This window comes from Prionailurus viverrinus, chromosome B1 (assembly GCF_022837055.1).
Source record: "Prionailurus viverrinus isolate Anna chromosome B1, UM_Priviv_1.0, whole genome shotgun sequence".
NCBI classification, from domain to species: Eukaryota; Metazoa; Chordata; class Mammalia; order Carnivora; family Felidae; genus Prionailurus; species Prionailurus viverrinus.
In genome coordinates this window covers 52,598,337-52,742,515 of record NC_062564.1, presented here as the reverse complement: position 1 = coordinate 52,742,515, position 144,179 = coordinate 52,598,337, and the positions used below count along the sequence as shown (strand labels likewise).

At 45.5% G+C, this 144,179-nt stretch overlaps 1 protein-coding gene and 1 long non-coding RNA gene across 6 annotated transcripts; one reads left to right on the top strand and one right to left on the bottom strand.

Annotated features, from left to right (window-relative positions):
• Nucleotides 1-43,451: 43,451 nt before the first annotated feature.
• BLK (BLK proto-oncogene, Src family tyrosine kinase) lies at nucleotides 43,452-123,343 on the bottom strand. Of its 5 annotated transcripts, XM_047857363.1 has the most exons (14): nucleotides 69,720-69,979; nucleotides 65,371-65,550; nucleotides 64,349-64,457; nucleotides 62,572-62,623; nucleotides 60,396-60,489; nucleotides 59,351-59,449; nucleotides 57,951-58,054; nucleotides 52,801-52,947; nucleotides 52,199-52,351; nucleotides 51,176-51,355; nucleotides 49,924-50,000; nucleotides 46,944-47,094; nucleotides 45,599-45,730; nucleotides 43,452-44,872 (listed from the first exon to the last, which is right to left on the bottom strand). In XM_047857363.1, exons 3-14 carry the CDS (start codon nucleotides 64,454-64,456, stop codon nucleotides 44,667-44,669), a joined length of 1,503 nt encoding a protein of 500 aa, XP_047713319.1. In that variant the 5' UTR covers nucleotide 64,457; nucleotides 65,371-65,550; nucleotides 69,720-69,979; the 3' UTR covers nucleotides 43,452-44,666. The 5 variants fall into 5 exon arrangements, with proteins under 5 accessions (XP_047713319.1, XP_047713318.1, XP_047713321.1 ...); XM_047857362.1 differs by lacking the exons at nucleotides 65,371-65,550; nucleotides 69,720-69,979 and adding an exon at nucleotides 123,158-123,343; XM_047857365.1 differs by lacking the exons at nucleotides 65,371-65,550; nucleotides 69,720-69,979 and adding an exon at nucleotides 96,651-96,705.
• Nucleotides 69,977-106,610, top strand: LOC125164567 (uncharacterized). Its single transcript, XR_007151809.1, has 4 exons — nucleotides 69,977-70,058; nucleotides 88,220-88,296; nucleotides 104,136-104,315; nucleotides 106,413-106,610. It is a non-coding gene; the product is annotated as an uncharacterized LOC125164567 (long non-coding RNA).
• Nucleotides 123,344-144,179: the final 20,836 nt, after the last annotated feature.

The following is a 144,179-nucleotide window of genomic DNA, read 5'->3' as shown; positions in this document are numbered from 1 at the left end:
ATTCATGAAAAGCCTGAGTGTTCTGTTTGTGGTGGCCACCCTGCCCCCAGGCCAGCACTTGGGCAAGACCAGGCTGCCCTGAAGTAACATGGTTCTCCCTGTGCCTCAACTTCCTCATCTGTCAAATGGAAGAAAGCCTGGACAATCTCTTTGGCTCCTTTCAGCTCTAACATTCTACAATACCAGCCATCCAAGTGTTCCTTGTGGACTGACCACAAGTCAAAATCAGCTGGTGCTGAGGTCTGTTTGGCTGTTTCGATGGGAGTGGAGGATTGGATTGACCATGTTGGAAGGTGTATAAACTATGAAGATAGCACCAGATGCATGAACAGTCACCTTAAAGAATCAACCTGATGTGTTTTCTTAGACAGGCACAGCTGGATTCACAGGCAGATAACAGTGTGAGTGTATAGTGTGCCTGTCTAGTGTGTCTATTTTGAGGCTCTGGAATTCCTGACAGGAGATATAGTTTAGTGTTGACACCATTGCTAGCTGGAATGTCGAGAACAATACTGCCACCAGCACACCTTTGGATGTGTGGGGCGGGCCAGCTAGGTGGTTACAGGGAGTACTAAGGAGCCCCCAGTCTTGACCACGGCTGCAGGTAGATCTCACCACAAATTCTGGTTGACTGTTCTCCAAATGTGAGCTGTTGGCCCCCACATCTCCTAAGGGGTTGAAATAGCACAAATCATTGCCACCACCAGTAAACAAGGTCTATCAATGGGTCTAGGAATGTGAGCAGATGGAAGGGGAAAAGTACTGGATTAGGAACCAGAACACTGCAGTGCATACCCACTAATCAGCTGGGTGACTTGGCAAACAGTGGAGAGGGGGAGTGTTCTCTGCCCAGCCTCTCCCTAACCCCTAACCCTGACCCTGCATGAGGTCCAGCAGCATATGATGTCCCAAATATTTCACTCATACTTAACTTTGTCTGAGTTGGATTTTGGTCACTTGCAGCTAAAGGAGTTGCAAAACAGAAGACCATGTCACCTCTAGCACCCCGTTGATTCATTTTATTCATTAAAATAAGGGTACTGAAATAGATAATTGCTGACATTTTCTCAGCTCTGTGATTCTACTTTTGCCTATGACAAGCGAGAAAACATGGTCCAGCTCAGTTAGAGAGCTTACGATTCAAATTGAAAAAATAAAAAGTAAAATAATTAAAAAATTGAAAAAAAGGAGTGTTTGGGTGGCTCAGTCCATTAAGCGACCAACTTTGGCTCAAGTCATGATCTCACAGTTCATGAATTCTAGACCCGCATTGGGCTCTCTGTTGTCAGCTCGGAGCCTGCTTCAGATCCCCTCTCTCCCTCTCTCTCTGCTCCTCCCCTGTGTGTTCTCTCTCTCTCTCTCTCTCAAAAATAAAAATAAAAAACGCTAAAAAAGTTTGAAAAAAAAAGAAGAAAAAATAAAGCTTACCACAAAATCTAAAAGCCAAGACTTCCCCCCACCCCTCTCAAAATCTTGATATTTAATCCTGGCAGAAGGAAGATAAGGAGTTAATGATTGTTGACTGCTTACTATCTATAGGAACTGTAGACATATTTTCTCATTTAGTATTCACCATAGCTCTTTGAAGTAGGGATTAGCCCTCCATTTCACAGATGGGGAAGCCAAGGTGCAGTGAGGCCCAAGGCCACAGAGTTATGAGAACCAGAGACAGGGTTCGGATTCAGATCTGTCTGATTTGGGCACTCTGGCTTCCCTTCCTTCCAGGGGTAAAGTTTTTAGTCACAAATGATCCCACCAGAATTTTTATGTTGGTAAGGAGGCACCCCAGTGAACTAGCATGGTTCTGAAGGCAGGTGATACAGTCACTGAGGCGATACTATCACTGAGATGATACTGTCACTGAGTTCCTCATCAGCCATTCTCAAAGGCTATGCAATTATTGCTGTCTGTGTATTATTGGTGTATGAAGCAATTCTTAAGCAACTGAGTCCTTCCACTGGCATTTTAAAATCCTACCTCTGGCTATCTGTTTCTATCACGTCTCAAGATCCTACCTGGACTTGAGCTTCACACTTGGGTGGGATGTGTCAGGGATGAAAACTCTGGGGAGAAAGACAATGCCACCTCTGAGAGGCATACACTGGACCCCGAGTGTGACCCTAAGAAGGACGGGGAGTGGCCTCAATCCTACCAATAGTGATTCCTCATGGAACCTCTGCTACATGCCAGGTCCTTTGTGTAGTTTTAGTAATCATTTTGCGAGATGTTATTGTCTCTACTTTATAAATGTCAAAGTAGAGGCTCAAAGAAGTGAAATAACTTGCTCTGCTTTTACGTGGTTTCAAAGTCCGTGCTCATGTTGACACATCACAGATGCACTAGCATGGCCTGGAGATAGATGCCTGGGGATTCCTGCAGAGGTGAAGATTACCCCATGCTGAAGACATAGACAGGGTCCAACAACTGGAGCAGGCAAGCCAGGGGTGGGGTCTGTACCATTGAGGGTGGGAGATCTGGAACTTTAGCTAAGGCCCCTCCTTTGACCACTAATTTCTCTGGCATCTTATTGCGGTTTTAACTACCATCAGTCAGGTCAACATATCTTAAACATGATGAAATAGCCACTACTTTCGGAAAATGTGTTCAGAGAGTACCAGCCATTCTGTTCTTCACAATGAAAGTGTTAGATCTACCATGATTGTACAAGGCCTTTTATTTTATTATTTTTTTTAACATTTATTTATTTTTGAGCCAGGGAGAGACAGAGCATGAACGGGGGAGGGTCAGAGGGAGAGGGAGATACAGAATCTGAAACAGGCTCCAGGCTCTGAGCTGTCAGCACAAAGCCCGACGTGGGGCTCGAAACCACGGACCGTGAGATCATCACCTAAGCCGAAGTCAGATGCTTAACCGGCTGAGCCACCCAGGCGCCCCTGTTCAAGGCCTTTTAAATCTCAGAGTTCCCTCTGAGAGGTAGTTCCAAATGTTCACCCTTGGGGCTTGGAAGCTGAAAGCCTAGTCATCTAATGCCCCTCAACAGAACCTCCCGTGGAGCTATCCAAGGTCCTGCAAATTCTTTGACCTGTGCTTTGTGTAATCAACCATCTTTCTACCTGTGTTCTTGACTTTCCCTTTCCTGGCTTTGGACCTCATAAACCCTTTCCTGTCTCATTTACATTCACCTGCAGTTATTTTCTAGGTCCTGCTGAGCTGAGCTCACCTGGCTCTATTCATGATGGCCTTGACTCCCACCCTCCAAGCTGGTCCAGGTCTCACTTTTAACTACCACTGCTCCTGCTGATAATCAGCTGACCCAACTGTCCAGCACTGCAGGTCATATCCCCTACCTCCTACCATAGCCACCTGGTTTCTTGAGTGGTTATTCCTTGGAATCTGATTGACTTCCAGGAGACACCCAATTTGTTGATTTTGTCCACTCTTCTTTCTGGCCCCATGACTAGCCATTTATGAACTGTTTCCTGGGGTTAGAGCAGTGGGGATATTCTTACTCAAAAAAGCCCATAACTTGAGGAGGCTTGTGGCTCTGTCCCATAATCTGCTCACATTTACTCTGTGTGTCTCAATCCATATTGATACAATTGATTCTTTAAGGAAAATCAGCTAGACAGTGAGCTTTCATTGAAATGCATCACCTTGCTTTCTCATGAGAACTGGAGCTTTGGTGTTCTTGTCCTCGCATTGCCCCTGACTAGCTCTGTGACCTCTGTGGTAAGCCATTTAAGCCATGCATCTCTTTATTCTTTTTGTCATTCATTTGCTTTCTCATCAAATATTTACTGACCATGTAGCATGCATTATGTGCTAGGCTAGGTGCTGGGGTTGCTACAAGGAGAAAGATACAGTTTTTGTCTTCAAAGAACCCGCAGCCTAATCCTGGAGACCAATATGTATATGGTTAAAGGAAAAGTAATGTGGAAAATTATTACAACAATAGGAACAAAATGCTAAGGGAACACAGAAACTAGATCTGCACTTGCTGTCCCTTCTGTTTAGAAGGCTTTCCCCTCAGACACTTGTATGACTCACATCCTTACTTCTGCAGTCCTTTGGTCAATGTCATGTTATCAGAGAGACCTTCCCTGACCACCCTATTTGAAAGAGGAAAACCACCCTTAGCCTGGCACCTCCCTGTGTCTCTCATCTGCTTTATTTTTTTCCATAGCATTTATCATCCTCTGGAAGGAAAGGGTGCTCTCATCTGTGAAGTGGAGGACTGAGCTAATGATCCCTGTAGTGGGTTGAATGGTGGCCTAAAGAAGATATGTCTAGGTCTTAGCCCTCAGAACCTGTGAATTTCTTTTTTTGGAAAAAGGGTCTTTGCAGATACACTTAAGGATCTTGAGATCGTGTCATCTTGGATAAGGCTGGGTAGACCCTAAATCTAATGACAAGTGTCTTTACAAGAGGCAGAAGAAAAGACATGGACACATAGAGGAGAATGCCACATGAAGACAGAGGCAGAGAATGGAGTGATATAGGCAAAAACTAAGGAACATTTGGAGCCACCAGAGGCTGGAAATAGCTAGAAAGTGCTCTTCTAAGAGCCTTCAAAGACAGCATGGCCCTGCAAAAACTTGACTTCAGACTCTGGCTTTCAAAACTGTGAGAGAATACATTTCTGTTGTTTGTCACAGGGTAATGATCATTTGTTTAGGACAGTCACAGCACAGGAATGCAATGTCTATATTATCTCTACGATCATCTTCAGGCTAAACAGCCTGCAGCCTAAACTAGGAATGCCATTCAACAATACCAACCTTTTTAATGACTCCTGAACTGTATTTGTGGAAGCAGAGACAACTTGGGAAGGATATTGGGTGCTGTTGGCCACTCCGCACGAGCCACACTGGGCAAATATGCATAGCAAGAGGTGGTCTCTTGCTGCTTCCAGCACAAAGAGAAAGATGCATGGTCATCTGGCCCTAGTGGGGACATGGACGTCCACCAGCCTTGTCTAAAATTAAAAAAGGGGCACATATTCAATTACAGTATGGTTTATATAGAAAAAAAATGAGAACCCCTCCAAATTTCTGTAAGCAAATAGTGGTATAAATCATATGACATTCTTACTTTAGAAGCCCTATGTCTATACTCTATTTCTAGTAGATGAGAATAGTATATTAGAATAGCTTATCTCGCATACTAGTGAAGTATATTAGAAATATACTCTACTTCTAAGTGTACTCATACATGCATGTAAATCCATTGAAAAATGTCTGTAAGGACACATACTCAGCCGATAGCATCAGTTACCCTTGGGAAGGGACAGAGGTGGAGCAGTGTTCAAGAGTTTTCACTTCTCTGCTTTTTACAATGATTCAAACCATTTAAAAAGTTCTTTCATTTCAGCAACAACATCAAAAGACGGGGGGCGGCGGGGGGGGCGGGGAATGCATTCAGCTGAGGGTGTGATGTTGTGATTCCTTACAGCCTTGAAGCCAGCCAGTGTGGCTGGAGTGGGAGGCAGGGTTTGCTGTTCTCTGAAGCTCCAGGCTCATAAATTTTGCCTCTCCAGCAAGTTCTTCTCTGGTTCCTGGGCTCTGTGACGTGGCCTTGACATGGAACCTGTAAATGGACAGAGTCCTAGCACCTAATGTTCTGGACAGAGAAGGCTGTTCTGGCAAACCAATGAGGCACTTTCCTTTTATGGTCACTCTTGCAACCTGGGGGAGGTGCTTCCTGGAGCAACCCAGAGCCCACGCCTGCAATGGGCATTCCTCCACCCTGTTTATGAGGCACAACCAGTAACACTCCCACGCCAGCCCACTCCACTTCTGAGGCCACCCGGGTAGGTTTAGAGTGGGAGCTTCTTATCCAACCATGAGGCGTTGGGCATGGACCCGTGGGCTACAGTGGAGGTCCTGAGAGAGAATCGACGCCACTGAGCATGCACAGCTGTGTCTTCTCCCTCCACCCCATTGGTGCATCGGGCCTCAGGAAGGGAGGCGGCTTTTCACCTCTCCATCCAGTGGGGGCCAGAGGGCTCAGATGGTCCGAGGACCCAGGACACCTGGACCACAGAAGGGTTATTGGGAAGGCAGAAAGGACTCAGGCTGGGAAGAATCCTAAAATTGTGCATTTAGTAAAATAAATTATTTATTATATTTGGTGCAAAGGGTAAAATGAGCTGTGAATACAACCAGAACAGGCTCTTAGACAATTTTTCAGTGAAAGGAGAAGTCTCATTTGTAACCGATGTACGTTGCTGATAAGCCAAATGATACAATACTGACAAAGATCACATTTTTCTCAGAAAATCTTCCAACTCTTTCCCCCACTCCCTACCTCTGGGCCTTGGTACTTTTCTTAGCAAATGTTATAGTTTTGGAATAAAAGACTCAGGCCAGAACTGTCACAGGCAAGAGGATCTTAAGGAGGTAAAAACTAAGGAAATTTGAATAAATTAATAATAGTTTATTATAGTTAATAATAACGTATCAATAATAATAGCTTATAATAATGTATCAATATTGGTTCTTTAATTGTACCAAGTGTATCATATTAATATCAAATGTTAACAATGGGGGAAGTGGGTGGGGGTATACGGAAACTCTCTGTACCTTCTTTGCAACTTTGCTGCAAATCTAAATCTAAAGTTTTATTTTTATTTATTTATTTATTTATTTTTATTTAAAAAATTTTTTTTTCCAACGTTTATTTATTTTTGGGACAGAGAGAGACAGAGCATGAATGGGGGAGGGGCAGAGAGAGAGGGAGACACAGAATCGGAAACAGGCTCCAGTCTCTGAGCCATCAGCCCAGAGCCTGACGCGGGGCTCAAACTCACGGACCTCGAGATCGTGACCTGAGCTGAAGTCGGACGCTTAACCGGCTGCGCCACCCAGGCGCCCCTAAAGTTTTATTTTTTTATTTATTAAAAAAAATCAGGCTTGGCCTGGTTTAATGAATGCCCATGCCAAATGAAGACTACAGGTGGTAGTGGGAGGAGGTGAGTAGAATTTGAAATTTAAGGGGTTTATGAGGAGTTTATTTGAAGTAAGATTTGAGTGCTTGGCCCTAAAATATTCTCCATTGTTGTACTTGACTCTCATGTCAACTGTGTGAAATATTACTATTCCCAATTTACAGATGAAGAAACCAAGCTCAGAGAGGTTACGTGGTTTTCCATCATCTGCCCCAGTTTGTGCTTCATTTGCTCCTGGATAATTTCCCAAATCATCTGTATAATTTCCCAAATTTGCCACGTCTCTTCATGTGTCAGTGCCCGCCAAACACTCAGTCACTCTTCTTTTCTGCCTGGTAAATGGTCCAGCCTTTTCCATCCTTTTATTTGTTTTTGTAAATGTTTATTTATTGAGAGAGAAAGAGAGAGAGAGAGAGAGAACAAGCAGGGGAGGGGCAGAGAGAAAAGAAGAGAGAGAATCCCAAGCAGGCTCTGGGCTGTCAGTGCAGAGCCCCATGCAGGGCTCGAACTCAAGAACCATGAGATCATGACCTGAGCCGAAATCAAGAGTCAGATGCTCAGCTGACTGAGCCACCCAGGCGCCCTTCCATCCTTCTAAAATTTCCTCAGGTGTCCCCTCCTCTAAGAAGTATTCCTTGATAGTCCCACATAACTAATCATCTCATACTTTGTGCTCATTCTTCTGAACCCCCCAAAATGAATTCTTTCCTTGAAATTATCTGCCTCTGCCTTGGACTGTGAGCCACCCAAGGGCAGGGACTGTGACTTTCTCGTCTTTCAATCTACACTGTCTGGCCCAGTACCTGGCAAACCGTGGCCGGACAGCTTGTATCTCTTGAATTGAGTGAAATCATTCTTAGCTTGCTCAGTCTGCTGTCACAAATTACTACAGACTAGGTGGCCTAAACAATAGAAGTTGATTTTCTCGAGGCCTGGTGTCAAGCTTACAGCGTCTGCTCTGGTAGACGGGAAGAGCATTAATGCTGGAGGCCACAAACTTGGGCTTGCCCTGGAGTTGGAGGCTTAATCCAGCTGAAAGAAACCTCTGGGAATGGATATCAGAAGATTTGCCTTAATATATTTTCAATGTGACTGATCAGCAGGCTTTTCTCCCCCAAGAAGGTGATCAAAACAAAGGATCATCTAAACAAGAGCTGTATTTTAAATATTTAGACAGTTACTTGTTAGTTGGTTTCTAGTTGAATCGGTTATCTATCTTGTTACCAATGCTGCAGTCGTGCAGTCACCGATACATTATTTAAATGTATTTAACTGTTAAATGCACTTTCCACCAATAATGCAATAGACCTTTATGAAAAAAAGAAAAGGTTGATTTTCTCACAGTTCTGGAGGCTGAAAGCTCGAGACGAAGGTGTCGGCAGGGCTGGTTTCTTCTGAAGCCTCTCTCTCTTAGCCTGCAGGTAGCCATCTTCTCCCTGGGTCCTCCCACGGCTTTCCCTCTGCACACGTCTGCGTTCTAATCTCCTCTTCTTTCCGGGACACTGGTCATGTCAAATTAGGGCCACCCCCATGACCTCATGTAACCTCAGTCACCTCTTTGAAGACCCTATCTTTAAATGCAGTAGCATTCTAATATCCTGGGGGTTAGGATTTCAACGTAAGAATCTGGAGGGGTCACGACTCAGTCCATAACTAAACCGGAGCAGGCTGTGGCTTTGGAAGGTGGTGAGGAACGACCCCAAGTGTCCCCCATTTAAAAGATTTGGATGACATGTGGGCAAAGGCCTGAAAAGTTCTCAGCTGGAGTCACGAGGGCATTTCTGCTATTCCAGGACAAAGGATGTGAGGGGGACTTGTATTGGGAAAACAATCTGAGGTCATAAGATGAAGGGGCTACGGAAGAGGCTTGTTTTTATTCATCACCACTAACAATTGCTTCAGCCAGAAGAGTGATCCTGGCAGCCTCCAGTCTGCACTGTGCTTTCCGGCCTTGAACCCCTGGCTCTCGCTGTGCTCACGGTCTCCCCGTCTTGTCCCTCTTTCCCTTGCACTGTTACTTTCGCCTGGTCCAGCCCACACAGGACACAGCATCTTCAAGGCCTCACGCCCAGCCAGGGGGAGGCCCCAGGATGGAATTTCAGACTAAACTTGCATTGGCAAGCTACTTTCTCAAGGGCAAGGAGATGTCTCAGGCAGCAGCTGCAGCCGCCCAGGGAGAGCCAGAAGGTTCTAATTGCTTGTAGTGCATTGAAGGGGATGGTCCTGACAAACAGCCCAATCTGGGGAAGGGCCTGAGAGCCCCATTCCCAAGGGGCCAATCATCCGGGATCCTGGGAATGCACAAGGACATTCGCAGGACCACCAGCAGCTGGCAACATTTTTTAACTGCTGGTCTTGTGCCATTAACACTGCTACTTTGGAAAGGAGGTTTTGTTTTGTCAGGCGGTGGCTACTTATGCAGCACGTGGCGAACACCATGTGGTTGGTGCTTCATGACCTAGAGTTGCCTCACAGACATCCCTCCATTGGATCTGCAAGGTAGAGGGTGGGGCAGATTTGACCGTCCGTCCGTACCCCCATCTTGCAGGTGAAGAAACGGAGGTTCAGCAAGCGTTGCTCAGCTGTTAGGCGGTGTGTTTGCATCTGGGAACAAGCCCTCGGGCTGCTCTCTGCCCGCATGGGCTCCTTTGATCGCCTCAACAACGCCTGACAGGAGATTCTGGCACTTTTCATTTCTCAGGTGAAGCTGATGGCTTGGGGATTTCGTGGGTGCTCCAGATCACACAGGGTTGTGGCAGAGTTGACTTAAACGGACTCTCCTGACTTAGATCTCGGGCACTGTTTCCTCCACCACGCCTGGGATGGGCAGGACCCAGCAGGTTTGGGAACAAGCCCTGCCCTCAATGTGCTTACAGTGCAGCTGCTTGAGATGAATGGTGGCTGGAAGGAATGGAAGGGGGTGCAGGTGGGAGCGTACGCCCTGGCGAGGGGCCTGATCCATCCACCCCCTTCCTCAGCTGCTACATCTCCTCAATGAGCCAGGGTCTGTGCTGGCAGAGGCTCTTGGGCCCACAAACCTAGGAGCACCTTGCCCTTCCCCAACACCTTCCGCTGGGGGTGACCACTCCTGGGAAGAGACATGAATCACGGGAAAATAGAACACGGGCTCGAGAGTCAGACACATTCAAGTCCAGATTCTGATGCTGCCACGGATGAGCTGCTCCACCTCGTGGGTGTTGGTTAATTTCTCCGAGTCTCAGTTTTTCCACCTGTAAAATGAAGGCAATAATGCCTACTTTGTAGGACTGCTCTGGGGATGAAAATGAGATTGTGTATATCAATTATTGGCACTATACCTGATGTGCAGTAGATATTCAGCAAATAGTAACTAACATGAAGATGATTAGCTGAGTCCCTGATGTACTACAGTCCTGAGAAAATGTGTTGGTGCCCGTGGCTCAGAACGAGGTGTTGGGTTGATGTGTGTGCTTCTCTGCACTCCTGTCCTCCTTGCTGGCTGACCAAGGGCCAAAGGCTATGTGAGCGGTGGTTACTAGCTGGGGGACCTCGGACACAGAATGAGTTTCCAGTATACAGAGGTGTGATCATTATTGTCATTATCGTTCCCAGTGCTAGGTGGGCAGTGCGTGCCTGGGTTTGTGTTGAGAAGACTGGGGACCTTGTCACGGTTCAGCAGGGAGAGTGCCATAATTGATCAAGGTGATGTGCGCTAAAATGGATTAGGAGCCTGAAATCCAGGAGTTTTCCTTTCCTGAAGTAGGTGGTCTGCAAGATCCTATTAAAATATGACTCTTCCCTACATTGGGTCTCAGTTGTCTTCTCTATCAATGGGGAGTGGAGCCGGCTGATCTCCGAATTCTTCTTTAGTTTCATCACGCTAGGACCCCAGCGACTCTGTGCCTTGGCCGAGCCAAACATTACCCCAAATGCTCCTCTACAAAAAGTTGGCTGCAGCCGGGAACAGGAAGGAAACCAGCTCCTGCCTGGCGGGGGTCCTCTGGGAAGCGGCTCCGGGCCTCAGCAGGCAGTTTCTGATTGTCAGCAGGAGTCCCTTCCAGCCTGCACACACAACCCTGGAGCGAGCCCTTACCCCGTGTCTGTGTCCGGGGTCCCATCCCCGTGGGGAGCAGCGGGTGAGACTCGTTGCTGTGCTCTCTACCCCAGAGGCAGCGAGAGTCTGGTGGAACTTTGTCGGTATCAGCGCAGGCTGTTGAGTCTGCTTGTGTGTCCATGAAACAGGGCGCTCAGAGCTGTTCAGACCTAAGGAGCGAGGGACCTTGACCGCCAAGAGGGCCTGTGAACAGGCCTTACTCATCTTCCCAGAGGAGAGAAACATGGAAAATTAAACGTGGTCTAGAGAGGAGAATTAACATCTGCTGGGCTTCTACTCTGTCGGCACTGCGTGGTTTCTTAGAATTTGAAGAGGAAGAAGACGAGAAGTCTACTGTCTAGGAGGCAGACAAGTTGCTTAGTTTTTAGAATTTTTTTTTTTTTTTTTATGTCTGTCTCCTCCAACTGGAATATTTGCTGCAGGAGAATGACAATTTCCTGCATCCTGTTCACAAGATGTCCTCTGGAACTGGCAGTGTCCCTTGCACGTGGCAAACAGTCACTAAATATTGATTAATTGAATGGAACAATTGACAATATTTCAGAGTAAGACCGCAAGTGTGATCAAGGTTCTGGGAGAATAGTGGAGAAGGCACAAGCCTGAGAGGTGACAGCTGGACTGAGTTTCGAAGAGTTAATAGTGGTTCATCAGGGCGTGAATGTAACAAAAGGTTGTTTGTTTGTTTTTTCAGTTAGATTTCATGATAAACTTTCTATTGATGATGCCTATGAGCCCCTTAAAGTTATGACAGGAGGTGAAGGTGTGAGCCGTAGAGAAATTAGAATAAATGTCTTGAGGTTGCCACAGTGGGGAAAAGATATTAATAGCATGCCTTTTCTGTGCCCAGTGCTATGCCAGGCACTTAATGCCTGATATCTTGCTCCTTCTAACCCTCCCATGAGGTAGGCATTTGACAAATGGGAGTGCGGGCTCCGGGGGCTTTAGTAACTCACTCTGGGTCTCAGCGCTCACTAGGGCTGGAGGCTGGATGAGACCTAGGGGCTTTCTACCTCCCAGAGCTCCTATTCTTTCCTGGGAAGGCTGGCCCTCCTTCAGAGCAGAGGACCTGGTCATCTTAACCACGGGGTAAATATATCAAATGCCCCTCCAGAATTAGAGCCTTGTCTGAAAGCTCTAGGCCCCAAGGCCAGACCTTGAAAATAAACTCTAAGGCTTTGTCATTAAAAAGTTTTTTTGAGCCTGTGGCCTTTCTGCTCTGATCTCTCCCAGGCCACTCCTTTGCCCCCACTGTCTGCCCACCAGCGCAAGGTCTCAGAAACACTCAGAAGCTCCATGAGGAGGCTGGAGAAGCCCCATCCATCAAGACCTTGAAAGGCCCCAGGCAGGTCTGGGGGGGGGGGGGGGAGGCAGGGAGGAGAGAAGGTCGGGGGAGCCTAGTTGTTCCAGAAGGGAATCACAGCCTGGAGGTCCCTAGCCCCATTTCCCTGGAGGGGAGGGCCTAAAGTGTGGGGGTGGAAAGGGAGAGAGGGGCAGAGAAGGAGGGAAGATAAGCCAGTGATCATTTGTCTTTTTAATTGGCTCAAATGCTCAGAGGAGAGCTGTGTTGTTATCCGGGCTGGACCGGGTCCAAGCGCCAGGCTTTGGCCGGCCCGGCGCAGTGCGGAGCCGCAGAGGGAGGCCCTGGTCTGCCCTTCACCCAGGAGGGGCCCCTCGGGCAAGACGGTTCAGGAGACAGGGTGGGAGGCAGCAACACGTGGTCAGAGGCGGCTTTTGCTTCTCCGGCATTTCAGAAATTTAAAACAGTAATTCAGTGACTGAAATAGACATATTTTGAAGAATCCATGGCATCTGAAGGCCCCTCCTAATTCACTCTTCTGCCTGTGGATGAAGCCTGTCAGCTAGCTAGATGTCCACGGAAGAGTTTTGGAGCTGGCTGGAACTTAGAGCTTTCTGTTCGTAACAATATGACACTGTTAGAGCACCAAGGATAATAAGAGTGCTCCCTCGTATTTGCCAGCTGATTTATGATCGGCAATGCCCTGTGACATTTGTCATCCCATTTGGGTCTCTGACACCGTCTGGGGAGAAAGGCAGGACAGGTACACTGTTTCCTGTGTCCTGATTGAGGGAAAGAACTATAGCTCTGAGTGGCTAGGTGACATATGCAGGGTGGTTCAGCATTGTGGCTGGGACTCAAACACAGGTCATCTAATTCTGTGTCTGGGGGAGGGGCCCCTCAAAGCTGTCCACACCCCAGAGGAACTGCATCGGTGGATGCCTGGTGTGCTGTGATGGTCCCCGATGGTGGTTGTTGGTACAGCCTCTAGGGGATAGATGGCTTGGTTCAAATGTCCGCTCAGAGCACATGTCGGGCATTGTGGCAGAAGGAAGGATGCCCCCAATGCAGGAGGGAAGGGTTCCCGGGAGCATGATTGGTCTAGAGAGGGGGGGACATGGGCAGGGAGGGGAGGGAGAAGATGGCATGGTCCCAGTTAGTATCAGGGTATTCAGAGAACTGAGATAGCAGATTTAGCTGGGCCTGAGTGGGTGTTTGTGGGTGAGGGCCCTCTGGAAGCTGGAGCCTGCTGTGATACCGGGTCACTCAAGATCTTCCTTCAAGGAGATGCGTTAACCTTCTCTGGTTAACACTTACATCCATTGCCTCAATACATATAGGCCCAATGCACCCAGTTCAAATCTTTGAATCCAAAGCAAAGAAGACACTTTTACCTTCACAAGGGCTCCCAGACCCTTGTGAAAAGGTAGCTAAGCTTCAGAATCCTCCAGCTGGTGAGCCGGCAGCTTCAGTGCCTTTGCCCTCTGGTCCCAGCCTCGGCTGGTCTGCCATCACCTGAACAAAACTCCTCCTGACTCTTCTTTTCTTACTGGTCATTGGCTTCCTGCTCCTGCACCTCACGCTCCAGGGCACTGGGTGGGGGCCAGGGGGAGGTGGCTCTCATCTCCCAAGTAGGAAAGTATGTCCCCAGGGAGTGGCCTGGCCCAATAGAGGGCAGGCCGATGCCTTCTGCCCCCAGGGTTCTGGAGGACTGGAGAAGGAGTGAGGAGTGGGAGGAGGCCAGTGGTGAGATGGTCTACACCAGCCTGTTCTTGCCCATGAGGCTCCGAGAGGAGCTGGTGAGTTAGGGAGGGTGACATCATAAGGGTCTGTTCTGCTTCTTGTGGTGCTGTGGGAGGAGCCACCTCTCAGGGTACTGACTGAGGAGCCAGCATGGAGAAGCCACATCAGAGAAAAGCCTCTGTTGGCAGGGATGGTAGTGCAGAGAGGCTCTGGGTTAGTCCTGTGTGGCATGGAAAGGACCCAGACTGGGGGTCAGCTGAAAGCCCTGCTGGGTGGGCCTCTGGAGGTGACCAGGCTGAGGCTGAGGAAGTGACCCATTAGGTGGATCACCCAGGCAGCACTGAATGGGAGTCAGAGGCAGAGGTGGGGCCACATCAAGCCCTGACCAAGTCCAAGAACTGATGGCCAGTTTGTCAGCCCCGGATCAACTTCTAGGGTGGAGGGAACTCACCAGATCTCACCTCTGTGGTTTCCAATCCAAGGCTGGACCTGACCAGTGCAGATCCGTGTGGAGACAGAGAACCCAGAGGGTTCCAGCCCCTCCTGTAGGTTCAAGGGCCCAGTGCTGTCTCCAGGATGCCACGTGCAAGACACCTCTCTGTGGCCCCTCTGTACTCCTCCCCTCTCCACCTGGCCTGCTCCAGGAGCGGACCTGCGTGCACATTGGCCACCTCTGTGCCCTCAGGCTCCTGATGGGCTAGGATTATGAGGGAAAGTTGCCCACGTCAGGCAAAGTTGTTTGAGAGTTCAGTAGCAGTACAGGGCAAGATAGGTGCTGAGCAGACCCCACTTCTGTCCTATCTTATTTGCCCTCAATTCCATGTCTTTGCTCCCTCTGAACAGGCCCACTCCATTCCCATTTTCTCTGGATCTTTCTGGTTCCTGGGCTCCAGGAACATGTCTTCCTCCTTGACCCCCCAGGTGCAGGGTGGTGTCTTCCTGCACTGCTCAGCTCCAGGGACCTCGCTGCCCTTTGTCAGGCTTGTCGCCAATTCCATCATCTGATTAACCAAAACTTCAGTGTAGAATCCCATGGGGCACCTGGGTGGTTCAGTCAGTTAAATGTCCAACTCTTGATTTCAGCTCAGGTCATGATCTCATGGTTCAGGGGATGGAGCCCTGCTATCAGCGTGGAGCCTGCTTGGGATTCTCTCTCCCTCTCTCTCTGTCTCTCCCCTGCTCACACATGCACTCTCTCTCAAAATAAATAAATAAACTAAAAAAAAAAAAAGTCCCATGGCTTTAAGTCTTAGAACAGATTTCTTTTTCCAGGTTGGACCCCGACTGATGCATTTCCCGAGGGCAGTTAATGTTGACCCCACCTTACAGATGAGATTAGCCCAAGCTGTGGTGTCCAGTGACTTGATCAAGGTCCCATAACCAGTTGTGGAGAAGTTGGGATTTGAACCTGGATCTGGTGAGTGTGCAGCCCAAGTCCTTGTCATCACAGCCACCAGCCGTGGTTTCACTGCCACCGCTTCACGCTCCTGTGGCTTAGAAGGCTGACAGAGGCTGTTCCACTTGGTCTTCATCGACAGCGAGCGGGCAGGGATTAGCATTGCCACACTCTGCTGAGGACAAGGTGGAGGCGTAGACACGTGGGGTGACTTTCTCTAGGTAAATGCTTGTACCGAGGATTTCAAACTCTGTTTCCGGTACGGACCAGAGAGATGCTTCGTGCCTTTGCTGCACCTCCTGAGTGCTGCCACCACTGGCCTCCAATCTCCAAATACACCTAACTTTTAAAAGAAACCTTGGTGGGGCGCCTGGGTGGCTCAGTCGGTTGAGTGTCCGACTTCGGCTCAGGTCATGATCTTGCGGTCCATGAGTTCGAGCCCTGCGTCGGGCTCTGTGCTGACAGCTCAGAGCCTGGAGCCTGCTTCAGATTCTGTGGCTCCCTCTCTCTCTGCCCCTCCCCTGTTCATGCTCTGTCTCTCTCTGTCTCAAAAATAAACGCTAAAAAAAAAACTTTAAAAAATAAAAATAAAAAAAAAAGAAACCGTGGTAAAATATACATGATCTAAAATGTACCATCTTGATTCTTGTTGAGTGTACAATTCAGTGGCCTGAAGTGCATTTATAGTGTTGTGCAATCATCACCACCATCCATCTCCAGAACTATTTCATCATCCCAAACTGAAACTCTGCACCCATTGAGTGCTAACTCCCCTGTCTGCTTCCCCCGGGCCTCTGGGAACCCCCGATCTACTTTCTGTCTCTCTGAAGTTGACTCATGTGAATCGTACAGTGTTTGTTCCTTTGTGCCTGGCTTCTTTCCCTTAGCAAATGTCCTCAAAGTTCATTCATCTTGAAGCACGTGTCAGAATTTCCTTCCTTTTTAAGGCTGAATAATATTCCATTGTGTGGGTAGACCACCTCTGGTTTATCCACTCGTCTGTTCATGGTACCTCGGATTGCTTTCGCTTCTGCAAATCTACCTACCTTTCGCGGCCCAGCTCAAATGTCATCTCCACGAAAGTGCACTGCACAGAGTTGCTGAAGACGTGCGGGACTGGAGAATGAGAGCACTGGGCAGGAAGGCCCTCTCTCACCCAGCATCCCCAGGTGGCCTGAACAGGATAGACAACAAAGGTCTGCATGTTGCCCAAAGCTTGTGGCTAATCGGGGCGTGGTACTGTATTCTTGGCACTGACGGTCATTTGTTGAAAGCAACTGAATAAATCAGACTGATAGAGTGGCCTTTTCTCCCAAGAAGGAAATGTCTGTATCAAGTCCAGGTCAGATACTCCACTGGGTTGGAAACTACTGGAGGATGGGATTGGGCCTCTTGTCTGCACCACATGGGTCCCCTGATCAGCCCTTAGAGCCTGAGGGAGTGAGGATGACTGAGTTTCTCTCTCCGGATTGTCCCTCATGGCTCAGGGTTAGAGATTGGTAAAGCTGGCTTATTCTTCAGCAAGATCCATAATTCATTATCTCACCCTCTCCATTCAATCCTGAACGAGGCAGCCGGGGTTCGGGCCCTGGGAATGAGGCATCAACATAGGAAAGAAGATAAAAAAGGCAGAGTCAAGAAAGCGAAAGGGGGTAAGAACAGAGGCTAAAAGTATCTGGAACTGTGAGATGCTTTCTGAAATTTAGGAGGATTGATCTAGATGCTTAAGAATTTTTTGTTTGTTCTTATAAAATAAATTCAAGAAATCACTTTGGCTTTAGCTTACACATCACCAACCCCCTTTCTGTGCTGAGACTCCTGAGACTTCTTTCTTCTCACATCCCAGAGCAAATGGAAGAATATAGAGAGCCACAGTGCCGTGGGCTGGCAGGAGCAGGGTCCCCAGGAAGTGGGGCGCAGTTCTGTCCACCACACAGGAGCTTGGTGTAGTCTTCCAGCAGGTGGCGGTAATGAGTCTTGGAGAGAGCCGCCACTTTCTAACTCACACAAAGGCCTTGTACGGGTTGGTGGGTGTACCGGGGTTGGGTGAGGGGCAGGACTCAGCATTACCTAATTTTCCTTTGCATTTGACAGGTGTGGAGTATGACCTGCCAGCGGGTTAGAGACTCCTTCACACAGGATTGTGGAGGTAGGTCGCCCTCGTTCTACTCGGCCTCAGAGACAAGGAGGAAGACCAGGGAGCGGATGGTAAGGGAAAGCAAACTTTGGCCCAACACAGAAAGAGCTTTACGATAGTCAAGGTTTGTGGTAGTGAGGTGCCCATCACCAGATGTATTCAAGCAGATGATTCTTTCCTAGGGATATTGTAGAAGATCCTCAAACTTTAGATAAGGATGGATTCGACAGTCTTTCAGGATCTCTTCCAACCCAGAGAGCCTACACAGTTATTTCACTGAGAAGAAAATGATGACAAAATCTTGAGCTCATTGAAAGAAGGAATGTGCCTTATTCGTCATGGACTCACTATCCCTAGAACATATGGGCACATGTAATAAATATGTCAGTAGATACAGTAGCCTTATTCAACAAATGAGGGTCAGAGAATCAGGATTGGGGCTGCTGCTTGCTCAGGTGAGCCACATGTGAGGTCCCCGGTCACCTGGCTGATCTAGTTAATGAGGCCCCACCCCATCTCTCTGCTGGTTAGTTACCCTATCTATGTTGCCACCTTGAAACTTTGGGTGTGCATTTAAAGAACCCCCACCTCCAAACAGTGGCCCCCAGCATCCACTGGACAAAAGATGGTCAGGGCGACAGTCCCCAGACGCTCTATCGCCCTTCCTTTCTCTCTCAGAGATGGGGGCAAAGCAGGAGTGACATTGAGACTTCATAACAGTCTGAAGAGCTGGCCTAAATCTAGCCGTGGGCTCCAAGTGTCCTAAAAATACCAGTCCCTAGCCCAGGGTCCCAGCCCGGCCCCCACGTCCAGAAGTCCTGACAGTGACCATATGCCACCGCGGGGTCAGTCACAGCAACCTTGGCAAATGTCAGCCACAGCTGCTTGTAATCTCCAGGGAGGTAAGGCGGTGCCAGAAGTGATCGGTTTCTTTATCCACATCACCCAGATATAAACAATATTGGGGAATCATGACAGGGAGATCCTTCTAGGCCAGTCTCCCTAAACCATTTCTTCCTGAGTGAAGTTACCCTGCAGCTCAGGGCCCTAATGGCTCCCGGGGATTGCAGCCTGTCGCTCTTATCTGCCGGAGGCAAAAGCACCTCAGTGAAAGACATTTTTGGTGCCCTGTTCTGGATGTCTCGGTAATCCTCTCATTTATGTATGCAGACAAGGAGATCAAAGCCCCCCGGGGGTGCATAAAACATGTCAGGGCTGGGAGTTGTACATCCATTAAAGCTGACAAATGCTTTGTCCAGCTGATGGGCGGCCAGATAGCCACCCTGGGGGACAGGAGAGCGGCAAGCGGTGAAGCAGAGGGTGGCATCCTGTGGGGCGGGGTGGGGGTGGGAGGGACAGGGACCAGGAGAGACAGGGGCTGAGAGGACCAGAGCCGAGCTGCGCCAGGACAAGCAGGGGATGCAGATGCCCTAATCTCCACAGGTACCCGCAGGCTCTGAAGCAGCCTTATAAAAAGAGCTGTGCAGAAAGTCGGGTTCAAGGTGCCCTTCCAAGAACCCAGAGACCCTTCTATGTGGACATTCCAGAATCAACAGGCATGGAATAGGGATGGGAAATCCTGAGTGAAGGGAGGGTAGAGAAAAGAAACAAGAAAGAAAAGACCAGGAAAAAAAAAAAAAAAACAACGTCATCGATACTCTTTTTTACAAATCACAAGACCGCAGAGTTCACCTGTCGTCACGCGTGTCACTATTGTAGTTGCCGTCCTGTGCTCTGGTTCTTCCACGGCGGGGCGAGAGTGTGCTCTCTGCAGCCCCGCCAAGAAGAGACTTTCAACTGGCATTGGCTTTCTGGGAGGTCACTCTATGAATGCAGGGGCAGAGTGTCCCTGGGGTGGCTTGTAGCTCTTGTGGCCTTTGGGAGGACACAGGCCACCACCTTCAAGCCCCAAATGAGAGGTCCTAGGTGAGAATATGCTTGCATGCATATGTGTGAGTGTGTGTGTGTGTGTGTGTGTGTGTGTATGCATGTGAGAGAGACAGAAACAGATATAGACACAGGGACAGACAGGCGAACATTGGCACCCTGCTCCTGCTCTCCCAGGACCAGGAACACGGAAGATGAAATTCATAGTTTTGGGAAACTGCAGTTGGAGCTGCTGAGCTGTACCGGTGCCTGCAAACATTATTCTGGTTTCCTAACTCGTGTGCCTTCCAGGGGAGCCTCCTGGGAACTGCACAGTCTCTTCCGGCTAACCAGACCCGGCTTCCTGCTGCACCTCTCACTTGAAAGTCCCACCTGTGGCCGTGCCTTGCCTTTTGTTCTGAAGGTGCTCTGCCCAGGATGTGAAGACAGCCCAGTCACTGGGAGAGCAGCCGGTTTTCAAAATTGCTCTGGCTTTGCCCTCAGCCCCTGGCTCCCTTTGTCCAGCACGGGTCTTGTGGTAGTATTTCTAGAAAGAGAAGTTCAATCACCGAGTTCTCTGTCTTCTTCATGTGAAGTGGTCAGGATCTGCGGTCCCCCTTGTATCTCCAGCTATCCCCGCAGACCTTGTCTCAACCGCAAAGCTAGTGGAGTGATGGCACAGGCAGCCCCTGCTTTTGGGTGGCTTTATCTGCAAATCGTGACACGCCTCCCTGTAAAAACAACGTAATACTTCCCATCCTCCCAACCCCCTGAATCTATTAAATCCAGGGCCTCAAAGGCCATATATCTGCAATGAAAAGTGAATGCTATCGCAAATTCATAATTTAAGTGAACAAAAGAACAAGTTTGATAAAGTGGTCAGTTTCCTTCCCCAAATGCTAGTTCCCGAGGAGAGATAGATTTAATCCGAAGTGGAGACATAGATGGGGCACTCATCTGAGGAGGCTTCTGAGCACCAATTAGTGCTGTGCTATGAAGATGGATGACGTTGTTCTGTGTTTTAAAATTGTGCTTAGGGGTGCCTGGGTGGCGCAGTCAGTTAAGCGTCCGACTTCAGCCAGGTCACGATCTCGCGGTCCTGGAGTTCGAGCCCCGCGTCAGGCTCTGGGCTGATGGCTCAGAGCCTGGAGCCTGTTTCCGATTCTGTGTCTCCCTCTCTCTCTGCCCCTCCCCCGTTCATGCTCTGTCTCTGTCCCAAAAATAAATAAAAAACGTTGAAAAAAAATTAAAAAAAAAATTAAAATTGTGCTTAGCTTCAAACCTAATACGTTTTCCTTCCATTAATACAGACCCTTCGCTATCTGTTCCCAATTACGATTGGGGTCATTTAAGACAATCTCCTTCTGTCCCAAAACAAAATGCAGAAAAGCACAAGAGAAAACAAGATCAGACATGGGGGAGGGAGCTTTCCTCTGAGATAATTGGGTGAGAGCTAAGGCCGAGATGAAGGAGCTAAGAGAGGACGTGTGTATATGTGAGCATGTGTCTGATCAGGAATGTGCTAAGCTCTGGATGCAGAAACAAAGAACATTGCAAAGAGGTGAGGGCAGAGTGTATGCATTCCTTCAAGAGAGAAGCGGGAGATGGCCGCCCTGGAGATCTGGTCTCCCAGTTTTTATTGCCAACCACCAGGTGGCAGCATAGACCAGAACAGTTTTGTTGCTTTCTCATCAGCTTGTGGAGGCAAGATGCAGCTCCTGTCAGGACCTGCCTGCTCTCCAGCTTTCATGAAGCTCCTCCACCTCCCCGCTAATGCCATTCAATCACTACCTGCACCCCAGGCTTTGAAGCCAGTCTTGATCTTAGTTACCAGAGTTTTAAGGAGCTCTGGTTTTCATGCTTACCCTCTGATCTTACTACTGTATCCCCAAAGCTTTGGATTTGTGTCCTTGATACTAACTTCTCATCCCAGTTCCCACCACCCTCTTTTGCCTCTTAACTGCTACTTCCTCTTCTTAAAAAAGCTTCCCTAGGTTACTGTTGTATCTCCATCTCATCTCTCCTCGCTACCCTCAGGACTGGAGTCTTGTCCCCCAGTCTCATGCCGCGGGCCTTACACCTGGTACCAGAACTTCCTGAACGTCACTGCCTGTGTAAAGAATGCCATCCATTGTTGATTTCTCTGATGAAAACTGCTTACCTGGATACTGCTCTTGACCAAGATGGTAGGTCTTGTCTGAAATCTCTCCCATCCCCTGTGCTAGGATTGTCTCTTTAGCACCTGTTCTTCCTGATCTGCCTCCCATGCTATTGCAGTTAAAACTCTTGTGCTGGTAATATCGTGAGGCGTGACCGTTGCATGCTTGGAGCCTTGTTGGTGCCACATCGCTTTTAGGATGAAGGACGCACTCTAAGCAATGGAGATGGTAGATTCCACGATCTTTCCGCATCTTCTTCTCCAGCCATCCTTCTCCTCATTCCTTTATGCACTTTGCTCTAGTCATACAGAAGCTCCTTTCCATCTCCTGGGTAAGTTCTTTTTGCTTGTGTTTCTGAGTCCTTCATAAGTGTTTCCTTCTTTCTAGGACATTCTCCCAATATAAACCTGGCTAGTTCCTCTACTTGACTGCAGAGCTCAGCTCAAGCAGCATGTTTAACAGGAAGCCTTTCCTAATTGCTTACCTGGCGTAGGTGCCTTCCTCCTTCCTGTGTGTCTCCAGCACCCTATGCTATCTTCTATTCGAACTTCTATTGGATTGTTTTGTGGAATTACACAGCCCCTGCTAAACCAACTGCCCATAGCATCTCTTATGTGGTGTGTTTCTGGTGGACAAGGACTGCCTCTTCTGCATTTCTGCATTCCTTGTGTCTGGACAGCACAGTCCATCTTTATGAATAGGCATCAACTGTTTAATGAATCATGGGGTGTGTTAAGGATATTTGAATGATATACTTAAGCATTTTCCTAAATATATTCCAAGAAATTCTATTTCCATAGAATGATAGATATTGGTAGACAGAGGTTTTTGTATTTATAGAAAATTATTTTGGAGAAATGCTACATCAGGCAAAGTACTTGGGTTAGATTACTTCTTTATTGAAGTCTTTTTCACATTTTAAAATATGTTAATATGTATTGTTCTTTCAAGAGGTCTCATTATATAGGGCTGTAGAGCACATCCTTTGGGAACATCTGACATAATTCCTGTATCAATTCTCACATGAAGCACATTGACTGGAAGACAACAGTGTGATTATTTTTGTGGGAAAAGTCACATGGCCATAGTGACGTTTATTCTGCTGAAATGTTTAATTAACCATGTGTCCTCTACACATACTGTCGTCATCGTCTTCTTCTCCTTCTCCTCCTCCTCCTCCTCCTCCTTCTTCTTTTTAAAAATATTTTTTAGTGTTTTATTTATTTTTGAGAAACAGAGAGAGACAGAACACGAGTGGGGGAGGCGCAGAGAGAGAGGGAGACACAGAATCTGATTCAGGCTCCAGGCTCTGAGCTGTCAGCACAGAGCCTGATGCAGGGCTTGAACCCACAAACTGTGAGATCATGACCTGAGCCAAATTCAGACATATACTGACTGAGCCACCCCGGAACCCCTGTCTTCTTATTCTTTTTAATATTTGTTTATTTTTGAGAGAGAAAGAGAGCACACATGAGTGCGCATGAGCGGGGACAGGACAGAGAGAGAAGGGGACAGAGGATCTGAGGCGGGCTTTGCACTGACAGCAGAGAACCTGATTTAGGGCTCAAACTCAGGAGCCCTGAGATTATGACCTGAGCCAAAAATGGACACTTAACAGACTGAGCCACCCAGGTGCCCCTCTTACTGTGTTCTTATACTAGTAATACTGGTTATTCATAATCTTTAAGATCTATGGAAAACTGATTAAATTTCAAATAAGGTAAGAGAACATTGGGAGATCAGGCCATCTCATCATTTCCTTATATTTTCTTTAAAAATTTTTTTTTCAACGTTTATTTATTTTTGGGACAGAGAGAGACAGAGCATGAACGGGGGAGGGGCAGAGAGAGAGGGAGACACAGAATCGGAAACAGGCTCCAGGCTCGGAGCCATCAGCCCAGAGCCCGACGCTCAAACTCACGGACCGCGAGATTGTGACCTGGCTGAAGTCGGACGCTTAACTGACTGCGCCACCCAGGCGCCCCATTTCCTTATATTTTCAACCAGGCCATTGCCTTAGTCAGGGACCTTCTTCCTTCTTGTTGCCAGATATAAATCATTTGCTTAAGTTGTGAGTTTTGACATTACTTGTTTATATTTTCCCATGGTGCCCTTTTGCTGTACAGTTATTTCTCTGGGTTTTCAGTGAGACTCAGCAATCACTAATTGGCCTCCCTTTGGCTCCTGGAAACACACTTATCGGAGACAGTCTCCAAAATGGCAGCTCACACAAACTGGGGGTCTTCAAAGGTGGCCTCATTTGGCCTCACAGACTCTGAGGGAATTCCATGACGTGGTAAGAGAACTTCCTGAGGCCATGCAATCCATCTCCAGCCCCAGGGGAGACCTCACCAACCCTCATAACATTTTGTCTGGGCTGATAGTACTTAAAAGGTGGCTGAGTCCTATTCTTATCCAATATCTTCCCTTAGCCAAGCGTGGCACTCCCCTCCCCCCCCCCCCCCAACCTGTTTCTTCCAGGTGCTTCTCACGTCTCTTCATCTCTTCAGGGGTATGGGAGGTTTATATCAGAGCAAAAAAAAAAAAAAAAAAAAAAGTGGGAGAATGTCCCATCAATCAAAGAGTGTTTAAAACATGACCCCAGGGATTAGAGTGACCTCTTCCTTGGAGGCCTTCAAGAACATAGACATTGATTGTCTGAAACATTTATTCTTAGAGGAAGGAGCATGAACAAATGACTTCTGACAGTCCCCTCCACATGGGTCATCAAAACCAAGTGGGCTGACCACCAGTCTCTGACAAGGATGGAGAAGGGAAGGTAGTGGGTGGAGCGGGAGGTAGGAATGAAGGCACACAGGGTTTCCACTACAGCATTCATGGATGCATTCATTGATTCATTCACTATTTGCTGAGGGCCTGCCATGTGCCAGCATTGCTTAAGGCCCAGAGAATATTTCAGTGAGCATTTTGGCTGGCTCTCTCCAAACATCTGGAGGGCTGTTCCAGATTCTGAAACAAAGATAACTTGCCTGACAAAAATTTTTAGGGCTATTATTTACCAAGTTGGATGCCAACTTTAATTTTCTTTAGCTTTTTTTTTTTATATTGTGGCAAAATACACATAATGTAAAATATGCCATTTTAACCATTATGGAGGGCACAGTTCTGTGGTATTCACATTTCTGTGCAGTCATCACCACCACCCATCTCCAGAACTCTTCACCATCCCAAACTGCAACTCTGTCCCCATTAAATAGTAACTCCCAATCGCCCTCCCCCAGCCACTAGAAATCACAGGTACTTTCTGTCTCCAGGGATTTGACGACTACAGGTGGAATTATACATTATTTGTCTTTTTGTGACTGACTTCTTTCACTTAGCATAATGTTCTCAAGGCTCATTCATGCTGTAGCATGTATCAAAATTTCTTTTTTTTTTCTTTAAAGGTTGAATGTATCCCACTGTATGGATATACCACATTTTGTTTATCCATTTATCTGTTGATGGACCGCTGGGTTGTTTCCACCTTTTGGCTATTGTGAATAATGCTTCGGTGAACAGGGTGTCCACCCAACTTTAATTTTACTGTGATGACATAAGCATGCACCACTTCCATGAAGAGCAAGGGGAAGAGACAGCCTCCTTGAATCACACAAGGCAAATTAGGATGTCATGTATCAAAGCTTCAGTCTCATGCCGGCAGAACTGAGAGGCAGGAAATAGAAGATAAGAGACTTCAAGGCAGATTCTGAACTCCTCTGAAGTGGGTCTTGCAAGTTTTGGTGAAGAGGTGGCCTGAGGAAGGCCGTGTGAAACAGAATACGAAATTAGCTTGAGGATCCCCATATCCCCTCAAGGTGAGTGAGGCCAGATGAGCACAATAAAGAATATGAGCTGACGGGCAAGTGCAAGACCTTCCTTGGAGAGCGTTCTGTAACTGGACAGACAGGCTGAAGAAATGGAACGTCAAGTTTCACTGGGCTCCAGAGTTCTTATATACGACAGTCCACAAACCTACTAGAACAGTCGTTGTGAGTACTGGAAACTCAGTCCTGATTGTTAGTTGGGGATTTTCCAGACCTCTGGTTTTCCCATCCTAGCGTCTCTTGCCACCCCTTTGCTACTTACTCTAAGACATGTGCAGAGGAAAAGAAATGAGGGGAAATGTAAATCTTTTAACAGAGATTCTTAGGAACAGTTAAAAAAATTTTTTTAATATTTATTTATTTTTGAGAGAGAAAGAGACAAGTGTGAGTGGGAGAGAGGCAGAAAGAGAGAGGGAGACGGAATCCGAAGCAGGTTCTAGGCTCTGAGATGTCAGCATAGAACCCGATGCCTGGGTTTGAACTCATTAACTGTGAGATCATGACCTGAGCCAAAGTCAGACACTTACCCGACTGAGCCACCCAGGCGCCCCTCTTATGAACAGTTTTGACCAAGGTGAATTGATTGAAATAAAAAAGATTGAATTGAGCATGTGAAGATTTTGATTTGCTAAACGATCACTAGAATTCTTTCCTGACTCTCTATCCTCTGGAATAGGAGGAGTCTCAGTCAGTGAACCTGGGATTCTGGGTCTGTACAGGGGATGTTTCAAGGCAGGAGACAGGAAGCATGAAGCATGAAGAACCCCAGGAAAGCAGGCAAGGCGATGGGGAGAGAAGAGAAGACAAAGTCTGGAGAAAGTCCTTGAGCCACAGGGACCCAGCACAAACATGGCGGAGGGAAACAGGCATAAAGAGTTACAAATTTATTCATTTAACAAGTCTTTGCTGAGAACTTACTATGTGCCAAGCCCTGTTCTAGGCCAGGGAACAAAACCAGCTGCTCTCACGGAGCTTACATTCAGGTAGCTTGTAAATGTTTAGAAAATGTGTGGTGATTTCTGGAAGCCAAGACGGGTTCCCTCAGACCTCATGGGTCAGAACCTTTCCCTTCCTCCCTCCTTCTTTCATGTGTTAACTGTCAACTAGTTAATTGTGGAGTTGTTAAGTCGGTAGAGAAGGGGAATTGCTTCCTCCGTGACACCACTGATTTCCTGTGGGAATTGGAAGGAGAGGCTAGGAATCGAGGAGGCACTGTACTTGGAGAAGGACACTCAGTGGGGGCTGGAGATTGAGCCTCTTTGTCGCCACCAGGACTCTGATCTGGCTCGCCTAGGGCATGGCTGACAACAGAGCTCAGAAGCTGACAGGATTGTTCAGAAGTAAACCCAAGCAGCCTTACTCTGAAAAGACCGTTCAACATTGGTGGTTTAAAAGGAAACAGGGCAAGATTATACAGAGGGCCGGAAAGAATGGCTCAAAGTTTTAGAATCACAAGAGGCTGGAAGATGTGCATGGAACAGAGGCTTAATCCACGGGACTAAGGAGACGGGAAGAGTATTTAGAAAAATGGTAGAAAAAAGGGCAAGAATTCTGAAGTCAGAAAGACCCACGCTGTGGTCCCATCTCAACTGATTGTCGGTCTCATTAGTCCTCAGTTTTCTCATCTGCAAAATGGGGGTAAGAATCGGCCCATTGCCAAAGGGCAGAATGAGGTCATAAGACCAACCTTGAGGGGTGTAGTGAGCACTCAATAACTGGCAGTGACCATCGTTTTTGTGGTCACGATTGTGATGAAGTCATATTCTCCTGGTGGGCAGGGTCGTGCCTGACTATGTGTGTGTCCCTTAGCACAACACAATACCCGGCATGTGAGGCACACAGGAAGGCTGGAAGGGAAGTCAGGGCATCTGCATCTTGGGGACGGCGGGAGAAGGACGGATTCACCTGGAAGGTGCAGGGCTGCACGCAGGATGCGGCCCCCACATGTCAGCTGTTAGTACTGAATTAGGAGCGGCAACGATGGAGCCTGGCTTCGACCCCAGGACTGCACGGCCCAGATCCCCGCACTGGCCACCCCACCATTTCTGTGGGCCAGGGAAGGGAGGAGGCACGAAGGTCAGGCTGGGGAAGTCTGATCCCAAGCTAAGTTGGGGGAGCACTTAGCTACTTGAACCCCAGAAAACAACACAAATAACTAGTAGGAACTTTAAATTTACATTCATTTCCTTTTTACCTCATCTCATTTATGTGAGATTGGCAACGCAGACCTTGTTATTACCCCCGAAGTGGAGACAAGGACCCTGGGGCTCGGAGGCTGAGTGCCTGGTTGAAGTCCATACAACTTAAAATTGCAGATCCGACCTGAGCCAGGGGACCTTTATAAGGTAGAAAGATGTGACTGGGCCAGCCCAGCTCTGCAGGGGCCTTTCAGCATCAACGTTCTGAAATGCCATCGTGTTCTCTTTGCTGAGAGACATCACAGGCCAGGCTGCCTCTGTGGCCCATCCCAGGGATCTTAACAACTTGGGAAAGGACTTTTGGAGAGGGCAGAAGCCCCAACAGGAAGGTACTGAATGCTTCTCTGTGCTGGGCACTGCACTGTCCGTGCTTACCGTCACCCCCGGCTAAGTAGAGAGGACACAGTAGCCCCCATTCACAGAAGAAGAGACTGAAGTTCACAGTGGTCCCATAGAATTCAAAGGAGTATAACAGGGAATTTCAGGAGTAAGTGAGCCAGAGGGGCAGTATTTTGGGAGAGGAGGCTTTGGAGACTATCCCTTCACCCACCTTGGGCACATTTGTGGGACACTGGGTCCTTGGCACAGGCGCTCCTGTGCTGGGATGCTGCCATTCTTGGCCAGGATCTCCTCCCCCTGGTGCCTGTGGCTTCCACCAGAGGGAGAGGTGCTTCCTGGTTCATTCAGATTTGCTGCGGGTGCTGTCGTGTCCCTCTCAGTGTTTACAACGTTGTCTCTGAGACGAGAGCCTCAAGCCTCCAGCACGGTCCCCCAGGAGCAGGGAGCAAGGAGACATCGAAGATGCCTGACCAGCTGCTGGCCCCAGGCTGACCCCCATGACCCCAGAGTTATCACAGGGAGACAGTCCTGTGGTGGGCCCAGGACCACCAACGATGCAGCCAGGACAAGGGCAGTGATGGAGCCAAGGGGGAAACTAGGGGAGGCTCCCTCAGGCCCGTGGTCCCAGTCCTGGCTCCACACAGGTGCTGAATAAATAAATGCCCACTGCTGTCATGCGCAGTAACCCAGACACTGGCTACCATCTGCCGAGCACCTTACAAACATTTCCCCACTTATCCTCTCAACAGCTCTTGAGGTAGTTACCTTTACCAGCCAGGTTCTGTAGCTGAGGAAACTGAGGCATGCAGCGGAAGGACCGTTAATACTCCCTGTCACCTGGGAAGTGACAGCAGCAGGATGGTGATCCAGGTGGGCTGGCCTTCAGAGTGCTTATCTCACTCTGCCGCCCTGGACTGAAGCCCACCCGCATTCCCGCCATGACTTTATTTATATCAGTGTCTGGGGTCAGGAATCCTTGTGGGACACAAGAAACACAGAGAGACAAGTGAGGTAAGGATTGAGTGTTTCCAGCGTTGGTGAGTAGGTCACCCCCCAGTGTTCCCACCCCGGCTCCACTCTCCCGTGGGCATCACCATCAACCCACGGCACATTAGCATTAGGGCTCTTCCAGCCACGGGGGAAGGAACTTGCCCAAGACCGGGCACCGCCTCCTCGAGGTGGGGTGGTAATGGTGTAGGTGGTATCTCTTGAGGCCCAGCCATCATTTCAGCAAGGCTGATCATAATTGCAATTAAACTCCAGGGACAAATCATAGAATCCTTGAGCTGGACAGAGGTCTTTCTTTCCAGTCCCTGTCTTTGTCCATTTTTTTTTTTTTTTGCACAATTTTCCCAACTACTATTGGGTGGATCCACATGAAATTGCTAATATTCAATTATTTTTGACCAACAAAAATGGCAGTTTCATATGGCCCAACTTAATACCTGAGAGGGTCACACTGATCCAAAAAAATTTTTCTGGAAAGCCCCTGATTGGAAGTCTGAATCAGACTCTACTCTGAGTCTTTGCTCACCCAGCTGACTTCTTGACACAGTGTTCTCCGGAGCCAATTGTGTTGTGAGTAGCTGGGTCATGGTCCTAAAGGGGGTACAAGACTGGAAGTCTAAAGCCATGGTGGACAATTCACCCAACCTTCCTGAACCTCAGTTTCTTCATCTGTGCCTTCTCATAGGGTTTCTGTACCATTACGCACAATGAGACATGTGAAGCATCTGGCTCCATGCCAGGCTCCCGGTGAATGCTCTTCAAGGGTATGTTGGGTGAATCTGAGTCACCACGAACAATGTTCAACTCAGAAGATGCATGCCCCAGAATGGACATATGGGCATCGATCACCGCCACCCCAACTCTCCAGCTGGGGGACACCTGCAGGTTCCTGAAGCGATTGCTGGTTACTACCTGTGTCCACTCTAGCCTTTCTCCATCCATCTCCTTTGCCCACTCTGATCTCTTCTACCAGCCTGCATGGATGTCTTGCCAGAGGCCTCACAAACATGTCTGACCTCTGGTGGGGGCTCCAGGTTGAGGAGACTGATGCCCTCTAAGACACACCCCCACGACCCACCCAACCTTCCCTAATGTCTCCCCAAACATCCCCATACCAAACACCTACACCTCCAACACACCCATCCCTCCATGAAACTCCACTCCCCAAAGCCCACCGTGTGCCCATGCCACACCTACCGCTCTTTGATCTTCTTCCTGAACCCTGGGACAGGGTTCCCAGCACTTTTAGTCGCCTTGGGAAATGATCCCAGTGGAACGGAGCACAGTCACCAAAGGCCTCTGGGAGAGCCAAGGAGTTGTCCGTGTTTCCTCAATCAGTTCCTCTGTCTTGATCGGTATCCTCAGCCGCTAGGGGGCGCTAGGTAAGGACTTTCTCTATGCCGGCCTTGCATTCCCAGTATGCTTGCATTCCTCAGCATTCCCAGTAACCTCAGGAGATGGAGTGGCTACATTTTGCACAAGAGGAAACTGAGGCACAGGGAATCTAGGTAAGTTGCCAGCGATTGCTTGGAGGTTGGGCCCAGGCACAAGAGATTAGGGGAACTCGGCCTTTCCAGCTCTGGCGGTCCAAAGGCCCCCTCTATGCTGAAGCCTGCAACAACTTTCCCCACCTGCAAATGACATTACAACCTGTAAGAAAGCTGTAGTTTCATGACCAAGTAGGGATAGAGCTAGGAACAGGGGTCAAGTTTCTGAAAATCCAGGTAACTTTTCCAAATTCCTGCTCCCTAACCCCATGAAGGGGTTTTGTCCAGAATTTTCCAAAAATTTCCAAAGCTCCCTAAATCCCAAGCTCCCTCACATTTTCCCGAGACGCCACACAACAGACTCCTTCTGTTCAGTTATACCAACCCTTTCTAGTGGGGTAAAGGTGAGCTTGACTCACAAAAGCTCTGTGGTGGGAAGTTGATCTTAAAAGTAAGATTTTCCCAGGGCGCCTGGGTGGTTCAGTCAGTTGAGTGTCTGACTTTGACTCGGGTCATGTTAGGCTCTGTGCTGACAGCTCAGAACCTGGAGCCTGCTTCGGATTCTGTGTCTCCCTCTCTCTCTGCCCCACCCTGACTCTCGCTCTGTCTGTCTTGCTCTCAAAAATGAGTTAAAAAAAAAAAAAAAGTAAGATTGTCCTGATACTTTCAGGGATATAAAGTCACTTGAGGAAGGAGGCTAATGGAATTGCCAGGCAATTGCTTTCCAAGTAGAAAGCACGTTCTACAGTTTTCCAGAGGTTCTTGGAAGACTTATGCACGTTGTTGCCTCAAATACTCAGAAGTATCTCCCCTGCAGTCTCGTTACTCTGGTTTGGCCAATCCTATTTTTTTCAAAGAAGGTACCAAAGAAACTTCACCTTGGCTGGTCATGATTATAAATATAGTTGGGAGAACCTTAAAAGATCATCTAACCTTTCCTCTTGACTTTACAAATGAGGAAACTGAGGCTCAGAGATTGGCACAAATGTGGGTGGTGGCGATGGTGGTGATGATGATGATACCACAGTTCTTGACACCCATTTACTTGACACCTAAGGGCATGATGTACATCGATTCCTCCTTTACTCCCACAGGTACTTTTATTATACCCATTTTACAGATGGAAAAACCGAGGCTGGCAAATGGCACGGCTGAGGTTCAGGGAGGCCTGTCAGGTCTCTGATCCTGGGAAGTGTTCTTTTTACCCCAGTCACTCCCTCAAAAATTCTCAATTAGCTGGGCTAAGTTTAATGACATTTGTGTGAGCCACCCCCCACGGAGAGGGTCCCTCACTAACTACCAAGGATAAGGAGGCAGAATGAGTCACTTCTGGGGTGTGAGGCACCTGGGGGCGACCCAGGGTTGGAACCGATGAAGTCCGCTGGGAGCCCCTTTCTGGACAGAAATCCCTTCGGTGGCCCAGGTCCAAATCCTGATTCTGTCACATGTTTGTTGGTGGCCTTGGTCACTCATATGTCTGAGTGTTTCCTCATCTGTGATGTGGGCACCCCGGTACCTGTTAGTGTGGTGTAAATATTACGAAGAAAACAAAGCATGCTCCTTGCCTAACACAGTGGCTGGTCTGCAGTAGGCATGTATGATCAGTGTTAGGTGCTGTTAGGTGCTGTTACTGTTATAGGAAGAGAGGGCTGTCTGAAGAATGTCACAGGGATGTCACAGTAGTAGAAGGCGGAGATGCCGGTGGTCGGAAGTTGTTCCCCTACCCCCACCCCATTAGCAAGCCGCCCTGGGCTGAGAGGTGGGGGCTCCTCACCGTCCGGCAACGCCAGTCTACCGCTTGTGACACGCAGTCTCCGGACCTCCCACCGGCCTCGCTCAGTGCTGGCCCGATAAGCCGATAAGCCACGTGATGGCACATGAAAGGCGTGGTGCGGGGCTCGGAGGCCAGTGATAACCTGGTGGAGGGTGCTATCTGGAGAGGAAATAGGCTGGGGCTGGGTTGGGGGGCGGGTAGGTAAGTGAGGCCCAACATCAGGAGGCTGCTTACAGCCCCAGGGCGGGACCCAACCCCAGGGGTCATGTCATCCATTCTCTGCCACCAGGCACAATTGCACCGAGCAATCCATCACTGACCTCTGCCTGTCTTTTTTTTTTTTTTTTCTTCCTCCAAATGCATTAATGCATTCTCATACTAAAAGTTTGGAGCAGTTCCGAAGGACAAGATGAAACGCCAAGTTCCCTCCCTTATCCGCCTTTGTCCTATTAACCACACCCCGCCCCTGGAAGGTCACACAGGGCTCTGTTGGGTGGGTACCACTTGGATCCCTTTGCCACACCTCTACATACACATAAGTGTGTGTGTGATAAATGTAAAATCGTATGTGTGTAAAATCATGCCACGTGTGTTTTCCTCAGCCTCTCTCCCCTCCTTGATGTGTCTTGGACGATTTTCCTTATCGGTGCCTATAGAAGTGCCTTGTTCATTTTGATGACACGACAGTAGTCCACGAAATACACGTGCCGCAATTTACTTACATCTTCCCCACCGTTGTACCTTTACGTGGTTCTCAGTGTTTGCTGTTGGCAAACCTGTTGCCATGAAGGGGATTGTACGTATATGTTTGGGAACAAGAGCGTGTTTGGGAGGTGGATAAACTTTCTGGAAGGACAACTGCTCCATCACGGAGTAGATGCATCTCAGATTTGGGGTGTTACTGCCAAACACGCTCCCCAAAAAGGCTTTATCAGATTACACTTCCAGCAACACTTGATGAGGGTAACCCTTTCCCCGTGACTTCACCAGCATTATTGGAATTAGCAGTATTTCCATGTTGTCATTCAGAAGGTATTGCACTGCCATTCAAATTGCGTTTTTCCACTTACTGCTGCGGTGGGGCGCATTTTCCTATGCTTATTAGCTGTTTGGAGTTCTTTGGTGCAGTTCCTTCCCGGGTCTTACCATTTGTCCATTTGTTTCCAGTTGTTTAGAATGGGGAGAACTCCTTAAGTTTTCTTTGCAGTAATGCTTTTGATATGGGTACCACAAGTGTTTTCGCCTAATGCTTGCTTTGAACTCGTTCGCCTGTCCTGCATGAGGTTCTCCTCTGTATCTTACGTTTCTGGATGCTTAACCCACATTTCGTCTGCGGGAATCTGGTAAAAATATTAACAGTTACCCTTCTATTGAGTGCCCATTGCATGCAGGCTTCCCGTGGAGGGACTGGGGAGCCACCGACTCGTCCACTCCAGGCAGGGCCTCTGACTAGTGGATGCACTTGAGCTGGAATCGGCCACCCAGCTGAGCAGGACTTGAGGCTCCAGAGGTTTGACCCCTGTGTTCTTTTCTCCCCAGTCTCAGCCTCCTTGTCAAATATGGCTCAAACCATCCTTGCCTAGCCCAGAGGGAGCATGTTTTGACTTATCCGTTACTATCTATGGGATGTGAGCAAAGAGCAAGATGGCAGCTTGTCCCTATTCATTCATATATTTGACAAATAACCATTGTGCACTTTCCAATTCCAGGCCCTGTGCCAGGATCTGGGGACACGATGGGAAAAAGAATAGCCCAGCTCAAGAGAGGGGACAGTCTAGCCAAACCGTTCTTTATTTGGCTTTATTATGTGTTTCCTCACTGAATAAGTATGTGTGAATCACCTGGGATTCAGGTGTGGTGCATGGGGTGGGTTGGGCCTGCTGTTTAATGCTAAGAACTAGAAATGAGTAAGATGATGTCATCAGACGTCACATAGGAGCCTTGGAAGTAAGAAAGAAACAACACGGAGAATGATACCAATGATGAAAAGCGTGCGCAATTCTGTGATTACATCTCCTCCCGGGGGCCCTGGTTTGGTTAGTTACGTGTGTAGGCATGTCCATCCATGCACACACACGTACACACCCTCATATACACACCTCACCCTCTTGTCCAGCCTCCCGAATGGAAACACACATTCTGTTTGCTGTCTGGAGAGCAGAGGGCATGGTCTAGGCCCTGTCTGTACAAGGTCAGGTCCTGGTGGTTCACGGGAAAAGGCCATTCAGTCCAGAGCAATGAGCAGGAAGCTAATTTTAACCAAGAGATGCAGAGCGACCTTGGCACAGAAGGAAATGCCTCCAAATCTCCAGCAGAGAAGCCCCCAAATGGTACCCTTGCCCTCCTAGAAGACATCAGGCTGAGATTAGGGAACTCCTTTACCCTCCTGTCTCCCCATCTTCCCAGGCCGTGCTGTCAGCTCATGGAAGCAGGCCCTCTCCACCTCATCAGTCCTCAGTAATCTGCCTTCAGACCCCTTGGGACTGGTTCCCATCAACCCCTGTCATCCTGTGCTGCCCACAGGGACCTGGTGGCCTAGGGGCCAAGCTGCTGATTGCAGATGGAGGCAGATGGGATGGGGATGGGCAGGCTGAGCTCCCACACTGGCTCTCAGGTGACCCCAGGGAAGATGCTGTCTGGCCTGAGCCTTGACAGGGGGAAGGGAGTGTGCATGTTTTGACATCCTACTGCATGCACGACCCTGTACCCAAAGCTTTATCTATATTATCTCAGTTCATATGTTTGTGGTATGTTTGTGCCATTTTAAGGATGATGACACGGAGGCTCAGAGAGTTTGGATAATTTGTTAGAAGAGTAGAGCCAAGAGGTAAAGTGAACACACTGCCTGATTCCTCCAAAGCCTCTTTGTCTACAACACGATTTGCAACTGGCAAGGAAGAGAGGTCAAAGGGCTACGGGCAAATCCCCCACCAGTGGGTTCTGGAGCCCGTTCCAGCTCTGCCTTCAGCTTGTGGTGTGGCTGGTGGCCTTCAAAGCCTTAGCTCCCTCCCTCTGCTAGGGAATTCTCGTTGGGGGAGGCTCTGCAGAGAGGCTGATCTGGGCTCGAGTCTCAGCTGTGTGAGCTTGGCAGATGACCTCACCCCTCAGAGCCTTGGTTTTCTCATCTACAAAAGGGGACCAGCAGTAGAACCTACTTCCGAGGGTTGTCTTGTGGGCTAAATGAGTTTGTGCGCATAGAGCATAAGTAGAGTGCCCGACACATAACGAAGGTAGGTGATGTTGCTACCACGATCCTCGGTAGTGAGCATGGGTGATGTGAGATTTCAGCTTCTGTGGACGAGGGCATATTTAAGAGTTCTTTCAGGGTAGGTTCTTGTCCTACTCATCGCCATATCCCTACACGGTCAAGAGATGACCTGAGGTCACTAGGTCCCTACAGGTGCCAGTTAGACATTTTCCATGTGCACCCACCCCTCTGCCCACAAAGTCAAACTTTCCCCCATTATCTTCTGGACATTCCCTGATGGCTATTTTTAGGTCTTTGGCTGATGTCAGGCAGAGTTGTTTTGCTGTGAATCATCGGCACATTTCCTGACCTCATGCGTGGGGACTCTGGCCACCTCACCTCTCCAGGGACGGCAGTTACTGTCACAAGTATGAGAACCCATTAAGCCCAGTGGCCTCATAAGTGCCAGATGTTTCTCTTCCCTGCTTCTTTTCCACCGGACATTCACAAAACCTCCCTGTCATCCTCTCCGAACGGTTTGCTTAACCTTATTAAAGGGATTGCCCCGTGGGGGCCACTCCACGGGCCCTGTTCCCCACTTCTCAAGAGCACTTTCAATCTCAGTGCACTTGCTGGTCCCTCAAGTGCTGGGCACAGAGCCAGGGGCCCAGGATTTGCGCTCCTGCCCCTCCACTCTCTAGTGCTGTGATGGTGAGTGACAGGCCAGCATCGCTGCCTTCCTCCTGTCCTGAACAAAGAGAAACGACAGCAAACACCCAAGGCAACACAGAGACAGGACACCCCTTGGTACAGTGGCGAGTGCTGCACCCCTTCATGCGAGTAACTGTTTTGAAGGTCCTATGCTCTGTTCCATGACATAAGTAGCTATTCCGGCATGGCCAAGGAATGCGGTTTTCCAGGGAACCAGGGAACCTGATTTGGAGAATTCTCAGTAAGGATTTCTAATTTTCAGAAAACCCTGGAGTAAACAAACTTCTGTCTACCAGGAAGCTGAGGGCGTTTGGGTGGACAGAGAAAGGACCTGGCCAAGTGTCTGGAGGGCTGGGCCCTGGTGCACGGGCCCTGTCTGGCTATGGGCCCTTAACGAGGCTTCAGTTTCCATTTGTGAGATGGAGAGGGTGGACAGAGCATTAGACTAGATGACTGATCTGCGAAACAACTTGAGAGCCGCACTGTGTTCAAACAACCCTTGTAACGCAGCTGAACGGTGAAACAGATGCAAGAGGGGCCAGTGCCTGAAGTGAGGGGGTGGAGACTTCTCGACTCCCACCTCCATCCCACTGTGAGCTTCCGACTCCTGAGACCCCAGCATAGATCCCCAAGGCCCCAAAAGGGGCACCGCTTGAAACATCTAGACCAGATTCTTTCTGGAAGCACGGTTAAGTGATGAGTCCTCACTCCATCCTTTATCAGCTGTGTGGCCTTGGGCCAGTTATTCACCCTCTCTGTGCCCCAGTTTCCTCATCTATGAAATCAGGCTCACAGGACCTACCTTTCCAAGTTGTGATGGCGCTGTAGACCCAATAAATGTTGACTGATCATGAAGGTCTTATTCAGCTAAGATTCTAGACATGGTATCAAGGGGGGCTCTTTATTCCAGAAGAATTTAAGAGCTCAGCTTGGCCACAGGGTGCACCGGCAAAACTTTCAGAGGTCCCGGTGTCCGTCACCTTCCCCGATCTGCCTGGGGTCACGGTGGTGGCTGCCTTCTGCTCTCTCCTCATCACCTCTGTGCTAGCGCGCCCCAAACTGGACATGGTTCTTTCTGGTGACAACTGAGATGCTGTGTGTCATGCAAATCCTTGGGAGTGCTGCGAGGCAGAGGCCTGAGCACGTGCCCACCAGGGTGCAGGCCCACCTGGGGACGTCTGGTGAGAGCCTTTGACAGGTTCCAGGAGCCCCTGAGGTGGTGCTGTGTGTGTGTTGGGGTGTTGGGGGCGGGGGATCACCCAGAGGGAAAGCTGAAAGACTTTCCTCGGAATAGAGTCCTGTTCCCCGCCCAGGCACCTCCACCCAGGTGGAACCTCTCAGCCAGGCCCACGAAGCCCCTTCACTCCCAGCGCCCAGTGGGAGACAGCAGAAGCATCGGCCTGAAGAGGTTTGTCATGAGCACATACTGGGGAAAAACACACGCCTAGAAACTCAGAATCCCCTGAGGGTGTCTCCGAGAGCGCTGGGGTTCTGCGGGGCCCAACGTCGGAGGAATTTGGGTTATTGCTGTTAAATGGCACTATTCGCCTGACACCTGCTAGGAGGGCGATGTTGAAACAGCGGAAGATATCAATGCGAGAAAACGGGACCCCTTGTGCGCTGCTGGGAGCGCACGGCAGTGCAGCTGCTACTAAAAACAGTAGTGCAGCCCTCAAAAACTTCAAAATAGAACTGCTCTCTAAAGACCGAAGACAAAACAATACATTAAAAACAGGGGAGGAAAAAAGAAAACTAGAAGTGCTCTCTGATCCAGCCCTACGTCCTGAGGAGCTATTTGTCCACTCATGTTCAGAGCAGCATTACTCGTAACAGCCAAAAGGCAGAAACGGCGCCAGTGTCCCTCCACAGACGAATGAATGAACAACGTGCGGTATTTACAACACACGGTGGAATAGCATTCAGCCTGAAAAAGGGAGGAAGTTGTGACGCAGCTTACAGTGTGCAGAGATGGCCCTGGGGGAGGTTCTGCTGAGCGAGTTAAGCCGGACACAAAAGGACGCAAGCTGTGTGATTCCATTTACTAAAGGACGCATGCTGTGTGATTCCATTTACGTGAGGGACCTAGAGACAGAAAGGAGAATGGGGATCGCCAGGGGCTGGGGGAGGGGGAATGGGGAGTTGGGGTTCACTGGGGACAGAGCTTCAGTATGGGAAAATGAACAAGTTTGGGAGCTGAGCGGTGGTGACAGCTGCACCACACCTAGTGTGGTTGACGTCCCTGAACGGTTCACTTAGAAAGTGTCTACAGGGGTAGGTATATTTTATGCTACGTGTTTTACCACAATTAAAAAAAAAATTGACAGCATGAGCCCTGAGGAGACTTGAATAGCACTTTGAAAGTACCTCAAAGAAATGTGGTAGAAACTTTTGTAAAATACATCATTAAGGACAAGTTTCTCTTTTGTGGAAATCCGGGCTATCATATATGAGTTTGCTTAAAGCTGGCCCACAGGTGGTGTGCCCGGCTGGCTCAGTCGGTAGAGCATGCAACTCTTAATCTCAGGGTGGTGAGTTCGAGCCCCAGGTTGGGTGGAGAGATCACTTAAAAATAAAACCTTGAAGGGGCGCCTGGGTGGCTCAGTCGGTTGGGTGACCGACTTCAGCTCAGGTCACGATCTCGCGGTCCGTGAGTTCGAGCCCCGCGTTGGGCTCTGGGCTGATGGCTCAGAGCCTGGAGCCTGCTTCCGATTCTGTGTCTCCCTCTCTCTCTGCCCCTCCCCTGTTCATGCTCTGTCTCTCTCTGTCTCAAAAATAAATAAAATGTTAAAAAAAAATAATAAAAAATAAAACCTTGAAAAAAAACCCTGGGGGGCTCAGTCAGTTAAGCGTCCAACTCTTACTCTTGGCTCAGGTCATGATCTCACAGTTCACGTGTTTGAGCCCAGCATGGGGCTCTGCGCTAATGGCATGGAGCCTGCTTGGGATTCTGTCTCTCTCCTTTTCTCTGCCCCTCCCCCACTTGTGCTTTCACTCCAAATAAATAGATAGATAAATAAATAAATAAATAAATAAAGCTGTTCCACTGGTATTCCAACTTAGCTTTGGATCTTACTTATTTGTAGCTGGGAGTTTATCCACATCAAATATTCCTGATTCTGAAACTGGTCACTAGAATACACGACATCTACTGTGGGCCTTGTACTGGGTAGGGATAGGAGAACATTCAAAAGAAGAAATAATTATTACCTTTACGTGTTACTATTTGATATGGGTTGAATTGTGTTCCTCCCAAATTCCTATGTTGAAGCCTGAACCCCCAGTACCTTAGGATATGACTATATGGAGATAGGGCCTCTAAAGAAGTAATTAAATTAAACAAGGTCATTGGGATGGGCTAAGATGACTATTGTCCTTAGAAGAAGGGGAAATTAGGACACACACACACATAGGGAAGGCCACGTGAGGACGCAGGAGACAGTGGCCATGTGCCAGCCCAGGAGAGAGGCCTCAGGAGAAATCAATCTTGCCAACACCTTGATCTTGGAGTTCCTGTCTCCAAAGTTATGAGAAAATACATTTCTGTTGTGGAATCCCCTCCAGTCTGTAGTATTTGTTATGGCAGCCCAATATACAATTCCATTTTAAAAGTACTCTGTAGGAGTGCCTGGGTGGCTTAGTCAGTTAAGCATAGGACTTTGGCTCACATCACGATCTCACAGTTCGTGAGTTTGAGCCCAATGTGGGCTTGCTGCTGTCAGCACAGAGCTTGCTTCAGATCCTCTGTACCCTTCTCTCTCTGCCCCTCCCTCACTCATTCTCTCTCTCTCTCTCTCTCAAAAATAAACAATTAAAACACTCTTTATATCCTTAAAACAACCCTGCAGGGGAATCATTGTTCTCTCCTGTTTATAGACAAGGAAGTTGAGGCTCAGAGAACTTGAGTTCTTTGCCCAAGTTCACACAGCTGAAAAGTGCTGGATAAACATAGGTCTTTGACTTCAAATTCTGTTTCTGCAGTTCTGCTCGAGGGTGGGAGATGCATGAAAGCAAAGAAAAATCAAAGAAACAAATAGAGAAAAACACTGGGGGTACAACTAGAATTCCAAGCCAGGAGACATATCACTGAGGACAGGGGAAACCCAGCTAAGGGTGCTGGAGTTTGTGTTTGAAGACCTTTCTTTGGGGGCTATACTAACAATAATAAGAGCTAACATCTCTCTCTCTCTTTTTAAAAATGTTTATTTATTTTGAGAGAGTGTGTGAGTGAGGGGAGGGGCAGAGAGAGACAGAGAATCCCAAGCAGGCTCTGCACTGTCAGCACAGACATCAGGGCTTGATCTCAAGAACCATGAGATCATGATCTGAGCTGAAATCAAGAGTCAGACACTCAACGAACTGAGCCACCTGGGGGCCCCTAAGAGCTAACATTCCTGAGCATTTACCAGAAGACAGGCACTGTGATAAATGCCTCACTGTGATAAAATACTATTTTGTCTAAACCTTGAGACAAGCCTATATTTCAGATGTTTTTTAGTATGTCCATTTTATAGATGAAGAAACTGAGGCTCAGAGAAATCAAGCAAAGAATCTACGGTTGCATGTCCTGGGAAAGGAAGTGTTTGGATTTGAACCCAGGTCTATCTAACCCCAAGGATGTTGTTGTTCATTTTCCAATAGCGATGCAAATGTGTCCTGGCTGTGAGGAAGGAGAGAGAAGGGAAGGCACAGCCTCTATCACGGGCAAGAAGGCATCTGGGGTCTCAGGCTAGGTGTGCTCCTCTCCAGGGCTCTGGGTGAAGGAAGGGCAGCGATCAGGCATCTCAGGCCCTGGCCCCACTTGCAATCCTCTCAGGCATGCGGATCATGGCAGGGAGAATACGGCCTCCACAGCCATAAGTAAGCTCCCTTTCCACTCAGAAGACAAACTCACAGAGCAGGAAACATTGCTTTTGCACATTCAATACTCTCTCTGTCTCTGTTTCTCTGTGTCTTGTCTCTCTGTCTCTATCTCTGTTTTTATCTCTGTGTTTCTCTCTGTCTTGCTGTATCTCTCTCCACATCCTCTCACACTTCACTTTGTGGCTGGGAATTGAAAGGCTCCTTGTGCTTTATAAACATATGTAAACGCCTAACACCCCCCCCCCCCCCCCCCCGCCCCGCCTCAGTTCTGGGCACCGCCGAGGCAAGTGCGCCCCCTGGTGGGGAAAGGTCTCACTGGTCCTTCAAAGTTTGCCTCCAGTTTGACCCCCAGGAAACCTCTGAGAATGTGCCGATCTTGTGGGCTTCTTTTCCACTTTCTGCAAGTTCTAACTTGCATGTAGAACTTGGAAGAGCCACAGACATGAGCTGGTCCTGCAAATGCAGGACCTGAGCCTCACACTGGAACCCCAAGTACCTTGCAGCCTGTCCTCCTGGGAAGGATACTTCCAAACTCCACACAGCCTAGCCCTGGGGGTTTCCAGTCCTGGCTGAACTGTAGTACCAGCTGGGGACACTTACAACGTGCCAGAGGCCTGGCCCCGCTGGGAAATCCGGGCACTGGTATTTCCAGATGTGCCCTCCCCCATGTCCTCGTCTGACCTCCACTGCACTGTGATTTGAGCTGCAGCCAGGGCAGAGAACTATAGAATCACTTAGGGTGCTTAGGAAAGATGGGGTTTCCAGATTCTACCTTAGACCTGCTGGATCAGAATCTGAGAGAGGGAGGTCTAGAAACCTGCTTTCTAAAACGAAGCCCTGAGGTGATTTTTATAAATCGTGAGGTTGGCAAAGCCCTGGGAGACCATCTTCATCTTTAGGGGAAGGTGGTGGGGTCCTGGGAGGGGATGAGCCAGCCCTGGGCCTTGCAGCTCGTGGCCAACTGGGGCCCGAGTCTTGGGAAAGCACTTCAGAAGGACCATGAGAGGCAGGGTGGTGGTGCCCAGGCTGTAGGTCCAGGCTGCTAAGCCAGAAGGAGGGACTCATTTCTTATCCTAGCTCTTTTCAGTCCTACCTCCAAAGGCACCCCTAGGTCCTCTCAGAGTCCTCCTCATCTGTGAGCCCTGAGGGTCAGATTTGTCTCTGTCTGGTGCTCCCCCTGACCCTCCACAGGGGCGGTCTGCTCTCTGGTGCCCTAAATTCCAGCTTAGCTCCCACCGGCCATGCCCCCTCATCCCAGGGTCTGGGTGTGACAGCCCCAATTCCAGAGATTCTGGGGGAGATGGGGTGTGGCCATAAGCCCCCTCCAGGGTGGGGAAGGCCGAGTCACATTTTTTTTTCTTGACAGACTCAGCAGCCACCTCCCCCAAGAGCCCTTGGTTCCAAGGGGGTGGGGGTGGAGCCACAGTTCTCTGGGGGCCCCCACTGCCCCGTGGGCAGAGTTCCCTGTTCCTGGAGCCCTCTGCCTCCTAAATACTGGACCGCCCAGGGGAGATCTGTCCAAGCCCCAGTCTGACCACATTGCTGGCTACACACACACACACACACACACACACACACACACAGGTCTCCACGTGAGACTTACTCGGTGATCCTGCCTGATTTACTGGTACAACCAACACCTCCTACTCCTGAGAGTGCTGTGCTCCCTACGTAATAGCTTATGGCAAGGGGCCGGGGGCAAAGAATGGGTTCAGATCTGGGGTCCAGCACTGGCCAGCTAAGAGCCTTGGGACAAGCTGGTGGTGTAGAGTCTCTGCCATTTACTTCTTGTGTGGAGAAGAGTGTAGGCATAATGACACTGGTGATGCCTACTTCCCAGAGCTGTTCAAGAATCTATAGACAGTTTGGGAATGTACTCTGGAAATCACAAAGACTATACGGACACGTGTCCTTCTTTGCCTAGTCACCTCTGTTTCCCTGCAGAGGCAGCCCCCTCTGTGAGGTTCTCCCAGGCCAGCAGCGATGCCCTTCCCCTCCCCAGTACTCTGCTGCCCAGTGCAGCTGGGTCCACATCCCCATCCCAGCACTCATGAGCAGTGTGACCTTGGGAGTACTACCCAGGCTCTTTTGTGTCTGGGTTTCTTCCTCTGTACGTGGCATGGTAATAGTCCTACTTTCTTGGGTTATCACAGGATCAGAAGCGTCAAAACATGGCAAAGGGATGGCCAAGGATTCAAAGGGTGGGAGGGAAGAACGAATACCAGCACAAGGGATTTTTAGAGCACTGAAACTACATATGATAGTGTGATACATATAGTGATACATATCATTTATGCATGTATCTAAACCCATAGAACACAACACAAAGAGTGAATCCTAATAATGTATTAATGTAAACTATGGGCTTTAGTTAATAATAACGTGTCGATTTGTTTCATCAGTTGTAACAAACGTACCACACTATTGCAAGATGTTAGTAACAGGGAAAATTGAGGGGCGGGGTGAGGGGTAGATGGGCATTCTTTGCACTTTCCGTGTATTTTTCAGTAAACCTAAAAGCTCAGAAAATCTACAATAATAAATCTATTTCATAATAATCTATTATAATAAGTCTATTCTAAATAAAACAAAAAATAAACAGCGAGCCGCCTGAGCAGTGCGAAGCCTTGACGGTTTTGGTGTCACCATCGCCTGATCATCTGCGCATCGTTAATGCGCCTGGTCCCGAGACTGGAGCCTGGGGAGCTCCCTCCTCTCTCTGCGTGCACCCAGCACCCTTGTAGCTACCGCTGTCGGAGCAAAGCATCCCGGAGGCCAGGATTGCTGAGGTGAGGGCGCCACCTGCTGGCCCTGCTCAAGTCTCCCCTAAAGGCAATGACCGTGGAGTCTTCTTCGGTGCTGTCCTTGGAGCTGGGAGCTCCACCGGAAACCCAGGGCCAACAGCGAGTCCCTTGCTGCGTCACTCATGCAAAACACCTACGTCATGTAGCGATGTCCAGGCTTGTCACCAGTAACGACACGGCAAAGGTCAGATCTTGTGACTTTATTACAGAAGAGTCCCAAAGTGCTGGAGTGCAGTCTAGGTCAGAGCTACCTGCCCAGAGCCGAAGCAGGTGGACACTTCTCGGAGCGGACATCTCGGGGGACCCAGTCCTGCTTCTGGGGTAGTAGAGAGGGAGCCGCGCCAGGGCGCGGTCCGCACAGGTGGGAGCAGCGCGATTCCTAGCCACTTGCTGCGGACTTCTCGCTTTGGGCGCCAGCACAGGGGAGTCTTACAAGGATGCCAAACACTTAACGGTGTGCCAGGAGTGTGCCAGGCGCTATTCTGAACATCTTACTGGGGTTAACTAATGTAATCCTCTTGAGGAACATAAGGAGGTAGGTACTATTATGGTTCTCCCCCACTGTACAAACGAAACAGTGGAGGCACAGAGAGGCTAAATAACTTGCCCAAGGTCACACAGCCCAAGAAGGGTGGGACTGCGATGGGATCTCCGGACTCCATGTTGCGTGACCCACCTGTGAGGCTGCCTCTCTCTCTCCTTCCCTCATCTAGAAACGGGACTATCAATTCCTCCCTGCCCTTCCAGTCGGCCTGGGGCTGGGGTAAGAGACTCGAGGTGAACACGCCTCGTCACTTCTACAGGTTGGGCGGGGGGCGCGAGCCGTCTCCGGGCCCTTCCGCCGCTGGCCAGACCCGTGTCCTCGAGCCGGGCCTAGGGCTGGAGCTCGTACTGCCCTTCGGTGGCGGTGTGGAAGTCCTCGAGCACCGACTGCAGGAACTCGAAGGTGGGCCGCTCCTCCGGCCGGCTCCGCCAGCACTCGGTGATGACACCGTGGTACAGCTGTGGCGGGCACGTGTCGGGGCGCGGCATGCGGTAGCCGCGCTCCAGGCAGCGGATGACCTCGGGGTTGCTCATTCCTGCGGAGGGGATGGAGAGTGAGGCTGAGGGCGGGGCCGAGGTGAGGCGCACAGACCGGCGTCCCCTCCCTGGCAGGTCACCTGGCTGTCTGGCTAGTGCCACCCCTAAACATCCCTCTATTCACTTTCCATCGCTTGGAGGACAGCTGGAGAGGAGGCTGTAGGGCCGGTCCTCCGGGTGGGGAACCCTGCCTTGCTTAGCTGGGACTTCCCCGCCGCGGCCCAAGCCCATCACTGACTGGGAAGGCACTTCATGACGGCGCACCAGCCCGCCCAGGGACACGGCTCTTCGGCAGGCGGCTAAGCTGCCCATGCCCTCCAGACATGGGACAGGGAGACTGGGAGATTTCACAGTCAGGAGAGGGCTTTGGGGAATCCACCCAAGGTGGAAGGCCAAGGGGGAGACGACCTGCCCCCAACGGAGAACAAACCAATTCACGGTAAACTTGAGTTCAGACCCTGACCTGTCCTTACTTCCAGGGTTCGGAGGCTCACTGACCTCTGCTGACCGAAGGGCATGCGGCCCCGTTGCCAGAAGCAACGTTGAGGAAGGAGGCGGAACCTCCATCCCCAGAGTGACATGCGTGGATCTCTGTTCCGACTGCGGGGACTCCATTCTGGCACGTGTGTGGGCAGCCCCAGGCACTAAGCATGGGATATCTGTCATCACAGCCATTTCAGGACAGCAGGGAGCCCACCTAGTCCCTACAGGGTGAAGCCACCTACCTGGGTAGGGTACACGCCCATAAGTGACGATTTCCATCAGGAGGATTCCAAATGACCACACGTCTGCTTTGATGGTGAACACCCCGAAATGGATGGCCTCTGGGGCAGTCCACTTGATGGGGAACTTGGCGCCTGTGAGAAAAGCCATGAACAGCTTTGTGAGGCCATGGCTGACTGTCCCTATGCACCTGCTCCCTCCCCTTGGCAGGGCTTGGACCACTGTATGCAATGGAGATGCTCCCAGAGAGCCACTAAGCCCCACTAGGACACATGGCCAGGCACGTGCAGACACTACTGGGGCTCCATAGCACAGAAGGACAACGTGACACAAATGCCACCTCCATCACCCCGATTGGGTCATTGCCCAGTGGGCTTCAGAGGGCCACCAACATGTGTTTCCACCTGGGACAGAAGAGTCACTCTCCGCCTCATGTGTTTAACAACAGGAATCACGGCTTGGACAAATCCCCTTAACTCGTCCCTGCCTCAGTTAATCCCTTCCTGCCTAATGGAAACGATGACGGATGACTCATGTCCCACCTAGGGTCACAGGGAGGAGGGGATTCCAATCCTGCTGTCCCAGGAAGCCCTGTGGACGGCTGCAGCCCTGGTCAGCATTCAGAGTAAACTGCACAGCTCGGCACTGGATTTCCCCTTACCTCGCCTCGCTTTCTTGGTCTCTCCAGCCAGCTTGAAGCTTCCTCAGCTGACGAGCCCTATTGATCCTTCTCCCGTGCCAACTGATTAACATGCTCAGCTAATATTGCTTGCTTGCCAGCTTACTTGATCGATGTATTGGGCCGTTTCAAGTCCCCTTGGGAAGAGAAGCCCCACCTCGGGTATACTAAGGAACGAAAGCAGAGTGCTCTGTGGGAACCCTAATTCAGCTATAAGCGTTTGCTTCTCATGCTTCAGAAAAGTGTTTTCCAAAGTGTGTTCTGCGAAAAGCTAGTTCTGTGGGGCATTGATGGAAAAAGTATCTCGGGCTCCAATTCGTTTGGGAGTGACCAGGCGAAGCCCACGTACGCCGTTCCTTTGCTGCAAGACTTCTCAGGGCCTTTCGTATGTTGGTGTGCATCAAGAATCTCTGAAGGAGGCCTGGATGGACCATGCAGCATCTCCAAACCTACTTGACCCCAAACCATTCCTCATAGTGCCCTGCAGAGCGCCTCTAGGGAAACGCTGATCTAGGTGGGTGTAAGGCCAGAACTGTGAAAACCACAAAGCTTCTCAGATCTCTTCACACAAGGCTCTGCCCTGTAGCAACGAGGAGAAATCCAAGGGGGTTTAGGGAGGTGGGGAAAGTAAGGCCCAAGGTCTCCCTGTAGATGGGGGATCTCCTCACCTTCTTGGACAGTGTATTCACTGTCAATGATGCGGGCCAGGCCAAAGTCAGCGATTTTGCAGCACAGGGACTCAGACACCAGGATGTTGGCCGCCCTCAGGTCGCGGTGGATTGAATTCATTTGCTCGATATACGCCATTCCTTCGGCAATCTGAGGAAACAGGTCACACAGTGAAAGACAGCAGAGGGACCTCCGTGCAAGGATGGAGCCCACCCAGCGTCCCCTGCATAGCCCCTGTCAGCAGAGGAAGGACCCTGTCTGGAAGGCCAGCCTTCATCCTCTCACAGCCTGGAAGGGGCAGGAACGCTTGGGAGTGTGTGTCGGGCTTGTTGGTAGGTGCATAGAGGGCGGTTCTGCTGCTGGGGAAGGAGCAGCTCCCTGAGTGGAGAGGGAAAATGGCTTCAACCACTCCTCCGTTAGACAAGCCAAGAACTCCAGCCGCCTAAAAGCCCAGCAAGGCATATCTGCTGGTGTCAGAGCCAGAGAGACCTGAACCCCCACCCACTTCTCTCTCCTTGCAAGTGTCTGCAGGGGAGGAAGATAGCAGAATGAAAGCAGGAGAAAATGAAGGTCTCTCAGGGGGCAGGGGAAGAGGACAGGGAAGGAGGGAAAGAAAGGGTCTCATCTCCTTGCCACACTGGATTCCCTGTTCCTGGAGTGGCGAGCCCTGGATTGGAGTCCTTGACCTCCACCCCTGGAAGGTTGCTTAAGCTCTCTGAGGGGTCACCGTCCTGACTAAGAATTGAGCGAAGGGGGCTCCAGGGTACGGAGTTGAGGTGAGCATTAGGTGGCCAAGGCCCTAACCCAGCACCGCCCGAGGCAGGCACTCAGAGCATACACAGAATCCCAGTGGCACCCAGGCAGTTTCTGTTTCTGTCCCCGATCGCCAGCTCTGGGCCAAGACTAGCTGCTTGAGTTGCTCTTGTGTCTTTTAGTGGAGGACACTCATTCGGGTTTTATCCACTGTGCTCCCAGTTGACAGATGAAGACACTGAGACTAGAATGCCGGTTTCCCTCCTCAGACCTGCTATCGCCAGGAAGCCAGCACTGGAATTTATCCCACTTCTCCCTATGTGTCTGTTTGCATTGGTTTATTCGTGAAGCCATTCACTTATTTATTCTTTGCTAAATCATTCCATCAATATACATATATTGGTATGGTTCTGGCCGGGGGGCTCTGAAGCTGAATACCAAATGCTTGGTATCTAGACAGCATTTACTGGTACTCATCCCATTAACAAATATGTATTCAGCAGTACCAGAAATGATTTTTTTTTAAAAGGTTGAGAAGGACCCAGATGTGCTTTTGAGGAGAAGACTATACGGCGCTCAATGCCAACAGAAACGCGTGCACCAAGTGCTCTGTGCCACTTACCCGTCCAGGGAAATTTAATTTAATTTAGCTTAAGTCTTGAACACTGATCAGGAGTTTGCCAGATGAGTTTGCCACTGATCAGGAGAATGCCAGGGTTCTGCCCAGGCATTCTGAGCAGAGGGGGAGCCTGAGCTCACAGGTGTGACAGCACGTTTGGGACCTTGGTGACTCTGCCAAGTAGGGCACGTGGGTGGTGGTTGTAGGGGAGGTTTGCATTACATCCTGCAAAGCAAGAAAAGGAATGCCCAGAAGGGTAGTGTGTGTGTGCACGCATGCATGGTGAGGCGCTAGCATGATGAGAATGTGGTTAGAAGCCGTTTACCTGGAAGGTTCTGATTTTCTGGTTTCCTAACCCTTAGATTCTTGGCCACATCTAGGTCTAAATGCAGGTGGCTTTTCATGTCCTTCATCCCTTAGTGATCCAAGATTTCTCCAGGGATTGAGAAAGAGACAGAGGAGAGTGAGAAAAGGAAAAGAAAGAAAGTAAAGGGGGTGGACAGGTTTATCACTGTTATGTGGTTTGAAACTGGTTAGCAGTGTGAATTTTCCGAGACCACTCACCAGCCTGCTCAAACCCATCTGTGCTTACCTCAGTGGAAAAAGGGCATCGTGACATCAGTTCCTGAACTGATACTAACAGCAGATAATACCAGATAAGGTGGAGATGGGGCGGTGTGGGGTGAGGGGGAGGTTTCCTCTCTGTAGCTGGATGTGTGTGTGTGTGTGTGTGTGTGTGTGTGTGTTTATGTGTCTCACAGGCTGACCACAGACCAGAACTTTTCTGCTGAGGGTCCCAGTTTTAACAGACATACACACTCAGGGCCACCAGGTGTGTTTTCCTGCCAGTTAGAACCCTCAGCTAACTGAGGAATCCTCGGGGAGGAAAGATGCCTCCTCTCCATTTTACTCTTCACTTCATGAAGTCTGGATTGTGATTAACCTGCTGTAGAAGGCATTTCTGGGCACCATCAGAGGAAGAAGTGAGGTAACAGCAAAACATCTGCCTACAGTGTTAAATGGGATTCATGTGAACGGATGGGCTTCCCACACCATCCATTCTCCCTCTCTAGTAATAGGACTCACCTCATCCCATCCTGGCTGCCCAGAGTAGAGACTACATTTCCCAAGCTCCCTTGAAGCCTAGGTGTGGCCAGGTGACATGGTTGGGGGGGGGGGGGAAGAGGAGGGTGTTAAAGCAAGTATAGTAGGTGACTTCAGGGACACGTCTCTACAGGGAACATGGTGGACTTTCTTCCCCCTTACTTCTTCCTGCCTGCCGAGGAGAGGACAAGATGATGAAGTGTGAACAGCCGTCTTGGACAATAAGATGACATATGCTAAGTACCCAGCAGGTGGAAGAATCATGTGGCTTTGAGGGGCGGACCCACCTACCTGCCCCAGACTGCCCACCTCTGGATGTTTATGCATGTAAACCATTATTGCTTTGGGTTTTCTGTCCTTCACAGCCCAACTTAAATTTAGTGGATACAACCTCTAAATAGCTGACTTTGTTAAGCCATAGGGCACAGAGGAGAGGGCCTTGGGTCCTGGGTCTTTTGGGCATCACGACTCTCGGGGGCCACTGCCCTCGGTAGCTCACAAACCTGGGCTGACATGTCGATCAGTCTTGGGAGGGACAGTCGGCTACCTTCATCTGTCTTCAGGAAATCCAGTAAGCATCCTACGGAAAGAGATGTGGCATCTGCCCTTCTGCAAAATGATCCAAACCTGGCTGTGCCAGCCTCTCCCAAGCATGGAATGCTCCCCACCTGGTGTCAGGAAGTACGGGGCGCCCTGTCGGATCTCTAGTACATCAAAAGAAACCCACCCATCGTTGCAGAGTGATTTCTGCTTTACAGAAATTCTACCCACAGTCCTCATAACACCCCAGGGGGCAGCAAATGTATTCCCAGCTGCTCAGAGGAGGTTGGGTTTCATCCAGGTTCGGGATCACCCAGCCAGGGAACCAGGCATGGAACCTGCTCTTTGACTGTAAGTTCAGTGCTTCCTCCTCACGTGACTTTCCAAAGTGTCTCCTTGCCCCCTTCATCCTTTGTTGGTAGAGATTCTGCCTCCGAGGACCAAGGGGGCAAGAAAATGAGAATGGAGAGACCTGTCCCTCAGGTTTGGTGCAGGAGACCAATGCAGCTCCTCTTTGGCATCTAAGAGCTGGGAGGGACGGTCACCTGAGGTGGGGCTGAGAGGTGAGCAGTGGAGCCATCGTACTCCCAGCTCAATGTGGGGTCCCCTTCACGACGATTTCTAAGGAACTGTGTTATCATGGCACCTTAGGATCCTATAGGAAGCAATGGGCAATCGGGATCACAGGAAGGGTAGGAAGGAGGTCACAGGCTGAGGCCCGACCCCTGGCCCACTGACCTATGAAACCTTGACCCCACCATGGACCTCAATGGCCAGCTGGACCAATTTCTCTTTTCATCCATGTCAAATGCTCATATGGTTGTCAAAGGTCCCACGCCTAGTAAGTGGCAGAACTGGGACCAGAACCCATGTCTGGATGCCTGGCTCGCTACTCTTTGCGATGCTGCGTCCTCCCGAGTGGGCATCAAACAGTGCTGGGCACAGAAGATGCCCTCCAAAAGTGTGGGTTGAAGTGCTCCTGAATGGAGGACACAGCTCTGTAAGAACCACTGCCCCATCTTGTTTCTGATCATCTGCCCTCCTGCTCCCCAGGCACACGGAACAGAGTGGACGTTGGCTAATTGCTCTGGCCCGTGGCCGAGTGATCCCCCATGGAGATCCCTTGCCGGCAGACCCACTGTGGCACACCAGCCTCACCCCTGTCCGCCCCTCCCCACCCCTGTCTGAGGGATGCAGCCCCATGCAGGGCACCACCTCTGGCCATGTACTCGGTCACGATGTAGATGGGTTCCTTGGTGACCACGGCGTAGAGACGAACAAGCCTCTCATGCTGAAGAGTTTTCATCAGGTTGGCCTCACCCAGGAAGGCCTCCGGAGACATGGTCCCCTCCTTTAGAGTCTTGATGGCCACTTTCACGGTGTTTTGGTAATAACCTGAGAGCGGGTAGGGGAGAGAATAAAGAAGCCATTCAGAAGACCCAGAGGCTGTGGAAGGCGATCCCTTAACCAAAATGTACATAAGTTTCCAGGATCCCTCCTCATTCTACAGGTGCAGGACTGAGGCCAGAGCTGCCCCCCTAGGAAGAAGCCCTGGGCTGGAATGTACAGCTTCGAAAGGTGAGCTGGCTTATTTGACAGGATGCCAGCCTGTCTCAGCCTCTCGAGCTCAACTGGAACCTCAGGCAGTTAACCTCAAGAACTTACCCTGCCTGGGAGGGGACCGTTTTACCTTTGCCCCGAGGGATAAAATAAAACACTTTTTATAGTCTGATAGTGCCCATGGTGAACAGGGGAGTGATCATCAACTATACACACAGGAACCTGAAAGTTAAGTGACTTGGCCAGAGTCACACAGCCACAAGCAGTGGCTTCGTCTATTATCAGACCCCTGGAGCTCCTGGTTCACTGCTTACTATGTTTAACAGGTCATTTCTGTCTGGCAAACCAAAGCTAAGAGGAGATAGCCTTATGTTCAAGTTCACACACCTGTCAATTGCAAGCTAGCCCTGGGCAGTGAAGAGTGAGTGAGGGAACCAACCAAGGTTTTGGGAGAGCTGGATTCTATTCCTGCTGCATCACCACAGTGTCCTGAGGGCAAGTGACTTCAATGTCTTAGCCTGCCATTCATTATCTCATCTGTAAAATGGGTATCATGGCCTCTGTCCCTCTCCCGAACAAATGTTTTGGGGAAGCATGATGAACTGTGCGTATCTTGAGCCTTCTGTGCTTCGGGACACAGGGCAGGGAGAGAGAGGCTTGTGGCTGCCACATACTCACCCATCCAGACTTCGCCAAATTGCCCAGACCCGAGTTTCCTGACCAGCTTGAGAGACTGCCGGGGGATTTCCCATTCATCTTGGACCCACAGGTCTTGGGAAGCCAGGCTGACACAGGGTTGGGTGAGTCTCTGGCATAAGCCATCGCCTTTCTCTGCATTAGGGAAGAAGGGATGGGGCTGGAGGTTACCAGAGCAGCCAGATCACATGTCTCCCTTGGGGACCATGTCCTTCCCAGCTGTGTCCCCCTCTCATTTTTGCCAACTATACTCCCATTTCCAAGTACACATGTGCACGGGCACACACATACTACATACACACTCAGCTATTTGCATTCATTTTGTATAAAGTGAGGCATGCTATCATTAACCTGCTCTCTCTAAGACTGAAAATACTTGTTATTCTCCAAGTGGTCACATGCTGAGCCAGGAGAGGGAATTAAGGACATAGACTTTGAGTCATTATGTTGACATTTGTCCAGCCTTGGGATAATCCACCCCCCCACCCCCAAGATGGCACCAGTGAGTCACATGATGGTGAGATCTTAGTGATAGATACAAGGGGTCCTCTGCTCCCCACCCCCACCACATCCTCTTCTCTTACGAGAATAATGTTGCACCAAAGCCTGGAGAGTGGGGAAGGTGATGCGGGGGGAGATGTAATAGCCCCCTTCATCCAGGGAGCGGATCTTGTAGTGTTTGATCACTTCCCCCTGGGTGGTCACATCCTTCACAGTCAAAGAAAAGGCACCTAGACGGGTAATAGAGATACATGAATGAGAAGTAAGGCATACAGAGGGAAAATCAGGATTGGGATTTGAGCTTCATATCACTGCCACTGGAAATTCTGCTCCCCTTCCACCATAAGTTACCTTTTCTTTCACTTCAATCTCAACCCTCCAAAAAACCTTTACTATCATCTCCACCCAACTCTGACCTTGATATTCCTCCCCCAGTTTCCTAAAATTCAGTCATGGGATCACAGAACTCTGGAGCAGACAGGATATTCTCCCAGCAAACACGATGTCCCTCACATGGGCCCCTGGTCATTCAGGGACACTTTGCCATGGACTACTGAGAAATGTAGAGTTATTGGAGGGACTAGGGGGTTGATTGATTCATTGATTCATTCGTTCGTTCATTCTAGCTGAAAAGGCTGACCTTACCTCCACAAGCAATAGCAAATCCCAACCTTGAAGCACTCATGTTTGTGGAGGAGAACATAAGCAGCTATTTACTGGAGTTCTGTACAAATTTATACACACACCTATGCATTTTGTCGTGTACAAGGGGTAGCAGGTGCTAAAAGTTAAGAACAATTTAGGAAGCAAGAGTTTCCAATGGAGAAACTTCCTTTCACAAACTTGGTGTTTTTATAAAATGCCTCTGTCCAGCTCTCCAGGTACCACACCTGCCACTCTTATTCAGGAGATGAGGAAACTGAGGCCAAGAAGGGGAATGCTGCTTGCTCCTGGTCACTCTGCTGGTTAGCAGCAGGCTTCAGGGCTCCCGATCCTCCCTGAGGACGTGTTTACCGCAAGAAATACCACTCTGCCCCGCCAGGTGTCAGGCTCGGACACCTCTTTTTCCGGTGTGGACCCTTGATTTTTCACTGTGCTGTTTCCATCTCAAACTCCCTTTCCCTCTCATCTCCCTTAGGTATCACACCTCTCATCACCTACTTGCAAAAGGATGCAAGATGTGTGCACACCTTGCTGCTGCTAAGCCCATTCTCTGCCCATGACACCAGCCCCAGCCCAAGTGCTGCAAACGGTCTCCCCCATGCCCCTTGGTAAGTGCAACTGTGCCCCAGTATCTAAGAAACCAGAGAGTGGCTCTAGTAAGTTCATTTATCCTCGCATCACTCTAGCAAGGAAAAGGGTCTTTCTCCTCATTTTGTCAGTTGCACCCTGCGTAGGCTGCATCATAAGTAGCCAAGGAGACCCTGCTTTCATCCACATAGGACTGCTCTCCAAGCTCGTGATTTGGGGCCTCCCTCTTGCCCCGGTTCATCCAACAGCCTGCCTCTGGTATCTTTTGACAGCTCAGTGTTCTTCTTAAAGGGGACCTCCAGATCCAATCAGCTTCCAGTTCAAGCTTCTTAGAGATTGAGATTTTTTTTTTAAGTTTATTTATTGAGAGAGAGAAAGAGAGAGAGTGTGTGGGCCCTGCGTGTGGAGGAGGGGCAGAGAGAGAAGGAGAGAGGGACTCCCAAGCAGGCTCCATGCTCTGTGCAGAGCCAGACACGGGGCTCGATCTCACGACCATGAGATCATGACCTGATCCAAAATAAGGAATTGGATGCTCAACCGACTGAACCACCCAGGTGCCCCCAGGGATTGAGATTTCTTAACACTGGCAGAACTGCCTGCCTTCAGACAGGGAAACTAGTTGGTCCTCATACAGATATGAATAAACTGAGGCTTGAGAGGTTAAGGGACGTCCTGGAGGCCACAAGAGGCTAGAATTCACTTCCCTTGCTTCTGAGGGCAGCATTCCTTCCTTGTCTGGCATCCCCTGGCTGTGGCTTTCAGATGCACTTGTTTTGGAGTTCTGAGAAGTATGTGTTCACGTGTGTGTGTGTGTGTGTGTGTGTGTACGTGTGTGGGGGTGGTGATGCTGGGATGGTCCTCAGCTCCAGCTCTATCTGGCCAATTTCCAGCTTAGACTAGTGTGGACAAGGACAGGAGGGGATACCCCTACCTTTGGAGAACCCCCTCCTCTGTACTGAGGTCATGAGTCCCTTTCTCTCCACTGGGCACCTTAGCAATAGGAAATGATTAAAACATCATTTCCAGGGTGAAATGACACGATTCTGGAACTTGCTTCAACATAATAGGGATGAGTGGGGATATACATGAAGTAAGATTGGCTGAGTGATCATTTGTTGAAACTGAGTGTTGGGTACCAAGGCTTCCATTTTACTATTTTCTCTGCTTCTGTATAAATTCGAAATATTCTACAACCACAAAACATTATGTCATCTCCAGTGATTTCCATATTGTTTTTTGGTCATAGGTGCTTTGCTGTTAAAATGGAATAGTGGCAATATCTTAATGTGTGTGTGTGTGTGTGTGTGTGTGTGTGTGTGTGTGTGTAATTTAATGCATCCATTGGTGCATTTCCAGAAATTCTGCACAGAGCACCCAACTTACCAATGCACCCCTCCTTCTTCTCAACCTGACCCTGACTCCCTTTTTTTTAAAGTTTGTTTATTTATTTTGAGAGAGAGAGAGAGAGGCAGAGAGAGAGGGGGAGATAGAATCCCAAGCAGGCTCCACACTATCAGCGTGGAGTCAGATGTGGGGCTCAAACTCACAGAAGCATGAGATCATGACCTGAGCTGAAACCAAGAGTCAGACACCTAACAGACTGAGCCCCCCAGGCACCCCGGCCCTGACCTTTTGAAGGGCTGGGAGGCCTAGGGATCGCCCCTGAGCCTCACAGGGTGTAATGAGCATCTCTCTTTGTCCAGCTTTTGCAGCTCTGGTGCTTTCACTCGCCGCAGTTCTCAAGCCATGAATGGAGCTGAGGAATGAGTCCGGGGTGGGGATGGGGGGTGGAGGGGCTCCTACTACCCAAACCTGTCTATTCTCATCGCCCAACCACAGGGTATCCACTAACAATCCAGCCATCCTCTCTCGCCTCCCTCCTCTGATGTCACTGTCACCACCTCCTTTCTCTCTAGTTAAAAATTGGCCACGAGGACGTCATAGGTCCTTATGTGCTGTATCCTGATAAACAAATGATTACTTTACACATCTTGGGAAATTCCTTTCCATCACCCCAGGTTAGGCCAGCTTGACACATTTTAGAGCCGTTTTTTCTTTTTAAAACTTTTAAATGTTTACTCATTTTTGGGAAAGAGAGACAGAGAGAGAAAGAGAGAGAGAGAGGATGTGGGGAAAGGTCAGAGAGACAATCCGAAGTGGGGTTTTCCAGTGACAGCAGAGCCCAATGTGGGGCTCAAACTCACAAACCATGAGATCATGACCTGAGCCAAAGTCGGATGCTAAATCGACTGAGCCACTCAGGCGCCCCACATTTTAGAGTTTTTGAAGCCTCTTAGATGAGTTGGGATCTGAGCCTTGTTCACTGTAGGCCTCATGTGAGTCACTTCCTCCCTTAGGGACTCATTTTCCTCATCTTCCAAATGGGGGTATTGGCTCAGCATCCCAAAGATGGCAGACATGTACCAGGAAGCATATATATATTAAGGTTCAGAGCAACATGTTCACAACAGCCCCAAAGTGGAAACAACACATGTCTACCAACATTAGAAAGGAGGAATAGCTTATGGAATATTAACATGCTGGATTCTGGAGAGCAGTGAAAGTGAACAGACTACTGCCATACTCAACAACATGAGTGGACCTGTTATGGGCTAAATTGTAACCGCACCCCCACCCCCACCCCCACCCCCGAATTCTTATGTTGAAGTCCTAACCTCCAGTACTCAGAATGTGACTATATTTGGAGATGGGATCTTTAAAGGGGTGACTACAAAGCCATTGGGGGATTCTAATCCAATATGACTGGTGTCCTTATAAGAAGAAGAGATTAGGACACAGATTGAGGAAAGACCAGGTGAGGACACAGGGACAAGAGGACCATCTACAAGCCAAGGAGGGAGGCCTCGGAAGAAATCAGTCCTGCTGACATCTTGATCCTGGGCCTCTGGCCTCCAGCACTGTGAGACAGTACATTTATGTTGTTTAAGCCCCCCAGCCTCTGGTACTTTGTTATAGCAGCCTGGCAAATTAATAACGAATCTCACGATGCCAAGTGCAAGGAACAAGACGCACACACACAAAAATAGTACTATTCCACTCTCATAAAGTTGAAGAACAGACGAAACGTGGATGGTAAAACTGTAAGGAAAACCAAGGAAGGATTTCCCCAAAGGTTGAGACAGCAGTGACCTCTCTGGGGGGGGCGGGGGGAGGGTTGTTGAATACAGAAGGGGCACAAGTGGAGCAGTGAGAGGGGCTATGGATGTCTGGAATGTTCTCTCTCTTGTGGTTGCACAGGCATTTACTTATTACGACTCTATATGTATAATTATGGACTCATCTATGATTTATGCAATTTTTATATGTTCTATATTTTATAACAAAAGGAGCTTTAAGATGGAAAGAAGGAGAGAAAATTAAATGAAAGACAACGAGAAAGCCCAGGGGCCTGCGGACGGTGGCAGGATTGTGTCTCTCAGTCAGCGGGTTTGAATCCACGAGGGCTCCCAGTTCTCCACAATGGCCACCCCCTTCCTTCATTTCCAGCCACAGGCCATTCTGCAAACTTATGTTATCTTCCAAGCTCCTGGAGGTGTCTGAGGTCACAGCCTTTGGCTGAGATTATCTCTAAGGAGTCTCAGCTCTCAAATCCTTTGATTCCAAATGTGGCTCTGGGTTGTGCCCCTTCTTCAGACCCCACCAGCCTCAGCACCCCCGCTGAGCCAAAGATGGTGCGCAGTGGCCCTGGGTGGAGACAGCTCTCCAACTGCACCTCTTACCTGCACCCTGTACATTTCCAGCCTGGCCAAGGGACACCTGTTGGCCCTGAAGCCTCACACTCAACTACTAGGCACTAGATGGGCTGTCCAGGCGGGGCCCGAACTGGAAGGGAGACCAGAGGCCTGGAAGCCGCTGGGCTCTCCTGGCTGGTGTCTCCCTCCCATCCTTCCCTCCCAGACATAGCCTCAGGTCGGGGTTCCCGGGGACCGCACAAGAAGGACATGCTGGGCGCCATGCTTACCTTTGTTGGTTTCACTCTCTCTGATAAGAAAGGAGCCCGCCTTATTGATTGGAGCCAGAAGCTGCCTCTCAGCATCTTTCCGGCTAATTGATCTAAAGAACCACCTGAAAAAGGAAGGCAGACAAACCTCAGAGGCTGGTCATGCTCTGCAGAATATTCTTTTCCAAACCTCCCTCCTAAGCCATATGCCTCACTCCGAGAAATAAAATAGTGTCCTCCTGTTTTCGACTTAACCATGAACTAACAACACTCCTCACATCTTGATTCATGAAATGCCCCTTGGTCCCTGTGCCTCTCTTTTCTTCTCACTTCCCATCAGGGGATGGACTTACTATTTTCTTGAAATGAGAACGTTTTGGGGGGTGCCTTTTGTTAATTCTATTCTGGGAAAATGCACCCAACCACCATCCCTCAAAGGACACCTTGAGGTGCCTGGGTGGCTCAGCCAGTTGAGCGTCCGACTTCGGCTCAGGTCATGATTTCACAGCTTGTGGGTTTGAGCCCAGCATCAGGCTCTGTGCTGATAGCTCAGAGTCTGGAGCCTGCTTCAGATTCTGTGTCTCCCTCTCTCTCTCTGCCTCGCCCCCATTTGCTTTCTGTTTCTCTCTCTCTCTTAAAAATAAATAAACATTTAAAACGTTTTTTCTAAAAAGCACACCCTCCTCAAGGTCAAGTCTCTGAATTAGACAAAGTGCTGAGACTCTCAGAGCACAGATTCCTGCCTTGTTCCTCTCAAGCCTGGACCAGTCAATGTGGAAGTAAGTGCCCATGGTCCCACACCTTTACAGCTTTCTCAGTCCTTGGGCACAGTCAGGCTCTGGGTACTGTTTGCTCAGTGCATGCTGTGTGAGGGAATGAATGACTGAGGCCCTGACTGGCTGAGGTAGACCTTCCTGGTGTCGTGTGGAAGTAGGTTATGAGGACGTTGGGGAGTGCTGCCCTCTGTAACCCAATTCTGAATGAGGTCACCACTCTGTGAGCCCCCCTGAGGTCTGAGCTCCTGAGTCCTGCCCACTGGAGGCTTTGGAGGAGAAGTGCTGATCGCTGTGCCTTGATGTTAGCTTTGCGAGGCCATGGACCAGGAAAGGGGCCAGGAAAGGTCCCATTTCACAGATGGGAAAAGTGTGCTCAGCACGGCGGGGTGGCTCCCTGAGCACCAGACACCAGACAACACCAGACACTCAAGATGACCTGAGGGTCATCTTGAATGGTGGACAAGTCTTCCCCAACAATCCCAATTCCCTTTCCCTTTCCTGTCCCCTCCATGCTGGGCTCACAGAGGCTCTCTTTTCACCCCTTTTGGCCCCCTCCCTGCCCAGCAACCCCCAGAGCAGCAGCAGCGGCAGCAGCAGCAGCAAGCAAGCCTCTGCTTTTGAAGGGCCTTCCGATGGTCCACCTACTTTTCCACCTCCAGGGTCTCTACTCGGGCCACAAAGTTGCTGGGCACGTAGCCTTCTCTTCCTGTGATGAGAGACCTGGCCAACCACCAGTCTCCAACTCTACGGAGGAGGAGGAAAAACAAAAATGAGATCGTGGCTGCTGCGGGCCTCTCCTAGGGGGCAGCCCCCAGCCCTCCCCCCCCCCCCCCCCGCCAGCAGGATCTCCTCCCAGAGGCGGAGGATTCAGAGGGCTGGTGAGAGGGAATCTGGGCAAGATGCTCAGGGAGGGGTTGCTAACTTGCCGAGCATCGGGCTGGCCCAGGGAGGAAGGAGATGGTGCGGCTTGTCCACACGGCCTGGCCACCCCAGAGGGCCCCTGTCTACCCTGAGTAACCTTCCTCTGGATTAATGGGACAGAGGAAGAATTTAGTGAGTGAGTTGGGACTGGACGGGAAAGCCAAAAGCAGGAGGAGAGCTGCTCAGAGGAGGAGCCGGGCTCCCCACAGCGTAGACCCAGAAGGCCCGGGTTTTCGTGCTTTTGGTTCAAGGCCATTGCAGAACTTCAAGAACAAAAGCAGACCCCCAGGGCTCCACAGGACAAGCCAGATGTTTGAGAGAGAACCGGCTTTGGAGGAGTTTCTGAGAAGGAAGCTGGAAATAAAGCTGATTTCACGAGTGGAATCCTGTGTGAGATCTTGTCCAGCAAGGGAGACACACAAAGCTGTGGTGGAGCAGCTGGCAAGCACTGTCAGAGGGCTCATGGAGGAGGTGATGTTAGCAGTGGGTTTTGAAGGAAGAGTAGGCTTTTGGCAGTGGAGCAGGGGATAGAGAATGGAAACCACCACATGAGGCAGACTTTGGAATGGTAGGAAGGAAGACGATTGGGTCAAGTTAAAAAAAAAAAAAAGTGGGTGACTGGGCTGGGGCAGGGCAATGGAGAAGATCCTCTGGACGCAGCCGTGGAGGGTGTGGGTGTGGGTGGGGAGGTGGACGGCGGGGTGGGAGTCCTGCCATGACAGGGAGCCACCGAGGCCTCTGACCACAGGACCGCCTTCCAGAAACTTACTCCTTTAATATCTGTAGCTTCTCCCCCTTCAGCATTTGCAGGTCCCTGTCATTCACTGAGGTGTAGTCATACTGGGCCACCACGAAATGCTCCTCTAGAGTGAACAAGGAAGAGATGGGCACCCCAGCCCGGACCCACCAGGTAAGTTGGTGCAATGGGCCATCTCTGGCTGCTAAGGGGTCAGGATGAGGCAGGGGCATAGGGGAGGCTGTGGTGAGCTTTCTTGCTCACCGGTGCAGCACAGGCAATTCCTGTCCGGCAGATTGACTTCCTGACCTTGCTGCTGGGAACAAAGAAAGGGCTGCTCCTCAGGGCCCATCCTGGCTTCTCTTCTGCTCTCCACATAGGAGCCTTAAAGCCTGAACAGGGTACGGTCTAAGGGAAAGGACAACCCAAAGATCTAGGGAGATTGGCCACATGGGTCTGATGGCTGCAGTCCCAAGTCTGGAAACAAGTGTTGGCTGATTCCTTATTGCCTCAGAGAACATGAGCTTCCCTATTCTTCCTCTTCCCCACCTGCCCCTTCCCACCTCTTTTCCAAAGAGGGTAGTGGTCTTGGAACATGGCCACTGTAACCTTGACCTATAACCATGCCCAACGCCCTGTCCCAGTGCTCTTGGTAGGCAGTCTCTCTAACTTGCCAGTGGTTTCTGGAATGGACGTTCAAATGACCACTGTTAGTGAGGAGGGCTTTTCTGCAAAGCTCCAGGGAGCCAAGACCCGCCTGGAAAAGGTCAGCTGGAGACTACCTCGTTTACCTGGGAGTAGATCACCCAGCTTTGTCACCAATGTGTGGTGGTGTGACATTGGGCTCATCACCTCCCCATGGTGGGAAGAGGCAGTTGGAATAGATGACAGTGGCCCCCTCCAGTCCTGAGATTCAAGTTATTGCACCAAAGGCAGTTCATTTATTTTTTGCCCCCTGGGCTTCCTTACTGGAGATATAAAGCTCCCGGCAGGAAGTGAAGGGTAAACCCTGGTAATTAATGGTGAATCATGGTAATTAATCATGATCCCCAGTAGGATAGGATGAGGAACACCAGGTAGGAGAACTAATCTCTGTTTAGCATTTTGCTCATGAGTTTGACAGACTCTGAGCTCTTTCAGAGGAGGAGGCACGTCTTACTCAGTTCTACAGTTTCTCCAGGACTCGAACCCGGCCAGTCTCTGGGTACTTACTATTTGCTCCGTGTGTGCCGTGTGAGGGAATGAGTGACTGAAGCCCTGACAGAGCTTTTGGTGCCGTGTGGAAGTGGGTTGTAAGTGCCTGTAAGCTGATTCTGAATGAAGCTACATCCTGTGAGTGCTCCCAAGGTCCAGAGCCCTGACCCAGGAAGGCCAAGGTCACTCATTATGGGACCCCCAACTGTCCTATCCATCAGAGTGGAAGTAGAGACTGGGGGTGAGGGAGGATGGTGTGAGTGGTCAGAAGGTCAGCAGTGGCCTTGAATAGTGGGGAAAAAGTGGGAAAAAAGATGGTGATGGGACGCCTGGGTGGCTCAGTTGGCTGAGCGTCCGACTTTGGCTCAGGTCATGATCTTGAGGTCTGTGAGTTCGAGCCCCGCGTCAGGCTCTGTGCCGACAGCTCATAGCCTGGAGTCTGCTTCAGATTCTGTGTCTCCCTCTCTCTCTGCCTCTATCATCTATCATCTATCTATCTATCTATCTATCATCTATCTATCTATCATCTATCTATCTATCCATCTATCTCTATCTCTATCTCTCGGAGGAAAAAAAAAAGATGGTGCTTCCATTCACGGAATAGACTGAGGGCAGGAGGGAAGACGCAGACCTATTATAGGCCCTCGCCCTTTGAGGTTAGGAGTTAGAATCTTTGAAAACTTAGGTTTGTTTGTATGCCATTTGTATTTACTGTAACGCTTTTTCTTTTTGTCCCATTTATAGTCTGTAAAGTCCTTTTTAAAAGAAAACCCACCCAGGCTCAGATACAGGAACTGGTGCTTGGTTCCTGGAGAGGCCCCTACGGGCAGGTGAAGACTGGGGCAGAGCTGTGCCCGGCTCAGCACCCCCACCCTCAGCCTTCTTTCTGACCCTAGAAGGCCCACCCAGTCCTTTCCAGGAAGTGGTCCCCTACTGGGCCCCTGTGCTGACTGCTCATGGTCGGGAGGGGAAGATGGCTTGTGGAGCCTCAGCTTCCAAAGCAGCTCCTTCTTACCTTGGTCTGGGTGCATGTCCGGAGGTGAAGGAGCCAGGTGGTTAAACAGGACCTGGAGTAGAGACACAGGAACGCTGCATTAGTTCAGCCCCCGAGGCCTGGGCAGGGCCTGGTGTGGCAGGAAGGCTGCTGGGCCCGGCAGCTGGGTGGTCTTAGGGGTGCTGCTGTCAGCAGGAGGTTGCACAGGTAAATCGTGCACACGGTGCCACCACTCTCAAGTACCACTGCCATCTCACACAGTCCCTGGACCGTACACAGGGTTAGAGGAGGAGGGTGTGGGGGATGCCAACTTATTCATGTTATGAATATTCTTTTTTTGTATTCCATATTTACCGAACATAATTTTGAAGTAGCATTTTGCAAAATGGTATGTATAGTTTGGCTCAATTGAAAATATAAACACATAGGGCTCCTAGGTGGCTCAGTGGGGTAAGTGTCCGACTCTCAATTTCGGCTCAGGTCGTGATCTCCTGGTTGTGAGACGAAGTCCCACATTGGGCTCTGTGCTGACAGCACGGAGCCTGTTTAGGATTGTCTCTCACTCCGTCTCTCTCTGCCCTTCCCCTGCTCGTTCTCCCTCTCTCGCTCTCAAAATAAATAAATAAACATTTAAACAAGAAAGAAAACACAAACACATAATATAAATAACACTGAGAAAAAGGGTCTGGCGGCAGGAGCTCTGGAGTGCGAACTCTGGGTATCGTTGGCGAGTCGGATAATGAGTATTTACAATTTTTCTCCATAATTAGTATATATTATGTGACTTTTTAAAGTCAAAAACATTCCAGGTTCTATTACTTATTAGCATAAGTAATATGCTAATATTACTCTATGTAATCTGAGTTTACCCCGCCATCATTCATTCATTCAACAAACATTTCATTGTTCTGTGCCAAGCCCTGGATTACGTTGGGACACAGATAAAATGCCTAGTGGTCTAAGAAATGAGATTAGCAATCCCCACCCCTCATCAGGTCACTGTTGGAGTAAAGTGATGACCAGCTGAATGTGCTCCTCGAGGCAGAGAGCAAGAAAGCAGGTTCCAGGCATGACTCACCGCTGCCCAAACCAAAAAGGGGTAGGGGGCTAGGTGGGGGCGGGGGGTGTCACAAACAATCATCTAAAAACGCACTTTTGGAATGGAGTAGCCTCTGTGCAAGGGTGCTAAACGCTTTGTAAACAAGACAGAACTGCATCACCAGCTCCAGGAAGGGGACAATGACCTCCAGGAGCTTCTGGGTGGGAATGGGGCAGCAGATGTTGCTAAACGCCCCAGACCCTTTCCCACCACACCCTCCTCTCAAGCTGACCTTTTTGATTTATTTTTCTCTTCAAGGCTCCCCTTGCAAAATGAAAACTGGGTAAGAATTATTGGAAACTAACCCGATCCTGTGTAAAGGTAATATATAATGGGATTGCACAGTTGTATAATACATGTACTGTTGCATCCCTGTCAGAAAGGCACTTTCATTATACCCATTTTACAGATGCAGAAACTGAGGCATGGGGGAGTTAAGTAACCTGCTTCAAAGTACACAGCAAATCCATGTAAACACTGGCAATCTGGCTGCTAAATGTTCCACTATCCTGCCACACCAACATGAGGTGGGTGCCATGTTTTGGTGGCAGTGACAGGGGGCCGATTTGTCAGAGCCCTGAATTCTCTAGAGGTGGCTCTGGGCTGGCTGGAAACAAGCAGCAGCCCCCAGGGAGCCGTCCTTGCTCCCTGCTCTTCTTCCTTCCCCTCCCTCCCCAGCTGGGAACAGCCATCACTCACCAGGGGAGGCAGTGGTGGGGGATCTTGGCTCTGGGTGCTGACCTTCACAGGGCTCCAGAGGCCCTTACCTTTCTCCTTCACCTGCTTTTTGCTGCTCACCACTCCCATCCTGTCGGAGAGCACACAGCAGATTGGTGATGTGAGTAGGTCTTCAGAGCCTCAGTACAGAAGAGCTCCCCCAACTCCTTCCAGGTGGCCAATTAGAAAGGTGGGGTGGAAGTGGGAGGGGCAGTGAAGGCCAAAATCAGAACATGAAGCCAGTAAGCGGTTGGGCAAGCTAAGTTTGCATCCATCTCTTTTTCCCAGAGCAGGAAGAAGTAGACCAGACAGGACAAATGACTGGGTTTAGGACAGAGATCATCCAGGTCTGAGCGAACTGCCAGAAACTTCTGGGGTGAGCCCTAGTGCCTTGGGGATAGGAACCATGTAGAAAGAGTCTGACCAACGTGCCTGGTGGTCCGGGTTTAGCCTTCATTTTGCCACTGGCTGTATTACTTGGGAAGGTCAAGTTCCTCTCTTGGTCCATGTTAGGACATGTCTGAGGTTCTTTCCCACTCAGATTTTCAGATGAGATGCTATAAATTCAGGGCACACTGATGGTATAAGCGTGTGAGGCCAACAGCGTCTTCTCAGTAATATCAGAGTCTTCCATAAGTGAGAGAGATCGGCCAAGCTTTTTCTTGGGTAAAGGATCGTAGAGTTATAGAAGTGGGAAAGATGCCAGAGACCACAGCCGACACCACCACATCAGCACCGCCCTTATTCCAGGGGCAGCTATTAGGAAGGACTTACTCTTGAACTTCACAAAGCCTATCTCATGTCATCCTTTTAACTCTAAAGTAAGTGTAAGTAGGCATCATCCCTGTCCGAGGACTGAGCTTTGAGATGTTAAATAGCTGGTTCCTGGTCAAACCAGTAACCAACGAAGAGCGAACTGTGGAGCCCTGGCTGACCCCAGACCACTACACTCCACCTCACACCCGGCCCATCCCCAAGACACAGACATTTATAGAGGAAAGGACCTTGAGTCCCTGTTCTTGTCGGAAGGGCCGTGTGGTTGATGGAGAGTTCCTGACTGCTTTCACATATGTTCATATTTCATCGATTCCGGGATGCACCTTTTTTCACTCAACATCTCTTGAAATTGCGATGTGTTTTACACCCGACGATGATTCATAAATAGCAGCATCCTTTTTCCCTCTCTTTTAGTGATACATAGAATAAATGTTAGTCTTCCAAATAGCGGTGTCTTAGATTTACTAAAATGCAGTGATGTTTTCTTCTAGAAAGTTGAAAGCACATGTCTCATATTAATTCTCCTCAAACTCATCTTGAAAAAAAGAAAGACTGGAGTAATTCTAAATATAGGAGAGAGATCCCCAATAACAAATAATCCATAATTCGTTTTTTGAGCGTGCTTCGTGTACAGAACATGTAATACTTCACATTTGTAAAGAACAGCACTTCTCTGTATTCAAGTAGTTTCTTTATTCAGTTTGCATAAACCTTAGCAGCAAATGAAATGCCAAAGTTACAGGCCAACATTTTACTTTTCAGAGATTTCTTGTTATCAGAATTTTGGAAAAGGGATTATGGATTTCTATTAAGAATTGATACTGAATCTTATCAGGTACCCTATTTAGTGTCTTTTAATATGATCCTTTTCTTTAATTTGTTGATGTAATAAATTATGTTGATAAATTTTCTGCTACTGAAATCCTTGTGTTCTGAAATAAAAGCTATTTGTTTACAGTTCATTAGTCTTTTAGATACATGGATAGATCCTATTTGCTAATGTTTTATTTCAAATGAGAATCAATATTCACAAGTGGGGTCTGTCTATGAGGAGTTAACATTAAGATGATGCTGACTTTGTAATATTAGGGGGTTCTCCATCTTTCTTCCTATGGCTTTGAATCACTGAATAACACTGAGACTCTCTGTTCTTTAAATGCTGGATAGAACTCAGCCAGTAAGTCATCTGTTCTGGGGTCCTTTTTTTTTTTTAAAATGTTTATTCAGTTTTGAGACAGAGAGACACAGAGAATGAGCAGGGGAGGGACAGAGAGAGAGGGAGATACAGAATCCAAAGCAGGCTCCATGCTCTGAGCCGTCAGCACAGAGCCCAACATGGGGCTCAGACTCACGAGCTGTGAGATCACAACATGAAGTCAGATGCTTAACCGACTGAACCACCCAGGTGCCCCTGCTCTGAAGTCTTTTTAAAAAGTAGATCTTTAATTTAAGAAACAAAACAGATGAACATAGAAAGGCAGGAAAAATAAAGTAAGATAAAAACCTAGAGAGAGGCAAACCGTAAAAGACTCTTAAATAGAGAGGACAAACTGAGGGTTGATGGAGGCAGGGTGATGGGCATTGAGGAGGGCACTTGTTGGGATGAACACTGGGTGTTGCATGTAAGAGATGAATGACTCAGTTCTACTCCTGAAACCAATACTACACCGTATGTTAACTAACTTGAATTTAAATTAAAAAATAAATAAGTAAAATCTTCAAAAAGAAAAAAAAATGTAAAATAAATTTAAAAAGTTAAAGAAAACCAAAAAGTAGATCTTCAAGTGCATTTCCAATTCTTCTACAGGAATTTGTTGGTTCCTATTTTTCCTCCTCTTTGCACCATTTTGATGATTATATGATTTATTAGGAGACCTTTGATTTCCTCTACATTTTCTAATTTGTTGCCATAAAGTTTTAGGTAGTATTGTCTTGAATTATTTTAATCTCTTCTCTTTCTTGATTATGTTCTCTTCCTCATTCCTAAGATAAAGTAAATGTACTTTCAATAATAATTACAATTTTTAATTGGATAAAATCATCTGAAGTTTTCTATGACCAAATACAATTTTAATCTAGCTTTAAAACTATGAAAAAGAACACTGTAATCAAAATAGCATACAGTTGGAATAAGAATAGAGATATAATAGATTCTAGTACATTTGGAACTGCATATATGAAAAAGGTAGCATTTTACTTCAATGGAGAGATGATAGTTTATTTTTAATAAATGGTACTAGGAAAATGGTTGTCTACCTAGAAGAAAATATAATCAGACCCCTACCTCACACCATATTAAAAAATAAACTCCATGTGTACTAAAAAAAATATTAATTTTTTTTAAATTTAATTGAAAGAAAATTTAGGAGACTATACATATGATCCAGAGTTCAGAGATAGCAACTAACAAAGACAGAATAGCCAGAAGCTAAGAGAGGACAAAAAGACATGTTGATAACATAAAGACAAATTTACAAACACAAAAGGTATTTTATGGTAAAAAAACAAAAAACAAAAAACAACAACGTTATGAAATCAGTGCATAAGCAACAGATTGGGGAAAAGATTTGCAAACCATACCATAGATAAATGTCTATTTATAATATACACAGAGCTCATGAAAATTAACAAGAAGTATGGGTCTAGCATACAATCTACTTGATAGAAAAATGAGTAAAGTTTATATAAATAGGCAGTTTATCCAACACAAATCCATATAGCTAAATAAACATGTGAAAATGTTAAAATTACTTACCAGTTGGAAAATGCAAATTAAGATAATAAAATATCACATTCTATCAATAAGTTTGGGGAAAAAAGAAAAGGAGTGATAATATCAGTTGTTGATGGTAAATCAAAGGAGAATTGTGTTTTCATACATTCCTGTAATTAAAGTATTTATTATAGTTATGGTTATTTCATTTCTTCTTCTCCACTGTATTTCTTGGATGAGCCTTCCATGAGGGCTGGGATCTTTGTCTTACTCATTGTTGAATCCAAATAGGGGTAAGGGCATAATAAATAGTTATTAGAAAAATAAAATATGAAATGCTACCAACCATGTAGAAATTTTTAAAATTCTATTAAAACTTAAAAATACAGGAGCACCTGGGTGGCTCAGTCGGTTGAGCATCTGACTCTTGATTTTGGCTCAGGTCATGGTCTCATGATTTGTGGGATCAAGCCCCGAGTTGGGCTCTGTGCCGTCAGCGCGGAGTCTGCTTAGGATTCTCTCTCCCCCTCTCTCTCTGTCCCTCCCCCACTTGTGCTTGCTCTCTCACTCTCTCAGTCTCTCTCAAAATAAATAAACTTAAAAAACTTAAAAAATGCATATACCTTTCAGTTTACAATCCCACTTCCGGGAATCTCACAGAGTATCAAAACATCATTATATACGAATGTATGAGATATAAAAATGCTTATTGCAGCAATATTTATAGCTGCAAAAAACAAAACAAAACAAAATTTTGTAACTGCTCACCATTTGAATAAATCTGCATTCTAAAAGTGACTAAATATTATGCAATTCTTAAAAAGAATATGCTAGATCTTTACAGGTAAAGCTAAAAGGAATTTCTGGGGTGCCTGGGTGACTCAGTTGGTTAACCGTCAGACTTCAGTTTAGGTCAGTTTAGGTTTCGTGGTTCGTGATTTGAGCCTCGTGTTGGGCTCTGTGCTGACAGCTCAGAGCCTGGAGCTTGCTTCGGATTCTGTGTATGTCTCTCTCTCTGCCCCTCCCCTGCTTATACTCTCTCTCTCTCTCTCTCAAAAGTAAATAAACATTAAAAAAATTTTTAAGAGGAATTTCTACAACATGCTGTTACATGAGAAAAGCAAGATTCAAAAAAGTGCATGAAGTTATCCCATATTTGGAAATACCAAAGAATGAGAAAAGAAACCTCTATAGGTAGGCATATGCATATGTTTTTATGTTATGTGGAGAGACGTTTGGGGGATAAACACAAACTTGTTTACTTTCGTTATTGATGGGGGAGGTAGAAACAGACAAGGGAGGTGGAAGGGTAAAAAAACAAAAGTGAATTACAAAAACTGTGTGTGTGTGTGTGTGTGTGTGTGTGTGCATGCGTGTTGTAGGTGTCGATGCAAAGCAGTGCCCCCAAAAGATCTTTCCGAAAATATTAATGTTGTTTATCAGGTGACAGGACTTCATGCAACTTTTACCTTCTTTCTTATAATTTCATATGTTCCATGAATTTTTTAATAGTAAGCATATATTGTCGTTACAAGCAGAAAAATCAAGACAATGTGGATGACTTGCCCAGCTACAGAGAGTCATGAGGCCTGGAGGCAGGGCCAGCCCCTGTTCTCAAGAATGGCCACTGAGCAGCCCCCAGGGCTGCCTGAGACTCACGCCTTTTCCGACCTCTCCCAGCCTCCTGGCCTAATGAAGTGTTAGCAGGCAACAGCTTCTAGAATTTTCCCAGCTTGGACTCCATATTGCCACCAATTTTAAACTTCCTGAGCAAACATTTATGTCCATTTAAACAACACAACTGATCATCTAAATAACTTGACATGCAGTAAAATTCCTAAAATGAAATCACCCACTACTTACACTTCTTTGTCCTTTGACTCCTTAGCAGTATATATATGGATGCTTTTCCGTGGTTTTTATAAATACATAGGTTCGCTATGGGTCCCTCCACCCCAGTGGTTCTGACTGGAGACTAGAGTTACTCAGAAGGCCATTTGATCACCAGAGCCGCGTCTGGGTGCTGGGCTGCCACCCTGCTGTGATATTTTAGCAGTTTCAGGCTGGGTGGAGCCAGCAAATGCAGAAGTCCTTGCAAAACTGAAGTGTGACATGTGCAGGTCCTCAGTGGTTCCAGATGGCTTTGCTGCACTGAGAAGGCACTGGTCTCCTTTCCAGTGGTGAAGGACAGATGAGAGAAGGGTGTGAGTTCGTGTGTGTGTGTGTGTGTGTGAGAAAGAGAGAGAGAGAGAGGGAGAAAGAGAAAGAGAGAGGGAAGGGGGAGAAGGAGGGAAAAGGAGAGGGGTGGGGGGGAGAGTGCGCACTTGTGCACCTGTGTGTGTGCATGACAGAGCAAGCATGGGGACGTACCCATGTGTGTGTGCTTGTGGGTGTGTGTGTAGTGGGGTGGGGGGGGGTGGCAAGAGGGGAGGAAGATGAGGGAAGGGGGCTTCTATTTGTTTATTTGGCGTGGATTCATCCCCGCTGTGCAGACTTTGACCAGAGCGGGGAGATCAGAGTTTGCCCCAGGGGAGATGCTCAAAGCCCGACACACAGCAGCGGCCTGACAGAGGATGTGGTGGAACAGCAACTAAAAATAGAGAAACTAGAAACCCTTTATTTACAGTTGCCCAGCAGTTCACAGGTAGAAAAACACTTGGCATATACGATTTATGTGATATTCAGGAAGGCATCCATAGTTTGATTACGATTATCCTCATTTTATGGCTGAAGATAAAAGCGGCGAGGTGGCTTGCTAAGGTCACACTGAGGGTGGCAGAACCAGGAGCCGGAGGGTGTTTGTTCTCTGCCCCAGTGCTGCCTGGAACTTGCTGCTCGAAGCAGGTGCACAGGTATCCCTGCCTAGGGTTCCATCCCCCTTGACCCACAGTTCAGGTTCAGGTTCAGATACCCAGTCCTCTCCTCTGTGGGGGCTGCCACCTGCCTCAGAAGCCCTCCATCCGGAGGAGAGACTGGGAGGAGAGACCTCGGGGGTTGCTGCTGGAGCCAGGAGGCCTGTGGGCTGCTCTGGAGTTCAGGCACACTCAAGCACATTTCTCCCTTCCCTGGTGCAGTGGGGGGAAGACAGCGGTTCAAGGAACCTGGACTCAAAAGCAAGCTAGGCATTGGCCGTGTGAACTTGGGCAAGTCCCTTAATGTCTCTGAGTCTCAGTCTCCTCTACAAAAATGGGGAGGTATGAAATGTTCCTCGTTTTTGTACATAAAGCCTTCCCGCAAAAGCATACTCAAAGGTGAATGCCAAAAACAGCAAAACGATCGACTTTGCTGTTTTGTGGGGAGGGAGCAGTTTTCTACAGAATTAAACCACGTTAACGAAATTCTCAGTTACGTCTCGCCCATTTGGCAAATCTTCACAATCTATTTTCAGTCTTTCGCAGATGTTTTTTTAATGATGCACTCACCCATTATCGTGGGCATCAGTTCAATGACTATTTGACTAATTTGTGTAAAATTAGAGAAAAATGCACCAAAACATTAAAACAGTTGTGCAAACACTACTACCCAGGCGAAAATGGTTGTCCTGCCAAGAGCGAGCTGCTGGCAGGCAGTTGCAGGCCCCCGTGAGGCTGGGAATGTTCATTCACCAGCTGACGTGCTCAGGTTCAAATGCAGCATACGGAAAATATTTTGGGATATTGACACACAAAGATGTATGTTTTATAAAGGTCAAGACCGACAGCCTGTACATAATTCTCACGGTTGTCATGCAAACTAGCAAGATGAGGGAGAGAAAGGAACAGAGCATAGAGAGTGGTAAATAAACGTTAACTAGAGGCCACTCAGAGCAACTTGGGTGACATTTTCCCTTCCCAGGGCTTCATGATGTCCAAAGGTGGCCCTGGGATCCATTGGGATTTCCTACCTTTTTTTTAGGAGGAGGGTGCCGAGAGCCTGGTGTTGGAAGTCAGGGTATTTGGTGGTGGAGATGGGCAGGGGGACAAAGGCCAATGTGGATGGTGGGTGCTGTGTGGCCCAGAAGAGTATTGATGGCTCTGAGTCCCTTTATCCACATTGGCTATTCCAGGCATGTTATTTTAGAGGCAGGGGGATGATTTGGTTGGAAAAAAAAGTCTCATGCATGAAGTTAGCTGTGAAGTGCATATAATTTTACGACAGAAAGCTCAGGTAAACTCTGGTTTACCTTTTATTTCAAAGTTTATTTATTCATTTTGAGAAAGACAGAGACAGGGCTAGTGGCGGAGGGGCAGAGAGAGAGAATCCCAAGCAGGCTCTGGGCTGAGGTGGGGCTCAAACTCAAGAACCATGAGATCGTGACCTACGTGAAACCAAGAGTCGGACGCTCAACTGAGTGAGCCATCCAGGTGCCCCTCTAGTTTACTTTTTTTCAATAGCAGGTGCTGTAACGTGTTGAGTGTTCCCCATGTGCCACACCCAAAGCCAGACATGCTACATACACTGTCATGTTGGAGAGACACCACATGGCACACTAGATAAGGATGCTGAGCTCTGGATCCTGGTTCTGCTATTATCTACTTGGGTACCCTCGGGCGAGTTGCTTAACTTGCTAACTTCTGTCTCTTAGTCTTGAGATAACAGTTTACAACAGAGTGTTGTAAAGGTTAAATTAGTTACTACAGGCTATTAGGACATCTTGGAATGGTGCCTGGACCACAGTGAGTATTTAATAAAGGTTTAACTATTATTCCACATTTACAAATTATCAGTAATGATTTCTTCAGTAACTGTGTGAGATAGGTGTTACTACCTTCTTTCTACAGATGAGATGAACTTGGGACATGAAGTGTCTGTCCAGGTCAAACAGCTAGTAATTTGTGCGGATGGCCTTACCTCCAGTTTTGACTAGCTCCTAAGTCTGCAATCTGGAAACACCTTGCCTTGTTATTAGCTGAAAGCTTTATCTTTCTGATTTGACCTGTCAGACATGGAAGGGAGGCATTGAGGTGGAACAGCATTGAGCCTATTAGCAAAGCCAGGTCTCACCCGGGGTGCTGGCTGCCATGCTGAGATAGTGTCTTCCCTTCAGTGAGTTCTCTCGTGGAGTCCTCACGGAGTGTTTGCCAACGTCTCGGCATTCCAAGTCCTGCCCACCTCCTAGATGAGAAAACTATAGTAATGGCCCTGCAACTCTTAATCAAAGAAGAAGCCAAAGAACTTGAATTGAAACCCATTTCTTGAGTCTCAAGTTCAGGATAGCTCAAGTTGAATAATATGGATCGCTCCACATGCGAACATAAAACAGTAGTAGTGCTGGCTCTTAAAACTCTATATCGCTGTGTTCATTCAGTCGCTGCCAACTATGTACTGTGTCAGGCAAAGACAGAGAGAGGAAACAAGGAAGGAATCTGCCCTCGTGGTAGGATAAAGAGGTGAGACGTATACGCAACTCACAGCAATTCAAGGTAGGCAGGATTATATAAAGAAGAGAGGTTTTGTGAACTCAGCAAGAAGAAATCACTTCCACCTGGGAGGAAACACTAGCTAGACCATAAAGGACAATTCAGATACAGTTTTTTGGGTGAAAACTATTTTCAATGAAAAATTTCAAAATATAAAAAATAAAGAGTATAACGAACACCTGCATACTCATCACCCGTATTCAATAATTATCTTTAAAAATTATTTTCTTGTTTGAAATATTTGAGGACAAATAATTTTCTAAAAAAAGGATTGGAGCTTTTTGAAACGAAATGAAATGAATGGCTTGAAACATGCCATGTTACCTCCACATATTTTGCACGTGTCTCTAAAATGTGGAGACGGTTTCTTACATAACCACAATGTTGTTATCATACCTAAAAAAGCTAGTAATAATTCCATGGCATTATCTAACGTCCAGTGTATATTCAGATTCCCCCAACTGTCTCACAAGTGGTTTCTTGTTGGTTTGTCCAATTCGGGATTCAAACAAGCTTCCTACATCACATATGATTGTTATGTCTCTCCCTCAACTGGAGTAGCCTGCACCCTCTACTTGGGTTAGTTTCGTGCCATCAATTTGAAAAAAACACGTTGGTGGTCCTATAGAAGGTTCTACATTCTAGATTTCGCTTCCTTGTGTTGACTTGTTTCTCTATCTCCCTATTCGTAGTACATAGAATTAACTCTATGGGCTCCATAGACCTAGATTCATCTTTTTCTCATGGGGATGTCTTATGGAGGGAGCACGTGCTCAATATTGCATACTATCAGGAGGCTCACACTGTCTGGCTGCACCACTTTAGTGATGCTAAGACAGGTCTGGGTTCAAGTGATGCTGGTCTGACGTCTCCATTGACGAGCTTCTCATCAGCACTTCAATTAATGTTTCCATTAAGGGTTACTAAATATTACTAAATAATGATGTTCTCATTCCATCATTCTTTCCACGTTTGTTAGTTGAGAAAGTAAAAGATCAGAGAGAAAAAATGCCATGCGTAATTCCACCAGGGTTGAATAGTTTTTGGATATAGAGAAACAGTGCTTTCCCAGAGACATGGTGATAGGAACCTAATTCAGGAAACAGAGTTTTTCCATTGGCTGGATTGTAGAGTGTATGACAGAATTATTCAAGAAACCTCAGTCAACACCTTGTGTAATACTTTTAAATACCAGTAGCATATTTGCCCACCACTGGTATAGGACCTGATACAGAGCTGTAACTCCTGGCTGAGTAGGTGGAGCCCCTGGGCACATACAAACCCCTGCCAGGGGGCAAGCTAGCAGTGACACCTTGCGACGTGGTTGTGCTCTTGGTCAAAGTGGCTGCCAATTTAGGCACAGTGAGGAGGAGACACACATGTGGCTATTTCAGTTTTGTAGAGTGAAAATTTTTCCACTGTGGAAATTTGCTCCGCACCATGGTAAAATTCATAAAGAAGATTTTCAAGTGGTAAAAAGTTTGAGGGTGCTGAGCAAAGCTTCAGGAAGGAAGACAGCACTCTTGTGAAGCTGTGTTAAGTAAACTACAGACACGTGTTTACTGGGTCACTGACATTTGATTCTGCTGACAGAGAAGCTTGAAATTTGGTAGGCAATTATGAGGAAAAATGGCACCGTGTTGATGTCTAAGTTCTTGTTATAATTACTAACCTGTGAATAAAACTATTTTTTTGGAGGCACCATGCAAATTTATATTTTCAAAACACTCACAGTAGTGATAATTAAAACATGCCACCAATATGGCAAAACATAAATACAACTACTGTTGTGCTTTTTATTCATGGCACTATGAGTCTTACTCTACTTTGTAATTTCTAAATTTCTTTGCATTGTTTTCCTTTAAAAAAAAATTAACCAAAAAAAGCAAATCATGAGTTCACTACTGTCTAACGGAGTCCATTATGCTTCCTTAGCCTAACTGTTCTCAAATCTCAGTTTGCATTACAAACATTTGGGAGTTTGCAAATTCCTGAGGCCCAGTTCTGATATTGGGGCCAAGGTGGGGTTCCAAGGTCTCCATTTTTAACAAGTGTCCCCAATGATGCTGATGCAGACAAGCTCACCAACCCTGCTTCATGAAGACGCTTTCTTTCTTTCTTTCTTTCTTTCTTTAATTTTATTTATTTATTGAGAGAGAGAGAGCAAAGGAGGGTCAGAGAGAGGGGGAGATGAAGAATACCAAGCAGGCTCCACACTGTCAGCATAGAGCCTGACGCAGGACTCAATCTCAGAAAGTCAGATCATGGCCTGAGCTGAAATCAAGAGTTGTACACTTAACTGACTGAACCACTCAGGGGCCCCACGAAGACCTTTCCTTAATTTGGCTGCACTTTTGGAGTATTACTTGTAAAAAGGATTAGAAGTATTGCCGACCTTGGGTATTTCTTCATATGAGTGCCTCATAAATAATGCTTATAGTTCTCCTGCCAGTGATCTGCTTGTCTTTAAATGAAATGAATTTCTTCTATCCTCCTTACATATACATTCCTTACATATTAATATATTTCTACAAGATTTTGACAAGGGGGAAATAACTTCCCTTTCTGTAATACTAGCTGGCATCTCTATGATACTTGGCAATTTGCAATTGACTTTCACACACTGTATCTCAGAAACCTCAAAATAAGCCTATGAGCTAAACAGACTCACCATCCTCCTCCTCGTCCTCAGACAGAAGACTGAAGAAAGAGGTACAGAAACTAAAGTGCAGAACAAGGATTTGAGTCTCATCTCTGCCTTCAAAGCCTTGCTCTCTCCCACTGAGCTCACAGGTATCTTTTCAGATCTATATGTTCACGACTTGAACTTCTTTAAAAAGACACTATCCATTATTCAGGCTTTTGGAGCCACCTCCCCCACGTTGATTAAGCACAACCCGGAGACGGAATTTGTAAAAAGAAGGCAGGCTTGTGCAGAGAAACACCTCTATCTACCAGGCTTTGGGGGTAGGGTGTGCACACTTGGACTGGAAACATTGGCTCTATTATACTTTCAAAGATGAGCCTGGAAAAGGTTAAAGACAGAAAAAGAAAAGACGACAAGGGTCTCAGGCCTCTGGGGTTAATCGTGATTATTGAATGGATCTAGAGACACGGGTGTCCAGCTAGAGATACGGAGATTTAGAATTAATGTATAAAAGTCTTTGTTGCAGGATTTGCCAATACATGAAAATATGAATGCTAATGATGACTAGCACAGTGCCTTGTACTCTTTCCTACTCAAGGCTAGACACTGTGCTGTGTTCTTTATGTACAGTACGTCTATGCCTGACAGCAGATGCAGTCCCTCCCATTTTACATGCAAAGAAACCAAAGCTCAGTGAGGTGTAAGGACTTGCTCAAGACCACACAGGGAGCCATATATTTAAAAAACAATTCTATCTGTCTTTAAAGTCTGGTTGACCCACTCTGTTCCAAAGTATGGGAAGTAATGAAAATAAGACACTTACGATGACATCTGTGAAAAACATGAAACTGATTAGAAAGTTATGTAGGAGTGCTAGACAAGAGAAGGTGGATTCTGGTAGGACTTTAGGATAGGAAGGGCATCTTGGTGGGGCGCCTGGGTGGCTCAATCAGTTAAGCATCTGACTTCGGCTCAGGTCATGGTCTCATGGTTTGTGGGTTTGAGCCCCGTGTCGGGCTCTGTGCTGACAACTCAGAGCCTGGAGCCTGCTTCTGATTCTGTGTCTCCCTCTCTCTCTCTGCCCCTTCCCTGCTTGTGTTCTCTCCCTCTCCCTCTCTCTCTTTCAAAAGTAAATAAACATTAAAAAAATTTTTAAAGGAAGAGCATCTTGGAGAATTTCAAGAGATTCATTATTTATAATTACTGCTGTAAGTCTCATTTTGGGCCAGGTTTGTTATCCCAGGGTCAGGCGATTGTGTCTGAGTGAGCCACCCTACTGAGTAGTGCTAAAGGATAGATTGATCTCACATTGAAGAAGGACTATAGTGGCATGCTTCAGAGTTCTATCTTCAGCCTCTCTTAGTTAATATTTTATTAGCAATTTGTGTGCAGACTCAAAAATTCTGTTCATTAGATTTTCGGAAGACATAAAATGAGAGGACAAACTAACAGAGCCAGATTAAAAAAAAAATCCCTCAGGAATGATTGCTTGAAGCTAACAAGTTGAATTAAAATAAGAGTAAAAATGCATGCAATTTAAGCTCAAAAAATTCAGCCAGCGAGGTGTCATAGCACAGAGGCCTGACTCCTTAATAGTGTGTGAGGGACAATGTGGCAGGTGTGATGCAGAGAGTACTTCCCGACTTTGGAAACTCACAGAATTGTGTGGACTCCTGGATTTGCCGCTTAATAGCCGTTTGATAGAATGATGTGATTTATTAATCCAAACCTCTGTTTCCTTGCCTGCATAATGGAAATAGTATGCTAACCTTGAGGAATTATTGCAAGGAATAAAGATCGTATACATAAGAGGCTGGCATGTAGTTTGTGCTTCATAAAAGTAGCACTTTTTGACTGGAAAGGACTTAGAAGTGCCAGCAGGTATTAAGTTTACAAATCTGGGTACAACCACCGTCATGACGACCATGGACAGTTATAGTAACTAACATGAATATTGGTGCCAAGCATTATGATTAGCTTTACAAACCTTGTATGGCTTTTTTTAGAATACAATCTCATTGCCTTCTTATTTCTCACACCTTCGGGAGGTCCCATACAATTTATGCAAGGTGCATACAGACTGTCATTCCATTCAGGGAAGGGGCCTGTGGGGAACTAGTCTTGCACAGCTGCAGAGTAAATCCATATCAACTACCAATACAGAACAAAGTGCTTTATCCATAAATATAAACAGCAACCCAAGTGTCAAAAGAATCAGAAGAAAATGAGCAATATTAAATATAGGGTTAAAAATAAACAAGTAGAATAGTTCAGGAGAAAGCAGAGACAGAATGCAGAAAGTGACTTTTAAGAAAACCTCTAATTAGTGTCCTTAGAGAGATTATACAGGATAGTGTATAAATTTAAGAGGAATATGTTGATGTGAGAAAACAAAAATTATTGTTAGAAAAGAGGAATTATTGTAAACTAAAAATGTGATTGAAAAATATTAAGATGGGTACAATGGACATTCCAAGTTAATGATCTAGAATATAAAGTCAAGCAATATCCTAGAAAATAACATAAAAAGACCAATGTATAATATCAGGAACAATCAAGAATGTTCATTGCCACCATTCCTATTCAATACCATACTGGAGGTCTGAGATAATGCAATAACACAAGAAAAGGAAATAAAAGGTATACAGATTGGGAAGGAAGAAAAAAAACTGTTTGTTCACAGACGACATAATTGTCTATGTAGAAAATCCCAGAGAATCAACAACAACAACAACAACAACAACAACAAACCCTCTTGGAGCTAATCAATGATTATAGGAAGGTTGCAGAATAAAGGTTAATATACAAAAGTCAATTGCTTTCTTATATACCAGCAATAAATAATTGAAATTTAAAATTAAAAACACAATACTATTCACACCAAACAAATGAAATTGTAAACTACAAATTAAACAAAATATGAACAAGAAGAAAACTATGAAACTCTGATAAAAGAAATCAAAGAAGATCTAAATAAAAGAAAAACTATTCCCTGTACGTTGATGGGAAGATTCAAAATTATTAAGATGTCAGATTTTCCAACTTGATCTACACTTTTCAAGCAATCCCAATTAAGATCCCAGCAAGTTATTTTGTGAATATTAATAAACTGGTTCTAAAGTTTATTTAGAGAGGCAAAAGATCCAGGATAACCAATACAAAATTGAGGAACAAAGTCAGAAGACTCAGCTTTAAGACTTAATATAAAGCTAGAGTCATCAAGACACTGTGGTATTGATGAACAAATAGATACACAGATCAATGGAACAGAACAGAAGGCACAGAAATAGATTCCCCACAAATATAGCTAACTGGTCTTCGACAAAGGAGCACAGGCAATTCAATGAAGAAAGTATATTCTCTTCAATAGATAGTGCTAGAACAAGTGGACATCCACATGCCAGAATATGAATATGAACATACACACACACACACACACACACACACACACACACACAGACCTTATACCTTTCACTAAAATTAACTAAAAATGGATCATAGACTTAAATGTAAAACATGAAGTTATAAACTCTTAAAAGATAATAGAGAAAAAAACTTAGTTGACCTTGCTTGGTGATGACTCTCTTTTTTTTGTTTGTTTCAAATTAATGATTTTATTTCTATGTTTAATGCAAGCAGAGGGGTCCAAAACAGACTAATGTACATGGATATAGTTTAAATGTAACAACAACAAAAATATTTGAACTACATATACCAAAGAAGGGAAAGGGATTCTTCCATAGCAGCCTTGTCCTATTTTGCAGTTTCTAAATAAGTAGAAACTAAACACACATTTCACCCAACTTAACTCAGGATGAAGTAATACGACTTTTTTGATCAACTACTGAAGACTTCTTTAAGCATAAAACTTAATAGACTTTGAAATGGAAGTCACTATATTTTTTTAGTCAATTGGATAAATGGCCTCCTTGGCTCCTGAAGTCTGATTAACAAAAAAATCTTTCCATGAAGCTCAGAAGGAACTCAATGGCAATGAGGTCCAGTTAGGGGATGGACACTCTACACATCATGCTAATGAAAACTGAGATGCTTCTGTCCTCCTTGATGCCAAGTGGAAAAGCATTATTTTTTTTCCAAACTAACAGGGAATGGAGCCAAAAAGTTAAAAAGTCAGAATGAATTTTTCTCTTTTTACTCAGAGAAGAGGGACACTTTTTCATTCCCTTTTATTATTATTATTATTTTAATTTAATTTTATTTTTTTTATATATTTATTTATTTTTGAGAGACAGAGTGAGACAAAGTGAGAGTGGGGGAGGGGCAGAGAGAGAGGGAGACACAGGATTGGAAACAGGCTCCAGGCTCTGAGCTGTCAGCACAGAGCCCGACGCGGGGCTTGAACCCACAGACCATGAGATCATGACCTGAGCTGAAGTCGGACGCCCAACCAACTGAGCTACCCAGGCACCCCATTATTATTTTAATTTTAGAGAAAGAACATGAGCAAGGGAGAGGGGCAGAAGGGAGGGGGAGAGAGAATCTTAAGCAGGCTTCATGCTCAGTGCAGAGCCCAACGTGGAGCTCAATCCCATGACCCTGGGATTATGACCTGAGTTGACACCAAGAGTCAGGTACTTAACCAGCTGAGCCATGCAGGTATCCCTTTCATTCCCTTTTAAAACGAATTCCATGCTGAGTCCTTGCTCCTTTAGAACTGTAATTTAAAGGTCAGTTATTGCTAGCAAAGTCAGATGTGCCTCTTTGCCAAACTTGAAAATGATTCACATGAAGAAACTATTGGTTCAGATCCGAGGAGGCACTGATTTCTTTACTATAATACTTGTAGCCTGATAATGTATAATATCAGGAACAATCAAGAATGTTCATTGTCACCATTCCTATTCAATACCATACTGGAGTTCTGAGATAATGCAATAATACAAGAAAAGGAAATAAAAGGTATACAGATTGGGAAGGAAGAAAAAAAACTGTTCACAGATGACATGATTGTCCATGAAAGAAAAAAATTGATAAATTGGACTTCATTAAAATAAATAATTTCTGCTCTGTGAAGGATCCTATTGAGAGAATGAAATGACAAGCCACATTCTGTGAGAAAATATTTGCAAAACATATTTGATAAAGAACTGGTACTCAAAGTAGGCAAAGAACTCTTAAAACTCAACAGTAAGAAAACAACCCAACTTAAAAATGGGCAAAAGTTCTGAACAGACACCTCACCACAAAAAGATATACAGATGGCAAAACAGAATATGAAAAGATACTCAATATCATATGTTGTTAGAGGACTGCAAATTAAAACAACAGTAAGATATTAATAAAATGGCTAAAATCCAAAACACTGACAATACCAAATGCTGGTGAGGATGTGGAACCATAGGATCTCTCATTCATTAACAGTCAGAATGCAAAATGATACAGCTACTTTGGAAGACAGTTTGACAGTTTTTACAAAGCTAAACATACTCTTACATATGATTGAACAAATATACTTCTCAGAATTTACCCAAGGAGTTGAAAACTTAGGTCTGTACAAACACCTGCATGTGCATGTTGATAGCATGCTGATGTTGATGTGCATGTTGTGCATGCACATGATGTGCATGTTGTGCATGCAACATGATGTGCATGTTGATGTGCATGTTGATAGCATGTTTATTCATAGTTGCCAAAACTTGAAAGCAGCCAAGATTTCCCTCAATGACATGAAACTATGGTACAGATGATGTAAAGTTATTCAACATTAAAAAAAAGTGAGCCATCAAGCAATGAAAAGACATAGAGGAAACTTACATGTATATTGCTAAGTGAAAGAAGCCAATCTGAAAGGTTACATACTGTATGATTCTAGCTTGATGACTTTCTTAGAAAGGCAAAATGATAGAAACAATAAAAGATCAGTAATTGCCAGGGATTCAGGAGGGGAAGAGAGAGGTAAATAGAGCACAAGGGATTTTTAGGGCAGTGAAATTATTCTTTATGATAGTGTAATAGTAGATACATGTTAAGCATTTATCAAAACCAAATGAACAACACCAAAAGTGAACTCTAATACAAACTATAGACTTTAGATAATAAGAATGTATCAATATTGTCCATCAACTGTAACAAATATACCACATGAATGTAAGATATTAATAATGGAGGATAATGGAGAGAGCAAGGGAGGTATATGATAACTCTCCCTACTTTCCATTCATCTTTCGGTAAACCTAAAGCTACAAAAAGTAAAGTCTACTGACTAAAAAAAAAAGATGAATATAAGATCAATTCATATAAGAGAAATTAAGAAATAATCATTAGGAAAATAACACTAAGAGTTCTACTCATACAAGGAGAGAATCAGAACAGGATTTAAAAACTATAGAAAATAAATAATGTAAAAATAATAAAAGAAATTTACAAGAATTAAAAAAAATATGTCTTAAAATGGAAAGATCCCTCTGATAACTGAAAAGATTTTTAAAATATATAAACATATTTGATAAAAATGTTAGAGCTCCAAGAATACATATGAGGCCCTACAATTTTCTATTTCTCTCTCTAGAAAAAGAGTTTTCCTATAAGGGAATGTACGTCAAATGATCATTAGATTTGATGCTAGAAATAGAGTCAGGCTTTGAAGGTTCCTCATGGGAAATATTTCAAGCCTAGAATTTCATACCTAGTAAAATGATCAACCCAGTTTGAAGATAAGGACAGTTTTGAAAATGCAGGAATTCAGAAAAATCATCAAGACTACATCGTGTATATCTCAAGAGATTTCTGCCTCCACTCATGAGTAGTTAATTCTACAGGAATTGCTGTATCCCCCAAAATGAGTAGAAAATTAGACAGAAAACTATTTTCCGATATTGAACAACAGGCAGCATGGAATTATGATCCCTGGGAAAGGGAGAACAAATGAGGTCCTATAATTGCCCCAATTACTGCCAGAAAGCAGTTCCTAAGCCAGAGATTTGAGGAACCCAGGGGTTTCACTGAGTTGAGGGAACAGAGATCAGAGTGTGAAAAGGCCATGTTGTCTAGAATTTGCCAGCAGAAGGGGGGAAAAGAGCTGCTCACAAAGAGAGCACACAAGCCAGAGATCACAGAGGGGTGCACTCTTTGACCTTCTCTTGAATATCAGTTTATGCATGCATGAAACCACCAGAAAGAACCACTAGCAAATAGTAGTCTTATCAATTCTCAGAGTTTACACAGGGCTGGAAATAGTTCAACTTCCCACCATCCCGAGTAGAGAGACTTTACAGTACATACAGCATTGGGTAAAGTCATTTGAAAGGTCTTGCGTTAATAGTGGGGCTAAATTGGCTGTAAAATAAAGGCTCTGAACAGGCCCTAATAGAGCTTAAAATCAAGCCTTGGAATGATCAAATTGGTCCACAAAAGACTTAATAGTGTGCCATAATAAAGCCTAATACTCTTTAAAGAAACACCAATATTCAACACTCATAAAATTCAGTGCCTGGCATCCAATAAAAATTAGTAGGCATGCCATTTGCAACAACATGGATGGACCTAGAGGGTATAATGCTAAGTGAAATAAGTCAATCAGGGAAAGACAAATATCATGTGATGTCCATCATATGTGGAATTTTAGAGACAAAACAAGCAAACAAAGGAAAAGAGAAACAAACAAACAAACAAATCAGACTCTTAAATACAGAGAACAAACTGATGGTTACCAGAGGGGAGGTGAGTGGGGGATGGGTGAAATAGGTGATGGGTATTAAGAGTACACTTATCTTGATGAGCACGGAGTAATGTATAGAATTGTTGTATCAGTATAGTGTACACCTGAAACTAATATAACATGGTAGGTTAACTATACAATTTTTTTTTTCAACATTTATTTATTTTTTTGGGGACAGAGAAAGACAGAGCATGAACGGGGGAGGGGCAGAGAGAGGGGGACACAGAATCGGAAACAGGTTCCAGGCTCCGAGCCATCAGCCCAGAGCCTGACGCGGGGCTTGAACTCACGGACCGCGAGATCGTGACCTGGCTGAAGTCGGACGCTTAACCGACTGCGCCACCCAGGCGCCCCTACAATTTTTTAAAAAGAGAAGAAAAATTACTAGTCATGCAAAAAAAAAAAGCAGAAAAACATAACATGTAACCAGCAGAAACATGAATCAACAGGAACAGAACTAGAAATTACAGACTGTATAATTAGTAGACAAGAACCTTAAGACAGTCATTACAAATTATATAAATAGGCTCAAGAATATAACTGAAAATAATGAATTATAATGAGAAGAGAAAAGAAAGACCTAAAGACCTAAATCGACCTTTAAAAATACGATCTGTAAAACAAACAGACCAAAAATCACCTCTAGAGGGGATTAATAGCACATTAGACCCGTAGAAGAAATGTCAATGAGCTTGTATGGTAGTAGAAATTATCCACCGTGAAGCACAGAGGAAAAAAACAATACTGGGAAAAAGGAACAGCACTGGTGAGCTGTGAGACAGTATTACATAGCCAAAAAAACCCATGTAATTGGACTATCAGAAAGAGGCTGGAAGAGAAAAAGAAATATTTGAAGAAATGAAAGGTGGAAATTCCAAATGTGTTGAAAACTATAAACCCAAAGAGTCAAAATAGTCAATCAACCTCATGTATGCAGAAAACTATATTAAGTTATATCATAATCAAATTGCTGAAACCCAGTCATAAAGGAAAAAAAAATCTTAAAAGGTGCTAAAAAATATATACATTGTATTTCTAGAAAAAAATATAGCAGAAAATCTTTTTGATTTTAGCTTAGGTAAAAAAATCTTTTAGAATATAAAACCATGCACTATAAAAGAAAAATCGATAGACTTTTTCAAAATGGAAAATGTTGGCCCTTTATTTATTTTATTTATTTATTTTAATGTTTATTTATTTTTGAGAGAGAGACAGAGTGCGAGTGGCAGAGGAGCAGAGAGAGAGGGAGACACGGAATCTGAAGCAGGTTCCAGGCTCTGAGCTGTCAGCACAGAGCCCCATGTGTGTCTAGAACTCACAAACCATGAGATCATGACCTGAGTTGAAGTCAGAGGATTAACCAATTGAGCTACCCAGGAGTCCTAAAAATGTCAGCCCTTTAAAAGACACTGCTATGGAAACCCCAGATAGGGAAAAAAAAATATTTGAAAAACATATATCTGATATAAAAATATATAAATACATTTTATAACTTCATAAAAGAAGACAAAAATTCAATTTGAACAAATACTTGAGCAAAGCAGATACATGAGTGGCAAACAAGCACATGAAAAGATGCTCAAGGGTATCAATTTTTAGGAAAAGGACTTTTAAAATCACAATGAGATATCCCAACACACCCACTTGAGTGGCTAGAATTGAAGATTGATCATACCAAGTGCTGGCAAGGCTGCGAAGAAACCGCCATTCTCTTACAATGTTGATGCAAAGGTGAAATGGAACAGAAACTTTAGATAACAGGTTCAGAACTCATGCTGTGACCTAGATATTTCATTTCTGGTATTTATCAAAGAAAAATGAAACCACATGACCACAGAGAGACTTGTACGGCTCTGTTTATGAGTTTTACTCATATTAGCTCCCAAGTGAAATTGATGAATGAATTTAAAAAATTGTGGCTGGGGGCACCTGGGTGGCTCAATCGGTTGAGTGTGGGACTCTTGGTTTTGGATCAGGTCATGATCCCAGGGTCATAGGATCAAGCCCCCAGTCAGGTTTCACACTGAGCATGGAGTCTGCTTGAGATTCTCTCTCTCTCTCTCTCTCTCTCTCTCTCTCTCTCTCCCTGCCCCTCTCCCCGATTTTCTCTCTCTCCAAATATTTTTAAAATTGTGGCTGTAACAGACTACTGATACTATAACAACATAGGTGAATCTCAAGAGCATTGTGCTAAGAGAAAGAAATCAAATGTAAAAGAAAACACATTGTATGACTCCATATAGATGAAACTCTGTATAAGGCCAAACTATAGTAACAGGAAGCAGATCAGTGGTTCCCAGGGGCAAAGGGATGGGGTAAGGGGATTGAACCAAAAGAGGCTTAAGGAAACTGGGAGGGGCGATGGAAATATTTCACATTTGATTGTGGTGTTGATCCAAGTGAATATATTTGTAAAACTCATAATTGTACACTTAAAATGGGTGAATTTTATGAAACATGATCTATACCTTATTAAAGCTGACTTTTTAAAAAAGAGCATTTAAAATCTATTGAAGGGTGTTGAGCATTGCGTATTCTGGGCAGGGGTGTGGGGTGGGGTGTGGGGTTGAGTTCATAGCATGACAGAAAAGACTTACTCCTGTCCAGGCATCTTAAATGAAGCCTTGATAACAATGAAATCTCCCCTCGCATACATGTACAAGCCCACACATACACAGGGGAAAACCAATGACACTATGATATGAAATAGATGACTCTAGAAAAAATGGGGGAAAAAAGTTTCGAAGACAGAGGATGGCGTGTGAGATATAAGAAATAGCGGCAGCCGAGTGTGACTCCAGATACATAAAGGAAAACAAAAGAGGCTTCATTAAACCTTGATATTTGGAAAATTCCTCCTCAAATGACAAATTTTAATAACAGGGTGTCATAGGTCCTTCTCTGTGTTTCCAATTATTGGGCTTGATTCTACAGAAAAGATTCACGTAATCAAAATATTATAATGCCTGGTTTTCAATTTTTAAAATTTTGAGTATTAACCTGTCAATAAGGTACTATAAAGTTAACAAAGGCACAGAATAGAATATACACATTGGGAACCTATGTAAAAATAGGAACAGAACAAAAAGTAGGATGTGAAGTTGAAAGGAGGACGTGTATGTGTTGGGAGGGAGGGGTCAGTAGATACAGTTTAAAGTTGATGAATCAAGGTATAAAGACTTAAATATATTAGTTTAAATCATAAAGTCAATCATGAGAAGGATGAAACATAACTGATAAAAGCTTAGGGGTAGGAGAGGAGAGGATACAGGCAGAAGGAAGGTAAGGAAGTGCCCTCTGCATCTTTCATGGTGGAAATCAATATAATTAGCCCAGAGATACATTTAAAAGTGTTAGTATTCTTTAAAGTTTTAAAGGTAATGAAAAAAGAGATTCAGCCACAAAAACTATTCTCTCTCTCTTTTTTTGAATGTTTGTTTACTCTTGAGACAGAGGGGGACAGAGGACAAACAAGGGAGGGGCAGGGAGAGAGGGAGACACAGAATCCGAAAACAGGCTCCAGGCTCTGAGATGTCAGCACAGAGCCGGTCCGGGGCTCAAACTCACCAACCGTGAGATCACGACCTGAGCCAAAGTCCGACGCTGAGCTGACTGAGCCACCCAGGCACCCCAACCATAAGAACTATCCTCGTTGCTGATTTTTGTGGTGATGGCAGGGGAGGCAAACTTCTACTCTTCAACTGAGACCTTTTGGGGCTGTTCCCATTTTGAAAAACAATTCTCATGGATAACTTATATAATAATAAAATCTAGCTTAGTAAATGAGTGGGTAGATAAATTAGTAGAAGAAGAAGAGATCTGACGAGCCAAGGCAAATGTCCAGAATACATTACTGTGACGTGAAAGACTAGGATTGCAGGATGTTTTGTATAGTACGATCCTTGTTGTATAAAAGAAAAAAGACGGGCGCCTGGGTGGCGCAGTCGGTTGAGCGTCCGACTTCAGCCAGGTCACGATCTCGTGGTCCGGGAGTTCGAGCCCCACGTCAGGCTCTGGGCTGACGGTTCAGAGCCTGGAGCCTGTTTCCGATTCTGTGTCTCCCTCTCTCTCTGCCCCTCCCCCGTTCATGCTCTGTCTCTCTCTGTCCCAAAAATAAATAAACGTTAAAAAAAAAAATTAAAAAAAAAAAAGAAAAGAAAAACGAGGCGTGGCGGGGGGTGGGGGGCGGTTGGCAGGGAGGTGTATAAATATATTTGCAAATGAAAATGTCTGGAAGCCCTTCGTATAAATGAAACTGCTACCAGAGCCACTTCTTGAGAATGACATTCACAAGCCAAAGGACTGGAGGACTTTATGTTTTTGCTTTACATACCTCGGTGCGGTTTGGCTTAAACACACTTAACACAGGATACATGTTACACACACGTATGTATTAAATACACTCAAAAACGTGATACCATTAAACATCATCTTAAAATGTGAAGTTAAGAAACAAAGAAACTAGCCAATTACCTAAAAATACATGGGGACGTGTGTCCTTGAGTGACGTCAGAAAGGATGAACGAGGGGACAGAATTCTATCCTTTATGTGTTCCACCTCTGCTTGGAGGACTCAGCCTCCTAAGAATCACGTTAAATATGCTTTCCTCTCTACACAAATAATTTGCTTTTGTTACAGGAAATCCAGAAGGCAGAGAGGAAGGTAAAAATTGCCTACAACACCATCATCCAGAGATCACCACTATCAGCATTCTGGTATGTAATTTTCCATCGCCAGTTTTTTTAAAAAAGCAAAGCTGGGATCATTATCTACATCCTGTTTTGTGACCTGCTTTTAAAAGAGTGTATCGTGGCCATCTGTTCATGTCAGGACCCATTTTTCCTGTAACATAGCAGGCAAGGCTGCAAGGCGTCTTACTGGAAAGTGGCACCCGTACTTCTTGTACCATTCCTTTTGGAAACGCGCAAGCTGTTTCCATCTTTTTAGTATCAGAAATAGAGCTGCAAGGATGCCCTTTGCTCATGTCCTCTATTAATCCTGGTTGAGGTTAAAAGTCCTAAAAGTGGAATTGGTAGGCCCAAGACCATAACATGTTAGTTTTCTGACAGATTTTGCCAAATCAGCCTTCAGGTATTTCATATCACAGGATGTGAGTATGTCCTTCCCTGTACTTTCTCCGATAAAGGTTATTATTCTGTTTATACTCACAAAGTTAATTTATTTTTAAGAAGTTGTATTTTACTTTTTTAAAAAGTTTTTGTTTATTTATTTTATTTGAGAGAGAGAGAGAGTGAGCACGAATGAGCAGGAGAAAGGGGCAGAGAGAGAGATGGAGAGGGAATCCTAAACAGGGTCCATGCTCAGCACGGAGCCTGATGCAAGGCTTGATCCCACGACCCTGGGATCATTACTTGAGCCGAAATCAAGAGTTGGATGCTCAACCAACCGAACCACCCAGGTGCCTCTGTCTTTTACTTTTTAACCTAGTTTTTCATAAGCAAGTAATACATGCATGTTGAAAGTCAGAAAAATTCAGATCCATGCAAAGAACAAAATAAAAATCATCTGTAATCCTACCACGTGTAGAGAACCACTATGAACGCTTTGGTGATGAATTTCCAGAGTTTTTACAGATGCATATACACTTTTTAAAAAACGGGGCCAAATTTCAGTAAGCAGTATAGTAAACTATATATAAATAAATACAATTTTGAAGCCAATATTATTAACTGTATGCCACTGTATAGACTCAACATTAATTTATTTAACCACTATTGGTCAAATAAGTTATTTGCACCCTTCAACTATTACAAATAAACCTGTAATAAACATCCTTATAAAATATATATTTAGTTGTTGGTCTAACATTTTTAAAGCTGTATTTCTATAAGTGGAATTACTAAGTCAAAGAAGATGCACATACATAAGGATCTTCATCTCTGATGGTGGGTTGATTTCTACAAAAGTAATGCTGATTTACATTCTCACAGTGAGGAAAGAAGCTCATTTATCTGGCCCTTCGCCAGTGGCTTTTATCAAGTTTTCAAGAAATCTTTGTCAATCTGCTCAACTAAAATGGTAACATAGTTGTAATTTCATTTTCTAATAATATTTATGCTGTATTTGTCAACCACTTGTATTTCTCAGGTGATGAACTGGCTGTCCGTATCCTTGACTCATTTTTACGTTGCGGTGTTTATCATTTTCTTGATGATGTACAGGGCCTCTTTAGACGATAAATATATTTAATTCCTACATTAATTTGTCACATATATTGTAAATATTTTTCTCAACTTATCTTTCGCTTCTTAATTTTATGGTATTTGTTGTTCACAAAAGATTATCATCTTACGTCAATTTATTAATCTTTCTTACCAAGTTTTGCCTCTGCTGTTCACACTTAGGAACATCTTCCCCATCCCAATATGACAGGAATATACAAGCAGTCTAAAATTTTTTCACTATTAATTATGAATATTTTATATGTATGAAAAGAACAGAAGCTAATGTAACAGCACTAATGTCAAACAGATATTTATATTTTGTACATTTACTTCAATTCCCTTTTTCTTCTTCCCCTCTCTTTTTTTTTAAAACATAATTTATTGCCAAATTGGTTTCCGTACAACACCCAGTGCTCATCCCAACAAGTGCCCTCCTCAATGCCCATCACCCACTTTCCCCTCTCCCCCACTCCCCATCAACACTTTGTTCTCAGTCCTTAAGAGTTTCTTGTGGTTTGCCTCCCTCCCTCTCTGTAACTCCCCCCCTGTTCCCCTCCCCCATGGTCTTCTGTTAAGTTTCTCAAGATCCCCATATGAAAGAAAACATATGGTATCTGTCTTTCTCTGCCTGAGTTATTTCACTTAGCATAATACCCTCTAGTTCCATCCACATTGCTGCAAATGGCCAGATTTCATTGTTTCTCATTGCCAAGTAGTATTCCACTGTATATATAAACCACATCTTCTTTATCCACTTGTCAGATGATGGATATGTAGGCTCTTTCCATAATTTGGCTATTGTTAAAAGTGCTGCTATAAACATTGGGGTACATGTGCCCCTAGCATCAGCACTCCTGTATCCCTTGGGTAAATCCCTAGCAGTGCTATTGCTGGGTCATAGGATATTTCTATTTTTAATTTTTTGAGGAACCTCCACACTGTTTTCCAGGGCAGCTGCACCAGTTTGCATTCCCACCAGCAGTGCAAGAGCATTCCCATTTCTCTACATCCTCGCCAACATCTATAATCTCCTGATTTGTTCATTTTAGCCACTCTGACCGGTGTGAGGTGATATCTCATTGTAGTTTTGATTTGTATTTCCCTGATGAGGAGTGACATTGAGTATCTTTTCATGTGACTGTTGGCCATCTAGATGTCTTCTTTGGAAAAGTGTCTATTCATGTCTTCTGCCCATTTCTTCACTGGATTATTTGTTTTTCAGGTGTGGAGTTTGGTGAGTTCTTTATAGATTTTAGATACTAGCCATTTATCCGATATGTCATTTGCAAATATCTTTTCCCATTCCATCGGTTGCTTTTTAGTTTTGTTGATTGTTTCCTTTGCAGTGCAGAAGCTTTTTATCTTCATGAGGTCCCAATAGTTCATTTTTGCTTTTAATTCCCTTGCCTTTGGAGATGTCTTGAGTAAGAAATTGCTGTGGCTGAGGTCAAAAAAGTTTTTTCCTGTTTTCTCCTCTAGGGTTTTGATGGTTTCCTGTCTCACATTCGGGTCCTTCATCCATTTTGAGTTTATTTTTGTGTATGGTGTAAGAAAGTGGTCTAGTTTCATTCTTCTGCATGTTGCTGTCCAGTTCTCCCAGCATCATTTGTTAAAGAGACTGTCTTTTTTCCATTGGATGTTTTTTCCTGCTTTGTCAAAGATTAGTTGGCCATACTTTTATGGGTCTAGTTCTAGGGTTTCTATTCTATTCCATTGGTCTATGTGTCTGTTTTTGTGCCAATACCATGCTGTCTTGATGATGACAGCTTTGTAGTAGAGGCTAAAGTCTGGGATTGTGATGTCTCCCATTTGGGTTTTCTTCTTCAATGTTACTTTGGCTATTCAGAGTCTTTTGTGGTTCCATACAAATTTTAGGATTGTTTGTTCTAGCTTTGAGAAGAATGCTGATGCAATTTTGATTGGTATTGCATTGAATGTGTAGATTGCTTTGGGTAGTATTGACATTTTAACAATATTTATTCTTCCAATCCATGAACATGGAATGTTTTTCCATTTCATTGTATCTTCTTCAATTTCCTTCATAAACTTTCTATAGTTTTCAGCATACAGATATTTTACATCTTTGGTTAGATTTATCCCTAGGTATTTTATGCTTCTTGGTGGAATTTTGAATGGAATCAGTTTCTTTATTTGTCTTTCTGTTGCTTCAGTATTAGTGTATAAGAATGCAACTGATTTCTGTACATTGATTTTGTATCCTGCGACTTTGCTAAATTCATGTATCAGACCTAGCAGACTTTTGGTGGAGTCTGTCGGATTTTCCATGTATAATATCATGTCATCTGCAAAAAGTGAAAGCTTAACTTCATCTTTGCCAATTTTGATGCCTTTGATTTCCTTTTGTTGTCTGATTACTGATGCTAGAACTTCCAACACTATGTTAAACAACAGCGGTGAGAGTGGACATCCCTGTCGTGTTCCTGATCTCAGGGGGAAAGCTCTCGGTTTTTCCCCATTGAGGATGATGTTAGCTGTGTGCTTTGGTTAGGTTTATTCCTAGGTATTTTATGGTTCTTGGTGCAATTGTGAATGGGATCAGTTTCTTTATTTCTCTTTCTGTTGCTTCATTATTGGTGTATAAAAATGCAACTGGTTTCTGTACATTAATTTTGTGCCCTGCAACTTTGCTGAATTCATGTATCAGTTCTAGCAGACTTTTGGTGGAGTCTGTCAGGTTTTCCACATAGAGTATCATGTCATCTGTGAAAAGTGAAAGTTTGACTTCATCTTTGCCAAGTTTGATGCCTTTGATTTCATTTTGTTTTCTGATTGCTGAGGCTAGGACTTCCAATACTATATTAAACAACAGTGGTCAGAGTGGACATCCCTGTCATGTTCCTGATCTCAGGGGGATCTGTGTTCCTGTGTCTTTATGTCACAGACAGAACTAAGGCTTGATCATTATTTTCTCCCCTTTGTATCCAAAAGTAATCATTACCTTGAAGTTAGTGAGTGCTATTACCATGTACGGGTTTGTACATTAGTGACATCTGTATAAACAGCCACAAACAATATATATATACTCTTGCTCAGTATGGTTTTGCAAAAATGGCTTCATAATGCATGTAACCTTTTTGCAACTTGCTTTAAAAAAAATGGTGTTTTTAAGATTTGTTCATCTTACTACATAGATCTCTGGTTCTTCTATTTTTGTGTGATTTGATTCCAATAAGTGGATAAACCTCATTTTATTTATCCATTCATTCATTTTTTACAAATTGCCGTGTGATGAGCATGTCCTCTTGTGCACATCTATGAGAGTTTCTCTCACCAATGTGGCTTTAATTTACTTTGCAGACTTAAGGGCAGTAGGGCGAGCTCTTTCAGCGCTACTGTGAATTCCCAAAATGGTCTCCAAAGTGCCAGTTTATGCTCCCACCAGCAATACCTAAGAATTCTCATTTCCTCCATATTCCCACCAAACCTGGTGTTATCAGACCAGGGTTTTTTTTTTTTACTTTTAACTAATTGGATGGGTGATAAATGGAATTTTTTTGTTTTCATTTCTTTTCCCCTAATTACTTTTGAGATGTTTTTTGATTATATAGGTTTTCCCTCTGTGTATGACCTTCATATCCTTTGACCATTTAGGAAAGTTCAATTTTTTTTTTAAAAAAGAGCTCATTTCTAATACCAACTAAAAATAGAATTGCTTAGAAATATATGTAACAAAAATGTGCAAGTTTACATGATGATATAAATTTAATTGAAATACATTAAAGAAGTATCCTAAGGAAAAGGAGAGATATACGTTGATCAAGATTAGGAAGACTCCTATCTTAAAGATGTACATTCTCCCCAAATCACTCAAAAATTGAATTTATTTTCAACCAATATTCCACCTGTTGTTTTTGAAGAACTTTATAAACTGGTTCTAAAATTTTACCCAAGAGCAAAGGCCCAAGAATGGAAAATATATTCCTGAGGAAAAAGAATAAGATAGGAGACCCCTATGAGATACCAACAGTTATTAAAAACTGTAGCAATTAAGAGTGGAGATACACAGGTAATACAGGGAAACTAGACCCTCACCCACATGGGCAATAGTACATTCCGGAAGAGACATGGAAGATCACCAGGAAAATAATGAGCCATTCAATGAATGATGCTGGGACAACTGGTTTTCTATGTAGAAAAACATGAAACTGTATCCTTACTTTATAATCACTCTCAACTGTCCTATCCAAACTGATGGAAGAATTAAATATCAAAAGCAAGAATTAAAACTTTTTAAAAAATGTATAGAATATCTCAAGAATAAAGAGAAATTTTTGGTTGACAAATCAAATATTATATAATAACTTTTTTAAGTCCATCTTTCTCAATGATTTGAAAGGCTTCCCTTATCACATATTAAATTTCCACATATTCATGGGCCTATTGCTGGACTCTGTTTGTTCCTAAATATTAATTACTCCAGTTTAATAATACAGTTCAATTTCTTCCTTTAAGGCTTTCTTTATTGGGGTGCCTGGGTGGTTCAGTTGGTGAAGCATCTCACTCTTGATTTTGGCTCAGGTCATGATCTTATAGTTCGTGGGATCGAGCCCTGCATAGGGCTCTGCGCTGACAGTGTGGAGACTGCTTGGGATTCTCTCTCTCCCTCCCTCTCTCTCTTTCTAAATAAATAAATAAATTTAAAAGAAGACTTCTAAAAAAAAAGACTTTATTATTCTTTCTTGCTCATTTTTCTAATATAATTTAAGAATAATTTTGACAAGTTGGGATGCCTGGGGGCTCAGTTGTTTAAGTGTCTGACTTCGGCTCAGGTCATGATCTCATGGTTGGTTAGTTTGGGCCCCGCAATGGGCTCTGGGCTGATAGCTCAGAGCCTGGAGCCTGTTTTGGATTCTGTGTCTCCCTGTCTCTCTGCCCTTCCCTCCCTTACACTCTGTCACTCTCTCCCTCAAAATAAATAAACATTAAAGAAAATTTTTAAAAAAGAATAATTTTTGACAACTTAAAAATGACTGTGCTAGTTTTTGTTGGTATTACATTTAAGTCCATGTTTTATTTTCAAAAAATTGGTTTGCTAATGTTAATATTAGAAAAAGAAACCTATTGGTTTTTGTATATTTGAGTTATTTTTATTAGTTCTGATAGTTTTTGAGTTACTTGTCTTAGATTTCTCAGGAAGAAGAGATATCATCTGTTACGTCTTTTCGTTATATATGTAGTTTTACTGCTTTTTCTTGTTATATTACACAGGCTAAATTTCCAAAACAAAGTTAAATAATATCAGTGTTAGGCACATCTCATTTATCTTGAATTTGTCTGTTGGCTTTCAGTAGATAATCTGGAAAGTTTTCCTTTTCGCTGGGTTACAAGAAGCTTTTATAAGAATGTCACTGAATTCTGTTGAATGTCTCTTAAAATACCTATCAGGACAATTGTCAACAATTACCTTTCTATTTTGACTTGCTGGTGTGACAAATTACACTAATACTTTTCTTAATGTTGAATTCTCCTTTCACGATGGGATGAATTCTACTTAGTCACAATATATTAAATATTATATTTGACTCAAACTGATTTAAAAAAAAATACTTTTGCTTCTGTATTGATAAACCGAATTTACCTATAGATATGTGTGTGACAATTTATTTTAAAATAAAACTCAAAACTTTGTATAAAAATAACATGTACTCATGATAGAAAAAAAAATTAAATGTAAGTAGTTACAAAGAAGATCATTTCCTATAATCCCAACACTCAGAGGCAACCTCTGTGAATATTTTGGTGTGTTTCTTCTTAGTCTTTTTTGGGGTATGGGGGAGGGAGCTTTTCCAAAGCTGACATCAGTGGGGACCATGGTTGAATGTGGAATTTTTGAAATGGACTTAAATCCTGACTTTATGATTTATAAACTACACCACACTCATCAATATCCCTGATCTTTTGAAATCTCACTTTCCCAGCCAGTAAAATAATAATAACTGCCTCACAAACGTTGTTGAGAGAAGCAGAAAAATATAAGTAAAGTCCTTGACATGACGTCTGGTACAAATAGCCTCTAAATACATATTAGTTCTTATCGGGCGGTATGTACACTTTTGTCTTCCTCTTATCACCAAACACTACATCATAGGCTTTTGTTCATATCATTCAAACTGACAATAAACACAATTTAAAATTGTCCTCTTCCTGTATGTGTGTGCACACACGTACACACACATACACATAGAGCTTTATCTAATATTTGTGTATAAAATTGCTGCCTACATTTCAGATTCCCGCCCCCAACCCTGGTTTTGGCCCTCAGAAGGAAAACTGGTTGGGACAAATACTGTATGGAACTGTTTCAGGATTCCTGATCCAAACTATCAAATTGCTTTCCAGAAAGACTGTGGACTCCCAGCAGCCGCGTGTGAGAATGAGCACGGTCCTCTGGCACCCAGCACAAGCTAGAACTATCTCATTCCTCCCTAAGAGCACCTCATTCTCCCCCCACCCCTGCTCCAGCAAATACTTTTGAGCACAGACCCCAGGGCACTCTGGGGTGAGCATCAGACACGAGTGAGAACAAGACAGACCAGGTTCCTGCTCCTGCTCCAGAGCTCGCTTTCTAGTTGACAGATGGCCAGTAGAGCAAATAAGCAAAAGTAAATGGCCAATCACTTTCCAAAAGAGGTAAGCGCTGTGCAGAGAGTAGAGGACAGTGTGATAGAATCACCGCAGAGGCACGGGGTTATTCAGAGGATCAGGAAAGACCTCTCCCAGGGGGTGGTGGCCTTAAACTGAGGTGGCAGCTCTTGCAAGGTCAGGAAGGCCAGGGGAGGTGAAGGCAAAGGAGGGAGGCAGGCGAGGAGTTGGGCTTTCTTTTGAAATGCCCCATTTAACTATTGTAAGCAAGGCTGACTTACCTTTTAGAAAGATCACTGTGGCTGTTGTGTGGATGAGGCTGTGGGGCGTGAGCCAGAAGCAGGGTCGCTAGGCAGGAGAACTTGGCAGGAGGCCCAGTGAGGAGTGGTGGGACAGGGTATTGTCAGTGGAAATGGAGGAAATGCATAGAAAGCCTGAGGTGCTAATGACAAGGTGGGGCTGACCTTCACATGGGGAGGGGAGGGGAGAGGAAAGAGATAACCCTCAATCCTCCAGAAGAATTAGAACCTTCCGCTGCACTCCCAGCCCCCTGCTGCGGGGCCTCTGCATTCAGAATTCAGAAACCAGCATCCAGCAGGGATTTGACAGATCCATTTGTGAAAATTGAACACGCTGCATAAATACACACGCAAGTGGGTATTTGATCTGGGAAGCCAAGCTCTGCCGGGAGCACCCACCATCTAAAGCCTTAGCTGGAGCCCAAATTTGAAAGTTGGTCTGTACCTAATGGATGAAGGGCCCCCAAGATCTGTGTGAAGCCACAGGGCTGCTCAGTGGGGGCAACCAGGAAAACCGGGTTCTAGGCCTGATCCCACCTTCGACCTGCTGTGGATCCTGCACATTCCTTTGCCCTCTGCTGGCCTCAGTTTCCTCTTCTGTAAAGTGAGTTTTGAGAGCCTGGCGTCCATGGCGCTCACTGACAGCCAGCCATCTGAGGATGCTGGCTCCCACATCTTTCTGATGACTCTTCCTGGAGCTCCCCCCATTGTGGGCACAGAGCTGGGCTACTCTCAGCGCAGGGAAAGGGTATTTCTCTGGCTTTCCAGAAGCCCCTCTCAGCTCTGAGAAGGGGCCCTTGACTCAGGGCCCAATTCTTGGGGTATAGGATGCCACCGTGTCACAGGGCCAAGAGCCCAGACTGCAGAACTCGGGCTGCAAGCGCTCGGCTGGGCTAGGAGCATGGTCTTGAGGAGCTGGGCAGCTAGCTTCTGCCCCCACACGGTGCCACTCACCCCCACATGCCCAAAAGAAGCTCTCTCTCAAATATGACTCCAAAAGCAGGTGAGGCACAGAGGAGCAAGGTGTAAGATGCAAAGGCAGGAGGCTGTCCGAAGTCTAGAGGTGTCTGGAAGGTCCATGTGTGCCTGGAAGCTGGGAGGTCCATGGCAGTCATGGATCACACAACAGTGTGAATGTGCTTAGTGTCACTGAACTGTGCACTTAAAATGGTCAATGTTATGTTATGTATATCTTACCACTCACAGACACACACATACACACACACACACACACACGCTCCAGAGTCGTTAGGAGCCACACCCTTCTCTTCTCCCTCCTTGTCTCCTTCCACTCTCCCTGTTGCCCACTCTGCTCTCAGCCCACTGGCTTCCTTACTGGCCGTTCAACAAGCAAACACGCTCCCACCTTAGGGTATTTGCTCTTGTTCTTCCTCTGCCTGGAACATTCTTCCCCAGATATTGCCAGCCCCTTCACCTCCTTCAGGCCTCTGCTCAAATGTCACCTGAGTAGCAGAGGGACCTTCCCTGACCTCTGAAGATGACACAAGCCCCATCTACCCCCATCCCAGGCACTTCACTCTGATTTATTTTACTCCATAGTCCAGATCACCACCTGACACTTTGCATTTACTAATTCGTTCAGTTTCTGTCTTCCCCCAGTAGAGGGTGAGCCCCGTGAGGCTAGACCTCATTGGGTATAACTGCAGTGCCCGTACCACGTAGTAAAAGCACACAGATGTCTTTGAGTCACTGAATGGATGGCCCCTCTTCTAACATGGCCTCCGTCCTCTATGTGGCTGGCAAGTGAGTGTGTCATGAAACGTGGTCTTTGCAACAGCCTTGGGGGGCTTGGGGGGGTGCCAAGCTTGGGGTTATTAACGAATAACGTTATTATTATATATATAATAATATATATAATAATATATAATATTAACGTTATTAACGAATGTGTGAGGATGGGAATCGCATCCCTTCACTGGGTCCATTGCCATTGCCTTTTTGCTTCTCCTCGTGGCCCAGAGCCACTGTTGTCACTTTCCAGGGAGTAGCAGGAGGAGTAGGGATTTAAATCATGGTGAAAGCGTTGAAGTCCCAGCTCTGCCTCTTCCTCGCGGAACTGCACTCTCCTCACCTGGGCCACTCTGGGGGTGGGGGTGGGGGAGCTCTTGGCATCTTCTGTGCACAGCACTTTCCGGGAGTTATAAAGCCGGTGCTAATGGTAGCTGCTTTATTAAACACGCCAGACACTTTCACTTTCAATCGGTCCCCCTCCATAATTGCTAGAGAGAGAGAATGCTTCCCTTTGGGCATGCCTGTAGGGCAGTTCTCAGCCACTTCTCCTTCCCCAAAAGGAGAGCTAGGGGGTACTCCCTGAACACCCAGCAGAATGGGGTGCTTCTCCTCGTTGCTCCTACAGACCAAGCCTGAGATTTCCGGACCCCTGTTCAAGCCTCGGGACGGCTTCCAATGAGCCTCTTAGCTTCCTGAGGTTACAGAGGGTTTACGTAAAATCTGCATACCTGAGAGATCTGGACCAGTCCATCTTTATTCCCATCTATCTCCTTCCTTCTGCGATTCCCCCTTCCATTCCTCCATCCTTTCCTTCCTTCCTTCCCTCCCTCCGTCCACAGTTACTGAGTGTGCTAGATACTTGTCATTTCTTTTCCCTTCCACATCCGTTGAGTTTTCAGGCTTTAGTTCTTGGGAAAAATGGAAGAAGGTCGAGGATGTATAAATCCTACTAGATCATCTCTTTCTCAATAGACACCAGTAAATGTTTCTTGAGATCAGGAAGACCCCTGGGAAGTAATAGGTCACCAGCAGCCACTCTGCTGAAGGCTCTGTGCCCGCACCACACCAGGAAGGGAGGTCTCCCTACACAGATTGCAGGTGTCCTCCCTGCGCTGTGTGCTCTGAGGTTGACCACTGCAGTGTTTATCAAAATTCTTTGCCTTTTTCACAGTGACCCTCAATAAGAAATACTGTACATCTGTAAGACAGCACATACCCAGGTACACATATACACACCCTCACCCCTGCCATGAAACAAAGGTTCATGATTTTTTTTTACCCTTACATCAAGCAATGCACTTGGATATATTCTATTCTACTTAAAAATATTCATTTATTTTGAGAGAGAGAGAGAGTGCATGCATGTGTACGTAAGGAGCAGGGAGGGGCAGAGAGAGAAGGAGAGAGAGAGAATCCTTTGGAGGTTCCCCACTCTTAGTGCAGAGCCTGACACGAGGTTTGAACCCACGAACCATGAGATCATGACCTAAGCCGAAATCAAGAATCAGACACTGAACCTACTGAGCCACCCACGGGCCCCTATTCTACTTCTTTTCTTTTTTTTAATTGTGGTAAAATACACAGAACAGAAAATTTACTATCTTAATTTTTTTTTAATTTTTTTTCAACATTTATTTATTTTTGGGACAGAGAGAGACAGAGCATGAACGGGGGAGGGGCAGAGAGAGAGGGAGACACAGAATCGGAAACAGGCTCCAGGCTCTGAGCCATCAGCCCAGAGCCTGATGCGGGGCTCGAACTCACGGACTGCGAGATCATGACCTGGCTGAAGTCGGACGCTTAACCGACTGCGCCACCCAGGCGCCCCTACTATCTTAATTTTTAAGTGTGACAGTTCAATGATGTTAAGTATATTCACGTTGTTGTGTAACCAATTCCAGAACTTTTTCATCTTGCAGAATTGAAACTCCATGTCCATTAAATAATAACTCCCCCTCCCCCTCCATCAGCCCCCAGCAACCACCACTCTACTATCTGTCTTTATGAATTTGACAATTGCAGATACCTCAGGTAAGTGGAATCATTCAGAATTTGTCCTTTTGTGACTGGCTCATTTCATTTGGCATAATGTTCTCAAGGTTCATCTCAGGTTGTGGCACGTGTTTGAATTTCCTTCCTTTTTTTTTTAAATTTTTTTTTTAACGTTTTATTTATTTTTGAGACAGAGAGAGACAGAGCATGAATGGAGGAGGGGCAGAGAGAGAGGGAGACACAGAATCTGAAGCAGGCCCCAGGCTCTGAGCCATCAGCCCAGAGCCTGACGCAGGGCTCGAACTCACGGACCGCAAGATTGTGACCTGAGCTGAAGTCGGACACTTAACCGACTGAGCCACCCAGGTGCCCCAGAATTTCCTTCCTTTTAAGGCCGAAAAACATTCCATTGTGTGGATATGCAAGAATTTACCTGTCCATTGTTTATCCCATGTGGTTTATCCAACCATGGCTACTGTGAACAATGCCACTATGAAAATGAATATGCAAATTTTCTTTGAGACCCGCTTTCAATTCTTAGGGGCATATACTTAGAAGTGGAATTATTGCATCATAAGGTGGTTCTATTTTTAAGTTTTTGAGGAACCGCCATACTGTTTTCCATAGTGGCCACACCAGTTTGCATTCCCAACAGCAGCACATGGGGGTTCCAATTTTTCCACACCCTTGCCAAAACTTGTTTTCTTTCTTTCTTTCTTTCTTTCTTTCTTTCTTTCTTCTTTCTTTCTTTCATTAGTAGCCATCCTATAGAGTGGGAGGTGATATCTCATTGTGCTGTTAATTTGCATTTCCCGCAACAAGTAGTGATGTTGAACATCTTTCATATGCTTGTTGGACATTTGTATTTCTTCTATGGGAACATGTCTATTTAAGTCCTTTGCTCATTTTTGAAAAAAAATGTTTATTTATTTACTCTGAGAGCGAAAGCAAGCAGGGGAGGAGCAGAGAGAGTGGGAGAGAGAATCTCAAGAGCTCCATGCTCAGCATGACTGTGAGATCGTGACCTGAGCTGAAATCAAAAGTCAGACACTTAACCGACTGAGCCACTCAGGTGCCCCTGTCCATTTTTTAATCAGGTTATTTGTTTTTTAGTTTTGAATTATAGGAGTTCTTTATATATTCTGGGTATTAATCCCTTATGAGATATATGATTTGCAAATACTTTCTCCTCTTCTGTAGGCTGTCTTTTCACTCTGTTTATGTCATTGTTGAAAGGCTCATGACAATCCACTAAGTTGATTTTATGAATAACTAAAGGTCCACGATTCCCCATTTAAAACCACTGCTCTGAAGAAAACAGAGGTAAATGAAGCAGCTCAGGGACTTGATGTCCCCCGCAAGCTCCCTGCCTCTTTCAACATGACTATGTAAAATACGAGGTAGAAAGGAGTGCCAAGGGCTAAAATTGTACTTCTGAGAAAAGTTACATTTTATATTTTTTTAATGTTTATGTATTTTTGAGAGAGAGAGAGAGAGAGAGAGAGAGCAGGTGGGGGGCAGAGAGAGAGGGAGACACAGAATCTGAAGCAGGCTCCAGGCCCTGAGTTGTCAACACAGAGACCAATGTGGGGCTTGAACTCATGAACCATGAGATCATGATCTGAGCTGAAGCCAGATGCTGAACTGACTGACCCAGGCACCCCGGAAAAGTTTTATTTTAAATGCATATACTACTATTAGAAAAGGCAAGGACCTGAACATGAATGGGCTGACTGAGAAGAATGAAGTCAAAGAAAATGGAGGGGAGGTGAAAACAAAGTGCACATATTAGGGCAACAGCAAACAAAGAAAGGAGAGGAAAGTAGTGTTGTGAGAAATATGCCAAATTAAAAGCAGCAAGGGAAGAACCAATGGGTACCAGGTGCCCACTTGTTCTGGGCACTCCACTAGACCTGGGGGCATAGAGTGAAGTCACAGACATGCTCCCTGGCCTTTCAGCACTGTGTTCTAGCTCCCATTTAATCCTCACCACCACCCCCCATCCAGGAGGCAGGCATGGATTACCCTACTTTACAAATTAAAAACTGAGGATGACAGAGGCAAAATTTGCTTGGGATCCCTCAGCCAGATGTGGAGTCGAGCAGGGCCGCAAACCAGGGCTTGTCCACCATCATTCCTCTGCTATGGCCACCTCCACTGCCCAACCAGGGAGGAATCCCATCCTCATGTTGCCTACTGGCAAGACAGCAAAACCCTGAAGACGTGTGCATAGGACTGTGGGTGTTTGTGGTGACTGCTGGGCCCATATGGGGGAAGCAGGGGAAGGATTCCCAGAAAAGACACCTGATCAGGGAGCGGTGGGAGGATTCCAAAGAAGGCTGAGGCCATGTGTGACTGACCCTGGAACAGGAGGTGGCCAGGAGGGGGCAGAGGTGAGGCCAGTGGGTCCCTACTCCTGTGCAGAGAGAGCACCCTGGCTGCTTGTGTTAGGTACCATCCGGGACTGTAACAGATTCCTGCGCTCCTCACACGATGCAGAAAGTCTGAGGTGGGGCCAAGAATCTGTATTTTTAAAGCCCTCCCGGCTCCCCCAACCCTATGTGTGGCCAGCTCCACAGGCACATTCACCAGCGAAGCCGCAAGGAGACGGCGGTCTAGGGGTTACCCTAGCTCAGAGGTGGCAGATGGGAAGGTCGCAGGGGGTTGGGTGGGCAGAGAAGGCCCACAGGGGCAGGGCAGCCAGGAGTGTCTCCGCACAGGCTTGCTTCCCACCCCACTTCTCCCCCGACACACTTCTCCCCTCTCCACCTCCCACCCCTCAGAGCTCAGCATTCAGAAAAGGCCTTCACTCTGCTCTTCAAGTCTTGGCAGAACTTAAGGGGCCTGCTGGGCCTCAGACACCCTCAAAACACCCTTACAGGTCTCTTCCCTAAGGCACCCAGACACACTTGTCCCCACATTTAGTTCTGCTTATGACTATGACTTCAGAGCGGAACTGAGACATGAATGCCTCCTTCACAAAGGGACAACTGGGCTTTCTTATCACCGAGCTGTGATGGGAGAACCTCATGGATAGACCGTGGCCCTATTACCTAATTGTGTTTTTCGGCCAAGCTGGAATGACCACTTTGGTAAACTCTAAAATTCACCTTGGCTGGGTGGTGGCTTGTTCTGGTTACCCAAAGTCTTGTTCATGCAACGCCTCCATATACAACACAGGGTATGTGGCCAGCCAACTGACCAAGCTCAAATAACTTGGCATTTAATAAATGCTCCCAACTTGTTCCAAGCATGTCCGACCTCTTTCTGAGTGTGCAAAAGGCAATTTTGCATCTTGTAATGCCTTCAGGGCCTCACTGGGTCATTCAGTATCAACTTAGTAGCCCATGGTGTATCTCTGGCCAGTCACTGCACCTCCTTGCTTCCCCCTCTTTGTCTGTATGACGAGGGCTCTGGAAGGATGATCACCACGTGGCCCCCAGCCGTAATATGGTGGGCCCATAATTCCTTTGCAGATTTCTGGAGGTGCAGAGGAACAGTGGGGTCTAGGGGGTAACCTGGGTTCTGCTGAGGGCTCCCTAGAATGACAATGGAATACAGAGATGGTCTAGCCCCCACATTCTTATTGCCCAAAGGAGCCCAAGGTGGTGACTCCGAGGTCCCACAGAATGGTTCTCTGGTTTCTCTTCCCTTTTCAATCCCCTCTCTGCTCTCATCACGTCGGTCTGTGAATCACTCCATCTTTATTTCTGCCACCCTCAGGCTGTTCCCCTGCCTTTGGCATCTCTATCTCCCAACCTGCTGTGACATTCACTTTAAGATCCAGGGTCCTGGTACCCGAACCAGCCACAGAGTGACATCAGCAGTGTTAGCCAGACCCAGGATGTGGACATGCACTGGAAGGGTTCGACTCCAAGGCAAATCCAGGTGGAGGGTATGGAGGTAAATTATGACAAAACATGAAAATAAATATTCTATCAAGGGCCAAAAAATTTTGAGAGAAACTCACTTCAGCCTTCCTTGAAGAAATAACCAATTTTTTAGAAAGGCAGTCATGTTATGTTGCCCAGAAAACCTTGAAAGGGAATAATCTGGATTCATCTGTAAGATGGGGCAAGGACTGAAAAGCCAAAAATGCTTTTATGAAGGGAAGTTCCTCAATGATTTTATATTAAATAAGATGAAATACGTAAAGTACTTAGAATAGTGCTTTACCACATAGTAAGTATTAAATAAATGTCAGTTATTGTTATTATAGCATGGCACAACAATATATTATAGTGGTGACCCCAAATCATCAAGAAATCATATTTATTTATTTGGAAGCCTGTGTGATTTGGGACAAGATTTTTAAATCGCTCTGAGCCTCTGTTGCTTTGTCTATAAAATGGGGCTAACACTAGGTTTCCCAATTGCCTTAAAGGATCAAATGAAATCATTAAGGCAACTTGTAAACTATAAAGTACTATCTAAAAAATCTCTGTTGAGACCACAGTTAAAAAGCCCAAAAGTTTAGAACCATCAGTCTTCCAGACTATCCACATTTCTGTCGGGTAACTGACATGTTATCAAGTTGATTTCAGTGAGGATTTTTGCATGCTACCAATCTTAATTAGACCACGTTAAGAAATGATAATAGGTTCTGGAAAAGAGCTAAAGAACACCTAACATGATTTTCTTGGGTGTCGTTCCCTGGGTCTGATTGAACAATAGTCTTTTGTTTTTAAAGTTTTTTAAAGTACTTATTTATTTTTGAGAGAGACACAGAGACAGAGCATGAGCAGGGGAGGGGCAGAGAGAGAGGGAGACAGAATCCCAAGCAGGCTCCAGGCTCCGAGCTGTCAGCACAGAACCCGACACGAGGCTCGAACTCACAAACCGTGAGACCATGACCTGAGCCGAAGTCAGACACTTAACCGACTGAGCCACCCACGGGCCCCTGAAGAACTAGTCTTAAGACTTAGTCCAGATATCAGCAGCTCTGGGGAGGCTTTCCTGGCACTCTGTATCTAGTCACCCCTCCCCTGTGCCCACAGAACTTCTTACACCACCAACCACAGTATATTAGGCCCTTGATTTAATGCCTGTCTCCTAACTTACACTCCTGTGAGTGTCTCAAGGGAAGGGGGTATTTTTTTTTTTTTTAACCTTTGTATCTTCGGGGCCATTGACAGGATTTAGAACATATTAGATATGCAGTGATTCTTTCTCTTGTTTTGAATAAATGGATGAATTAATTAATCAGAGAAGCCCAGACATAAGACAATGCCTTTTGGGGAGCTTACGTGGCTCAGTCGGTTAAGTGTCTGTCTGTGCTGACAGTGCGGAGCCTGCTTGGGATTCTCTCTCTCCTCTCTCTCTGCCCCTCCCCCGCTCTCAAAAATAAATAAACATCAAAAAAAAAAAAAAAGAAAGAAAAAAATGCCTTTTTATCCATCTCCCCCCAGTACTCCATTGTCATAAAACATAGTTTAATTTACCTGGACAATGACAGAAAGGTGTCATTTATACTAAAGCCAGTATTATTCTAAATACCGATTATTGATCATTAGCCAATATTTTGGGGCCAAGAAAGCACATTGATTTAATGTTTAATGTTGTATTACATCTAAGATGCCCAAAATTAAATTATAATTTCCTTTCTTTTATCGCATAATTATTTCCCATATTTCAGGAAGTCTTCCGCTCACCTTTTTTTTTTTTTTAATTTTTTTTAACTTTTTTTAACTTTTTTTTAAATTGATTTTTGAGACAGGGAGAGACAGAACATGAACAGGAGAGGGTCAGAGAGAGGGAGACACAGAATCTGAAACAGGCTCCAGGCTCTGAGCTGTCAGCACAGAGCCTGACGCAGGGCTCGAACTCACGGACTGACAGATCATGCCCTGAGCCGAAGTCGGCCACTTAACCGACTGAGCCACCCAGGCGCCCCTCACTTTTTTTTTAAATTGAGGTGTAGTTGACACACATATTACACTACTTTCAGGTGTAGCACATAGTGATTTGACAAATCTATACGGTCCCCTTTGCTTACCACAGGTGGAGCTACCGTCTGTCACCACACAAACCATTAAGGAAGCCTTTCCCCTTTAAGGACTGTCATTGCAGTAGTAACGAGTGGCTCATTTAGCAGAGATTCCCAGAGGAAGCAAGGAGAGCGAAGTTGAATTATGCCCCATCTACACATACCCAGGTATGTGCTGGAGTTTCAGAAGATGTAGCCCAGGAATACCAAGAGAGAAGAAATCAACACATTTAGGAAGCCAAACTCACTGGTGCCAAATGCTTTGTTGTTAATAAAAACGTTTGTTCAAAAAGGCCCAGTGACATTCAGGGAATCACGAGCTGAAACCTCCCACCGTTGGCTTTGGTCTCTTGAATTTCAAAGTTTCTTTGGCTCCTTAAGCCTTGAGTGACATTTCAGTTTGATAAACAACAGCTCACCTCCTATGGTTAATGCTTGTAGCAGGAAAGAACAATTAGCCAGCCACAAATATTTCTGTACCCGCCTGCCTCCCTGGAGAAAAAATGCAAGGCTTTCAAAAATGCCAAAACATTTCCTTTAGTTAAGCACCATGGATGGCCATAATCATAGCAGAGTCTCTCACTTTAACGCATTAGCAATTAGCTTTGGTTAAAGAAATAAAAACAGAAACAATTCTTTTAACCATAGGGCACTTTAGTAAAATGAGTACTCACATACAGACTTGCTAGTGAAACAGACTTGGGTTCAGAACCAAGGCTCCCTGCATGCTAGCTCTAGGCCCTTGAAGTATTTTATTTTTTTGTAAAAACTTTTTTTAATGTTTATTTATTTTTGAGAGAGAGAGACAGAGTGTGAGTGGGGAAGGGGCAGACAGAGACAGAGACCGAATCTGAAACAGGCTCCAAGCTCTGAGCTATCAGCACAGAGCTCAAAGCCGGGCTCAAACTCACGAACTGTGAGATCTTGACCAGAGCCCAAGTCAGACACTTAACCGACTGAACCACCCAGGCACCCTGCCCCTAGAAGTGTTTCTGAGCCTCAATTTCCTCATCCTTAAAATGGGGTTAATAGGTTCTCCATACCATGACTGGACCTCTGTATATAGACATAGATCATTAGGGTTGTTTCATTTCAATCCCAGACTCCCAAAAGGAGCAGTAGTTGGGGTAGGAGGTGGGGAGAGAGAGAAAGATCAGTTGTCTTTTAAAGCATTTTTGGCATCGGGTTGCCTGGGTGGCTCAGTTGGTTGAGCACCCAACTCTTGATTTCAGCTCAGGTCATGATCTCAAAATCGTGGGATCGAGCCCTGTGTCAGGCTCTGCACTGAGGGTGGAGGTTGCTTGGGATTCTCTCTCTTTCTCTCTTTGCCCCTTTCCCTTCCCCCATTCTCTCTCTCTCTCACCTAAATAAATAAAACATTTTTGGGGTCGCAGCCTTCTTTGAGAATCTGGTGAAAGTACAGATTTTCCCCAGAAAATATACTTTCGTACATACATATTATATTTTGTGCCCAATTTCAGCACCCTTCCCCCTAAAACTCCCACAGCACTTCACAGACCTCTGATTAAGAACCTTGGGACAGATGAGGCCAAAGCCTTGGGTTTTCTTTCTTCATGAGTCATTTCATTTCATAGAGAGAAAAGTCTGTTCTCTGGCCAAAGACCACATTGGTCACCCTGGCCAGCAAATATGGTTGCTGACAACAAGGAATTGATGGCAGAGGATGAACTCAGGCCACTATCACCATGACGTAAAATGCAATCCCAAATCCACCCGACTCCACCCTCAAAATGAGCATTTGGGCTCCCTGTGTAATTGTCTGTCCGTCCTTGGAGGGATTAGGAAAGAATAGCCTTCAGCTGTGTCATGGGGTTCAGCATGGCTTTGCAAACTACATGTTATTTTGTTTTTAATCAAAGCCCTCTATGATGTTAAAAAAAAAAAAAAGCAAGCCAATGTCCAGTTGAAATGGTGAAATTAGAGTTAACACAGTGAAATGAAATTATGCAGCCATAGAAATGATCATTGTGAAAACTACAGCCACGGAAAAGATGCGTTTCCAAAGAATCCAAGAATCCAAACTGCCACGTCCCTTGTGATTCCGGCCGTTAAAAACTGTATCATGTGAACCAAGACAAGTAGCTCTTGGGTAAAAATGTGAGGTTAGTAGAATTATTGATGGTTTGTAGCTGCTTTCAATTTTCTTTTTTGGTGTTACATAAAGTTTACAGTTGTGAGGTAAGGAGATAAATGATAAATCTGTACAAAATCAGCCTGTTCTTCCAAATGGTTGTGGCACTGTCCCGCCTCCAAGCACCCGGCTCTTTCTGTGGCTTCCCTTCTCAGCTGGCTGAGGAGGCAGGCAGGGTGGGCAGACCCCGTCAGAGCTCCGCCAGACCCCCCTACACACAAAACCAAGCGAGGGACTGAAAGAGCAGTGAGAGCACATTCATTGTTCCCACCTTCCATCACCCACCCTGGCGGACGTTAGGTCCTTGGCATCTGAGTCCAGCCAATGGGGAGACTGGTTCATACAAGCAGCCTGAGGACATCCGTGTCTAAATCCATGTGAGCCTCTCTGGTGTTCAGATTCATGCCATGCACAAGTGGACTGACCCACAGAGTCAGAGGTAAATGACTTGTCTGATGTTTGCTGATGCTGTAAACAGGCATGGAGTCCCCAAGGGGTCCCAGTGGGCGCTGGGAGGTTGGCTGCTCTCAGACACGTAGAGAAAATTACAGAAAAGCTTCCTGCAGTGCAACTTGCTGGAGGGGCAGCAGCTTCGGGCGTCAGGAGGCCACTTGACCTTCTTAAAGGTCGTGGTCAGCATACTAGTCATTAGCACAGAGCCTCCCACGTAAAAGCGGTCTGCGCTCTGGCTCACTTCCCCGGGGGGCTGAGCCCCAAACTGCCTCCCTCTCCTCTGGGCACTTACCGCTGGGGAATGTGAACAGTAGGGGGCGGTAGTCCCCGCCCCAGAGCTGCACACAGGGGTATTGGGCCCTGCGAAACCCCTCTTCCTGCAGCTCCTCTGTCATAGTTCTTCTGGCCCCTGGATAAATGAGTGGCTTCCTCATCTGATGTCCTCAAAGCGTGTGGCAGGACCTCTGCGACAGCCCCGTCACAGACGGATGGGGGTGGGGAGGATGGCTATTCACGTCTGACTTAGCGACTCTCATTTCTGTGTCCTCGGGGCCTAGCATGTATCTGGCTTAGCGTGTGTCACAATAAGTAACAATGGACAACTGACAGTTCCAGGGCAGGGAGACAATGGGGCAGGAGGAATTTCAGGAGATGACTGATCCCTAAGGGTGGGCAGATGTGGGGAGAAACAGAGAAATGAAAGGTGATGTCATGGAGGCTGGAGCTCCTGGGTAGACAGGAGCGATGCTCAGCCAGCAAGGGAAAAGGCAAGTTGACAGGTGCTGACCTAGCCCACAGGACAAGAGAGGCATTCTCTGGACAGCAAGCTTGTGCTGCATACCCCCTCGGGCAGAGGTTTCCCAGATGTCAAGTGAGCGTGACGCTGCGCTCCTCCATGCTTGGCGGCCCATTTCTGCTCAGTTGCTGTGTGTGGCTGGGCCAGCTGCAATTTCACAGCAGGGTTTGGCCTCTGCCTCCATACGGGCGATAGGCTTCTCTTGCCCTTACTGTTGGCCTGGGTCAGTGCTCTGCACACAGTGGGCGGTTGATAGACTGAATAATTGAAAGCGAAGAGCACCGGTTTTGGAGTCACACAGACCTGAGTCTGCATCTGGGCTCTGGCCTTCTGGCCCCGGGGCCCTCGGTGGGTTCCTGATGACAACACGGGACTGTTGCAGGAATTAAAGGAGTTCATTGCACAAAGCACCTGGCACATTTCTTGGCGCTCAAGTACTGGCAGCTATTCCACATTTGATCGATATGCATTATGTGCCCAGTAGACCCAGCAAAGGGTTGACTGGATGGAATGCCCAGAGCCCACTTAGCCTACCCCCTCATTAGCAGGGTCGGAACCTGAAGACCAGAGATAGGAAGTCCCCCAGCTGAGATGGCAAGACCAGTGCCCAGCTGTAGAAACGCAGCCTCAGGACAGAACCCGCTTGGCACAGGCTGGCATTCTTGGGCATCCTCATCTCAGCTCTCCCAATTTCTTCCCCCACTGGTTTCAGGCTCCTCCTCCAGTCCTAACTTGAGGTCACTATCCTGTCTTACTAAAGTCATTTGTACCCCTAATGCCTGGTTGATCTTTGGCACCCATTCTGCTTTACCTCCACACGAACCCTCGGATCTCCCCCTCCCCAAACTCTCAAGTCTGCCCACTGGAATCCTCTGGCCCCTTCTAGATTCTGAGTACTATCTGGCTTCCTGAGCTGGATCCTTTATCTCCACTGGGATCACTAGGCTCCTGTCTCTTTAAAGTTCCTTTAGAGTATTGTTTCCCTTCCTCTGATGGCTCCCAGAAGCTGAGGTCGGTGGTATCTTCCCTTCCAATCAGGGCAATCTGTCCTCCTCAGAGGCAGCGACAGGCCCCCACCCCAGCAGGAGCCATCAGTGCCCACCTGCATCTTGATATCCTCCTGGTGGTCCAGGCTGGACTCACTGGATCGAGGATCACTCCTGGGGGTGGGATGGTCTACCACAGGTAGGAAGCTAGGGTGCTCTGCTTTCTTTCCAAGTTCTCATGTCCATTCCTCCCACAGCTGGAGCTGGTTGGCAAACCATCCATCCTCCCTCGTCTGCCTCAGTCCCCTTCCCCTATTCGTCCTGATCCATGGGCACTCTCACAGTTCCCTAAGTTTGTGGACACAGTTTGGAAACACGATTTACATTTGTACTCTATGTTGGAAAAAAAAATCAAAGCAACAAGTCCAGTGTTGCTTACCCAGGGTTTCTGTCAGCAGAACGTTTTTGTGAGATGTGAATGGATTTTTTTCTTCTTCTATTCATTTATTATTTTCCTCCTCGCCCACGTTTAGGCCACTGCCACAGGGAAACAGAAAGGAGAAACAAGAGAACGCTCCTGGCTCAGACTGAGAGAAATGTGGTGAGTTGGTCTGGGCAATATGGGGACCCAGGTGGTCTCACCAGAGTCCCTTGGTCCAAAGTTGGAGGGGAGCAGCGTGATGACTGCTGGACCCATGATGTGGCACAGAAGTCCTGGAGGAGGGCTTGACCCAGGTCAGAGGCCGGAACTAGACATCCTAGAAGTGGCCTGTGTGGATTGATGATGAAGACCAGATGTGTTGCACTGCCCCAAAGTCCTAAGACCCATTAGCAACCCCCCCCCCCCCAGAACTGGGGCCCAGCCCTGGAGAAAGGGAGAGAGCACTGAGCTCACTGGGGCTATTTTCCACTACCAGCAGAAATCAAGATGTTCAGACTAGATATTCTATTTTTGCTCACCAAGTGTGGACTCAAGTCTACACTCACCCCACATGAATTTACTCTGTCATGACTTCACTGAACCCTCCAGATGTTCTTCCAGAGGCCAGGACCACCTTCGTAACAGACTCACTCAACCTACTCTTCCACTTTCTCTGAAGTCGGTGTCCTTATCAACAATTCCAAAGATTCCCCCTTAGCCTCATTGTTCTCGCAATCAGCACGTTCTTCTTCTTCTTCTTCTTTTTCTTCTTCTTCTTCTTTTTAAATGAATGACAAATGAGCAAAATACATATTTCTGAGTGTTGACCTTTGGAAGGTAAAAGGGAATAAAGCAAAGGGACTAATTCAGCCATGCATTGTCTACCCCTTAGATTTGCAAAGGGGTCATGGGAGAGTTTAAGGGTGGTTTGAAGGCTGTGTTAGAGACACCCTATGGTGTGACCAGACAGAGTGAGGAGCTAGGAGGTCCAGCCTGAGGGTCAGGCTGGTCACTGATTATCTGTGTGACCTCAGAAAGGAACTCTGCTCTCCGGGTGTGCCACTGGGAACTGGTGATACAGTGGGGTTGTGCAAACAGGGAATGAGGGTGTGTCCTTGTGTGTGCATGTGCCTGGCATGAGGCCCTTGCTACCCTAGCCCCCTGCTGCGCTCATTAGAAGAAGCCATCAGCCATGCCTGCTGGTGCCTGGGCCAGGGTGGCACAGTTATAGGAAGACTTGTGGAGGCTGAGACCTTGGGATTGGAACTTCAAGGATGCACAGGAGCTTTCTTCATGGAGATGGGCATGTCAAGTGGAGAAGAGGGCTCAGCACAAGCTCTGAGGTGTGATGGGCAACAGGGAGTCACTGGGGACAGGACTGCTGGGCCCAATGTGCCTAAAGAACAACACCAGGAGAGAAGCTGGAACAGGAGACTAAGACATCTGGTCCCAGGAGGCCTGGGTTTTGTTCTCAGGCACTGAGGAGTCAACAGAGATGTTCCTCTGGGGGTTCCAGGGCCACATTTGAGCTTCAGAGAGACCTTGCCAGCTACAGAGAGGATGGACTGCAGTGCAAATCACTGCAGAGAAGACAGGAGCTCTATGGATGTGGCAGTCATCTAGTCTAGAGGCAGGAAGGGCCTGAGTTAAAGCAGTGGAGATCCAGGGATAAATTTGAGAAAGGAGGAGACAGATATTATCAAAGATGTTATCACAGTATTGCCCTCAGTCAGGGAAACCAGTGAGTGTTCTAGCCCACCCTCTGGCCTTTGCTAAGGCTCCCACTTTCCCCGCACTTTAGGTTTCTTCCACAGGGAACAGAGCCTCCTCCAGAAGATGCTGGGGTAAAGGTTGGGATGGGGGGGGGGCAGGGGGGACTCAGTCACCCTTAGCAGGGCAGTGAAAGATGAGGCAAATATCCTGAGGATTTCAGACCCTGCCTCTTCAGTGTGGAGTCGGGTGAAGGAAGGCCAGCCCCAGAGAAAGAAGGAGATGGGGCCCCTGCTGTGACCCCCATCCCAGCATCCCCATGGAGCTGCTGGCCGCCAACACACCATTCTGGGCTCTGAGCTGAGGGGAGGAGGAGGAGAATGCTCCCTCCCTTCTCAAGACCCACTCAGACTAGAAGACAGGCACTTCTTGCCATTTGACAGCAGAGAACTTTGATGAGAAAACAAGCGAGAAGAACTTTAGGGAAGAAAGTGCTTTAGCAAAGGATTGCTACAAAATGGATGAAGCTTGGAAACCTCTTTATGGGGCAGACTTTATTCCTTACTCTGTCACAATGGCCTTGGCAACAGTGGGTTTGGGCATGTTTTGTTGTTGTTGGTAGGTATGTGTGTCACCTCTGTGTGTGGGCCTCCGTGTATCTGTGCATGTGCTTGTGTGTGCATGTGCCTGTGTGGCTGTGTGTGTTCGTGCGTGTGTGAGATGGAGAGAGAGCATATCCTACATCAATAACCTCTTCCCCTGGAGAGATTTTCTTTTTTGTTTTTCTAGTTATAACATCTTTAAAACAGGGCCCAAAATGGACGACTTCCCCTAAACCCCACATGCCAGAGAGCTCCAGGACATCCCAGGCTGGAAGTAGAAGCGCTCCCTTCTCAGACTGAATCTCAGGTGGGGCAGGTGGGAGGTGGGGGACACCTTCAGTCACTCGGGCAATCTCCAACAGCAAACCACCACACTGGAGACATTTTTGAACACGTGCTCAGTGGAGGCTGGCTGGCGGCCATTCCCACGTGCAAGGAACTAAAGGCATGGAACCATGAAGATTCACAGAAGTCCATTTAAGATTCATTGATCTTAAATATCAAACTTATGACAACATTCTATAGGGACAGAGTCAGCTCCCCAGAGCCCACAGTTCTTCCCTATTCTTTTTCATGCCTTTTCTTCATTCAATTTCCAACAGGCTTTCCAGTTCGACAGGAAAGGAAGGACCAAACATGGAGATGTCAACTTTCTTACATACAGGCTGTCTCTCCATGGCGGTTTGGACAGCACACAAATAAATAGGAGGGGGGAGTTGGCAGGAAGGTGGAGCACACGTCATCAGAGAGTGGCTTTATGTGCAGGCAGCAATTAGAGGAACCTGATTTGAAAACAGAAGGCTCCAGACCCACTGGGATGAATGTCGCAGAGTCATTTTGCAGGAATCCAATGAACGTTGCATTGCAAGCCATGTGCACCCTAATCAAGGGCCTCATGGAGAAAGATTTTAAACCCTTTTTCCTATGCCACAAAGGAGTATGACCTTTCTGTGAGGAAACTATTGTGCAAGCAAATGAGATCTCTCTAAAGGCCAGAGTCCCAGCTCTGAGGAAGACATCAGTCACTGGGCCTGTCCTTCGTCTCTGAGCCAGAAGCCTCTCTGGGGGTGTCACTTTCACTTCCCATTTGCTCGTTCTCAGAGGCCGCTTGTCTGAGTGACAACATGGAGCAAAGAAGCCTCGGAAGATTTATTTGACCAGGAGGAGAGTTTGGGAGCTGGCTCCTTTGTCTGACAGCCCAAGAGGCTAGCAGCTTCAGCTGAAGTAAGATCCCAGCAGAAACATGGGTACAAGTGACACCCCACCCTTACCTCCTCCACACCTGTGACAGAGCCACCAGGTCTGGTTGTTAAGGCCGATATGAGCAGGTATCTCTTGCCAATCTCAGCCTCAGACAGTTGCCAACAACAAGCACTCTGTACCTCACAGAGCCCTGTTTCCACTTGAGGAAATGTCTCTGCTTTCTACGTCTAACTGACGCTGGTGGCAAAGGCCTCCCAGGAGTGATTCTTGGAGCAGGAAGAGAATCCCGTGTTGACTCAAGAGCATATGGGAAAGCCACGTTCCCCCCAGGAATTAACCAGAAGTCAATTCTTTCTGTACCAGCAAGTCCCAAACCCTCCTGGATGGATGAAATCTGATGAAAGCCAGAAATGCTCTTTGTAGAGGGTTGCCTGTGTCCACAAAAGTTTACATGCAAGTTAAAGAAGCTTATAAGCTCCGTGAAACACCTCAAGGGGCTATGGTCTCCCAAAGTTAGGTCACCAGCACCAGCAACTGGTGCAGGGGCATGAACATTGTGGGAAGAAAGTCTCTATCCAGGGCCATACACTTCCCCCTCTTTCCCTGCCACCAAGCAGACAGCAGGACCCTCTGGGTACCTGGGCCTCTTTTGCAAGGCTCAGGACTCAGGAAAGCCCAGGTGGCAAGCTATTCTCCACTGGTCCCTGCTTCGCAAAGCCAGATGCAGACAGGACGCTGATCTGTGGTTTGAAACTGAGGTATCCTGCTTCTCATCAGCAATGTGCTGGGGCCAACTCGTGCAGGTTTGTAAGAGCCAGTTGTTAAATTCGGGGGAACTTTACGAGCCATTTGTTAAGCACCTCATTATTCAACACCAAACCATATAAAATGAAAATGATCTAAAATCAAAATTAAATTATATAAAATACAATTAAATGAGTTATATTAAAAACGAAGGTAGTAAACACCCAAATGTCATCATTTCCCAGTTATTTCACTACATTTCACTATTCTCACTGAGGTCATTTACATCAGTTGTGTGTGCAGTGGAAATGCTGTATAATGGTGCGCTGTTGCACATCTCTTCCCGGCCCCATGTCCAGCCAGGTCACGTTGGCAGCTTGAAATTGGCAATATAGGAGTGTTTACACCACAGGAATAGGAAAGGGCTTCTGGGGTTGATTTGCTTTTTTGTTGATTTTTCAGACTTAATACCGTGATGGATAAAATGTTAAAATAATGCAGGTAATCCTTTAAAATGTGTCCTATTTATATCTGTTAATAGCACAAAGGACTTGAGAAAAGTGTTTTGAGTAATTAAAAACTATTAGCCAATGTAACAAAGAAGCCAGTGACATCACTGCCTCATGAGTGCAATTCCAACATGTCTTTGTCACATTGGTCTACTTAACATAAATGAAAATACCAATGGATGTTCATGCCAACACTATGTTTGTGCATCAGTTGCAGCCCATGGGTATGAGAATTTGGCAAAAGTCAACAAAAACATTCTGTGAAGAATCGATCGCTCTATGGTATTTATAATGAATATTTTCTTAAAATTGTTTTCATGTTTATTTATTTTTGAGAGAGAGAGAGAGAGAGAAAGAGACAGAGTACAAGCAGGGAAGGGGCAGAGGGAGAGGGAGACACAGAATTCGAAACAGGCTCCAGGCTCTGAGCTGTCAGCACAGAGCCCGACATGAAGCTTGAACTCACAAACCGGGAGATCATGATCTGAGCCGAAGTCAGAAGCTTAACCGACTGAACCACCCAGGGCCCCAAGAACGTTACATATTTTATTTGTAAATTATGTGTTACATATTCTTTATACCAGTACAATGTTTAATGAACTTATGTGTGTATATATGTGTGTACATTTGTTTCCCGGAAAGCTGGTTGTTGAATATTTACCAGCGTCTGACTGCTCTCAGTCTAGGAGATAGCTATCTTAACCTAATCTCCCCCTGCTGTACTGGCAGATGGCAGGATGTCCATCAGACACCACAAGGGGGAAATGATTCCTTTCCACGTCAACACATGGGAAAAAGGGATTTGAGCCTTTGCCATAAAGCTACCCAAATAAAACCATGAAATGGGTTATTGTTTTTGATCCCATCTTCAAATGAAATAGGTTTTGTTTGTTTGTTTGTTTGTTTACTTTGAGAAAGAGAGAGTGAGAACAAGGGAGGGGCAGAGAGAGAGAGAGAGAGAGAGAATCCCAAACAGGCTCTGCACCACCATCACAGAGCTTGTTGCAGGGCTCAAACTCATGGACCGTGAGATCATGACCTGAGCCAAAATCAAGAGTGAGACGTCGCTCAACCGACTGAGCCACCCAGGCACCCCTCAAATGAAATAGTTTTTTTAAAAAATAAACATCTTTTTAAAAATCTGATTCTACTATAGAAATGGTAGGAATTAACGGACTCTTCCCATGGAATAACTACATCTAATCTTTGTAGCAGTACCAAGAGGAATATCTGTAAGAATAGGCAGTGAGACAAGCTGCTTGTGTATGTCTAACAGACCCACAGCTGAATATCTCACCATAGGTGGCACCCTTGTAGAAACAAAACAAGACAAACAAAAAACACAAAGAATTGGTCTATGTTTTGTACACAGAAAGGAAACTAATTCTTATCGAGCACCCATACCATGCATCAAGCGCTTTCAAAAATGCTGTTCTGTTTTTGTTTATTGACTTATTCATTTTCTGGTGCTTCCAAAAAGATTTGAAGCCACTTATAAAAATATGTATGAAATGATAGCAGAGGAAAACAAATGAAGAAATCAAGACCAAAGGACAAATTCAGGCAGGAAAACAAATCTGAGCGTCAAGCTTGTACACAGGAATACAGACCATGAGATGCGCTGCCCAATTGCTAGTGGTTGGATGCAAATTAGGCTCTCAGTGTCCTGGAGTCCAAAGCACAGAGTGGGAAATCATCGGTTTGAAGAGTCAGTGTCTTTGAGACATCCTTTGCTCCAGAGAAGCGTGGATTTTCCAGGTTTGGAGCCTGAGAGTAATCATCCTGCAGCCGTTCGTAGGGTGATCCTGAGTGTCATGGTGGACAGCAGTCTCAGTGGCATCCCAGCAATGATGACACAGTGAGGTCCCTACCTTGTGTCTTATAGCAGCCTTCAGCTGGAGCCTAGGATGGCATAGCCTCACCAGGAAAGGGTGCCAAGCCTGATTCTGGAATGCAATTCCCTGAACACTCCAAGCATTGAGATCCAGACACACAGCTCTCAGACTGACTAGCTTCATGGTAGGGGGAGAGGGGTGAGGAACACCCCAAATATCTAGATTTATGTTTCTCAATCATATTGACTTCATGGCCTCTTTGAGAAACATAACAAAGCCATGGTCTCCCTTTGGCAGATTTCAAGATAAATATCATGCATAAAAATAAATGTTAAAAGTTACGATGTGAACTGTGCTTTTTCTTTTTTTTTAATTTTTTTAAAAACATTTATTTATTTTTGAGAGACAGAGAGAGGCAGAGCATGAGCAGGGGAGGGGGAGAGAGAGACACACACGCACAGAATCCGAAGGAGGCTCCAGGCTCTGAGCTGTTTGTTAGCACAGAGCCCGACGTGGGGCCCGAACTCACGAACCGCAAGACCATGACCTGAGCCGAAGCCGGACACTCAACCGACTGAGCCACCCAGGCGCCCCTGAAATGAGCTTTTTCAAATTACAAGGACTCCTCTGGTGGTTCTCACACAGAGAACTGAATAGAATCTAGGTGGAAACTCTTCAGTTTCAACTCACCTAAGAGGGCATTGAGAGTTTATTCTTATAACCCTATGATGGGCTGCTACCAACAAGTAAAGAGCTAAGACTCCAGGGCAAAAGTAACCTACCTGAGTTATGCCAGTAGAGAGTGAGGTCAAACTATTATTTCAGAAAGACATTCAGTGACTTGTCCAAGGTCACAGCAGGGCTAAACATTGAACCAAGCCTTCTGGCTCACAGGCTGGCCATCCACTCTCTATGCAAGAGAACCTCTCAGCCACACCTGCTTTGTCATACTCCTATGCCCAAGTTCTTTCTAATTCTGGGATCCACAACACATTGAGAGATAAAATTAAATTATCATTACTAAATATTTGACTTGGTGATTCCAAATATTTTGGGTTGGCAGATGCTTTCAGGACTGTGATAGAAGCCAGGAGCACTCTGTGGAGAAGAGTGAAGAGTGTGAATGTCCACAAAAACTTGCAGACAACTTCACAGCGCTCATAGACCCCATGGAACTCATCAAGTTTCCATGATCTTGGAGGTCAGAATTCCTGACCCATTAAGCACAAATCATCTCATATCTTTGTAGGCACTACACAAATATGCACAAACATTTCCTGCACTTGAGCACCCCTGAGGGTGAGGGCCTCCTTAAATTCTGCCTCCCAGGTGCCTTGCTTGCCTCACCCTTGTCCTAGCCCAGCAGCCCAGGTATCAAGGTATACAAAGAAGCCAGAAGAAAGTGGTGATGACAAGGCACCCAAAGGAGCCTCCTTCTACCACATGGCTTGGGAAACATCAGCCCTTTGGTGTACACAGTGGCCTGTTGTGAGTGAAGGTCATGCAGGGTCAGCAGGGACCATGGCATAGCCTCTTCTATGCCTCCGTCTCTGGCTCCAATCATCTGGTTCAATTTAATTCTCATATCTGTGCTTGAAGCTGGGTGCACCTTTACAGAGAACTGGGCCATTTGCTCACACCCCCAGCTGGAAGTGGCAGAGCCAGGTCCTGGTGCAGAACTGGCTGGCCCCAAGGCCCAGCATCTTCCTCTGGCCAGCACCGCCTTACAGACACCTGCTGATAGGCATCTTCTTCTTCAGGGGCCCCTACTAAAACCCCGGCATGACCATGGCACTGGAGTTCATTGGGCTAAGGGCGATCATTAAATCTTACACGTTTTTCCTCCTTTGAGCTTTCTTCCTCATAGTTTAATCTTCACTTGCATTCAAAAACTTGTCCTTGTTTCTTTCACTCAAGGACCATTTTGCAGGGTAACTGCCCTGAGCCAGACATTGTCCTGAGTGCTGGGACCCAAAGAGGGATGAAAGGGGGACAGCTCCCTGTCCTGGAGGAGCTCAGATCCAGAACTCTTACAAACAAGTAGCCCTAAGCATGTTGTTGGAGGTTCACGGGGACAAGGAATGGATTTGGACACTGGTGACAGAAGAGAAGGAGGTGGGATCGGTCAAGAGAATTAGAACAGGTGGGCCTTGCCCAGATGAGAAAGTGGGGAGGAGGTCCCAGGCCAAGAGAGCAGCAGGAGCAGGTGCCACCCACCCCGTCCCCCCACCCCGGGCCCCCATGCATTTCAGAGAAGCGAGTGACCGGCCCAGTCAAAGTGCATATAGGTTAGCAGTGGGGGCAGCAGGAGATATGACAGGAAAGGTACTTTGGGCCCAGTGGTAATCACTGTTCTTGGTTTCGATCTTCATCTGAGTGTTGTGATTTTTATCTAGGTGCTGTCTTCCTACAGCTTCACGATTCTTTCTTCTTTCTCACCTGCTTTCTCTAATCTGGCTGGGACATCACCCCAGAACGAGGGCACACCTGCTCTACTGGGCCTGGTGGAGGGGGGCATGTGTGGGGGTGGGGTGGGATAAAGGTTTCTCAGTCTCCCCTGTTACCTCCCCACACACCTGAACTTTCCAAATAAGGATGCTGGCCCCTGATGGCTCTGTCCAGCTGCTGCAGATTCTAGGGCAACACGGTGAGCTCCCAAGGCCATGGCGTCACTCCATCAGGAGCTGGTTCTACGTTCCTCAGGCCACAGCTTAGTTCAGGGAATTATTTTCCAGCACAGCTCATGGCTGCTTGGCTGGCCACAGATTCTGTGGGGATGGTTGGGACCAGAGGATGGCAGTTCCCATCCTGGTATTCCACACAGGGTTGGGGCTCTCACCTGCCTCCATTCTGGCCTTCTCCTTCCTCACTGAGGAGAGGTCAGGTTTGGGTCTCTGGGCATGCACTTGGAGGCCTGAGAGCCTGACCTAGCACAGTGAGCTCTGCTGGGCAAACAGAGGATGGGGTACTTAACCCTGAAGCCCCTGACATAGAGTGAGGGCTCAACACATGTGTGCTGAATGAAAGAATAAGTGAGTGATAAGGAATGCCACAAAGAGAAATATAGAAATTTCTAGGACTAAGGTTGGGAGAGACAATGGTTAAAAAAAAAAAAAAAAGCAAAAGGCCTGCTATGTTCCAGAAACTTCAAAGAGAGGGTAGGGACTACTGGACCATGCTTGGTTTCCCCAAGCATGTTCACATTTTGACCATGTCTGCTTTAGGGCAGGAGCATAATTTTTTTAGCTTTTTATTTTGGAATAATTTTAGGTTTATAGAAAAGTTGCAAAGATAGTGTAGAGACTTCCCATATACCCTGCACTCAGCTTCCCCTAATGTTATCATCTTACTTAACCATGGTATACTTGGCAGAACTAAGAAAATCACATTGGCACAATGGTATTAATTAAACTCCAGGCTTTATTTAGATTTCACCTATTTTCATTAAGGACTTTTCACAAAGACATTTGGTGACTTGTCCAAGGTCACACCGCCAGGAAGCATCCAATCCCATCCCAGATGTTAATTCCAGATTTAGTTGTCAGGTCTCCTTACTCTCCTCTGATGTGTGACAGTTTCCCCATCTTTCCTCATTTTCCATGGCCTTGACAATTGTGAAGGTTAAATGTTCTGCAGATTGTCCCTCCCTTTGGATTTGTCTCATGATGAGACTGGGGTTAAAGGTTTGGGGGAAGAACAGCGCAGAGGGGAAGTACTTTTCTCCTTTCACCGCAGCCAAAGTTACACAATATAACACGACATCCCTCGAAACGTTAACCTTGACCACCTGCTTAAGGTGGCGTCTGCTGATGTTCTCCACTACAGAGTTACTGTTTTTCCCTTTCCATACTTCATTCTAAGTCTCTTCCGCACTCAAGGTGAGCAGAGTCAAGCTCCATCTAGAGAGGAGAGGCATCTACACATATCATGTGGAATTTTTCTCTATAACAATGGAAGCACAATGGCAATAATTCTTTTTTTAATGTTTATTTACTTATTTTTGAGAGGGAGAGAGAGAGAGAGTCCCAAGCATACTCAGTGCTGACAGCACAGAGCCCCACACAGGGCTCAAACTCACAAACCATGAGATTGTGACCTAAGCCAAAATCAAGAGTTGGACACTTAATGGACTGAGCCACCCAGGCGCCCCGATGATAAAAATTATTTAGTTTCTTGGTAATGTGGATAGTTGAAAGCAGTGGTCAATTATGAAATGACTAGAACAGTTGTCAAAACCTAAGAATTGGGGGTGTGGGTTAAATGGGTGATGGGCATTAAGGAGGGCATTTTTTGGGATGAGCACTGGGTGTCACATGTAAGAGATGAATCACTGGGTTCTACTCCTAAAACCAAGACTACACTGTATGTTAACTAACTTGAATACAAAAAAGCAAAAACAGACCCCAAAAAACCCAACAACTTAGAATTTTAAAAATCCTCTCAAAATATGTTAGCAACTGTTCTTTCCTTCTCAGAAATGGCTCTCTTAGCCAAAAAAGTCATCATTAAACCTATTTCATCACCCAACCCCTGATGTCTGAGAAATGGATAAACTTATTTAAAAACAACATTTAGAAAGGGCAACAACCAATCATTTACGTTGAGCCAAACTGACACTCCCCTTCCATCACTGCTAATCTCTATCATGTCTGCCTCTTAGGTACAATTACCCTGGTTTATAGAGAGGCTGAGTAACTTGCTTGGAGCCCCACAGCTGGTATGTGTGTGCCCACCCATATTCCCACCCCTCAGTCTTCTACCTTTCCTGTGGCACATTCACTGACTTTTCCAGCTTAGAAAACCCAAGAAGCAGAATCTACCTGGATGGATAAGCTTTTATTAAAAAAAAAAAAAAAGAAGAAGAGAAAAAGAAAAAGAAAATGAGGAGCTCCTGGGTGGCTCAGTTGGTTAAACATCTGACTTCAGCCCAGGTCATGATCTCACAGTTCATAAGTTCAAGCTCAGCGTTGGGCTCTGAGCAGATAGTACATAGCCTGGAGCCTGCTTCGCATTCTGTCTCTCTCTCTCTCTCTCTCTCTCTCTCTCTGCCCCTTCCATACTTGTGTGCTCTCTCTCTCAAAAATAAATAAACAGAAAAATATGGGGAAGAAAAGAAAGAAAGATAAAGAAACACATAAACACACACAACTAAAAAACTCTCCAAAGTAGAAACCAACAAATGATCGGACAATCTATTCATAGCTATGGCTCAGATCATGTTAATGTCTTCTCTCTCTATAACATCCAAAGTGATGTTCCTGACCACTCTCCCAACCACAGGCCTCAGAACATTGTTTGCACAGTTTAAAAGAATAAGATGGTCAAAAATGTAGAAGATGCAGTCTTACCTTGACAAATGCTCAGTAGCTTTTCACCATGGCTTTTTAAATCCCTGCACCCTTGTGATGCAACAGCTTTCTAGCTATAACCAGCAACTGTTGATGCAATCCCAAAGAAAAAACCCATGCCTGTTGTCTCAATCAGTTCACGTAGCTTGTGGCTTCCTGCTGGCAGCGAGCACCAGGCAGAGGTGGCCGGCTCCTGGGTTTGTGGTCAGAGCTTCACCAGCTTCCCCCAAGGAGCCCCGCCCCTCTCGCTGAGCTCTTTGAAGGCTTCTGTGGGTTCACTAGGTCCAGTGGGCACTGCTGACCCAGAAAAACCTGTGAGGAAGGACCGCAAGCAGCTGGTCTTTCTCAGGCCCTGGGCTCCACTGGTCCCGATGACTCTCTGCCACTAAAGTTTTCTCATGGGGTTTTGGTTTAGTGACATGGGTGGTGCCTTCCTACACCAAACTGGGCAGAGTTAGTAAACCTCCAAGCTAACTCTACAGGGTATTTAGCTCTGCCTAGCAGTATTTATCCGCAAGACAAGAAAGAGCTTGGTCTCTGATGCCTTGTGCCATCTGTATGAGCCTGGGCAGCTGTTCTCTAGCCTTGTTCATTTTGTTTTGTCTTCCAAATAGTGTCGATGATACCCAGCCCAGAGATACTATGGGCACAAATGATAGAATGGGTGGGAGTGACGGGCACAGAATGGGCTCTCAATAAATGTGAATTCTCATTTCTAAAACAAGTGGCCCTCTAGCCAGTCATTGGTTCTGATTGCAGAATCCTTTCAGTAGTGCCACTTCACTTGACTCGGAACACTCAGGGGAGCAGAGAATGATGGGCCTAACAATCTGGAATGGTGAGGTGGTGCCTGTCCTGTACTATACCAGCTAAGGGACCAACAGGACCAAGTTGCTGAGACAACCTCAGGAGGCTTGCGGGTCCAGCCAGACATGGTAAGCCACTGGTCACCTGCTTTGTGATCCAGGGACAGAAGGGAGTCCATGGGCAAGCTCCTTTCCTGCCTTTATGTCTGGGAACCTTCGCAGGGATGGAATTCAGATAGGCTTGCTTTACTCCTGGCCTGGGACCACAGTCCAGATCTCAGTTTCCTCATGGATTTTAAGACTAAGACAATAAGTTGCTGTGAGTTTTCAGTAAGAAAGAGCTTTTTGACAGATATTCATAGCAACAGCAGCAGCAACACAGAGTTTTTGGGTTCTAAGCCTCCTTGGAAACAATCTTCTTAATTTCTCCAAAAAGTTTTTGTGACAGTAAGTGGATTAATGCATAAAACATTGTATCTGTTACAGTATTTAGCAATAGTAAACTCCAAATAACCAGTAGCTGATGTGAATACACCTAATATAAGTTCCAAATCTAATCCTTATCACTGCTTTGTCTTCTATTCTTGGTAGTGAAGAGCCCCAAACAGTGTCCAGAACCACTTGTGCTCAGTGCATCATAGCTCTTATTAATTTATTACTTATTCATCTCCTGACACCTGAGAGTTGGATCTAAGCGTTAAATGCAAGTTGAAAGGATCCCAAACTCCTTAAGCATATGATTTAAAAAATTGCTGACTTGAGATGAGGTTATTTAGTCTTTTTATTTCAATTCAATTAACACAACAAATTTTGTGAATGTTTGCTCTGTGATAAGCACACGCCAGAGGCTAGGGGTAGAGATATAAATAAACATGACCTTCCTCTGAGGGAGTCAGCCTAGGGAACCTGGGAAGGGTGTCTGGTAGACAGACATTATAATGGGGTATGATAAGTGTGGCTATAGAAGCCCAACAGGGCAGAGTAGTAGAACAGAGGCAGGAGCTATAGGAGCATCAGGGATTATTGGGGGGAGTTACCAAGGAGATGGTTTTGAACATGATTTGTGACTAAGAATCCTTCAAACTCTCAGAGGCAGATACCTAGGTTGAGTCTTCTACTGAGCAAGGACTCAGTGATGCCAAGGTATGTCCAATTATGTATAATTAAAGAAATGACTAAATAAGTGATTTGGGGACAAAATTTTATATTGAGAGCATAGTGGGGAATAGGAGATGCATCTTCCTAAGGAAAAAAAAATCTATGTTCCTCTGACTCTGGGTCATCCATTCAAGATTGGAGTGCAAGGGGATGTGAGTGTTTGCAGGGAAGGGAGGATAAGCTGATGTTTTTGTGGTCTGGAAAAAAAATTGTCACCTTTCTATCCACCTCCAGGAGACAGGGGTTCAAAAAAACCAAAAATGGATTCTAGCAGCCACTCAGAAAAGAACGAGGAAATGACCTTGCTCTTGGGTTTCACATGTCTGAGCAGAAGTGAAAATTAATTTCAGCCATTTTCACCCTCACAGAGTCATAGAATCCACCAGAAAGGCAGAGGGGAGGCAGGGGCAGGACCCAGGGGAGAAGATAGGAAGCAGTGAAACGTGTCAGGTGAGACTAAGAGTGTCCTTATTAGACATGTTTGTTAGAGAACCTCAGAGAGGGCTTTTATGGCTGCACTGAGACTAGACTCTGAAACCCCCATTTAGTGTTCAGCCTCACTGCCTCCCCCATTTATTTTTGCACTTTTGAGATGACTCATGCAAAATTTCCTCTCCTTCCATGGATCTATACCAGTCTCCTGACACCAGTACATTTCTGATCAAAATCAAAAGCTGTGTGCAATAAAATATTTGAGTAGAAGAAACATTAAAATAATCCAGTCCACGATTCACTGCAGGAATAGTGGTGGGAGAAGCTGGGCGATCTCCCTTTGAAGAAAACAACTATAAAACTAGACACAGTTGTTGAAACCAACCATCTCAGAGCACTGGAAAATGAACAGAGGCAGATAACAAATTAAGAAGGTTTAACCTTGGGGCGCCTGGGTGGCGCAGTCGGTTAAGCGTCCGACTTCAGCCAGGTCACGATCTCGCGGCCCGTGAGTTCGAGCCCCGCGTCAGGCTCTGGGCTGATGGCTCAGAGCCTGGAGCCTGTTTCCGATTCTGTGTCTCCCTCTCTCTCTGCCCCTCCCCCGTTCATGCTCTGTCTCTCTCTGTCCCAAAAATAAATAAATGTTGAAAAAAAAATTTTTTTAAAAAAAAAGAAGGTTTAACCTTGGGGTGTCTGGGTAGCTCAGTTGGTTAAGCGTCTGACTCTTGATTGCCGTTCAGGTCATGGTCTCACAGTTCATGACATCGAGCGCCACGTAGGGCTCTGCATTGACAGTGTGGAGCCTGCTTCGGATTCTCTCTGTCCTCTCTGTCCCTTCCCTGTGCACATGTGTGCTCTCTCTTTCTCTCTCAAAATAAATAAACATTAAAAAAAGAGAAGAAACTTGAAAAGAAACTTGAAGAACTTGAAGAAAAGAAACTCAAGAAACTTGAAAAACTGCTACTACATTAGAATGACCGTGAGTCTGTGGTCTTCTTGCTTATGTGTTCTACTGCTTTTCTAGTGGGAATGAATGGTGGGCTTGGTTTGAGGGCTGTTAGTTAGTGATACCAGTGGCTTTACCAGCTAGTGGTGACAGATGCGGTCTGTGATGGGGAGATGAAAATTGGTAGTTTTATGGGTTAAAGGTCATGGAATCAGTTCTAGACAGGAAATGAAAATCTGCAGCTTTACTTGCTTGAGTTTGTATCCTCTGTTCAGAGTGGGCAGAAAATCACCCAGAAATGTAAGGGGGAGGTTCTGGAAGTGAGAGAGCCATGAAAGGACTGAGCTAATAAACACCCCATACATATTTGACTGACTGCTATAATATGCATGAGTTGGGGAGAACTGAGAGAGTGAAGCAAAAAGTGAAAGTCAAGGGAAACCTAAGGACTTTCTGTAGATTTGAATTTTTTCCTCCAACCACACACAGCTGGGGCAGCAGAAGGTGGAAGGTTTACATATTCAAGGTGTCTGAGAATAACTTCTGTCCAAATAATTGCCTGACCATTAAACAATGCAGAAGCAGGGGTTACCCTTAGAAAGCTAGACTAAAAAACAAAATAAAACACTAAAAATAAAAATGCACAGTGGTGCCAGTGGCTGCACACCATGGAGGGAAAAAAACTTCACAATTTAGGTGTAGTTAACTTAGTAAAACAAAACAAAACAAAAAAATCAACAGCTTTCAGGAAAATAAAATAGAATTCAGAGTCACTACAATTTTCCAATTTTCCAACTAAAAATTACCATACATGCAAAGAAATAGGAAATTGTGACCAGAAAAAAAAAATCAGTCTGATTCCAAATGGGCCCAGATGTTGGATTTAGCAAGCAGACTTCAGAGCAAATATTATATTTATGTTCAGGGAATTAAAGAGCAATATTCTTGGGGTGCCTGGGTGGCTCAGTTGATTAGAATCAGACTTTTGATTTCACCTTAGGTCATGATCTTACAATCATGAGCTTGAGTCCCATGTCAGGCTCCATCCATGTCATGGAGCCTCCTTAAGATTCTTTCTTCCTCTGCCCCTCTCCCCTGCTTGAACTTTCTCCCTCTCTCTCTCTCTCTCTCTAAAGAAATAAAACTAAAATAAATAAATAAATAAATAAATAAATAAATAAATAAATAAATTTCAAAAGGACAATGTGCTCAAAAAGTGAAAATAATTTATGTTAAAGAGCCAATAAAAAGGGATTCACAACAGAGAAACGGAAATTATAAAAACAGAATCAAATGGATTTTCTAGAGCTGAAAATTACAAAAACTAATTGAAAATTCACTAGATAGGTTCACTAGCAGATCTGAGATAGCAGAAGAAGCTGTGAATTTGATGACAGAGCAATACAACTTATCCAATCCAAATAACAATCGCAAAAAGAAAGACAAAAAAAGAAAAATTAAAACAAATGAACAGAGCTTTAGAGATCTGCCAGACAATGTAAAGGGTTCAAATATAAATTTAATAGAAGCTCTAAAGGAGAGGAAAAAGAAAAAGACCCAGAAAAATTATTTGAAGAAAACAGATGAAAATACCTCAGTGTTAATAAATAACATTAACTTAAAGAGTTAATGCTATCATCTGAATGCTTGTGTCTCTCCAAAATTCATATGTTGAAACCTAATGCCCAGTGCGGTGGTATTCAAAGATGGGTCGTTTGGGAAATAATCAGGTCATGAAAGTGGAGCCTCATGTAAGTTGGATAGAATCAAATTCCCTCAGTAGTATTTACCTGGAAAAGAATGAAAATTAATGCCATTTTACCCCAGGAGAGCTCCTTCCTCCCTTCCACCATGTGAGGTTACAGAGAAAACATAACCACTTATGAAGTAGGCCCTCACTAGACACCAAATCTACTGGCACCTTGATCTTGGACCTCCTAGCCTGTAGAACAGTGGGAAATAAGTTTATGTTGCTTATAAGCCACCTAGTCTATGGTATTTTGTTACAACAGCCCAAACAGACAAGGACAAGCAAGAAACTGAGTGAACTAGGGGCTCCTGGGTGGCTCAGTCAGTTAAGCATCTGACTTTGGCTCAGGTCATGACCTGCACTGGGCTCTGTGCTGATAGCTCAGAGCCTGGAGTCTGCTTTAGATTCTGTGTTTCCCTCTCTCTGCCCCTCCTCCACTCGTGCTCTGTCTCTTTCTCTCTCAAAAATAAACATTAAAAAAAAAAGAAAGGAAAGAAACTGAGTGAACCTAATATAACATAAACACAAAGAGAACCACACCCAAACATCATGGTTAAAATACAGAAAACCAAAGAAAAAAGATAGTCTTTCAAGAAAGAAGAGGAAAAATAATGCATCACATATATGTCAACAATAATACAACTCATGGTTTACTTCTTATTGGAAATAATGGAGGCTGGAAGGCAGTGGAATGACATATTTAAAATGCTAAAGGAGGGGCGCCTGGGTGGTTCAGTCAGTTCAGTGTCCAACTGTTGATTTCAGCTCAGGTCACAATCCCAGAGTTGTGGAATCGAACCCTACATTGGGCTCCATGCTGAACATGGAGACTGCTTAAGACTCTCTCTCTCTTTCCCTCTGCCCCTCTCCCTCACTCATGTGCTCTCTGTCACTCTCTCTATAATAAAAAATAAATAAACGCTAAAAAAAAAAAAGTTGCCACCTAAGAATTTATTATCTAATAAAACTATCTCTAAAAATGGAGGTGAAATAAATCCTTTTCCAGATGAAGAAAACAGAGAGAATTTGTTTTTATCTAACTTAAACTACAAAAAAAAAAAACCTAAAAGAAATTCTTCTAGCTGAAAGAAACCAGATGGTAACCAGTTCACAAAAAGGAAATGAAAGTTACTGGGAATGGCAAGCATGAAGGTAAATAAAAAATACATATACAATAATATAAATACATATTATGTTTTCTTCTCTTAAATTTTTAAAAACACATAGGATTTTTCAAAGCAGGAATGATAACATCACTGGGGGTTTATAACACCTATACATGAATATGACAATAATAACATGGGGGGAATGAGAAATGGAGCTAGACTAATGCCAAGTTTCTTTTTTCACCAAAAAAAAAATCAGTTTTAATTTAAAGTAGATTGTGATAAATTGAAGACGCATATTGTAATCCCCAGGGCAGCGACCAAAGGAAAAAAATTCAAAGAAACTTAGTTAAAAGTAAATCAAGAAGTGATCTTAGCAAGTTAGCACACTAGGACATCTCAGTGTGTGTCCTTCCCGTAAAAGACAACATCCACAAAAGTATAGAGTAAAGAATTACAAACAGATGAAAATAGCACTGGGAGAAGTCTGGAATACAATGAAGAATTTGCAGCAACTTGGTGGAGCACAAATCCAAAAATGGTTGCATAGAAAAGCATAGAAAGTATCTTATCTAGACTACTCTATGCTCCAGTCTGACATAACTCAGTACCAAGAGAGGTTCCCTCAACGTGACCTCCCCACATTGGGGGAAAAGAGATCAAGAGGATTCCAGCACCCTTTACCACTGCTGCAGACACTCAAAGCTTTCACCATCAAAGACTCCCACAGTATTTATTGGTGCTGCCTTCAGATGATGAAGATGCCTGGAGTTGATACTGTTGATACTGCTGTGCCCCCCACCCAGAGAAGAAGCCACTGCTATGCCCCTCCCCACCAAGAGAACCACTGCCATGCTCCCTTCCCTGAGAAGGTGCTACTGCTGTATCCCCCACTCCCCCTACCCAACAGTAACACACATGCCTCAGACCTTAGCTCAGCAGCTGCTCCATGTATAGTCGTGCCTCAGACAATGGCATGACCACTACAACAACTGTACCTGTGTCCTTGATCCCAGAGCCATGGTCAGTTGACATGTGCTTACATCTTAGACACCAGTACTCCTGCTTCAACAAGCATGTCTGCATCCCAGACCCTGGAGCTACAGTGGCCCTGCACATGCTCACACACCACACCTGGCACTATGATCACTTGAATGTGCATCAGACACTGGTACCATCACTGTAGAGAGCATGACTGCACGTCAAATCCAGCACCAAGAAAGATCTTCTGGGCCACAACATTGACCTGTGGGGAATAAAAAGAACAGGAGGACCCCAACAACCTTTGCCAAGATGGACCCCGATACATAAAGACCTATCACTATCACTGTGAACACCTGCCACCTTGGCTGCTAAGAACCTCCACAGTCTTTGGTGATGTTGACCTCAGCTTCCAGAGCTGCACAGAGACTACACCACTGTGTCTTCCCCAGATCTGGAGCTAAAACTATGCCCCCAGAGCTGGAGCCATAGCACCTCACCCAGCCAGTTCCCTAGAACCCACCCAGAGGTGAAGTTCTTTCCCCACTAAAGCCAGTTTGTAAAGTGTGGAAGAGGTTATGCCTTCCTTAAATGTGCAGACATCAACATAAGGCTCTAAGGAAAATGAAATATCAAGGAAACATGGCATGATGAAAGGAACACAAAAACTTCTTAATAACTGACCTCAAAGAAATGGAAATCTATGAATCTATGATAACAAAATAACTGTTTTAAGGAAGCTTAGAAGCTATGAGAGAATACAGACACATAACTCAGTGAAATCAGGAAAACAACACATAAATAAAATGAGAAGTTTAACAAAGAGATAGAAATCATTAAAAAGAACTCAGCAGCTGAAGAATATAATTAACAAAATGAAAAATTCAATAGACAGTGTCAACCACAGACTTGATCAAGCAAGAATAATCTGCAAACTCAAAGACTTGATAGTTTGACATTATCTAGTTAGAGAAGAAAAAGGAATACAAAAGTGAAGGAAACTTATGCAGTTTACAGTAAACTAGCAAATAAATCAATTTATGCATTATGGGATTTCTGGAAGGAGGAGAGAGAAAACTTATTTTTAAATATAGTGGCTGAAAAATTCTCAAATATTGGGAGGAGAAAGGACATCCAGATTCATGAAGCTCAAAAGTCCCTAAGTAAGATTAACCTAAAAAGGACTACATCAAGAAATATTACAATCAAATTGTCTAAAGTCAAGGACAAAAAGAACTTTGAAAGCAGCAAGAGAAAAGAGACTCATCTCACATAAGGAAATCCCCATAAGACTATCAGTGGATTTCTTAGCAGAAATCTTGCATTCCCAGAGAGACCTGGATAACACATTTGAAGTACTGAAAGAAAAATATGCCAACCAAGAATACTATAACCAGTATAGTATCCATTAAAAGTGAAGGAGAGATAAAGTTTTTCCCAGAGAAACAAAAACCGAGAGAGTTCATCATCACTAGACATGACTTAACAATAATGCTCAGGTTCTTCAGATTGAAACAAAACATGCTAAAGAGGATTGTATCAAATGAAAAAAGCTTCTGCACAGCAAAGGAAAAAATCAATGAAGTGAAAAGACAGTCTATGGGATGGATGAAAATATTCACAAGCCATGTCTGATAAGGAATAATATTCAAAATATATAAGGAACTCATACAACTCAATAACAAAATAAAACAAAACAAAAAACAAATGGGCAAAGACCTGAATAGACATTTCACAAAAGAAGACACACAAATGGCCAACAGGTACATGCAAAGGTGCTCAACTTCACTAGTCATCACAAAAATGCAAATCAAAACCACAATGAAGTATCACTTCACATTTTTTAAAATGGTTATTATCAGAGGGACTAAAGATAACAAGTTGGCAAGGATGTGGTGAAAAAGGAATCTTTGTACACTGTTGGTGAGACAGTAAATTGGTACAGGCATTATGTAAAACATTGTGGAGTTTCCTTAAAAAAATTTAAAAAAATTAAATTACATTACGATCCCATTTCTGAGTGTATATCCAAAGAAAATTAAATCAGTATTTCAAAGAGATCTTCATTCCCATGTTGATTTCAGCATTAAAAAATCACAATAGCCAGGATATGGAAACAATGTGTTTGTTGAATCGATGAGTGGATAAAGAAAAGTTTAATATATATTAAAAAGAAGGAAATCCTGCCATTTGTAACAACATGGTAATAAATAAATGAACAGCTAAATAAAGCTGAGGGAAAAAGTAAAGAGGATGGGGCGCCCGGGTGGCGCAGTCAGTTAAGCATCCGATTCAGCCAGGTCACGATCTCGCGGTCCGTGAGTTCGAGCCCCGCGTCGGGCTCTGGGCTGATGGCTCAGAGCCTGGAGCCTGTTTCCAATTCTGTGTCTCCCTCTCTCTCTGCCCCTTCCCCGTTCATGCTCTGTCTCTCTCTGTCCCAAAAATAAATAAACGTTGAAAAAAAAAAATTAAAAAAAAAAAAAAAAAAAAGTAAAGAGGTATTAAAATGGTATACCAAAAATATTTTTTCATACAAAAGCAGGCAATAAAGGATGAACAAAAGAACAAAATGGAGATGACACAAGTAGAAAACAAACAGTAAAGTCATAGCTCTAAATACAAATAATTGCATCAAATATAAATGGATTAAACACTTCAATCAAAAGGCAACGGTCATTTAAGACTGAAAAAAAATAGCAAGCTAGCTACAAAACATGCACTTTAAATTCAGACCAACATTAAAGATAGACCAACAAGTAAATTAAAAGATATAAAAATGTATATGAGCAAACAATAAATATAACTGGAATGTCTATGTTAATATCAGACAAAATACACTTTAAGGCAGGGGCTATCACTGACAAAAGAGGTTTAGTTTATAGTAACAAAATGTCAGTAAAGCTAGAAGATGTACAAAATTATAAACGTGTATGCACTTATACAACAACAACAACACCCTGAAGCGTATGAAGTAAAAACTGACAGAAGGAAAAAATGTAGTGTAGGGGTGCCTGGGTGGCTCAGTAGGTTAAGTGTCCAACTTCAGCTCAGGTCACAATTTCATGGTTCATGGGTTTGAATCCTGCATTGGACTCTGTGCTCACAGCTCAGAGCCTGGAGCCTGTCTCAGATTCTGTGCCTCCCTTGCTCTCTGTCCCTTCCCCACTCACTCTCTCTCTCTCTCTTTCTCTCTCTCTCAAAACTAAATAAACATTTAAAAAATTTTAATGTAGTTTATAATACAAAAATTATAGTGAAAATTTTGATAGTGTTCTTTCAGGAATTGATAGAATAAGTAGAAAGAATATCAGTAAGGTTAAGATCTGAGAAATGCTATCAACTAACTCAATTTAACTGATGTGTATAAACACTCCACCCAGCAACATCAGAATACCTATTATTTTTAAGTCAGCATGAGGCATTTATCAGGAGACTCTATGCTAGGCCATAAAACAAGCCTGCAGTGACTGTGAAAAGATTAAAATTATACAAAGTACATTCTCCAACCACAAGAGGTATTACATTAGAAATCAATAATAGAAATAAATCTGGCAAATCTCCAAATATGTGGAAATTGAACAACACATTTCTAAATAACTTCAAAAAAAAGAGAAATTAGAAGGGAAATTAGGAAATATCTTGACCTGAATCAAAATTTTAAAAATGCACATCGAACTTTATGGCCACAACAAAAATTTATAGCTTTAAATGTCAACATAAGAGAAGAAAAGAAATATCTAAAATCAATGAAAAAGAAGAGTAAGTCAAATCTGATGTAAGCAGAAAATAGGAAATAATAAACATCAGAGTAGGAATCAGTGAAATAGAAGGCAAACTAACAAAAAGAGAAAATCAATGAAACCAAAAGGTAGTTTTGATAAGCCTTTAGCTAGAGCAATCAGTAAAGAAAAGACCCCATTTTCAATACAGAATCTCCAGAAGATTCAGAAATTGAAAATGAGGGTAAAAGTATACTAAAGAAAAAATAATTAATGAAAGTTTACTTAAAAAGCAGTTAGACTCCACCCTCTTGCTTTTTCTGTCCTACTCAGCACACCTTGGCCTTTGCCTCTCCTCATCCCAGCAAAAGACTGGAAGTTTATTCTCTGTTGAGGTTACAACAAAGAGACTCTGTACTGGGAAACTCCAGGCACAACTGAAGACACAACTTATATACTGATCTTAGAGGGATTAAGTGAAAATTTGCTTACTGAAGATTGAGAACTGCCAACCTCAGCTTTCTTCCCAACTCTGTATGCAGAGCACAGGCATCCAGACCTGTGCTTCCAAGCTGGAGAGCAGAAAGGTCTTCTTTGGGTACTCTGACCAGCCCAGAGTCTAAAGATGCTATCATGAAGAGTTTTCGTGGAAACATCCCAAGTCCTATCATTCTATATTGAGAACAATCCCCCTGTCCCCACCCATGGGCTCAGTGCTTCCAAAGAGGTTTTTGGGTATACCACTCTGAAATATGAGCAACCAATCAAGAATAAGTATTTGAAAAAAAGCATCTACTCACTACATCAGACAAAAACAAAGCAAACAGGAGGGGAAAGAAAACAACTTGGAGGAAACAGAGCCTATGCAGGAAGGGGCAACTTTGAAAAGACTATTACTGATATTCTTAGAGAGTTAGCAGATAATACTGAACCATGAAACCAGAAAAAACAGGATGTTTAAAAAAAGGAGAAACAGAGACTTTAAAAATAAAAAGAGTCTTAGGAATCAACAAAGAAATGGAAGGGCTGAAAGATAAAGCTGAAGAAATCTCAGAGAAAGAAGATAGAGAAAAGTGAAAATTAAAGAACCATAAAGGAGGTCCAACTTTCAAATAACAACAAGAACAAAAACTCCACAAAGATAGAAAAATAAAACAGAAACGTGGAAATTATCAAAGAACTAGTTAAAGAAAATGTCTGAGTTGAAAGACGTAAATTTCCAGATTGAAAAGGCCCATTGAATGTTCAGCTCAGTGGATAAAGATAAACCTACACCGGCACTGCATCACAAAATCCCAGAACAATGAAGTAAAAGGAATATCCACACATTTCCAGAGAGAAAATCAGTGAACAGAGGACCAATAGCCAAAATACCTCCGGACTCCTCAAAGTAAAACTAGAAGCTAGAAAGTACCATAATGTCTTCAAAATTCTAAGGGAAAGCTATTTCCAACTTAGAATTCTGTCTTAAGCCAAACTATTAATTAGGGTGAGAGTAGAATAAAGACATTTGGGGGCATGCAACACCTTAAAATGTTGATTCTCAGGTGAGGTGCAGGGAAATCTCAAGAAAACAGCTGTGAAACAGGCTTAGGAAGAAACCCATACATTTTGGAGCAGGTCAGAGGCCTCTGGGGGATTTCTCCAGTAAGGCGATATTACCATATTGCTTTGTCATGTTTGAACGTGTTGAGAAGAGATTTACACAACTAGTGACAATTAATTTGGAGGGGGCTAAATTGGTGATAAGCACATAGATAATTAAGCAAATGAAAAATCAAGTCAGTTATATCCAGGGAAAACTTAATATTGTGCTTTAAAAAAATAAGCATAGTATACTATATCTTTCAACTGTGAGTAGGGTTTATATAATCATAATACAAACAATGAATATTTATCTAATAAAAATTATTATATAGCTATACTGGAAAGATGGTGCTATAAACAGGGTGTCTCAGACAGACTAAGAGCTAAATTTATTTCATAGTAAGAAGTAAAAAGGTCTTGTCCAAAACTGAAAAATCAAGAAATAACAGTCTAAGCATGCTTTTTGGCAAAATGGAGGTAAATGTCACACATATCAGTTGGAAATGCTAAGACTAGGAAGCAGAAAATGGCAGGCAGTTGGCAGAGGCAAAAAAAAAAAAAAAAGGCTTTTGTTTTCATAGCAAGCCTCTCTTGAGTCTTTAAACCACATACATGTATTACCCTGATAGACACTAAAACTAGATTTTTTTAAAAGAAGAATCAAAAGAGAGATGACCCAGAACATGGGGAGGAAATGTTCTCTGCCCACAGGTGGACTAGTGCCCAGACACAAAGGGAGAATCTGGGACTGTGGCTCTGAGAAAAACTGCAGAGCACTGGATGCAAAAGGCAGCAAGGGAATGTGTTTTTTAGCAGCTATCCTGAAGTTGACCAAATTGGTAGTCTTGTCCCTAATCCTTGGGAATTCCAACAGGAAATGAACTTGTTGTTTCAGAAATAGCTCAATTCAAAACTGGAGAGGGTTCGGGGCCTATCATAAGTATCATAACTCCTGGGTCCTAGAGAAGGTGCCTGAAACCAAATGGTCAGAAGAGCACAGAGCAGTGGCTTCCAATTTTTTTTTAGTGTGACTCAGTTTACATTACAGCTCAGTATCTAAATGGGAATAACTAAATGCAAAGTTTTACCAAAAAACACTTTTTATGTGTTTTATTTTATTCTACTGTATTCTATTTTTATCTCTTCTTTCTTCTGCGTGCTTTATTCTTTTCCGAGCTATTTCATTTTTTAAAAGGCTGGTTTTGACATACTAAATTGATTCTCACTACCATTCAGTCATCGAGTCCCAAGGAGCCAAAAACACTGGCATGAAGGACCGTGAAGGGACTTTTGCTAGCCTGGGAAGCAGCTGGATCCGGAGTGAAGAGCACAGGCTTTACTACCACACAGTTTGGAGCTGAAATCCCAGTTTTATAAACTTACTGGCTGTGTCACTTAACTGCCCCCAGCTACAACTTTGTCGTCTCTAAAACTAACGTAACGAAACCCAGCTCTGAGGGTTCTTGAGCAGCAGATATGCAAAGTGCCTAGCCCTCAATAGGCACTCAGAAAATGTCCATTATCTTCTCTTTTAAATCAAAAGCGTAATGCCCCCAAGAATGTGGGTCCTTACAAGTAAGTCCTCACATATCCCTGAAATAGCTTAAGGGTTAAGACCTCTGGAAGAAGACTACCTGGGTCAGACCCTGCCCTAGATACTTAACAGCCCCAAGAACTTGGGCAAATGTCTAACCTAGCTGGGGTTAGTTTCCTTGCTTTAAAATGGGGACAATAATAATGCCTTAGGATCTCTTAGGGTTTTGTGAGGATTCAATGAGCCAATATATACAAAGCATTGAGAATGATTCCTGACATATGAATACCATGCACATATTTACTATCATCATTATAATGACACATGAATGCTATGTAGACATTTATCATCACCACAGTAACAACACTTGAAGGTTGTGCAGAAGTTTACCATCATCACCACAATTGTGTTGGCTGGGCTTATGAAACAAGTGACAGCGAGGGGGAATCCAAGTCCCCCAGGGAGGGCAGGGAGCACAAACTATTTGGAATGTCCGCAATGGCACAGCTGCACTAATGGTTTGCAGCCAGACACTATATTGACTTGTCGGTGTCAAATCTTTTGAAATGCACTATAGGGATACCTAGGTGGCTCAGTCAGTTAAGTGTCCAACTCTTGGTCTTGGCTCAGGTCATGATCTCACAGTTCATGAGCTCAAGTCCCATGTTGGGACAGTGCAGAACCTGCTTGGGATTTTCTCTCTCCCCCTCTTTCTGTCTCCCCTGCTTGTGCTCTTTCTCTCTCTCAAAATAAATAAATAAACTAAAAAAAAAAAACAACTGTACTTGTACCTATTTGCTTAGAAAGGCCTCTCAACCCCCTCAAACTGCCCTCCCTGCCAGGGATGAGAAAGCTGAACATGAAGTAGCATCCAATTTGGAGTAATATGCAAAAACAAGGATGGGCAGAGCCTTGATATGGTTGTTTAGGATTTTCTAAGCACTCGGATTGTCCTAGGATCTGAACTATAGTATGGATTTGGGCAGTTGGCCCACTCATCCATCAGAACCAGGCAAGAAATGAGTGGCAGATGTAGAGTATATATAAGAAAGTCAACAAAGATGTCTGATAGGGAAAATTGAGAAGGGTTTGGAGCAAAGTTTGCACTGGTAACTTTCTCATGCCCAAAAGACAGAGGTGAGAGGACCCCCATCATTGCCTAACTACCAGGAGCGGGCAGCTGAGAGGGTTTGAAAATGTCATAATATCTGTAGTTGCCTAGCTAATGTCCACTCTTCTTCCCCCTTCTAATAAAACTCATTTTTGTGCAGGAATACTCTTCTCTCCTTCAAGTCCAAGTAATCTGAGGAAATCTGGCCCCAAACTACCCATGAACCAATCAGTATATTTCATCCCTGAGACCATAGCTATCAGTTAAATGGTGGAAATTGTTTTAAGTGGATCCAACCAGGGTGAAAAACAGAGTTCTTGCTTGGAATTATAAGATAGGAGGGCTTGACTTGAACTTTCTACTTTCACTAATTCCCCCTCTCTGTGCAATGTGGGAGCTCATGGCAGCTACCTTAGGATCATAGAGGAGTCGGATTAGAGTAAAGCCAACAGTGCAGATGGAAGAGAAGAGAAGTGTAAAGAAATCAGTCCTTTTTGATGTTGTTGGCTTGCTGGATTAAACCAAGCCTGAAGTCTTCCCTACTTCAAGACTTTCCAGTTTTGCGAGACTGTAAATTCCCTCTAGTTGAGTTTTTAGTTATTTGCAGCAGAAAGTCTTGATTGAAAAACAAAACAAGCATAACAGGGGTTGCTGGGAGTGGGGGAGGGGGCAGGGCAGAAGTCGACACAGGATAAAGATGGCTGGCAAATGTTCAAGTCTTCATGTGATATTGTGAAATATATATTTGATCTTTGTTCCAGTTTCTAACACAGGCTCCTAAAATCCTTAGAATTTCTTAAGTGGTGAGACGACAAAGGTGTCTTTTGTTATGCTAATGAGGTGGCTTTTGGAAAACCCCTAGGTAGCCTAAGGATGGGGGCTGGTTGCTGGGGAAACCAACACGTGATTTTACCCTGTGATTACAGCTTTAGAACTTTCAGTCCCACCCCCCAAACTCTGGGGTGTGGAGAGCTGAAGATTGAGTTCAATCACCAATGGCCAATGATTTACTTAATCATGCCTAGGTAATGAAGCCTCCTTAAAAAAAACAGAAGGACAGGCTTCTGAGAGCTTCCAGGTAGATGAAGACATGGAGATTTGGGCATGGAAGCTCCAACCCCTTTCATCTTATTGTGCCCTATGCATCTCCTCCATCTGACTGCTCTTGAGATCCTGTTGGTGATTTCTGAAAACCTCCTAAAGTCTGTATTCTGTACATTCCAGAATTCTGTGCATGGAATTAGTCCTGGGCTGAACTGCATCCTCCTCAAAATACATATGTTGAAACTCTAATATCCAGAACCTCAGAATGTGACAGTATTTGGAGACAGGGCCTTTAAGGAGGTGATTAAGTTAAGAAGAGGCCATTGAGGTGGGCCCTACTCTAATCTGACTAGTATCTTTATTAGAAATAGAAATTTAAACTCACAAAAGAGACTCAGGACATGCAAATGAACAAAGAAAAGGCCATGTGAAGACACAGGGTGAAGGTAGCCATCTGCAAGCCAAAAAGAGAGGCCTCAGAACTAAACCTGCTGACCTTCATCTTGGACTTCCAGCTTCCAGAACAATGAGACAATAGATGTCTGTTATGTAAACCATCCAGTGTGTGGTATTTTGTTATGACAGCTCTAGCCAACCAATACAAAGTTCCATGACACTCAACTCTAGATGGCCACAGGCTAAGTGCTCCTGAGATATCCATTTAAGTTGACTACTATTGTCTAAGACAGTAGACAAAACAGTTTGGAGCAACCTGTGGATGACGTAGAAGTTGTTTTTTTTTACTTTTGCTTTGGTTTTCGTTTTGTTTTGTTGACTTTTTCTAACTGCCTCTCAAAATTTCCCATCTCTCTACCTCTGGTAAGAGACATGTTCCCTAGTCACAGGGGAGGGCAACAACCCAGGGCCTGACCAGCCATAATACTTTACCTCTCTGACAACAAGGATTGGTTTTAGATCCCAGCATGGCCAACAAGAGCTCCTTGATTGCTGTATAGATAACGGTAATAACAGCTGACTTTGATTGCACCTTACTATAGCCACCTTTTTTACACCCTTTAGTTCTCAAATAACTCTACAAGATGGTTTCTTTCACTATTCCCTGAGAGACTGAGTGACTTACCCAAAGTCACTGGGTTAGTAAAAGGCTGAGCTGAATAAATACCCAGAGAGTATGGCCTTAGTACCCATCTCTCTGCTGAGGACACTAGGCTAGAGCCACTGGATGGGTGTTTTTCCCACAAGGCAGAACACAAAGAAGCTAGGTCCCCGAGCATGAACTGTTCTCTGCTGGACCCTTGGGTAAGTCAGAGCTCATCTGCCCTCTTGCCAAGATCCCAGACCTTGTCCTGGAGATGCGGTAAAGATCCCAACTTGGCTGACAGTCCCAGGTCCCTCCTTAATCAGCCATGCTGCCCCTCAATTGCAAATGGAGATGCCAGTATCTATTAGATAGACTGATTGTGGGCTTTAAAAGGAACTGACAGGGAAAAGGATCTCATACTGGGCAAGGAACAGATGCTCATTAGGACCCCGTTCACTTTAGTATCAACCTGGAGCAAATGGAGCTTATCTGTACAGTTGCTAAGATGTTTCTGTATCCCAGAGTGCACTAACCTTAGCTGTGTCACCAGAACACAAACCTATAATTTCCATGCCTGATGCAAGGATAAGAGCTGCCATGTGGGGTCTTTGGGGCACCCCTTTACCAGAAGCCAGCATCCTATTTGTCTTCTAAAGTTCTCTCAGGACAAAAGGCTTTCCCCTGTCCAAGAAAGCTCCTCACATGGAGATCCTAAGGCCTCAGAGGGTTCTGAACTGCTCAAAGCCAGGCCCCAACCTAACACACCCCAACAACTTCCCAATACCTTTGGATTGGGACATTGTTCCTTTGTGCCTACATGAACCCTCTCCCTGTCCCCAAAAAAGAGAAGGAAAAATACACCACCAGAGAAAAAGAGGCCCAGTGTCACTGATACCTCAGTGAAAGGTAGTCTGTGGCTGCTTTCCTACGTGTCAGCTAACTGGGAAATGTGCCCAAGGGCCCAGGATGTAACTGGTGTGGATTTTGTGCTGAGAAGTGGGAACAGTCCCAGAGCCACCCATGGAGGAAGTTTGGGACCAGCACTGGGATACTTGAGGCACCGGGAGAGGGGGCCAGTTAGAGGACGTTCGAAAGGGGATGGAGTGGGTGGAACATGTGTAAAGTGCCCTGGAAAGCTGCATCCACACTTCTGCTACCTCTTCACCATGTGTGAGCCCTTTGAGTCTGCTCTATAGTTCTAGGCCACACTTTAAACAGGGTCCCAACTGCCTTCATCTTATCCCCACTTGAGTGTCAACCTAGGATCTCAGACTTGACGTGTCCATGACCAATCTCTCAATTTTCCCTCCCAGACTTATTTCTTCCCCAATTCAATGAATCAACACTGCCATTGGCTCTTACTCAATCTAAAATGCCCACTAGTCATCCTCTTGATCCCAATCAGCAAATCCTTTGGGCTCTATCTCCAAGGTGATCTAGAATCTGCTCATTTATCTCCACTCCCATGGCTGTCACTTCAGCACAAGGCATCTGTGGCCTTCTCTGGCACTTTTAACTCCCCTCTCCCTAGTATTTTCCTTTGAGTCACCATTTTATTTGCTTGATGGTATTTATCAAAAGCTCAAGTTACCTTGTTCATTGGTTTATTAGGTTGCTACTGACAGTCTTTGCTCACACTAGAGTACAGATAAGCCCCACAAGAAGGGGGCTTATCTTCTCATCCATCACTGTATCCACAGCCCCTTGAACAGTCCTTAGCACATTGAAGGTGCTAGGTCACTGTTATTGAATAATTGAAGGAATCCCCATCTGGGTCTTATCCCCATTTTACAGAGTTCAGAGAAGGAAAGAGATCTGCTCAAGGCTGCAAGCTGGCAAGCAGTAACAGCAGGACTGGATTCCAGGTCTCCTGACCCACAGTCCAGTCCTCTTTTCTCTCCAACATTTCACTGCTTAGAAAACTCTTCCCAGATTTCCATTCCACAATCCCACTAATTACTGGTTTGAGTTGAGAGCAGATGTTCTGGGAGCTTCAAACCCTGAAGGCTGAGCTGCCACAAATCAAACTTTCTCAATAGTTTAGAGAGGTCAGCAACATCTCCAGCTTGGCAACTCTAGGCCTTCCCCAGACCACCCCCCGGAGGCCGCCAGGCCTGCTGGGGGCCCACTGCTGGTGAGTCATGGCTGAGTCAGTGGAAGCTCTTTCAGGGATGAGTGCCCAGAAGGGTCCTGGCCTCTCGCAGGGCAGTAGCAGAAGCTGAGACTGAGACAGGCAACTCCGTGGAATACAGACCAAGCCCCAGAAGCATGGAGAAACAGGCCACTGCTGGGGCTGAGGCTTGGGAGACACAGTGGCTATAGGGGATGGAATCTGGGGAATTCTCCCCATTGAGGTGGGAGAGGCCCCCACACAACTTGGGAAACTTCTAACTCACTGGGATCAGGCCCCAAATAGCTCCTACCACTATCTGAAATGCTTTAACTTTTCACTTATATCACCAAAAATCTTTTCATTTATATTACCAAAAAAAAAAAAAAAAAAAAAAAGGACTGAAGTCTAAGTAAAAAGATACACATCAACAATACACTAAAATAAAACATTTTAAAAGTAGATGAGGGAAGAATGAGTCAAAGGATAGAATGAGTAGAAAAGTAAGACAGAGCCAAGAATGAAGACAGTAGGCCCAAAGCCTGCTATGAAGTCCTCTCTACTTGCTAAGGAGGGCCACACACCTGGCTCTGAGTTTTCTAGAACCCAGAGTGAAGAGGGCCCAGAATAAAGAGCACCACAGCTCAAGAATCACAATGTCCAAAAAAGAAAACCAAATCAGTTGCTCAAAGAACCTCAGTTCTTCTGAGGCTGAGGTTACAAATAGTCCATTCATGCTATGGAGTTATCCAGCGGGTCCCCTTGGGGAAGGAGGGGGCGATGGGACACTATGTCATGTAGGACATAACTCCTCAGTGCTCCTCACAAAATCTCAGGGATGAGGCTGTTTTCTGCAGTGCACCATGGTCAGTTCAGGTCACATCAAAGAGTGGCAAGGCCGAGGAAAACAAAACAGGCAGAGTAATCAACAGAATCCCATCTGAAGCCCCTTTCAGCCTTCGGTACTGGGTGAGACAGGGCATGGACAAATCATTTTAACTCTTTGGGCATCAACTTCCTCATCTTTAAAAAGAGAATAATAGGGGCGCCTGGGTGGCGCAGTCGGTTAAGCGTCCGACTTCAGCCAGGTCACGATCTCGCGGTCCGTGAGTTCGAGCCCCGCGTCGGGCTCTGGGCTGATGGCTCAGAGCCTGGAGCCTGTTTCCGATTCTGTGTCTCCCTCTCTCTCTGTCCCTCGCCTGTTCATGCTCTGTCTCTCTCTGTCCCAAAAATAAATAAACGTTGAAAAAAAATTATAAAAAAAAAAAATAAATAAAATAAAAAGAGAATAATAATTACCTTCACAGAATTTCTATGAGGATTAGCAAACTTATATTGGCCCTGTAATGGGCTAAATGTTTGTTCCCCACCCCCACCCCCCCCCACACAAATTCATATGTTGAAATCCTAACCTCCAAAGAGATGGTGTTTGGATATGGAAGCTTTGGGAGATGATTAGGCAAGAGGGTGGAGCTCTCATGAATGGGATTAGTGTTCTTATAATAAGAAACAAGAGAGAGATCATTTCTGTCTCCATCAAATGAGGACATAAAAAGAAGGTGGTCACCTACAAACCAGGAAGAAAGCTCTCAATAGACACCAGATCTACACCACTTTGTCCTTGGACTTCACAGCATCTAGAGCTGTGAGAAATAAACGTTTGTTGTTAAGCCATCCAATCTATGGTATTCTGTTA

What these genes read in the sequence shown, in the direction of transcription:
- BLK (XM_047857362.1), bottom strand. Translation starts at nt 64,456, where the DNA reads ATGGGAGTGGTGAGCAGCAAAAAGCAGGTGAAGGAGAAAGGTAAGGGC. An exon ending in GAGACCCTGGAGGTGGAAAA is followed by an intron (nt 58,055 to 59,350) that starts GTAGGTGGACCA and finishes TTCCTTTTTCAG; the next exon opens with GTGGTTCTTTAGATCAATTA. An exon ending in TGATCGACATGTCAGCCCAG is followed by an intron (nt 47,095 to 49,923) that starts GTTTGTGAGCTA and finishes CTGTTTCCTCAG; the next exon opens with ATTGCCGAAGGAATGGCGTA.